The sequence below is a fragment of the Arvicanthis niloticus genome, chromosome 6, assembly GCF_011762505.2.
Source record: "Arvicanthis niloticus isolate mArvNil1 chromosome 6, mArvNil1.pat.X, whole genome shotgun sequence".
Lineage (NCBI taxonomy): Eukaryota > Metazoa > Chordata > Mammalia > Rodentia > Muridae > Arvicanthis > Arvicanthis niloticus.
This window is the reverse complement of record NC_047663.1, coordinates 87,218,389-87,322,875: the sequence shown is the minus strand read 5'-3', so window position 1 is coordinate 87,322,875 and position 104,487 is coordinate 87,218,389. Positions and strand designations below refer to the sequence as shown.

The following is a 104,487-nucleotide window of genomic DNA, read 5'->3' as shown; positions in this document are numbered from 1 at the left end:
TCAAGGGATGGCACCCAGGAACTTAACTCTTAAGTCTACACAGGATGACCAGATAACTGTAAAGTCACTAGAGTGGAAAGGTGGGATTTTTGACCAACAGAAAGAACAGCTTGAATCAGAAAATACATTGCCCATGGAGTCAGATCAAGAACCCAAACTTGCAGATATGAAACCCATAGAGATCAACTCTCAGTTACCATTCAAAGATACAACCTCATGTGAATTGGCTCCTGAGCCAGTTGTTCAAAGTGTAAAAGCCGAAGAGTTCCAACATGAAGTACAGGTGCCAAGTCTGAAACCTTGCCAGTTGACTCCAGGGTCCCAGATACAACAAGAGAAAGCCTTGGAGTCAACGTTGGACCCACAGCTTCAAGGTATGAAAACTGAGGCACTGAATACAGAACCCCAAACTGGAAGCACAAAATCTATTCAATGGATACCAATATCTCAGTTTAAAACTGAGAAAAGTATAGGGTTAAGCTCAAGGTCACAGTCTCAAGATGCCACACCTACAGAACTGAAGCTTCCTATGCTATGGAGAGGTGTGAGGTCATCTGAACTGACTGGCAGGTCAAAAATTCAAGAAGAAAAATCTGTGGCATTGCATCTTGAGCCACAATTACAGGGCGTAAAGACCTCTCCATTAGCAATAGGGTTGCAGGAACCCAAAACTTTTAACTTGACTACAGAAGGTAAAGAACTTTCCGGGTCAGTCCAGCAATGCTTGTCTCATGGGTTCAAAAGTATTGGCAGTAAATCGGAGCTGCCATTTACAAGTATGAAAACATGTGACCCAACCTTACGATCAATGATCAGTAATATAAAACAAATGACATTCAAACCCGGGTTCCATAAAGAAGACAGGAGCTCTCTAGAATTGACCCCTGGGACGCAATCACAAGAAGGGAAACCATTAAAGCCATCCCCAGGAATACAACAGCCTCAAGATTTGACATCTTCAGTGTTTAAACAAGAGTCACAGTCTTCAGAAGTGAAATCTGGGGTATTAGGCCAAGGGTCACAGTCAGAAAACAATAAAAATACAGGGTTGAAAACTGAAAAATCCTCTGAGTTGGCACTTGAGACAAAACCTCAAGGTATGAAATCTGAGATGAAGTCTGAGCCCCAGAGACAAAGTGCAAAATGTTCTGACTTGACACCCGAAACAAAGTCCCAGAATATGAAATATAAGTTAAGTCCCAGCTTACAGTTTAAAAGAAAAACATTTAGTAATTTAAACATGGGGACCAATATCCGAAGGGTCAAGCTAGACTCTAAACCTGGACCACCGTCCCAAGTTATAAAATTGGATTCAGTTCTGAAGACAAAGCCTCAAGAAATGGAGATGGAAAACTGTGAATCAGGCCCACAGTTACAAGATCTGAAATCTTTGAGGACGATCCTGGGTGTAAAAGTCCAAAATGTCAAATCTATGGGCTTCAGTCCTAGACAATTAGAACGTGTGCCATCTGAAGTCATTACAGAGAAGAATTACACTCCAGGGCAAAATCCTCTGTGTGAAAGTTCTAATAGATATAATCTTGGGCCACTTTTTCAAGGTATGAACTTCTGTACATTTCCACCACCACAAATTCTGCATGTCAATCCTGTTTGGTGCAATACCAGAATACATTTGCAAGATATAAGTTCTCCTGCATGTACTCTAAATCTCATGAATTCATAAATTCTCATGAGCTGGAATTACAAGTTTCCACCCAGCATTTACATGGGTGCTGTGATGCAAACTCTGGTCCCCACACTAATGTGGCAAGTGCGTGGCCAGCTGAGCCACATCCCCAGCAGCCCCTACAGTGATTTTATCAGGAACATCATTTTGGCAAAGAGCATCTATACTGTTATTTCTAACTTACAGTAAGATCAAAGTGCAGAGAGATTAGACAGCTTTGCAGCAAGAAACTGGGTAGGGGGTTCAAGCTCAGAACACTGCCCAAGATGATTCCTTACCAGCTAGCGTGAAGCTTTGCAGTACACACTGAGATACAGGACTGCACTGTAAGTGGGGCAGTTCTTCCCTGCAGGTTGAATAGGCTGCCTGCCTTCACCCTTATCTGGTGGAGCACATCATAGTGGGTCCTTTCATATGCACTTTGTCCTAGGGCTGCCAGTTCTGGCTTCCTGTAGTGTTGGCTGGAGGCTAATTGCCTCTTAAGACTGGTTTGCTCAAGCCAAGACAAGATTATTATTCTTTAGCCAAACTCTACCTTGCTCCATGTGGTTTCTCTGTAACACTGCCCTTTGTGTGATGGCTCCATTCAATAGAGTCCCCTCTGCCAGAGTTTCTGTACGAACCAGGCTTTCTCTATGTTCCACAGAAGGAAGACTTAGAAATAGAAGACAAGCTACAGCCATCGTGCATAGCCCAGGAACCTCCCCTCACATCCAGGACTTCAGCATCCATGAAATATCCCCAAGGCCTGTCCTCCAACATTCTGACAGCTTCACCAGGCCCCATCACTCCTCTTTCCTCTTTGTCCACCCAAAGCCTTTAATCTCTCTATGAGCTGCAGTTCTCAGCCTCACTTGCTCCAGGCACCTACAGTGAGCAGGGGACAGCTATAAGAACTATCTTCCAGATGAAGGGAAGGGAGAAGGAAATGACAGCCCCAGGTGATGCAGCTTGAGGGGAATTAAAAAAAAAAAAAAATCCTGCGACCTAAAGCCTGGCTCAGAAAGACCCAGAAGGGAGAATATGCTTGGAAGTGTTGCAGCGCAGCTGTTATTTGTGAGGCTGAAAAGAGAATTCAAGAGTCCTAACACCAGGCTGGATGTCTTGAACCCTAGCACTTCTCCCTAAAGCAGGTTAACTACCTTGACCTACTTTTTGGAGGCCACAGGGAAAGAGCAGTCTATAAAAACAATGCCCAAGAACAGTAGAGGTCTCCAGGGGCTAAACAATGATTTCCAGAACACACAAATAGCTCAGCAGGCAGGTGGGCAGGGCATGCTTTGGTCATGAAGTGCTATCAGCCACCTTGGGCTGCAGGAAGGAAGTAGGAGGCAGAGCTGCCTACAGCAAAGTGGGTAGGCAGGCCTAAGCATCTGTCACAGACCAGATCTTAGACCAGATTTGACCTTAGTGGAGGAGAGTCTGAGATTAATGACTGCTCTACCTCAGGCTTCTCTGGGTTTCCCCCTCCCACTTCTCCTCTGCTGTTTGTTTGTTTTTGGTTTCTTGTTGTTTTTGGTTTGTTTTGAGACAGAAGCCTGGCTGTCTGTACAGAAAGATCTGTAAACTAGGCTGTCCTGGAACTCACAGATACAGCTGCCTTTGCCTCCCCAGTGCTGGGATTAAAGGTGTGTGCTACTACACCTGGCTCAGTCCCCCTTCTCTAGCTACAACTCCCTCTGGTCTCTGGAGACCCATACCCTACCTAAAGTTCAAACCTATAACCACTTGCTTTTGGCAATGCACAGGCATTGCAAAACCCATTGCCCAGCTCAGCCAAAGACCAGGGAAATCCCATTTCCTTGCTTCCAGCTGCCAGGAGGTAACTTCTCTCCACACACAGTTCCCTCCCTCCAGCCTATGTATTATCTGATCCCACTGGGAAACCCAAGCCTACCAAAGAACTGGAAGCCTATGATGTCATATTTATCTTACTGTCAATAGACATGGCTTGCAATTAAAAAAAGAATGGGAAGGAAATAGCTGCTGCACAGAAAGTTGGCTGTGGTTCTCTAAGCCGAGGAAACCTGCATCTTTCCATAGTTGGGGCGCTGGGCTGAGCTGAAGGGTGGCTTGTTGAGGCCCACACTGCCCGGCTTGGGAGTCACTGTGTCCCACCCGAGCTGCTGCTCTGGTCTGAGGGTCAGGGTCTAGCAAGAGAGAGAGTGGGGATGAAGGGGAAGAGATGAGAAGAATGGAGACAAGACAGAGGTTCTGATCAAGTCTCAAGTCTCCTCTATTGAAGGGAAATCCAAGGTATTTATATGCTTTGCCACATGCCTTGCAGGTGTGGATACCTGTTGGGAGCTGACTTTTAGCAGAAAGCGGCTATCAGCTTTGCAGCCATCTTGAGCCATATACCCTGACATGTGACTTGGATTACAATAGCCTACAACAGCTGAGCACACTCCGATAATCTTGGTTTAGATACCTTGAGATTAAAGGTGTGAGAGATTAAAGGTGTGTGAGATTAAAGGTGTGTGACTTAAGAGTATGATTTAGAAGTGTAGAGATCAGATTTAGAGACAAGACCTAAGGGCATGATTAAAGGTGTAACTTAGAGGCGTGGCTTAGAAGTAAGACATATAAAAGGCAGAGGCAGACAGTAGAGAATCAGACATTAGGGAGACACAGAGGAGAGAACCAGACACAGCAGAGAGAAGACAGGTAGCAGGCACTTGGAAGAGAACTTGGAAGAAGAAACTTGGAACTTGGAGGGACTGGGAGCTAGGGACTAGGCACTAGGAACTCAAGACTTAGGACTTAGACTGAAGAATAAACGGGATTGAATTACACTCTGTCTGGTCTGCATTCTTCGAATCCGTCCTCACTCTCACTCTTGCTGAACCCCGACCCGCTGACCGCTGACCGGAGCGGCAACTTGGGCCGGAATACAGTGGCTGCCCAAACGTGGGTTGGCCCGGGCCTCAACATTTTGCTTGAGCCACAACATTTTTTGGCACCCGAACAGGGACTAGTGTGGTTCTCAACATTTTTTGGCCGCCTCAACATGGGGCTAGTGTGGACCCCAACAGATACCATGTGTGCCTTGCAAACATGTATATCGTGGATAGCACGTGCAGGTGCACCTTGCAGCTGGGGACACTAAACAGCAAAACAAGATATGTGGGATAAATAAGATCTTTATCAGAGTGTGCTCAGCTGTTGTAGGCTGTTGAAAAACAAGTCTCTTGTCAGGATATATGGCTTGAGATGGCTGCAAAGATGATAGCCGCTTTCTGCTACAAGTCAGCTCCCAACAGTGACAGTGGCTATCCATACAGAAGGATGGCTCAAACATAAGGGGCCTATCAACCAGAAATGTGGTTCTAAGAATACGAAGGGGTTGCCTGAGCCACTTTGAGCAGAACCATGCTTCCGAGGTCCCGTGTGTTTGCTGCCTCATGTTAGGCTTGCACTCAGAAGTCACCCTCTTCCGTACTACAGCACACTGATGTTTACACCCACACACTCAGTCTTTGGTAACCGCAGTTACACAGCCTGGCCATGTGCACTGCCTCTCCCCCTGACTCTAGCTGGCCACAGGTCTGACTCAGCTTTGAGACTCAGCTCCATTTATCAGCTTCTAAATCTTTAGCCTAAAGCTCACTTTTCTGGCTTATGGGTAACAGCTCACTTCAGTCATACAACCTAGTCCAAAGAAGAGGATGCTTTAAAAAATGTTAAGCAGTGCTGGAGAGATGGCTCAAGCAGGTAAGAATACTGGCTGCTCTTCTAGGGGACCTGGGTTCAATTCCCAACTACCACATTCACAACCATCTGAAACTCCAGTTCCAAAAAAGCATTACCTGTCAATATAAATCTGATGGCTAGTATGTTGGTTTGAATATGCTTGGCTCAGGGAGTGGCACTATTAGAAGGTGTGGCCTTGTTAGAGTAGATGTGGCCTTGTTGGAGGAAGTGTGTCACTCTGGGAGTGGGCTTTAAGACCTTCTTCCTAGCTCCCTAAAATCCACTCTTCTCCTATTGGCCTTCAGATGAAAATGTAGAACTTTCAGCTCTGCCTACACCATGCCTGCCTGGATTCTGCCATGCTCCCACCTTGATGATAATGGACTGAATCTCTGAACCTGTAAGCCAGCCTCAATTAAATGTCCTTATAAGTGTTGCCTTGGTCATGGTGTCTGTACATAGTATTGGACTGTAAAATCCAAAACCAGGGGACGCACTCCCCCAGAAACTCACAGGGACGGGATTTGCTGCAATAACACTAGGTTTAATGATACTGGTGCACCAGGGCCCCCTTACATTGTAGGCAAGAGAACCCTGAGTTGAGGTTAAGAGCAGTTTTTATACAATTTAAGTGGTGTACTACAGAAACAGTGACTGGGCACAATATGATTGGTGGAGCAGTGTGACTTTTAAACTGATTGGTCTTTGGGGAGTGAGGTGGCAAGGACCTCCCTTATCTGTAAGTGTCAAGGGTTAGTTTGTCTACATGCTCTGGGCCTTCCCCACTAGCAGGTGGTTTCCCTTCCCTGTGGTCTGAGGAATGTTAATCCCTTCTTCCTCTGAATGTTAATCCAGCAGGGTAATCCAGTAGGTGTCCTTGGACTAAGGAATGTGTTCCTCCCAGGATGTGTCCTGGGGCAGTAAAAAATTAACTTTAACTAAAAATTAACTTTAACCGAATTCCTACAATAGCAATAGAAACTGTGACTAATACAACCAATAAGCTGAGGCAGAATTAGAAGGTGGGACATCTGGCAGAGAGAAAGAGAGGAACTCTGGGAAACAGATGTGGGAAGATTCACTGCCAAGACTTAGAGGAAGTCAGACACATGAAACTGAGGAGAGATAAGCCAGTCACGTGGCAGATTGTACAAACAGATTTATTGAGTTATAGATTAGTTGGGGAACAAGCCTGTCTTACAACCCAGGCATCTATAAATAAATAAATAAATAAATAAATAAATAAATAAATCTTCATGTGATTATTTGGGAATCTGGAGAACATAAGAAAGACCAAACAGTTTCAGTCCCAGGAGATCTGATGTCCTCTTTCAGCCTCTACAGGCTCTGAGTGTTTGTGTGCACGCACATACATGCAGGCAGAACAACTATACACATAAAATAAATATAAGTGAATTTTTTAAAATTCCAACTCCCTGTCCCCCAAATACTAAGTCATCTCTGTAGCAGCATGCAGGTAATAGAATCAGTTTGAAGCCTGGTAGCATCTGATGTCTGTAAGGTAGGACTTAGTTTTGTTATGGAATGTGCCTCTACCGACAATACTTTGTATTCCTGGTGGACATAGTACACAGAGAGAAATAAGAGATTCCTTGATGTCCTGAAAGATTACAGTCCATCAGAGCAGGCAAGTCAACACAGAACAATAAATGTGTCAGAAGAGAGTTGAAAATGGAGTCCTAAGAAGAGCAGGGGACATGGCTCAGTTGTAGAGTGCTGGCCTAGTATGGTCATCACTCCTTTTTGTCATGTAGAGTGAAAAATTATAAAGACCATTTTATGAAATATGTAGACTTTTTCTTTGCCCTTAGACCTGGGCAGAAAAAGTGCAAGTTCCAGAACGCGGAACTGAAAATAAGATTTCAGACCTTCACTGCCCCAGGACACATTCTGGGTGGAGGACATTATCCCCGAATCAGAGGACACTTACTGGATTACATTCCTCAAGCCTCAGGGATTAGACCCCACATGTGAGTGGAAAAAGCCCAAGGCAGGAAGACACATTCCTGACCATAGAGAAAGATGCAAGCCATCTAGGTGGGGCTATAGCCAGAAGAAGTGAAAAATAGTTTACCTGAAATAGTTGGTAATGATCGTTTAGGGTAGGTTTCTCTGAAATGTTCCACTGTTCTGGGTTACCCCACCCCCACCCCCACCCCCTTGGTCTTTCCAGTGTTACAACCTGTTGGTGTTCAAACTTTGTAAAGCAACCAATCATGTGTAACCCCGCAAAAATACAACCAATCATGTGAAACTGCATGAAAATTCCTCCCTTTCCCTATAAAAGAAACCCCTCAGCTTGCTAGCCTTTTGTCAAAATTCGGTTCCTGCATGGACAAGCAGTTTTGACCTTGGTTAGCCAACTCCCCTCTGCGGAAAAACCTCTGCAGATTGCGTCCAGGTATGGTTTCTTGTGATTCTTAGGTGGTCGTGATTTCCTGAGACTTGAGGAAGGGTCTCCCAAGTTTGGGGGTCTTCATTCAGTTGTCATTCTAATTATCAACTTGACAGTCTAAACTCACTTGGGAAGAGAGCCTCAAAGAGGGATTGTCTTCATCAGGTGGCCTGTGGGTATGTCTGTGGGAAATCACCTTTATAAATGAAACAAAGGCACCTAGTATCTACAAAGCCTTGGGTTTGATCTCTAGCACTGCATAAATCAGGAATGGTGGTACACACCTTTAATCTCAGCACTCCTGGAGGATCAGGAGTTTAGGGTCATCCTTAACTACATGATTTTGGGGCCAGTCTAAGATAAACGAGATCCTGTATAAAAAATTTAAAATGTATAAAAAAATAGGGAGAGTGATAGGAGAAGCCAAGAAAGGAGACTCCACCTGGTGGAGTGGTAAGGAGTGGAGGAGATTTCTGAAGGAATGAGCTATGGAGAGGTGGGAGTGTGGGTTCCAGGAAATGTAAGGAGCAAAGGCTCGTGCTGGGAAGTCACCTTTACTTTTGCAGAAAGGCAGGTGGTTCATTTGGTTAGAACATATGCCAACCAAAGGGACGTGGTAAGAGATACAGGAAGAAAGGTGGGTTCCAACCCAGTCATGAGGGTCTGGGTACAGGAAGAGGAGTACGACCTTCACTCATCAAGAATGGTCCTCCAGCAGCTATAAACAGAACAAAGCATCAACAGTGTGAACTGCTGGACCCAGATAAGAGGAGAGGCAGGAGGAGAAGGTGTGAGAATAAATTGTAAAAATGAAATTTTAGGTCTCAACGTAAAAGTTTCTTAGGTTTAGAGTTTCAATTTACACTCAAGTGTTAGCTGCCCCTGGGGTGCATTCCAAGGGCTTGAATAAACATTTCAAAGGCACAAAAGACCCAAGATAGAGGCAATAAAACACCTGGGTAAACGGAAGTCACTTGAAAGAAATTCTCCCAGGAGCAAGATACAGATGTAAATTAGGATAATTGGGATAGGGGCTAGATGGAAACCAGGCTTGGGAATGGATATTTGAAATATCCAATCATATGTAACCGCGCCAAACTTTCCCGCTCTCCCCAACCCCTACCCATAAATATCCCAAGTTTCCTGTGCTGGGGGTCGGAATCTCTATCTCCTGCGTGAGATATGTTCCGGCCCGAGGGCCCTCGTCATTAAACCTCCTCTGCAATTGCATCAAGATGGTTTCTTGTGTATCCTTGGGTTCGAGCAGGTTCGGACTTGGGTGAGAGTCCCCTTTTGGGGGTCTTACAAAGGCAGGGCAGTGCTTATGCAGCTGTGACGTCATGGTGATGGGAAGATCATGAGTTTAAGGTCAGACTGAGCTACAAAGCAAAACCTTCTCTCTCTCTCTCTCTCTCTCTCTCTCTCTCTCTCTCTCTCACACACACACACACACACACAGAGAGAGAGAGAGAGAGAGAGAGAGAGAGAGAGAGAGAGAGAGAGAGAGAGAGACATAATAAGGTTGTACAGAACCGTTTCTTACTTCCTAATCTTTTCAGAAAAGAGTAGGAAGGGATTACAAAACTCTGCCTCATTCCTATGCATTCTCCCCAACTTTGGAGGAGGTTCTTAGCATGGCAAGACATGGACCATAGTGTCCACCTGGGAGGCTACTTGGGTTTTAGAGGCCTCAATCAGGCTTAGGAGATGGGAAATGACACACTATTTGGAGCTGCCTCTGGCTCCCAGGGTCTTGGGCAAGACAGAAAGGCTGCTCTGACTTCTACACTGACTAGCTCTACAGACAGGTTTCTTACCCAGAGACTGGAAGTAGAAAGCTTAATCACTGATGAAGTGGAGGGATTCATCTGCAATGTGTTTTGTAGTTCTTAGATCTCAGGGATCAGAAGGGCATGAGGGAACTGGGCTGGGCACAGTGCCAGCCATGGAGATAGAGAGAGCTCACCTTTGTGTGTAAGGACCATGGGAAGGCACAGGCAGGAGAAGGGACTGACATGTGCTATGTTCTATTAGATGTCAGGCCTAGCACATAGCAGGTGAAGAAGACAGGTCTCCTTTTCTGCTCACACCAGTACATGTTATGGTTGAATTTAAAATGTCTCCCACAACCTCAGATATTTGAAGGCACGGTCCCTAATTGGTTCCAGCTGATGATGGCTGATGATGCTGTTGTAGAGGTTATCAGGTCTGGGTGGTGGGAATGGGTCACTGGGGAATAAGCCCTTTGTGATTATAGCCTGGCCCATCTCTATTGATCTTGCTCTCTGCTTCCAGCTCTAGCCAGGTGGGAGCAGTCTCCATGATGTCCCCTTGCCAAGGATGGAGCCAGGCCCACCACCTTGACCTCTCTGCCTGCCATGATGAACCGTAATTTTCTAAGACCAGGAGTCTAAAATAAACCCTCCTTCTGTCTGCTTAGATCCAACACAACTCAAACGCCATGTTAATGCAGATGACAAAAATATATTGTAAGCAAGCTGCTACTGCTCCATCAGGGTCACAGAACAGACTCAGAAGCTGAACTGTGACCCTGATGGAGCAGTAGCGGCTTGATTATAATACATTCTTGTCATCTGCATGGACCTACTGTTTGAGTTGTGTTGGATCCAGGCAGACCCCATAACACTCTGTTAAGCTGTTCTGTCAGAGATAAAAACAGATAATAATTGGCACCCACAAGGACTTGTTGAAAAGCAAGCTCTTGAGGACACCCCAGCCCACGGAAGGGAAGAGGGAAAGGAGAGAAGGTGGTGGCGGTTGCAGCTGTGGGCACATGGGAGTAGAGGGTGGTACCAGCTGTCAGGGGTCAGTGTGGAGAGCTTTGATTAGTGATGGTGGTGATGGAGCACTGTCGGGAAGAGACAAACTTGAATGCACTTGAAGAGAGGCAAGGGGGTTTTCTAATGAAAAGCTGAGGCTATGCAGCATATATGAATAAGATAGCTTATGTATATGACCTAAAGCAAAGCTGTTGGCAACTTCAGCTTCCACAGAAGAACTCTGAGAATCATCCATTTCTTTAGAATGTATTCCTGAGTGCTAAGGAAGACCAGGGAGAGGGGTTTGAAGGGGACCATCTGGCTCAGGAGATACAAAATACTAGATGATGGGGAGCTGCCTCTGGCTCCCAGCTTCCTGGGCAAGAGCCTGTCTGGCTTCTATACTGCCTAGCTCAGCAGAGACGTTTCTTACCCAGAGACTGGAAGTCTCTACCCTCACCCATCTTCTATGTAGATCTTTTCCAAGATCTTTCCAAGATCTTGGGTATAGAATATCATATATAGTTGGACTGTGTGGTGGTTTGAATAGGTTTGCCCCCCCCTGCCCCCAGACTCATGTATTTAAATGTTTGGCCTGCAAGGAGGGCACTCTTAGGAGGTGTGGCCTTGTTGGACTAGGTATGGCCTTGTTGGAGGAAGTGTGTCACTGTGGGGGTGGGCTTGAGGTCTCTAGTGCTCAAGCTCAGCCCGGTGTGGAATCCTGTCCCCTCCTGGCTGCCTGCAGAAGACAGTCCCTTCTTCGCTCCTTTCAGATCAAGATGTAGAACTCTCTGCTTCTCCAGTGCTATGTCTGCTGCATGCTACCATGCTTCCCTCCATGACAATAATAAACTGAGCCTCTGAAACTGTAAGTTAGCCCCAATTACATGTTTTCCTTTTTAAGAGTTGCCTTAGTCATGGACTCTCTTCACAGTGATGGAACCTTAACTTTCACAATAGACTCCAAACAACTCTCCAAGAGCTGTTCATTCCTGACCAGCAGGCCTAGGGATTTCAGTTCAACTACAAATTAAAGGCCAGGGTGCATGAGACCATCATGGCCAAATACCATTAGATAAATTCGCCCATGTCTCTTGTTACGTCTGGGTAAGTTTTATCATTCCCAAATGTCATCCCAGTACTCTTCCCCTATTTCTAGCTCTTATAATCTTTCTGCCCCCTCTTCTATGATGTTTCCTGAATCTTAGAGTAAAGCAGCATGATACAGAGGTCCCACTGATGGTTGAGCGTACTACAGACACTTATCCCCTGCACTTTGACCAGTTGTAAGTTTCTGCATTACCCACAGTTTGCTGTCCAGAGGGTTTCTTTGATGAGAACTGAGAGCTGCCCTAATCTATAGGTAGAGAGACAGGAGCTGAGAGGGCAGTTTGGTATTGTGTCTATTTTGCAAAATACTAATAGTAGGTTCATCCCTGGGACCTATGAGCCCTCAGCCATAGGTGCTTCATCAGATTTACAGTACCAGGCATGAATGTGCTCTTATGGAGTGGGACTTAAAGCCAATAGTAAAGCAGTTGGTTATTCCCTTAACATTTGTGCCACTATAGGCATATCTTGCCGGGCTGGTTATTATTGTAGCTTGCAGGGTTCATACATCTGTCTGCATTAGTCCCTGTGTGTGTCTGCATATCTGGCTGTCTGTATTTATAAATGTTTTCTGCTTAATTTTTTTCTTAACTTGAAAAAACTAGAGTCATTTTGAAAGAGGGACTCTTGAATGAGAAGATGCCCCCATCTGATTGCCCGTAAGCAAATCTGTGGGACATTTTTTTTTTTTTGATTAGTGGTTGATATGGAGTGCAGTGCCACTCCTGGGCTGGCAGTCCTGAGTCATATGAGAATCAAGCTGAACGCCATGGAGAAAAAGACCATAAGCAACATTCTTCCAGGCTCTCTGCTTCAGTCCCTGTCTTTAGGTTCCTGCCCTGCTTGAGTTCCTGTTTTGGCTTCCCTCAGGGATGGACTGTGATTGGGAGCCATAGGACAAATAAACGTTTCCTCCGTAAGTTGTTCTTAGTCAATGTTTTATCTCACAAAAGAAAACAAACTAGAATAATGTGTGTCTGTGTGTAGATGTCTGTATCTATGTGGGCAAGTCTATATGGTGGTCTGAATGAGAACAGCCCCCATAGCCTTGTATATTTGGACGATTGCCCTTAGTTGGTGGAACTGTTTGGGAAGTCTTGGGAGGTGTGGCTTTGTTGGAGGAAGTGTGTCACTGGGGGTGGGCTTTGAGGTTTCAAAAGTTCATACCCTTCCCAGTTAGCTCTTCTGTCTCTGTGTGTCTCTGTCTCTTCCTAGCTCTCTCTTTCTCTCTCTGCTTTGTGATGTAAGCTCCCAGCTACTGCTCCTGAGCCTGCCTGCTGCTATGCTTTGTGCCATGATGGTCATGGACTCACCTTCTGAAGCTGTTAGCAACTCCTCAATTTAATGCTTTCTTTCATAATTTGCCTTGAGTATGATGTCACTGCATCAGAAAAGATTCTATGTGTCATGTGTTAATGTGCCTGTGTCTGTGTGTCTGTGTTGGTCTCTGTCTCTCTTTGCTTCTCTTTCTTTCAGTGTGTCCTTTGTCCACCATGTGTGCTAGCCATTACCTCTTGGGTTATGCTTGATAATTGGCCCCCCTGGGCATGTTGGTCCCTAATTCTAGTTACACACTTGGAGATAATGAGGATTGGAGGATACAGATAATTGGCTTCCTCCTGCCAGGGAGCTAGATGAGGTGTCTTAGGTTCATCTTCATGGACAACACCAGAAGCCTGATTAGACATCGGACAAGGCTTTGTTTTGGCTGCTGGTGGAGACAGTGTGGCTGGGTTGGGGCTTCCCAGGTTCTTCAAATCCTTCTGTGTTATCATCTCAGCCCTAGAGAGACAAAGCTTTCCTGGCCAGTGTCTTAATTTTTGCAAAGAGTCCTGGTGAGCTTTGGACTTGGCTGATTTTATAATTTGACAACTCACAGAAACAGCCTTCTGTTCATCTCTATCTCATCTCTCTAAAAATTAGATTTTTTTTTTAAATTTTGAGACAAGGTCTCTCTTTGTAGCCCTGGCTTTTCTGGAACTCACTCCATAGACTAGGCTGGCTTCTGCCTCAGGGATCCACCTGCTGTGACCTCTCCAGTGCTAGCTTTATAAGTGTGCACCACTGTGCTCAGGTGAAATTAGATTCCTTTAAGAATTGTCTTTGAAAGTGACTTAGAGGCTGGAGGTGTGGATCAGTGAGAGGGTGCTTGTATAGTATGCACAAGATCCTGGGTTCCATCACCAATGCTGCAGAGTAAGAGCAGAGAGAACGATCTAGTGGGTGTGGTGGCTTTTGCCTATCATGCCAGTATTCAGAGGCAGAGGCAGGAGATTGGAAGTTGTGTCATTTTCTACATAGATGGTTCAGGTCAGTGTGGTCTACATAGGAAGTGCCAGACCAGCTAGGGCTACATAGTGAATTAAACTTTGTCTCATTAGAGAGAGGGGAGAAGAAGAAAGGGAGAGGAGGGAGAGGCAGGGAAAGTGAGAGGGAAAGGGAGAGAGAGGGGGAGAGGGGGAGAGAGAGGGGGAGAGGGGGAGAGGGGGAGGGGGGGAGAGAGAGGGAGAGAGAGGGGGAGAGAGGGGGAGAGAGGGGGAGAGAGGGGGAGAAGAGAGGGGGAGGAGAGAGGGGGAGGAGAGAGGGGGAGGAGAGAGGGGGAGGAGAGAGGGGGAGGAGAGAGGGGGAGGAGAGAGGGGGAGGAGAGAGGGGGAGGAGAGAGGGGGAGGAGAGAGGGGGAGGAGAGAGGGAGAGGAGAGGGGGAGAGAGGGGGGGAGAGAGGGGGAGAGAGGGGGGAGAGAGGGGGGAGAGGAGAGGGGGGAGAGAGGGGGGAGAGAGGGGGGAGAGGAGAGGGGGGAGAGAGGGGGGAGAGAGGGGGGAGAGGAGAGGGGGGAGAGAGGGGGGAGAGGAGAGAGAGAGAGGGGGGAGAGAGAGGGGGGGGGAGAGAGGGGGGAGAGAGGGGGGAGAGGAGAGGGGGGAGAGAGGGGGAGAGAGGGGGGAGAGGAGAGGGGGGAGAGAGGGGGGGAGAGAGAGAGGGGGGAGAGAGAGAGAGGGGGTAGAGAGGGGGAGAGAGAGAGAGGGGGGAGAGAGAGGAGGGAGAGAGGGGGAAGAGAGTGGGGAAAGAGAGAGGGAGAGAGAGGGGGGAAAGAGAGAGAGGGGGAGAGAGAGAGGGAGGGGAGAGGGACAGAGAGGGAGGAGAGAGAGAGGGGGGGAGAGCGAGAGAGGGGGAGAGAGGGAGGGGGGAGAGAGAGAGGGGGAGAGAGGGGGGAGAGAGAGGGGGGAGAGAGGGGGAGAGAGGGGGAGAGAGGGGGAGAGAGGGGGGAGAGGAGAGGAGAGGGGGGAGAGAGGGGGGAGAGAGGGGGAGAGGGGGAGAGAGGGGGAGAGAGAAGGAGAGAGGGGGAGAGAGAAGGAGAGAGGGGGAGAGAGGGAGAGGGGGAGAGAAGGGAGAGAGAGGGGGAGAGAAGGGAGAGAGAGGGGGAGAGAAGGGAGAGAGAGGGGGAGAGAAGGGAGAGAGAGGGGGAGAGAGGGCTAGGGGGGAGAGAAGGGAGAGAGAGGGGGAGAGAAGGGAGAGAGAGGGGGAGAAGGGAGAGAGAGGGGGAGAGGGGAGAGAGAGGGGGAGAGGGGAGAGAGAGGGGGAGAGGGGAGAGAGAGGGGGAGAGGGGAGAGAGAGGGGGAGAGGGGAGAGAGAGGGGGAGAGGGGAGAGAGAGAGGGAGAGGGGGAGAGAGAAGGGGAGAGGGGGAGAGAGAAGGGGAGAGGGGAGAGAGAAGGGGAGAGGGGAGAGAGAGGGGGAGAGGGGGAGAGAGAGGGGAGAGAGGGGGAGAGAGAGGGGAGAGAGGGGGAGAGGGGGAGAGGGGGAGAGGGGAGAGAGAGGGGGAGAGGGGGAGAGGGGGAGAGGAAGATTTTTTTTCTCTTTTTCTGTTAAGATATATTTTATTTGTACATGTGTGAATGCAGGTGCCTACAGAGAACAGAAGAGGGCAGTAGCTCCTCTGGAGCTGGAGTTACAGGTTATGAACCATCCCTGATGGCTGCAAGGAATCAGACTCCTGTTGTCTGCAAAAGCAACAAGAGCTCTTAACTGCTGAGCCATCTCTCCAGCTGTCCTTTTCTTAAAACAAAACAAAACAAACAAACAAAGAGAAAAAGAAAGAAAGAAAGAAAGAAAGAAAGAAAGAAAGAAAGAAAGAGAGAAAAAAAGAATACATTTTTAAGAAGAAAGATAAGGCGGTGGCTCCACAGTAAGGACAGATTTATTTCAGAGAAAACCTAAGAAGGACCCTGTGATGGTTTGTATATGCTTGGCCCAGAAAATGGCACTATTAGAATGTGTGGCCTTGTTGGAGTAGGTGTGGCCTTGTTGGAGTAGGTGTGTCACTGTGGGTGTGGGCTTTAAGACTCTCATCTTGGCAGCCTGGAAGTCAGTATTCTGCTAGCAGCCTTCAGATGAAGATGTAGAACTCTCATCTCTGCCTGTATCATGCCTGCCTGGATGCTGCCATGCTCCCACTTTGATGATAATGAATTGACCCTTTGAACCTGTAAGCCAGCCACAATTAAATGGTGTCCTTATAAGAGTTTCCTTGGTCATGGAGTCTGTTCGCAGCAGTAAAGCCCTAACTAAGACAGACCCCATAAGAGAATGTAGGAAAATGAACCTCTCTCACAGGCTAAGCTTTTTATCAGAATGGGAAGGACCCAAAGTCCAGTTGTCTGGTGGTGTTAAGGGTTCAAACGAGATGTGTAGGAATGGTGTTAAGGGTGTTGGCTTGGGAAACTGAAAGGAAGAGGAGGCAGATCTGTCCTGAATGCACTCAGAGGGGTGCAGGGCCGTGATGGGCTGGGGTTGCCTCCCAGAGCTACTCTTGTTGGCTCAATGTTCCATTGTCTCTGTGCATATGCACACTTGTGCAGGTGTGACACAAGACACGTATGGGGTGCACAGGATAACTTAAGAGAATTCTCTCCTTCCACCATGTGGCTTCCAAGGATCAAACTCAGGTCATCAGTCTTGGCATCAAGCGTCTTTACCCTCTGAGCTTCCTCACTGACCCTCCCCTTTCTTTCCTTCTCTTTGTGTGTGTGTGTGTGTGTGTGTGTGTGTGTGTGTGTGTGTGTGTTGTTCTAATTAGTTTTCCATTTCTATGATAAAACACCACAACCAAAACCCTTAGACAAGCCTCTGAGACTGGCTGCTCTCGTGCCGCCTGTGGATGAGAAGACCAAGGTACTTGCCCAACCACACGCCCTGTTAGACACAGATTCACGGCTGAACATGAAGTCTGGAGTCAGACTATCCGCAAATGCCACGTCATCCCAGCAACACCATTCCAGGAAAGTTCCTGCCTCTTTACACTTCAACCTCCCCATTGGCAAACAGAAAGAATGGCTTGTAACTCCCAGGGCTATGGGACCCCAGTTAAGACAAGATGCATGCAAAGTGCCAGGTCAGCACCAGGCTCACAGACAGAGCTCAACGAACACCATTAGGCTGGTGGCTGGGCTGGAGTAAGTTTAGGATCCAAGTGGGATTTCCCTCCCACTTGCTTCACAACTGCAAGAGAAAAGCGCTGACCCCCTGTGTAAAATTCGGCAGAGTTTGAACAGGCTTTTTTTTTTTTTTTTTTTTTTTTTTTTTTTTTTTCCTTTTTCCTGTCGTTAATCATTGGGGAAATGCAAATAAAAAGCTACAGTGAGTCACTCCTGGGGTGGTGTGGTCCAGAACAACAGAAGAAGCAGAAAGAGGCAAGGGGAGTGTAGGAGGAAAAGCCGCCTCTCTTGTGCACTGCTGATGGACTGGAGAGATGGATCAGTGGTTAAGAGCACCAAATGCTCCTCCAGAGGTCTTGAGTTCAATTCCTAGCTACCACATGGTGGCTCCCAACCATCTGTAATGAGATCCAGTGTCCTCTTCTACCACACAGGTGTACATACAGATAGAGCCTTCATATACCTAAAATAAATAAATAAAAATGGCCACCAGGAAGACAAGGGTGCAGCACCACAAAAGAATGAGCAAATCCAGGTAGAATCACCATGCAATCCAGAGCACACTCTAAAGACCTACAAGCAAGGACTTTGGACAGATATCTATATGTCAACATTCCCACAGCCTTAGTCACCACAGCCCAAAGGCGGCAACAGCCACAGTGACCATGGATATATGAATAAAGAAAACAGAAAACGAATGAGAAGCACACAAAGAAACAATATTCGGCCACAGAAAGGAAGCAGATAGCACGAGAATGCAGATGCACCTTGTAGATGTCAACTCAAATGAGTTGGGCACCCAATGACAAAAGGTGCAAGACTGAACTGTCTTTAGCAACCCATAGTAATCTGACTCACAGACAGAAATCAGAAAAAAAAAAGCAGAAATCAGGGGTAGGGTGTGGGATGGGGAGCAAGGGTAAGGGGAGATGATGCCATCACTAAAGCTACAGACAGGTGGTGGGGAACAACATAACCTCCCCAGGCCAGACCCACCCCCACCCCACCCCCTGCCTTGGTCAGGAGTGCCAGGAGGGCTGGGAACCTGGGAAGTCAGGGAAGCTGGCTGATTCAGGTTACATCCAGGCTTGCTTTGTGCAGAGGATAGGAGAAACCAGGAGGTGCCTTGGGCAGCAGCTCTGCTGGAGAAGAAACTTAGGATCCAAGTGGGATTTCCCTCCTGCTAGAGATTTGGTGCACTGGAGGGAATTACCCGGCCAGGGAGGACCCTGGTCTCAATGGATGCAGCTCTTCAAGCTCTCCTCGTGGGTCAGTGAGAAGAGCTTAATCAAGAATCCAGTTTGTCAAGGGATGGGTAGCAACAAGAGAGCCAAGATGTTCCTGTGCCTGGGGCAGCACAAAACTGTCTTTGGTACAGAACTGTCTTTGGTAAAGACCATTCTGAAGGACAGGAGCTGGGAGGGGAGGATTATTGAGACTTCTCCCCTCCTGCCTTGGCCTGGGCCAGCCAAGCAACCTAAACACAGAAGCTCCATTAGTGAAGCCCATCCAAGACCAGCCTTCAAGGCCAAAGCAGCAGAAAGCACGGGGAAAGAAGCCAGTAAGGCAGTGGAGGGGTTTCCAGAGGGAATCAAAATAAAGCAATCTGTAAGGCCTGCCTGGTCTAAGGAGAACCTTCCCCTAAGGGTTGACCGATCTTGGACTATGGGTGGGAAGGTCCCTGGAGGGGAACCCCTGCTTAGTGGCTGAGAGACCGCTACCTGCAGTCTGAACTTCCGCTCTGCGCTGTTAGGTGTGTTCATTCATTCATTCATTTATTCAGCCAGCATCTGTCAGTTACTGAGCGCCCAGCCAATCCTGGGATGGGCTAGAGAAAAAGATGTGGAACCACTTGTAGCTTTGATTTGTTTAGTGTGGGGCAACCATTGGTTCCACCCACCTGCTCCATGAACCTGGAGGCTGTCCTCAGTTTGGGCCTCTGTAAAAGGCGATTAATCACCCCCCCCCCCCAATCCCCGACTCCCGGGTGTTGTGAGATTTTAAGTGGGCATCCGTGATAAGGACAGGGCACAGGGCCAGGTGTGGACTCAGTCCCCCGTGGGGTCAGGGGTTTGCTACCTACCCAGCACCCTGCTCTCGTTCACATTCGCTGCCCTATGCAGGGCTGCCAGGGCATTTTTGCAGTTTTTCTCCCCTGTCACAGACAGTGATCACCAAGAGACCTGGTGATCGCCGGTTCTCCCTTGAGCCCCCAGGGCTGGGGGTGAACGAGCGGATTTATAGTGACTGGCCTGCCCGCGGTTCGCGGACACCGAAGGGGGTGGGCAATATCCCTGAGTCCATATCGGGAATTGAGAGCTCAAGCAGGCTGCTTGGATGCCTGGGTTTGGAGTCGCCAGGCCGGGGCGTGGGGGCGGAGCGCGCCGTCCCGCCGGGCGCGGGGACAAAGGCCCGCGGGCGGACGTGGCCGGGCCCGGCCGGGCGGGCCCTTTAAGCAGGGTGGGCGGGCGGCGCGGGGGCGGGCAGGGGCGGGGCGCGGAGGGCGGTGGCGGCGGCGGCAAGTGCTCGGCGGCAAGGATCGCTTTGGCCCGGCCCGGCCCGCAGGGTGCTGGGCGCGGAGAACCGCCATGCCGCCGCGGCGCAGTATCGTGGAGGTGAAGGTGCTGGACGTGCAGAAGCGGCGCGTGCCCAACAAGCATTATGTGAGTCGGCGTCCGCGCCACGCGGCGACCCCAGCCCCGCGCAGAACTTGTGCCCCGCGTCCTCACTGCTGTCTCCCCACGCGCCCCGGGTCCCCGCACCCTCCCTGCTGTCTGTCTCTCCACGCGTCCCTGGTCCCCTGAGCCTTCCCCGCCATCTCCCCGCTCGCCCCTTGGTCCCCGCCATCTCCTCGCGAGCTCTCGCCTTGCCCACCCGTGCAAAAGTCTGGCCCCAGCCGCTGCTGGAGACGAAGACAGACACCAGGAGAGAAACCCACAGAGGCGTAGGTCTCAGGCCACCCTCCTACCCAGAGGAACCCAGTCTTGTAGAACCAGCCAACCAAGCCCCTCATCCTCCTGGGCATGGGTCGGTCATTTGGGCGCCCCTTTCCTGTAACTTCCGCTTAACAGTGTGGGAAAGTTTCCCCAGGAGTAACCCTCCCCCCCCTCTGTGAAATGAGAATTTTGTTTGGAGCTGCCAAGGTGTGGAGGAAATGGATCCCTGGCCTCATTTTGCAGATGGGAAGGCTGAGGCCCAGCCAGAGACTGAGGGTTCTAAAACGTGGAGGGTGGGCCTAGGTCCCACGGTGACCCTCAGGTGGGAAGTGGCCTCCCGGGCTGCTTGGGGACCTTGTTTGAGGTTGAGGTGGCCCTGGTTCCATCCCAGAGGTTCTGGGCAGTAGGACAGTAGATTTAGAGGAGGCCCTGGGGACTTCACTCCAGGCGTGAGGGGGGATGGTATCCCTGGCTGGAAGAAGCAGGCTGTGGCGATCCTGGAGAAGTTAACCAGGAAGGAAAAAAGCAAGAGTGAGGGGGAAAAAATCCTAACAAAGAAGTGAAGAACAATGACTAGAGAGGGCGTTGGCTGGAGAAAGGCTGGCCAGGGGCCTCCCTGGAAGCCCCTTTTAGATCTATTTGTTTAAGAGAGCCATTCTTACAAAGCAGACAGCTATACATGCCTTCCCTGAGTCGCCCATAAAATTCTGGAAGGAGATGGCCGGGAATCCACCATACTCTACAAGAAAGGGTGTGTTGTGTTCCAATGTATTGTTATTGGCTAGGCCTTCAGTAACTCAGCCCTGGGCCGGCCAGCGGGGGCTGCTTCCTGGACCTGTGGTATCTTTAAATAGAGCTAAGTTTTCCTTGCTTCAGAGCTCAGTTAAATTGTCTTGGTTTCCCCACACCCCGCCCCTTTTTCCCTCCTTAAGTATTTCAAATGTTGCCAAATCTTGGTTTCTTGTTGGAGCCTGTTGGGTTGCCTCTTGGGTATGGGACAGTTTTCAGCAATACACTAACTGGAGGAAGTCTGAAATTCTCCATGCCTCCTTCCACCAGATCTGCCAAACCAGAATAGATAGAGCCACCAAAGACTGGGTGCCATCTTCCACCCTCTTGTGGTGTCAGACACGTTTAGTGGTGGTTTTCTCAAATCCGTTTCAAGGATGAGGCAGCTAACACTGAGGAGCAGAGCAGGCATCTAAGTCCGGGCCTTTTGGACCAAAGTTGGTCGGTGAGACCACGCCCCTTCCCACATCCCACACACCCACAGAGGCCCTGGACAAAGCGCTCTCAAAGCCTGGGAATCTGCTCAGGCCCACATCTCCCTGGCAGACTTTTGCAGCTTTGAGGGGTACCCCTGAGGTTACAGCCAGTTGTTATGGGCTCCCTGAGCCAGGTCTGTGCAGCCCCCCCTAGCTTGGGCAAGCTCAGCTCTTGGGCTCCCAGGTTGCTAACTGTTACTTTTTTGAGTCTCTGTGTCCTCATATGTAAGATGTGGTGATGATGCCTCCTCCCAGGAGGAGCAACCATGTGACTGACATGGGGTTTCTTAACTGCAGCCCTGTGGTGTCTGTGTCTCTCTGGTTGAAGCGTGCTCAAATCACGCGGGAGCTTATTCTCAGAACTTGTTCCTCTGTTTGTGGGCTTAGTCACTGCTATGACAAGGGGCCTTCTCCCTGCCATCCAGCGTTTGGTTCCCCAAATGGAGTAAGAGGGTATGGATGAATGCAGCCTGAGTCATCCAGAGGAGCAGTTAATTTGATCCTATAGTGGCATCGTCCCAAAGCCAACAGCAGCAGACTGGACTGTGTGGTACCTGTCCCCAAGCTGCACGCACTGGATGGAGTGGGTGTGGAGACAGGTGTTGGAGGCCCTGCTGAAGTCACCTTGCTTCTGCCCTCCACACAGCACCCTCCCTTTCCTCAGCTGTAACAACAAAAGTACAGCCCGATATTGAGCATGTCCCCTTGGGGACCATCTTAGTCTTGTTTACACTGTATAGCCTAGTACCTGCGGCTTGGTACATTATAAAATAAAATAAAAGCCACCTGGGAAGCTGGAAGTCCAAGATTGGTCTGTTCCATCAGTTTGGCCTCTGGGAAGGGCTTCTTGTCCACATCAGAGTTGTAGGTGACATCATGGTGGGAGCAGGTGTAGGGGAAAAGATTATATATGGTGGGACTAGAAACTAGAGAGGTGGGGGAGGGGCCACCTTGCTCTTTTGTAATATGAACCTTTGGGAACTGCGGTCCTAAGGAGAGCTGCCTGAATCTCTTTTAAGGTCACATGACCAATGACCTAACTACCTTTTCCTAGGCTCCACCTCTCAGGTCCTGCCACTTCTACTGGCATGACACTGGGGACCAAGCTTCCAGCACATAACTCTTAGATGTGGACAGACCGTATGCAGACCTTAACAGGGGTGACAGCATGTACTTCTGCCCCAGTCATAGCACCGCGGTACAATGTGCACATCAATTTGAAGTGTCCTGGCTGCTGTGTCCTCCTGATTCCATGCCTGGAAAGGCAGCAGGTCACAGCTTCTGAGGCCGCAATTAGACAGCAGTGCCTGGGGCTCAGGGCTGGGTCCCCTGCTCCACCTCCATGTCAGGTTAACAACCTCTTCACAAAGGCCACCTGTGGACAAGGCCTTCGTTGTCACTGTGCAGCCTCTGCCATGCCTGTCCCACTCAGAGTCTGGGTGTCTGAATGGATGTGAGGGAGCTCCTCGGAGTGACATGCCAGGGCCACCCTCCCTAACTGGGGTGTTTTCTAGCAACCTGTCAGCTCTGGGAGTCCCTTGTACTAAAACAGAAGAGCATCCTGAACAGGGCCTGATGAGGCAGCTGTCAGGGTCGAGGGCACGTTTTCTTTTATTGTTTTTGTTTTGAGACACAGTTTCTCTGTGTAATATTCCTGGCTGTCCTGGAACTCACTCTGTAGACTAGTCTGGCCTTGAACTCACAGAGATTTACCTCTGCCTCCTGAGTACTGGGATTAAAGGCATTCTCTGACATGCCCCGGCTGTAGTAACAGCTCTTTAAAGGTGGTGGACTCTTGTCATGCGACACCAGTGTTGCAGAGGGATGGAGAGAATAAAGCCCATCCGTGTCCATAGACTTCTGCCTCTGTCAGTCTCTGCTTCTGTGTGTGCTTCAGATCTTTTCTGTCTTTATATTTAATCACAGATGCAGAGTGCCCACCACACTACCACACCCCCCTAGTCATATTATTCACCAAACCCCTACCCTGAGTTTGTTATTTACCATTCACCCACTCTTTTTATTTTATTTTATTTTATTCTATTTTATTTTATTTTATTTTATTTTATTTTATTTTATTTTATTTTATTTTTGTTCTTGGAGACAAGGAATCACTATGTAGCCCAGGCTGACCTTGAACTCACAGAGATCTGCCTTTACCTCCAGAGTGCTGGGATTAAAGAGCATTGTGCTTGGCCCCCATGCACTTTTAAAATACAGCTTCACAGGCTGGAAAGATGGCTCGGCAGTTAGGAGCCTTGCTGCTCTGCCGAGGACCTGGCTTTGATCCCCAGCCCCATGCAGCTCTTCACAACCATCTATAACTCCAGTTCCAGGGGCTCTGATGCCCTCTTCTGGCCTCCACAGGCACCAGGCACGTGTGGTGCGTATACTTTCAGACAAAACATCTACACACGTAAAATAAGATATGGGTTAGTAGGATAATTTTTATTTTCATTTAGCTGCTTTCCTCGGGTCACTTACACATCACCACAGTGACCCATTATAGCCACAGAGATCACTGGTATTTGTTACTGAATAAGGCCAAATAGCCGTCACCCAGTCCAGTTTTATAACCCTTCTATCACCCCGTTTGCCATCAGTATCTCCCCTCCTTGCCCTTTACATGTTTTACCTGATAAGTCCCCCTCAGTATTGTCTTCAATGTTTTGAAAGTATAAAAATCCTGCCCTGTTCAGATCTATGTGAACACCAAAGCCCCAGATCATTTGGACTGCTGCATAGTACTCTGTTTGTGGCTATTTCCCTCCATCACCGTAAGGCCCTCTCCTACTGCGGACTCAGGGCTGCTCTTCCCAGCAGTGACCCTGGTGGGAACTGTTCCTGTGTGTAGACGCGGAACAGGAACAACGCTGGCTCTTGGCGTGCATGCTCAGCTCTGCGTGTCACCCCACGAGCTGTGTCCCTGGGCTCCCTCTGCCCTCAATCAGTCTCTCTATTGTCCGACTTTCTGGTTGATGTCACTCTGTGTGCTGCACAGCAGTGTCCCCTTCCCTGCTTGCCAAAGCAGCCCAGTGGCCTTTTGTGCTTCCATTGGCCAGCTGAGATTCCTCTGAATTGCCTGTGTATCCTTTCTTGCGGGCTCAGTGTGCTTGCCTTTCATCTTCTCTTGATGTGGAAGGCTTATACGTTTGAGATACTAATCTTTCAGGTGGTTAGATTAGTGTCCTCGGTTTTCCCTTGAGACTGTAGGCTCAGAGAATCCCAAGTATGTGCATGAGATCACACATGGGACTCACCGAGTGGGAACTGAGATAGCCATGTTTGTCCGGGCGATAGAGGCAGCCTTGTGATCCCATCACAAAGCTGGATGACCTCAGGTGGCTCACCAACGTCCCCTTTTCTGAGATGCCAGGCTCATTCTAGGCCCTCTGTTCATTCAGTTGGCTGGTATCAAGTCATCAGCTCTGGTCACTTACTCCAAAGAAGCTCTGACTGGATTGTCCTTAGAGTGAGAGATTGGCAGGGCCTCTCTCCTGAGCTGATCAGGTGCCAGGAGCCCGGGAGTGACGGTGCCCGCCGAGTCAGTGTGGATCATGCCCGTATCCTGTAAAGCTAGATCTGTCCTCTGCATTGTGTGGTGGTTTCCAGACCTGGAGCCGTGCAGACTAGAGACCCATGTACATCCACAGCCATGTCCCTCCTCTGCCCTCCCTGGCAGCCCTTTAATGGAACCCCTCAGAGCAGGGCAGCCAGTGTGTGTGTGTTAGAAACAAACCAGCCTGGGTAGGAACTCGGTGTGGCAGTGGGCCACCCTGCCCCATGTTGGCTTCTAGTTTTGTGTGTGAGGTGGCTCCTCCTGAGAAGATAGTGTGAGAATTCGAAGGTGCTAGAATTCTGCCGGAGGAAACCGCCAGCGACTAGCACATTTCTTACTTATCTCTGCCTTGGTGGAGGCAAAGCCTGGCTTCAAAGCTCATTGCTGCTGAGCCAGGAGGCTTGGCGGTGGTACTTCCCATGGCATCTGAATGACATGGGTTTAAGGCCTGACCCTCAATGCTGAGCTTGGTGGCAGTGGTGGCCACGAAGACTCACAGCATGTGGTCTGGCTCCACTGTCGCTCTGAGCTCGTGCTGTGCCTGCCTTAACTCTTCTACTCTGTCCTGTGGCACCTGCCCAGGCTGGGTGCCACACTGCAGCATGAAGAGCCGCTTCAGTCTCCTCTCCAGACGGTTCTGCACTTCACCATGTCTGTCGCACAGCAATAGTACCTTACAGAATTTTTATAAAGATACTTTTTTTAAAAAAAAATCTATTTTCTGTTTCTATGTTTTATCTTTGTGTGCAAGTGTGTGTCAGCTTCAGTGAATGTGCAGGTGCTCTTGGAGGCCAGAAGAGGGCGCTCTGGAGCTGGAGTTACTGATGGTTTTGAACCTGGGTGCTGGGAACTGAGCTTGCGTCATAGGGAAGGGCAACAAATGCTCTTAAATGCAGGACCATCTCTCCAGCTCCTGAGTAGAACTTGTTTTTAAAAATGTCTGTTGTTTTCTTGAGGCTGAAAGAAAAATGTAGCTACGATGCCTGTCATAGAAGTAAGCAAGAGAGCTTCGGAATGCTGTGCTGGGGAATATGACAGCTGTGCTCACCAGTCCAGTTCCCTCACCTCCGTGAGCAGGCACCAGGCCCTTCCCTCACAGCAGGCCTGCTCCAAGGGAAGTGTCTCAGCTACTCCTCTTACATTCTTCGTCCTGCAGGTGGAAGGAGGCCATGTTAGCATAGCTCCAAATGATTTCAACACCAACTGGGTGCAGACTTTGAATCTGTGCCCTTCCATGTCTCTAGGGCATGGAGAAAGTCTGCCAGTCAGGTGGGGTCAGATTTCCCTCTCTGTGCTCAGTGTCGTCCCCACCCTCCCCCGTCTTATAAATAGGGTTGTTAGTGGCTTCAGTTTGAGGAGGCCAGTATGAAGATTATAGAGGACTCAGGCCCTGGTCCAAGCCTGACAACAGTAGTCTTACCAGAAACATCGTGTATACTGTCGCTGTTGTTGTAGGTTGAAGACTGCTTAAATGCCCATCAGCTGAGATCAGGATCCAGGTGATACACACATGCAGAATTCCAGTAGGGTGATACATATGTGCCCGGCCTCTACCAGGGCGTCACAGTCAAGCTGGCTATGAGCACATGCTCAGACCTTTCTCAGCAGATTGCCAGGGAAGGGTGGAAGTGGCCATCCGCAGAGAACCAGAAATAGAGCTGATAAAATATGTTGCACTTTTTTTTTTTTTGCTTGTCTGTGCTTTTTTTTCTGTTTTCCAAATGTTCTGCAGGGTACACATAGCCCTGTTTTTAGTGAAAATAAAAACCAGCAACTGCTCGGTTTTTTTTTTTTTTTTTTTTTTTTTTTTTTTTTTTTTTTTTTTTGAGGCTGTGCCAAGCTGAGGTGGCTCCAGCAGGGTCCCCGCACCCTGCTGACGGCCTCTGAAGTCACCCTGGATTCCTCTGAGAGCAAGGCCTTCTCAGCTGGGCTTCTGCTGGCCACAGACAGCCCTTCCCATTCCTGCCACACAAGAAGGGCTCACATGTGGCTCTCCAGCCATGAGCTGAAGAAGCAGCAGCTGCGAGTGTGGCATCCCACCGGGTGGTCAGGGCCATGCTTTCCTGACTATGGTGTGCCTTGCCTAGGGAGTCCAGCCCTTCATGGTGTCTTCAGCTAAGGAGGAGCACAGAACCAAGCAGCCCAGAGCCTTGCAGACCCTCTGGTGTGATCCCTGAGGTCACAGGGTACTGGGAAAGCCATTCAGGTAGAGTTGTGCCCAGATCCCTGCTCCTGGGGTGTTGTATACATTTGAAGACTCCTCATCCCAGGTGCTCACACTGAGTAGGTGGTACAGTTGCTTCACTAAAAGGGACTAACTAGGGACTCTCCTGTTGAGCTACGTGCCCCATCCATGATGCTTAGACTCTGCTTGCAAATTGCTCATCCGTCTCAGTTAGGGTCATTATTGCAATGATGAAACATCATGACCAAAGCAACTCGGGGAGGAAATGGTGTTGTGTATTTAGCTCACATATCCTGTGTCACAGTCCATTGAGGGAAGCCAAGCAGGAACCCAAACTGGGCAAGAACATGGAGGGAAGAGCTGACGTAGAGGCCATGGAGGGTACTGCTTACGGGCCTGGTCACCATGGCTTGCTCAGCCTGCTTTCTTGTAGAACTCAGGACCACTAGCCCAGGGATGTCCCCGCCCACAATGGGCCCTCCCCCATCAATCACTGATTAATAAAATGACTGTAGCCAGATCTTATGGAGGCATGTTCTCGATTGAAGTTCCTTCCTCTCCGATGACTTCAGCTTGTGTCGAGCTCAGTTGGCATAAAGTAGCCGGTGCAGCATCCTTTCTCCTTGAAGGAAAAACTGGAGAATGGTCTTCCTTCTTGTGACTCAGTTGTCCCCTTCGCTTTGGCAGTCCATGGGTAGCCTGTGTGTCAGTGGGTATCGGAAGTGAGGCGGCTAAGGGGAAACGAGGCTTGTTCCGATGGCCACATGTGGCACGTAGACCTGGGCTCTGGTCTGTCTGTCTGTCCTTTGCTACTACTGCCCATAAGACGTCTCGTCTCCAAAGCTGGTTGGTGGCTTTGCCAGGATTCAAAAGCATTTGTGCAGAATCCCTTGGAACACAAGATGCTGGGATGCTTGCCCTTGGAGTTTTCCTATCCTTGGAGCAGTGTCTCCAAACTCAGGCTCTGTGCTCGATTTCCCAGGGCTCGGAGTAATAAAACTGACCAGACCTTGCACCAAGTTGGCATTCCTTATCTCCTGGCTGAGCACGGGAACCGGTGTCTCTGTCTCGGCAGTGGTTTGTGGATGGGTGGGTGGCGTGGCTGCCCCTATCCCAAGACTCTGTCCCATCCAGGCTCATGCAGGCCAAGTTTCACTAGAAACTGTGGTCACTCTGCACCATACTTAAGCCACAAGGTTCTTTCCTCTTGTTTGCTAGCCGAAGCCTTCTTCAGGTGCTACAGGGAGAGGGGGCTGGAAGGACGGGAGTCCACCATCAGCCCCTGCGGCCCTGTCTTGACCCATCCTGACTGAGCAAATGAAAACCCAGTACACCCAGTACAATGTGAATTCCAACAAATACACAGTATCTGGGCTGTCCTGATACTGGACCATGATTCATCACCTAGATGAAATTAAGTTTTACTGAACACTGTGCTTCATACACGATTGCCAGAAATACTGCTTTGAAAACACAGCACGCTGGACACTTCCTACTGGGAAATCCAGTGTGTCTTGAGAATTCATGGGCAAGGCACCCAGGGGCCAAGCTCTCTAAAACTCAGGGAAAAGGTCCAGATAAACAAAGGGGCCTCCAGGAAAGAGGGCAGGCAAACAGGTCACCTTGGGCTACTTCTGGAACCTGGCCCTGGACTCCAAGGAGGCCAGCATTGAGGAGGTAATTTGAGGCTGAGCACCCAGCATGGGGAGGATGCCCACAGGTCAAGGGTAAGAATGGATAGGCAGAGAAGAGGGGCTGAGACTGGGCAAGCTGTGAGGACTGGAGGTAGAAGCCATGGAGAGGAGACCTGGGCTTCTGGGACCACAGATTTGGCTGGGACCAGGGCTTTGCATGGACCATGTGCACAGTATAAGCCACTGAGCAAAGAGAAACTGATCCCAGGAGAGAAGCTGGTCTTTGGGCCTTCTGCTTGCATTCCCAGAGCAGGAAGAGAATAAAGCCCATGTGCACAGAGGAGCCCAGGCTTCTTCTTCAGGGGGCGGAGTGAAAGCAGCTAGGATTCTGACATTTGAGCTGTGTACTAATAACTGAGCCTGATTTGCTTTCAGAGTTTAACAATATTTTTTGTCACTAAGTATTATAATATCAGGCACTAGCTGTCATTGATCTGTGTGTTTTCTTGCATGCTCATGGGTGAGCCTAAATGCCGCTGAAGCTGTGCAACACTGTCCCTGAAGAAAAGCTGATCCTCTTAATTATTGGGTTGCAAGTGCTAGGGGAAAAAACTGACCAACTTGAACCAGAGAGAAATCTACAGAACCAGATGGACCTCATGTTTCCCCATCTCTGACCGAATACGAAGTGACATTAGCACCCCCCAAAAGCATCTGTTTCCACAGTTTTAAGTGGGACTCCAGTTGGCCAGATCACCTGACCATCTGCCAGGTGGAGGTGGGATATCCTGCTTGACAGTCCCACTCTTATTTCAAGTAGTGGGCAGTAAAGGTCAAAGGGCACTGGGGTTGGAAAGAGGAGGCATGGCCTGGGAAGGCAACATAATACATGTATGACGTGTGGGTCCTGTCCTAAGCCACTTCACGTGTGTGGAAACTGAGACAATTTGCACAGCATCACACTTGGCTGAAACTATGGGTACCAACAGCTTTCCACCCTCTCTGGAGGGAGCGGCCTTAAAGCTCAGCAGGTTGGCGTATCCAGTTCTGCTTAATTAAGCAGAATCGCATGAACCTCCGCCCACAGCGCTGGCCCACCAGCCAGAACCCATGAGATGGCGTCACTGTTTCCTCCTCTCCAGCCAAGGTGTGAATCAGCAGCTGTGGCTTTGAGCCACCCTTGGCTTCCAGTCAGTTCCACAGATGTGGCTTAATGTCTGCCCTGGGCCAGCTGTGGCTAAGGGCCAGACAGAGAGGCAGCGATGCGCGGACACAGAGCTGTCCTGAAAGAGGTCACCTCTGCCGAAGTGCATCTGCGATGCAGAGGAGACAGGTCTGGGATCAGGGCCCTGGGCATCCGGTTCTCTGTGAGGGAGGCCAGATGGGGATAGGCACTTGGGGATGGGTGAGCCAATGCCATGTAGCTGAGGGTCCTCAACATGGGCTGGATCTCAGTCTTCACAGCTAAGATAGTCTTCCATTCTGTCATGATGTGACTGTATTTACAGATAAATTCGCTATATTTCTATCATATTTTAATAGTTCCCTTGCTCTTCATTGTTGCTTAAAATCATGACTTATTGATATAGTTTTTTTTAAATTAATAAACATATGTCTATTCACAATTTTGCTTTTGATTTTAATAAATGACATTTAACTTAGTGTACTTGGAATTATATGTATTTTGTTGATTTTTAAATCATCTCAAGATGGAGTTATAAATTTCATGAGGCTGACAAATGAGCTACCCAAAAGGCTGAGCAGTCCATGGGTAAAATCTTCAGAAACTTAGAGCCAGGTAGACCAAACTTAAACTGGCTCTGTGACCCAGCGTTAGTGGCTTAGCCTCTCTGTTTCTGTTCCCTCTTCTGGGAAATGAGGGTAGGATAATGTCTGAGGTTGCTTAGTCACGGAAAGGGTTTAGGTCACTTCCTGGCATATAGAAAGAAGTGCTGAAGAAACGGTTCCCTGTTTTCTTTTTAAGGATAAACAGTTTGAGTCCACAGGGTGAGGGAAGTGGGCTGAGAGCGAGCGGAGAGAGTCCAGTTCTCTTTTATGCCTTCACCACCATGGCCAGATTTCTGACCAGGGATGTGTTGGGTTTTTTTTTTTTTTTTCTTTATTTGTTTGTTTATTTCTTTTAAGACAGGGTCTCACTCTGTAGCCTGGCTGTCTGCCTCCCAAGAGCTGGGATTAAAGGCTTGGGTTTTTTAGCCAGCAGCCCCAAGTACACAGCCAGTCTGGAAAGACCACACAGGAGTCCATGCTCTAGATAAAGAGAGGGTGCAGTTCACTGAAGTTCAGATTGACCAGCGTCTGTGAGGACTGGCAGGCTCAGATATTCACCATTAAAACGGTTCAAAGTAGCTTAAGTATCTGCCGTGGTACACGGCGGCGCTGCGGACTAAAGAGCTTTTAAAAGTGGTTTGTTCAAAGCATGTTTAATGAAACGGGATGATGCTAGACCTAATACGTGGTTTTTAATGCAAATTAAACACATAAATTGTCCAATTGGCCTCTGTGCCCACACTTCTGTCCACGAGCTGGAACCAACCATGGTTTGAAAATATTGGGATGGGGGGAAGGAAGAAAAGATTGGTGAGGAGTAGGGTGGGGTGTTGCTGAGTTCTTTGTGTGGTTGGTGGTCGCATCTGCATTGAACGCGTATGGCAACTGTTTACGTAGTGTGCATGTCGGATTAGGTGTCTGCATCACCTAGAGATGTTCTAAAGTGGACGGGAGGATCCGGACGGAGCCCAGAGCCGCACCTTGGGGATAGTGAGAGATGGCCACATACAGTGTGATCTTCATTAGCAAAGCATTTGGGGGCAGGGTTAGGGTCTGGGGAGTGTGCCAAGAGTGTTGTCTTGGTGGTGGGAATGTGGTGGTTTTAAGGTCCCAGAGTCTGCAGTTACTAGGCCTGCTTATTGCCCCATCGATGGCGCGAGCTTTTTCCCTCTCCACAGATCCTCACTGCAAAATAGAAACTGCAGCCTGTGCGCCTCTCCACAGAGCCAAGCAGCCGTGACCAGACTCTGACATCTGGTCAGCAGTCACATGAAATTGTCTGGTGTTATGTATTATCCGGTTTTCCCTAAAGAGGGGAGGACATGGTGGGATGACATAAGAGTCCATGCAGACCCCTAATTGGGATGGGAGCCATTTGTGTCTACCAGGTTATAAGCGAACAAGGCTGGGTATGGGTGACCAATTGTACTCACAGAACAATATATGGCCTTTGAGAACCACATATATTTACTTGATGCAGGAACGGAGGCTTCCTGGGATGGCTGAGATAGAAGCTCATTTTGTGTGTCCTTCATCCAGCACGGGATCTAATGCTAGAGTCTTGCTCATTAAATATGAACCCATGGTATTTGCTGTTGTTGGGTTTTCTTTTCTTTAAAAGGAGCCATGAAGGGGCCCTGCACAAGATAGAAATTAGCTTATATGCTGAATGTATTAGTCCCTTTTCTATTTCTATGACAAAATGCCAGAGTCTGAGTAACTTAAAAAGAAAAAAGTTTCTTTAGCTCACAGGTATGGAAACAGGAAAAGTAGAGATAGTACAGTAGCCCTGCTGAGGGCCCTCAGCTGTCCCTCCCTACTGTCTTGACAGTAGATGCCAGGAGCTGTCATGAGTGCAGGACAGGATGCCCAAGAACAGAAATTGTTCTTTTTAACTGTTCTTATAGAATTAATGGAGTCCTGGCAGAACCAGTTAATCCCCTAGAGACCTAATCACCTGGACCTAAACCCCACCTCCAAAAGGTCTCATGGTGGCAAATTGGGGACCATACTTCTAACATAGGAACCCTTGGAGGTCAAACCACAGCTCTGTGTTAGGAAGGCGTCTGTCTGGATGACCACTGGTGGGTAGCAGGCTGGGCCTGAGTAAGCCATGTGGAGGGGATGGCCAAGTAGGCTATAAGCAGAAGGCTTTGTTGTCTCCCTTCCTGCCACCTCAGCCTGCATTTCCCCGCTGACATCCTTGTCAGGTCCCATTGCCCTTCTTGTTTGGGGAGATGCCAGGCACCTGGCAGGATGGGGGCCCCTGGGCTCAGTTCTGGGAATTTCCAGGCACACTCTGGTAGCTGGATGGAGTGGAGCAATGAGCAGCCTCGTTGAGCGCTGCCTGTGCCCTGGTCACTGGTACCACGGATGCAGGCGGCTAGACATCACCTTATGTTACAGAGGTGGAACCAAGGCTGAGGTAGGATTTGCCCAAGGCAAGAGGGCGGCCAGAGGGCAGGATTTTGACTTACATGGTGAAGGGGCTGGCGGGTGTAGAACTCCAGTGTCTTAAGCACAGCCAATGTTAATTGAGCAGTCCTTTTTGCCAGTCTCAGGTTGGTCTGAAACTCACCAGCTTCATCTGGCCTTGAATTAACTATCCTCCTGCTTCAGCCTCCCAGATACTGGAATGAGAGGCAGATGCCAGCATGCCCCACTTGGACCAGCCACTTTTGAAAGACGACTAGGGACAGTAAGGATGGTCGGACTGCGGCTGGCTCGTTTTGCTCTGGACGTTAATCCTGAAGGCCATGCCTGCTCACCAGCGCCATGCTCAGCTTTTCATGGTGATGTTGCTCACCTCTCGCAGTCACAGTGGCCACCGTCTGACCACACATGTCCGTGGGGTGCACACTGACATCTAAACATGATGCGTGGGATGACCAGATTAGGGTGCTACTATGTCCGTCTCCTCAGACAGTCATCATTGCCATGTGGAAATGTTTCAAATTCTTCCTTTCGGCTTTATTGAAGTATACAAATAACTGCCACCCACCATGGTTGCCTTGTGGCACTGTAGAACATTAGGCACTCCTCCCCACCCCACCCCTCACTCCTGTCCAGTCTTATTCTATCTCCAGTAACCATTCTGCCTCCACCCATCCCAGCCTCTGAGAGGAAAGAACAATTGAGAAAATGCCTCCGTAAGGTCTGACTGTAGACAACCCTGTAGGTCATTTTATTAATTAGTTATTAATGGGAGACAATTGTGGGTGGGCCATCCTTGGGTTCTATAAGAATGCAGGCTGAGCAAGCCATAGGGAGCAAGCCAGTAAGCAGCGCTCCTCCATGGCCTCTGCTTCAGCTCCTGCCTCCAGGTTTCTGCCCCGTTTGAGTTCCTGCCCTGACTTCCCTCAGTGAAGGACTTTTAACCTGGAAGTGTAAACTGAAATAAACGCTCTTCTTCTCAAGTTGTTTTGGTCATGGTGACTCATCGTAGCAATGGTAAGCCTAACCAAGACACTGCACAAGTGAAATAATGGCATAGTTGTCTGTGCCTGACTCAGTTCACACAACACGATGTCATCCATCAAGGCTGTCATGGTCTTTACATGCCAGTGTGCATGGCCGCTTTTTCTCACCCATTTGTTCATCTGCTACAGCGCTGTTTCCTGGCCACTGTGAATAATGCTGCAGTGAGCACGGGGGTCCCGCTGTCTCTTCAACACACTGATCTCACTTCTGGAGACACTTTGAGGAGCAGGCTTCTGGGTCATATGGTAGTTCTGTTCCTGGAGCATGGGGGAACCTCTGTAGAATTTCCCGCAATCTTGAGCTAGTTTACATCCCCACGAGCCATGCAGGAGCTGCTCCTTCTGCATCTCTCCAGCATGTGTTCTCTTGGTAGTTGCCTGCCTGGCTGGGGCGAGATGGTACCTCACTGTGATATGACTCTGCTTTTCTGTTTTGAAGGAATCTAGACCCTTGCCTCTAATGCCTCCCTAATCAGTCCCTATGTGACTTTGGACAAGTGGTGCTGTTGCCTCTCTGAATGCCTTTTTTGTGTGCTGTGAAATGGGGCAGATCATATGTACCACCACCCCATAAGGTTGGTTTCCTAAGAGGAGGGTCGTTAGTGTGGTCGCCAGATAGAAGACCCCATCACCCTTTAAGACCTAGAGCAATTGTTTCTGACATGGAAAGCGTCCCCAAGGGCTATTAGCAGAACCAGCTCCCCTGTGTTCTGCAGAGTACCCAGATGGCCTGTGGCCTATGAAGGAGCCCTACTAAGGTCTTCTCTATTCAACAACTGTTGGGCGCTGGATAACATGCTAGTCCTTTAAGTGTTGACCACATACTATGGGTGTTAATTCCTATATTACACAGGCTGTGTGCCATTCCCAGGTCTGTCACATATAACTGTATGACTATGGGCAAACCATTTGCCCTCTCTGAGTCCAAAGCCAGTGGCATATCGTAAAGGAAGTGGCTGTGTGGTGCACTTAGTGGGTGTTGTCATCGGCTCCATTGCCCTGGGCAGCCTTGTCAACACAGGGCAGCCCCAACTGTCTTCAACCCCTCTCACATTGCCCAGGCACCTGGGCAGTCTTCAAGATCTCAGCAAGCCCTGAGTGCTTGCCCTGGAGCTGTTCCTAGAAAGCCAGCCTGTAGGTTGGTGTCTTGAGCCTGGGCTTTGGTGCCAGCACCGCTGCTTGCCATTGGAAAGTTCCTATGCTGCGCGGGCCAGATGTGTGCAGAGATGTGTGAGTTGGCAGCCGAGGCTCAGCTGGAGCTGCAGGCCCAGGCCAGCGGTGTTTCCAGCCTTCAGTACCATGGCAAGTTGAGTGCTTTGCCTGGCCAGTCCAGTAGCAGCTCCAGCCCTTGGCCCTGAATGTCCCCCTGACACAAAGGGACATGTATCCAAGTGGGAATAGCCCCAGGTGTGTCCATCTATGCACAGAGACCTGTGGGCTGGCTTCCCAGCCCACCAGTGCTCCAGCTTCTCCTGCTCGCATGGCTTTCACCACAGGTCCAAGTGTGCCCAAGGGAAGGGACAGGTCATGCTGTGAGCTCCAGCCTTGGGTTGTTATTGCCAGGCCTGAGCACTGACAGTGACCAGACAGAGGATGGGGACCTCTCACCCTCAGCAGGCCTGAAGCTCCAATCCCAGTACTCAAAAGAGTAGAGGAAAGAGGGAAGGTCAGGAGTTCAAAGCCAGCCCGGGCTACTTGAGATCCCCAACAGAAAACAACACAAAACAGAACAGGTAACTTTTTAAAATCTAATGTTCCTTTTTAAGATAGGGTCTGTCCATATATCCCTAGGTAGCCTGAAACTAGCTACATAGACCATTCTGGCCTTGAATTCACAGGGATCGACCTGCCTCTACCTTCTGAGTGCTGGGATCAAAGTGCACCACCCACACCTGATTGGTCTAATGTTCTGTGGCCACGGTCTTAAACGTGTGGGTTGTGACCCTTTGGGGGGGGGGGGGGTCAAATGACTGTTTCACAGGGATCACCTAAGACTATGGGAAAGTACAGATATTTACATTGTGATTCATAACAGCAACAAAATTACAGTTATGAAAATAGCAATGAAATATTCTATGGCTAGGGGGGATTGCCACAACATGAGGTGGGGGGGTCACCACAGCATGGGGGACTGTGTTAAAGGATCAAAGCATCAGGAAGGTTGAGAACCGCTGGTCTGTGAGTTCTTACGATGGCTGCCACAGTCAGGGCACTGGATAGTTGAGCTCTCCCAAGGAATGCCCAGGTGCTCTCAGACAGCCATGGGATGAAGCTCCTGTGCAGTTTCTATGTCTCAGGGATGTTGTTCATCTACTACTGCTCAGAGCGAGGCTCTCCACCAGGCTTAGCCCAGGGCTGCATTCTTCTTATCACAAAGCCGTCCTGTTCCAATTGCCCTTGGCAACTGAGCTATTCATTCGACCATTTCAGGAGCCTTGTGACCATCCAGGCACAGAGCCTGAGAAAGGCCACTGTGATCTTTGACCGTGGAGCCCTGTTTGGGCTTTTCGGCTCTCTTCTATTGAATGTTTTTAAAAGCTCATTGTTCTCAGGCCCTGGCAGAACTGTGGTAAGACAGACTGGACCCTGCTGCTGGAGAGTCCAGTGACAGCCCTTCACGTGGCTTGGGGCTCTCTGGTGCCTTGCTGGGATGGTGGCCCTGACATCTAGGGAATCCAGGAATTAAAGCTGTATGCAGGCTGTCTGTTGATGCTCCAATGGGAGGGGACTTAGTGACTAAGCATGAGAGGGCAGAGAAAGTATCCCCAAGAGATAAAGTCACACGTGCTCCTGGGGAGGAGGGATGGATGGCTGAAGTCCCTACACCCTCACCACCATGTGACATTCTCTGGTCTGCATGGCCACGTCCCCAGTTGCCACGTAGCAGGTCTGTGTGTATCTGCCTTGTGACCAGATGAAGCTCAGTAGCATGTTGGGCAAAGGGCTGAACTTTTCCTCTAGAGTCCTCTCCACCACCTGCGTGCAGGTGTAACCACAGCCCTCAGCCACCAACCCCTGCCTTACAGTCTGCTGAGCAGACAAAGAACAGCTAGGAAGGACCTAGCCTCAAGTCTGGAGCATCCTAACTGGTTCAGGGCACTGTGGGCTCTTGTGTCTGGGCCCCATGCCAGCCATTCACTTAATTGAAAAAAAATGGAAAAGAGAGAGAGAAAGAGGGAGAGGGAGGGAGGGGGGAGAGAGAATGGCAGCCTGCCATCTCCAGCATCTCTATGCAGGATGCCACCAAGAGTTTGGTGATTCCTGCTACTGACTTCAGAACAGGAACACTCTGGCCCGCAGAACTGGTAGCCAGGACTTGAGAGGCAGGTGGGCTGGGATGGAACTAATCTGCCCTCCCCACTGGTTGACCTCAAGTATGTGTGGTTTCCTCCCTACCCTGTCTCACCCCAAGGTGACCCCACTTTCTTGCCAGGTGATCTTTGAGGGCTGGGCCTGGTGGTTCATGACAGTCAACAGGCCCAGATCCAGGGCAGCTCTTCCCTGCCCTGTGTGCACCTCAGCTTGCCTGTCTCTACTTCCTCCTAGCACCCAGCCTCCCCTCTGAGGACCCAGAGTTTTCTCCTAGCACTCAGTACTTTCTCGTAGTACTCAGTACTCCCTCCTAGCACCCAGCACTCTCTTCTAGCACCCAGCACTACACTCTAGCACCCAGTGTTCCCTCCTAGCATCATGAAGCGTGGCAGCATTCCTATCCAGGAATAAATTGAACGTGTTTTTATTTAAGAGAAATCCACATTTTTCAGCACTTCCTGTGGCAGGCCCGCCGTGGGGTGCTGGGAAATCAAACAAACTGCATCGCGTTGCAGTTTCAGAAAGAGGCCGGAGGCGCTGACCTACATAGGCCAGATGTTGGGCAGACAGCTGGAAAGAGTTGGCAGATCGAAACCAAAGGGAACCCGGGGTCTCCAGGAATCATGTTTCCTATTAGCTCAGGCCCAAATGAGGCCAGCTGCAGCTACCTCGCCCCTTTGGTCTTCCAACCGCGCTCTGCTGGTCCTCCACCCACACCTTGCTAATCCTCCACCCACACCCCACTGGTGCTCCACCCGTGCTCCGCTGGTCCTCCACCCAGGCCTTCTCCCAGCCACACTTTCTTCCTCCTTGCCCTCCCTCTCCCTCTCTTTCCCCCCCACTATTCCCACCCCTCCCGTTTCCTCTCTCTCCCACACTTTCTCTTCATGTTCACTTTCTCTGCTGTTCATGTTGGGACTCTTGGCAAGGGTAGCACACTGCCAGATGCAGGAGCCCAAACTGGATCCTCTCTGAATCTCTCAACTTGGAAACAGAGCCAGGGTGGGTGCTTTAAGGGGAACTCACCTCCATTTTAGAGATGATTTCTGAGACAGGATTTCTGTCTGTAGCCCTGGCAATCTTGAAACTTGTAGACCAGGCTGGCCTCAAACTCAGAGATCCACCTATCTCTGCCTCCCGCATGCTGGGATTAAAAGTGTGGGCTACATCTAAGCCCAGCTAGAAATGACTTTTGATGGCTGAAGTCTGTGAACTCCTTAAACATATCACTAGTTGCTCCTAACAGGAAATGGGTTTATCTGGATCGCTTTAAGCTACTTCTTCCTAATTAATGGAGTATGCTGTGATGTTTGGGTGCATGCTTTATGACCGCATTGGTCAGTGGGGTGTCCATTGCCTTAAATGGTTATCCTTTCATCTTCATTCACAGCCCCTCCCGCCACTGTTTTAAAATTCATGAGGACTTACTGTTACCTACAGCCATCCTACCACACAGTAGAAACCCAGACTTCCTCCTCTGTCTTTCTGTACTACTGACCCTTAGATCAAATCCTCCCTTCCCTGTGCTTCCTTCCTTCTGCCTGATATAGCTCATGGTCTTTCTGGGTTGATGGCTCCCTGGACTAACCATGGCCTGTGAGCAGAACCTGTAGCTTCTCAATGATGCTTTTCAGGCCCTCTGCACTGCCCCGCAAAAGAGCTGTATACTTCCCTTGGGTCAAGCACAGAATTCTAGAGGGAAGACTCTAGCCCCACCCCCCCAAGGGGAGCCCTAGCTTCCGGTTCCAGCTCTCCTCTCCATAGGCTACGTGGCCCTGGACAGATCCCTTCAACTTTCCCTAATCATAAAATAACGGGTAGCCTAAAGCAGGGCTTTCCTATATTAAAGTTTTGGAAGCCTGTACCGTCTGCCAAGAGCTCGGGCCTTGGCTGCAGGCTCCAGGATGGTTACCCCTGGCACCATGGACCCACAGTGTCTAACAATTTAGTCTGCGGGCTGCTGGTTACACCCTCTCCTACATATAGAAGAGCTAAAAGCAGCATGTGCTGTGGAAACCAGAGTAGACATTTCAGAGGCCCACCCACTTGGCCTCTGCAGGATCCTGGGACTTCTCGCAGGCCAGTTTGACAGCTGGACTAAGAGTTCTCGAGATTTACACTTCTCTGAGCAAGCCATTGTGTGGAAAGCCCAAAGTTTATCAGAGCGCTTGTAATTCCATGTGGTGGAAGTAGGAAGAGCCCACAGCTCAAGCATAAACCTGAAGACGTCGATCTCTGCACTAGTGTGAGGGCTGGGTCTGTCGACGAAGTCTGGATTGTAGCGTGCACTCACTGTTCAGCCTGCCCTCGTGGCAGGCATTCCCAATGGATAACAGCACCATCTCGCTGGTGCGCCTCTCTCAAGCCTCCTGTAGGGAAACCACCTCAGTCCCACTTGGGCCTCGTTTTTAGATTTTTTTTTTCAGTAACCCCAGGTCACTACAGAGCCACCCACTGGCACAGAAAAAGCAGGGATGTGCTTCTAACTTTAGAAATGCCGTCCGCTGTGATATGGACCACAGAATTCCAGCTGCAGAGAGAATGGCAGAGGACTCTGGGAACTGAGGCCCAGCCTCATTCTCAGCTCTCCAGACACCATCAGAGTTTTCTCTGCCTACAGACTGCCTCGCTGTATATTCTTAGCCCAGCCTGGCTCCTCAAATGCACTCACTCAGACAATTGGGCTACTTTAAAAGGGAAACTGTAGCCGTCTACCATAAATGGCAAAACAGCAACACTTGCTAGAAATAAGACTAAGAAACTCCTGGCCAATGTGGCCTACTCTGAGATTGTTGGTTCTTCCTGATAGGAGACCAGAAAGTGCTGGGAAAGAGTCTGAGGAAAGTCAATAAGCATCCTCCCCTGACCCCCTGTTCACCCAGTGTGGTGACTGTCCTGTGACCAGCACAGTGGTTCCACCCAGTCATTGCTCTCAGCCTGGAGTTGGAGCCAGGCCCAGAACCCCCTAGAAAGTCCAGCAACAGATCTGCTATTGGAAGCTGCCCCTGAGCCTCCGAGGAACAACTCGCACATGTTTGCCGTTCAGATGATGAAACCCTTTGAGATCTCAGCGCCCTGTGGGCCAAGCAGCAGCTGCCAGCCATCAGGCTGTTCTGGGGAATAGCCTCTCAATGTGCTGTAGCTAGGTGCAGGACCCTAAGCTGATGGGCTAGCAGGAATGTGGCATGTTCGTTCATTGACCCAGGCCCCTGGGATCCCACAGGAGATGACTTGACTGCCTCTGTCCTAATGCCTGCTTTTGCCAGAGCCCAGCTCTCATTTCCCAAGGGACTGCAAGCTGGATGCTGGCTTCAGTCTTTATTCTTGGAAGAACAAACCATTTGGGCATGGTTCTAGAAATGGCCATAGGTTCCTACATGTTCTGTGGGGGTCCTGCAAGGACTTGGGACTCACATCCCAGATATAGACTTGCCAAGGGTGATAAGGGCAAAGAACTGAACAAGATTCAAAGAGCATATCCTGCAAATCTGATTCCTGGGCTGAGATTTTATTCAGCATGTGTTTTATTTCTGGAACTTTCCATTGGCTTGGGAGGTAAGGATGACCAGCATCCTTGGCCTGTTTTGCAGAGAACACAAAGGTTCCAGGATATATGTCACAGCTGACCTCACACACTAAGTTCTGGATGCCGACTGCACAGCTAATCTACCAAGGTCAACACTGAACCTGCCATCCTGTACTTGGCATCCCAGTGGCACTGGCCACACTTGGACACAGTGGCCTTGGGGACCAAGCACAAAGATGCTAGCCGAGGGCTCAAAGCAGAAGGTGCGTTTCAGTCTTCCCAGGAAGTGATATCTCCCTCCCTGACCCCTGGGCAGCTCAGGTCTTATTCCCTGGCAAGAGGACTGTCTCTGTGGGCCATTCAGCCCTGGCCATGGGGACATGCAGGATAGGCGGCCTCACAAGTTACATCCGTCAGAGTGCCATTTCTGCTTTCCTTCCTGCCTAAGAAAGTGTTCCAAGTCTAACTAGGACAGGTGGGTAGTCCTCAGAGGAAGGGAGTCACTCTGGCCCAGGCCACAAAACACTTCACACCATCCTTGAGCAGCCAGTGACTTCTCAGTGGTAGCTCCCCAGCAGGGTAGGGCCAACCCGCAGCTCCTGGGGTGATCTCTAGCCCTACATAGAGGTAAAGCAGGCTCGCGGTGTGTGATGGGCATTTGGCCAGACTCAAGACTTTTTTTTTTAAGATTCACTTATTTTATGTATATGAGTGCATGTCCACCTGCACTCCAGAAGAGGGAGGGCATCAGATCTCATTACAGATGGTTGTGAGCCACCATGTGGTTGCTAGGAATTGAACTCAGGACCTCTGCAAGAGCAGCCAGTGCTCTTAATCGCTGAACCACAGCTCTCCAGCACCTGACTCAGGACTTCTTTCCAGGCAGACTGAGGTCTAGATGTGGAGGCTGGGGTGTCAGGACTCCCCATAGGTACCAGGAAGAAGGAACAAAGCCCAAACTTATTTAGCATCTAGGAACCTGTGCCCGAGCCTTGGTGAGGTAAGCTGGAAGTACAGTTCTGTGTCCCTGTGGGACCAACAGAAACAGCTCCCCAGCAGGGTGAGACCCACCCAGAGCTCCTGGGTTGAGAGTTATGGGGAGAGAGCAGTGTGATGAGGTGAGGTCGTCCTTCGGAGGGGCATGCCCACTCGCTCCCACCATACCTGTGTTTACTGTGATGACTAAGATGGCCCCCGTTCCCAGTTCGTTATAACCGTCAGCTTGAGTGATTGGATTGAGTAGCACCTAGGAGGTCAGCATCCTGCATCGTTGTGTTTGGATGGTGTTTCCAGAAAGGGCATTGGCCAACGGGTGCATTGCATCAGTTGATGGATTTACAAGGCTGCAGCATTCGGAGGCGGGCCTACTTAAAAGTAGTCTGTCATCTGTGCGTGTCAGAGGCTGTATTTGCTTTGAACCCTTCTTGTTTTCCCTTTTCTCTGTGTCCTGCCACAGAGTGAGCTGCTCTGATCCACCATGTCCTCCCTCTATGAAAGGCTGACACCTCTGGAACCTTGACTACTCTTGACTCTGAGTCCAGTCAGACATTCTGTCACAGGGATTAGGAAAGCTGACACGGTGACAACTAGGACAGGGTCTCATTATGTTGCCCAGGCTGGCCTTGAACCTCTAATCTTCCTGCTTCACCTTGCAAGTGCTGGGATTACAGACAGCACTGTCATGCCCGACACTTGTCAGTATTTTCCATTTCATCCATGCTGATCCATTCACTCTTGTGCCGTTCTTCGGTTACTATGAAAAAGTGCTGGAGATAACTCACAAGAAGGGAAAGGTTTCTTTGGCTCATATTTTCAGAAGTCAAGGGTAGTTATCGCCCTTACATGTGCATCTGTGATGACAACATATATCATGGCGGGAATGTATGGTAGAGCATGTTGGCCGTGAAGTGAAAAGAAGGACAGGAAGAGACAGGAGTCTCAGCTTGCATTTCAAGGGTATGCCCCAATGACATAACTTCCTCCTTCTAGTCTCCACCTACTGATGGTTTCACTGCAGGCTGGTGACCAGGCCTGTAACACATGGTCCCTGTGTGGACACTCACCAAACAGTAGTACTGTCTCTTATCACTATGTCATCTGCTTTTCTCCAAAGGCTGGTGGCACTGGCTTTCCTGCCATCTGTCTGTTCCCTCTGGTGATGCTCCTGGGCAGGGCTTTTACATGTCCCTTATAATTGAATTAGTTTGTCTGCTGGTGAGTTTTGAGGCTTTTAAAAATGCATCCTGTATAGACATCATGTCTTTTCTTGGCTTTCTTCCACACAGCAAGTGCTTATCATGGAGTCATTTCTTGCATGGTGTTCTCCCACCAGGGCATTTCAGGAGGAAAGAATCTTATGATGCCATCAGAGATCCTGAATCCTGTCAGCCTGGCTTGGGTCAGGTGTGGGCTCTCTTTTATGGTCAGGCCCAGGCAGTGCTGTATTTGACCAGGTGGGGGAAACATGCCTCCCTATAGCAAAACAGTGAGAAAGGAGGGAGGTAATTCTCCAAGAGAAACTGGTACTGAAGCCAAAAATGGGAGAATGGTACCAGACGAGAGCACGGGGCGACCACAGTATGGGAGGAGCTGAGCACTCTTAATATGCACCAGGAGCCAGACAAGGCCCATAGCTGTTGGCTGCCATGCTTAATCCTCAAGTAGGCTGCCGTCTTCGTTCCAGAGTAAGGGCACAACAGCCAGAGAGGCCAGCACCTCGTGAATGTCTCGTAGCCGCAGAGCTGGTGTGCTCCAACCCTGAGCCCTCAGGTCCGAGCGTAGGACAAGCCTATGATGAGTGTGTGACAGAGTCTGGCCTGTGCAAGCACTGCATCAGATTTACTCAGAGATTCGTTCCCATAAAGCAATGTGGCCTGCCGCAGTCCAACGACTTCAGATGGGAACAGGAGGCCAGGAGCGAATCTACGTGAGGAAGCTTTCCATGTGTGGGAAGCTGCTCTGTGTTGATTTAAAAAACAATGGCTGTCTTTCTTAATATCTTTCCTTTTTCTTTTAAACTTCAATGGTCATGTCTTTAGCATCCAATCAAACTTTGCTTGGGCATCTCCAGGGACGGAGGCTTTGATAGTGTGGTTGCTCTTTCTAAGCCTCAGTTTATCCAACTAGAAGGCCAAGTCATTAGCTTAGCTGAGTTCTACAGTTTCTTTCGGCTTAAACTTCTTCAATTTCCAACCCCAGCACCATTATGTGTGTATATGTGTGTATATATGTGTATGTATATATGTAGGCATATATACATGTATTTATCATGTGTCTATCATATATGTCAATCATATATCACAAACTCTTGGATTTTATCACTACACATGGTATGCATGCATCAGATGATCATACCATGCCCCGTTTGTATGTATAAGTAAAAATGATAATTAAGCTATTTTATTATAATTATACAGATTTATTATAATTATACACAGCTCTCTGTGGACCACATGGTAATTACTGGCCCAGAAAACAGGTGTCTGTAGACTTAGCTTCAAGCTGAAATAGACATGGTCAGATTGTATCCTTAGTCTCCTGATGAGAAGAGTGAGGTCTCATGGCTGACTCTTACTGACCTCAACTGGCCCAGGTCAGGTCACATGTCATCCCTTCTGGGTCACCATGAATAGTGCCTCCTCTGTTTCTAGTGGGGTGCACAAGATGGAGACGAGGTTCCCTGGAGAAAAGATGAGGTGCTATAGGAATCAATGCTAGCCAAAGCCAACAGGGGCAACTGCTGTCCCCACTGAGGCACATGCCCGCCTGCCAACAGGTACCTCAGTTTCCCCCACACTTGTTATCAGTATATTGTTTCATGCAGATGCTGGGATGTGTGGTCAAGGTGAGAGACTTTGATTTTGTTAGATGCTCATACAAGCTGGGAAGCAGAGGAAGCAGGTTCTGTTAGCCCAATTCACAGATGGAGAAACTGAGACTCAAGGGAACATCTGAATTGGCCTGAGTCCTCACTGGTGGGAACATCAGGATGGCGCAGCACTCGTACTGTAGAAGAGGTTGAGGATGCAGGCACCCTGACTTTTCTGGATAAATGGGAAGGTTTTAAAGAATTACTCGGGCAGAAGAGCCACATGGGGAGCAGACAGTGCTGGGAGTAGCATTGGCCCAAGCTGATCTGTCCCATCCTGACACAGCTCTGCAGGCAAGAGCTATTATTCCCCTTCTATTGAGGAGGGAGCAAGCTACAGCTTAGAGGCAGCAAGGGACTGACTGGTCCAGCTGGTCCTTGGCCAAACTGAGATTGAAACACACAGGTTTTCTGGCTGTAACTCCTCCTCAGTCTCAGAGATGAAAGATTCCCTTAGTCTGCTTTGTGTTGTTGCAATTGAATGGCACAGGTGAGTAATTGGTAAAGAATAGAGATATATTTCTTAGAAGCTTAGAAGTCCGGCCATCAAGGGGCTGGCATCTGGCAGGGGACTTTAGGATGCTTAACTCACAGCAGAAGAAGGAAGGTGGATGAGAGAGAGCACAGGAGGATGGCTGGACTAAACTCAGTTTTCTAACAAACCCACTGGGCACCAGGACCTACCCCTGAGCTAATGCCCTCAACCCACTCATCACCCCTCAGAGGTTTACCTCCCTGCTCTGTCCCATGGGGATGAAATTCCTGGAACCTGGACTGGAGAGAGAGTGCTCCAACCATGTTGTCCCCTTGCAGTTAATATTTGTCTCTTTGTTTCCTCCCTGCAGGTCTACATCATTCGAGTCACGTGGTCCAGTGGCGTCACGGAGGCCATCTACCGGCGATACAGCAAGTTTTTTGACCTCCAGGTAGGCATCTGTGGTGGGGGAGGAGGTTAATTGGGCGTCCGTACACTGTGAATTTAAAGCCTAAATAAGGGAAGACCTATTTGTTGGCTGCCAGCCTGGAGGCCACACGTGGCTCTGGAACCATGTTCAACTGAGTTTTGTAAACTGACCACGTGGTGATCCAGGATGCTGAAGTCTGTCTGGGCACCTTTTACACACATCTCCCCAGCCCCGCCTGCTGGCTCCTACACTACTGCCCCTCACCTGGGCTTGTACCCTGTGCTCTCTTACCTGGCTCGTTGGCTGGATAACTCTCTGCCACCAGGATTCCCAGCTTCTGGAAGCCTTGTGTGACTTTGTTCTCTGTTCAGAACAGAAGCCATCTGTTCTGCCTTCTTTACTGATGTTGTCAGCTTATCTGTCCCTTCCAGACTGTGACAGTCATGGGTAGGGACCATGTTCTTCTTGTCATTTCTTTCCTTAATGTTTTTATTCAAGGCCTGGCACATAGCACGTGTTCACTTAGTGATTGGTGTACATTTGCATGCATGAGTATGTGAATGGATGGATGGATGAATGAGTGAATGATTGAATGGATGCATGGATGGATGGATGAATGGATGGATGGATGGATGGATGTGATGGATGGATGGATGGATGGATGGATGGATGGATGGATGGATAGATGGACCAACAAACAAACATGCACTGCCAGTCTCACTATGAGCTGAGTAACTCAGTAGGAGCTCACAGCACAGTAGGAACCATCTCCATTAGCTAACCCTGGGCTGGTAACTTCATGTCAGTATCTCCAAAAAGACTGGAGCAGTCAGTGTCCTTCAGAAGATGATGTGGCAAATTTCTATAGACAATATCTGCCACAGACACTAAGGGAAGTTCCTGACTTTCTGAACTTTTGTGTGTTCTCACTACTGTTTGGTGAGGTGCAGTTTGGTGAGTCTCCATCTGCGATGGATGAATGGTGTCTGCTCTACTAGTGACAGTACCAACTCAGATTTCCTTCATTGAGTATCCCAGGAGGAGAAGGCTCCAAGGCTTCAGGCACAACTCAGTGTAAGGTTTTCATTCTGCTGTCTGTGACGTCTCCTTCTATGTCCCCACAAGTGGCATTGGCTACATCCTCAGTCACAGCTGATGGCAAATGGCTCTAGCAACTCTGGGCTCACACTCTGTAGGAAAGAATAACAATGACTTCTGTCTTAGTTAGGGTTTTATTGCTTGTGAAGAGACACCATGACCACAGCAACTCTTATAAAGGAAAACATTATAGCTTACAGCTTCAGAGATTTAGTCCATTATGGCGAGAAACATGACAGTGTGCGCCCAGACGTGGTGCTGGAGGAGCTGAAAACTCTACAACTTGATCAGCAGGAGACTGTGTGCCACACTGGGTGTAGCTTGACCATAGGAGACCTTAAAGTCCATTCCCACAGTGACACTGTTCCTCCAACAAAGCCACACCTCCTAATAGTGCTACTCCCTATGGACCAAGCGTTTAAATACATGAATCTATGGAGGCCATACCTATTCAAACCACCACAACTTCTCATATATCCTGGCAAACACTTTGCATGTCATAAGCTTAGCTCTATGCCAATCACTATGACAGCCAATGAATGGGCTTTCCTGTTCCAGCATGGCATCAAGGACATAGCCTGGGCTAGGAAGGAGAATCTCAGGTTCTCCCAGGGGCTGGGCAATATTAACTGCAGGCTTCCTTGACTACGTAAACCCAAGCACTCCCTGCCAGTGTGGACTGGAGGATGTCCAGAGCCTGTGTCCCACTGCTGTAAAGGAGGAGGGCAGAGTGCAACAGGCTCTTAACTGATTTCTCTAGTGCAGTTAAAACAGTCTCTCATGCCTTCATGACACACAGCCCGGAGTCTCTGCTTCGTGTAAAGCGATTGAGATACGAGTCACTTAATTATTTAAAACATAATGAGCTCATCGGCGATGCTTTGTGTTCAACAGCGTGCAGCCGCATCTAGCAATGTCATGGACACCTATAATTTTCTGCTGCTCTGCTGCAAACGAGCCGAGTATAAATACACAGCGGGGCTATCTGTAAAACGTGCTATGGGATGGGATGCTGCAAAGTGGGGAAGTGTGTGCCTCGTACATACAAGGCCAGGAGATTGAGCCCAGTCCTGCAATAAATGAGCTAACCACCATGTAGAATGAACAGACAGGAGAGAAGAAAGCACGGGTGGGAAGAAGGCACTGGACAGCGGTAATGACTGTCACCATCCAGTGCCCTGAGCAAGTAGCACACAGAAGCCCCATGTGAGAGAGCATTTAGGGCTGCCCTGCCCTTTCACACAACTGGATGACAATGCAAATGACCTACAACTTTGGCCCATTGCTAGGTTGCTGCTGTTCGAGGCAGTGGTGTCTGCCTTGGGAGCTCTGCCTTGGAATGTATTCAGGGGCTTCTTGCCAGCCTGGCACCTCCAACAAGGAACAGTGGGAGTAAGGAACAAGAACAACATGTTTGTCATCCAAAGGGTTATTCACGTCTGCAGAGCAGAGCCCACTTGACTAGTTGCCACATGAAGAGAGGAGTGGGGTGGATTCACAGGCAGAGCAGAATGTTGCCTAGAACCGAGAGCAAACACTGCTGTGGCCTTGAAAGGACCCGGTATCTACTGGCAGCTCCTGCCCATCTGTCTTGTGGCCTCAGGACCCTCTGACCAACCTGCCGTATTTTCCCACTGATGCATTTAGAACAGCTCTTCGGCTGCCCACTGGCCAATGCCTAAGCATCATGAAGTCAGCAACTTTTGTCTCTGTCAGCTGTCTCTCCCTGCTGTCAGCAACCTGGAGTCCCTGAGTGTCAGACTCCGGGGGAGAGAATCGGGTGGTGTCCAGGATCCTGGGTCAGATGCTACAGCGGCCTGTCAGTTGTGGTGGGGAGCAGGTGATACTGGCCCAGAGAGTGCCAGCTGGAGGAGATGTGAGAGAGGATGGGAGGGAGCCCTGTGAATGTGTCTAATTGCTGGTGTGTTTAAGCGTGCGGCTAGATTGTTCCTTGAAGTTTTTAATTCCAGCCTGGCCTGAGGATAAAGGCAAACCCAAGTTCAAGGTTCAGCCTTCTCTTTTCAGGCCTCACCTGGTGTTTCCTCTCTACATTTCTGAGCCTCCATTTCCTCTGTGCGTCCCAACCCAGGGACTTGTTATGACTGCGAAATGAGACGGACCTGACCCAGTGTGTTAAGAGTGAGCTGTCCCTCTCCACGGATGTGACACTCATGTTGACCTGCTTTGTGAGGTCCGGTCACAAGTCTTCCCAGCCCAAATCCTGTGCTTATTACCCCATGTTCTTACTGACCTTGCTTCTACCACAACTTAAGTCAGGTTTTCTTCCAAGCTCAGTGTAGCAATGACTGGGGCTTTACTAGAACAGAATGGTCTGCCTCCGGAGGCCACCCTTGGCATGATGAAGCTGTCCAGAGGCCCTGATTCATCCAGTTCTAAGGAGTCCCAGATGGCATGGTGGCAGAGTGGGAAAGCCATGTAATTCCAGAGATCTGGCTCGAGCTAGACGTAGCCTTCTCTCCCCCATAGCAACCCCAGAAGGATAGGAGAGGTTGAGCGACTCAACTCCGCGGTCCCCAAGGACTAGGCAAGAAAACCAGCCCACATGGGACCATGGCACTCCACATTAGATCATATCATAATTTCCATGACCCATTTGGCACATGGCCTTGATTTTATTTTATTTTATTTTATTTTATTTTTTAAAAGTGACGTAACTCTGAGTGTGAGGGGAGGGCTCAGGCCTGGAGGAGGAGGAGCTGAGCTGGTGTAGCGTAACAGAAAAAGCAGAGCCCAGCCACGCTCAGCTGTATGGCCTTGAGCCCACTCCTTTAGTCTTCTGTGTCTGAGCGTTCTCATTGGTGATATGGGATAATATCAGTAAAAACAACCAGCATTTCTGAGGCTCTACTCATGGGCACAGTCCACTCATTTAATCATCACAAGCAGTTTATCTGATTACACAGGCGAAAGAGCCTAGGCTCAGAGAAGTTCACTCATTTGCCCAGGTCACACAGCTAGTCTGACAGTACTCAGATTGGAGGCTGTGGGATACCAGAGTCCATGCCTTTAGCCACTCTGCTCTCTGATGCCGCTTTTGCTACCAGCTACAAGTTAAAATGGTGCTTGTGTTCAGAAGGAGCAATCCCATAGGGCTTAGGAAGTGGACAATGGGCAGATGTTGGGTTTCTTTGGGGAGTAATGAAAAGGTTCTAGAACTAGGTAAGTGGTCATGGTTGCTGACTGTGTAAATACACAGAAAACTGCTGAGTGCTGCATTTTTTAAAAAACATTATTTCTTTATTTTATATATGTGAATACACTGTCACTCTCTTCAGACACACTAGAAGAGGGCATCAGATCCCATGACAGATGGTTGTGAGCCACCATGTGGTTGCTGGGAATTGAACTCAGGACCCCTGGAAGAGCAGTCAGTGCTCTTAACCACTGAGCCATCTCTCCAGCCCTGAGTGCTGCATTTTTAACGAGTGAATTTTGTAGTATGTGAGATATAACTCTTTCTTTCTTTCTTTCTTTCTTTCTTTCTTTCTTTCTTTCTTTCTTTCTTAGTGGAAACTGTAAGAACAGCCCTGGGATGCTGAATAGGACTGGGTGCTGGCTGGTAAAATGACTGACAGGTCCAGGCTGCTTGGAATCAAGGAGAACATGGTACCAATTTCCCAAGGTTCCAGACTTTGGGATTTGACAGATGGGATTCAGTTTAGTTCTCCACTTTCTGGCTCAAGGTCTAGTTTCTGTCAGATTGTCATAATGCAGACAGAACACCAGCTAGGTTGGATTATCCCAGATCGTGTACATCAGCTGAATGGAGCTGAGAAGACCAAGGACTTTGGCTCTGGATGCAGCTGGACCCAGGGCTGTCAAGTCAGACTTGTCTTTCTTCATATCTGGGCCCCATGGTGGGGTACCTGGCAGCAGCTGCTGCTCCAGCCTGTGTCTAGCACATCAGCACCATTATTTTGGAGAAAAAAAAAGAATTTCCTCTATGGCTATCTTAGTTAGGGTTTTACTGCTGTGAACAGACACCATGACCAATGTAAATCTTATAAGGACAACATTTAATTGGGGCTGGCTTACAGGTTCAGAGGTTTAGTCCATTATCATCAAGGCAGGAACATGGCAGCATCCAGGCAGGCATGGTGCAGGAGGAGCTGAGAGTTCTACATCTTGTCCTGAAGGCAAACAGGAGAAGACAGGCTCTTCTGTACTGGGCAGAGCTTCACAGCCCCCACAGGGACACACTCCAACAAGGCCACACCTCTGAACAGTAGCACTCCCTATGGGCCAAGCATATTCAAACCACCACAGTGGCTTAATCTCATCTTAGACCATAGGATGAGGTGTTCAAAGCACACAGAGACAAAAACAGGAACAAAATCCAGTTAATGTACCTGGACACCAACTTCTGGGTCTTCTAGGGGACGTCAAGGAAGGCAGAACTGTGGGTATCCCCTCTGCTAAGATGCGAAATTTAAGCAAAGGAAACAGTGTAACAAGAGGATGCTCAGGGTAGGAGCAGCATAGCCCAGGCTGCCTCATGGGGAAGGACACTGTCACCAGCCAGCAAAAATGTCCCCATATTCCTGACATCTTAGAAAAGTTGGTCATCTCTGCCACTATGACTTAACATCATCATGTGTCTTGTGCACATGAGGTGGTGGGGGGGGGGGAAGAAAAGACCCCTGAGCTTGGAACAGGAACACCTGGTATGAAGTCCCAACCCTTAGACAGCTCACTCAGCCTCTCTGAGCTTCACTGTCTACCTTAGCCTGAGCTAGTGCTGTAGAGTCGGTCAGGATGTCATGGAGGGAGTGGACATCCAAGCAAGGCCCCGGGGATGAGTGACTGGGGTGTCCACAATGCTCACAGCAACATCCAGCAGAGCAACATCTTAATATCAATGACTCTTTGCTAGAACTTTGAGGTACCTTTCTTAAATGCCACCTCATTAAATCCTCCTCTCCCAGCATGAGGTCAGTATCACAGGCATTTTTCACAAGTGGAAACACTCAAGTTTAGAGAGGAAGTCATGTGCCCCAAACAGCAGGGATCTAACTACTACCTTCCTAGGACCCAGGTGTGTCTAAAAAGATGAACTTGCCCTCCGTGTCCAGTTCATGGGTTCATGGCCACATTTCCACCCTACAGCTGAGCACCGCCTGAGTCCTTGACAAATAAATCTCAGACATGGGTCCACCTCACACTGTGTTCTGCAGCCTTCGTGCTCGGAATCCCCCAGGTTCAGTGTGTCCCTCTGGAGGTGGGTCATAGCTATCACCGGAGCTACCCAGAGACACCCTATCTCACAAAAACAAAAACAAAGCCAAAACGGCTCTGATACTGGCTGTAATATGATTGACCTGAACACTGTGCTCTGAGCAGGGCAAGGCCAGAGAGAGATGGACAGATGTTTCACTCTACCTGCACGAGGTACCCAGAGTGATCAACTGATGCAGAAGGTACATCCATCAGGGAGGGTGGATGAAGAGCCATTCAGTGCTCTGGCTGATGCAAAGCTCTGAAGATGATGGAGAAAATGTCTGTCTGCATAGTAGGTGCGCAACTAGGCCATGGAGCTGCGGACCCAGGCGTGGTTGGAAGATGTATATTGTGTATGTGTAACATGGTTAAAAACAAAGCAAAACAAACATAAAAAAAAAAAAAAAAACACAGCCTCCTATGCAACTAAGTTACTCCCAAATCAGTTTCAAAGTAGCATTACTCACAGTCCTTGACAGAATGTCCCTCACTCCCTAGATGGCCATGCTGGCTGGATGCTGCTGGTGGAGCCGTCTGCTCCAAGGGGACTTATCTGAGGTTAGACAAGTGGTGTATAAACCAGTGTGGACGTTTGTTAGCCAATGGAAACATTCATTAGCCAATATGTGTGGATATTCATTAGCCAGTGTAGACACTGACTAGCCTGTATGGACACTCCTTAGTCCATGAGGATTCGCAGTAGCCAGTGTGGATACTTGCTAGCCAGCCTGGACATCCAGAGAGGGTCTCAGAAAGCACCAAGAGGACAGAAGTAGCCTTGTCACTGTGCATTCTTTACAACGTGCTTCCCCTTGGTGGTGTTTCAACTTTGTCTTAATATTGAGAAGGCAAAAGGAGATAGCGCTAAGCAAACCGATAAATTTTAGAGCCTCTGCAGCTAAGACTGATGAATTGCTTTTGAGAATGGAATGTGCTGTTCCTGTGTGCACAGAATATTAAGACCACCCTGTCTCAAACTGGTTTTCCAAATCCATGTGACCCTGAATCCAGCTAAAGAGCAATGTTAGGAGAACGGGGATGGACAAAGGTTATTGCGACTAGTCATGGCCCTGCTCTGCTGTGTGGCTTAAGGCAAGTTGATTGCCCTCTCTGCTCCCAAGTTTCCTCATCTGAGACTTGGAACTTGTAACGTTTGTTTCACAGAGCTACTGTAAAGGTCAGATGAAACTGAATGAGAAGACTGTTAACTGTCAACTTCTGGGCACTGTCACCATTATGATTGTTGTTGTTATTGTTTTATATTAGTAATGTGACTTCTATTCATTAGAGATTTTGACTATCCTTTGAAGTGATTTCCTAGAGTGGGGAGGGGTTCTCTCTGTTGAATTCACTGACTCTTTTCATTAAACTTTTGTGTTTTCGGTAGTTTTAGGTTTGACATAAAATGTCTTGAAAGAGTCCAGAGCACTCTTGGGTACCACCTGCAGTCCCCTGACTCCCCCTCTATGAGCATTCATTTTGCCAGTGTTTATTGAAAGTCTGCTATGTGCTGGTATAGAACTCTTCAGAAATCCACCTTTCCAAGGAGGCCCAATGATGAACAGCCACCAATAACACCGTGGACAACAGAACCCAAGGCAGCCCAATGGTTATAACTAATTGTAGCTCTCTTACCTAGCATGTACAAAACCCTTAGTTCCATCTCTAGTACTGCACTTAATAATAAAGAAAATAAGAAAATCCATGAATGAAGGCTCTTCCCCAGACTTCTGGACGCTTGCATACCCCAGCCGCCCTGAAAGCCCAGCCACCCTGAAGCTGGCCAACTCCCTAGGCCATTGTGTGAACTAGCACAGAAGAAGCCAGAAGTTCCAGCCTGATACACATGTCGCCTGCCCTCTCAGTGTCTTTGTGGCATTGCAGAGATGAGGTCTTATAATGACAAAGTCCCACTGAGCTTCAGGCTCTGGCATTACCACACTGTGGGCTGCAGGCACTGGGCTGGGTTTTTGGCCTCTCAGACCTTGAGTGCTAGTGTCTATAGTAAAGGCTGGGTGGGGTGGGAGTGGATCATGCTGAGATGCATTGCCTGCCTGCTCCTGGCCACATTTCCTCCATTACTTACTTGCTTACTCCCTCCTGGAGCCTCATTCCTCCTGAACTTTTCCAAACTTCTTTCCTTCTATCAGAGAGGCAGTCTGAGGAGTCAGGGTGATGTTCCCCCACAAAGCATAGTGGTGGGGAGGCCTGTCAGCCATTCTTTGCAGGCTCAGGACTCCTTTCTGTCTGTTCGGTTTCCTGGCTACATGTGGATTAGGATAGGTCAGGATATGCTGTTATAACCAGTAACCACTATGCTCCAGGGGTGGCTCAATAGCAGAGTGCTGGCTTAGCATGTGGGGAAGCCCTGGGTTCAGTCCCTAGCATGAGAGAGAGAGAGAGAGAGAGAGAGAGAGAGAGAGAGAGAGAGAGAGAGAGAGAGGAATGGAGGAAGTGGGAGAGGGAGTGGCAGACAGACAGACAGACAGACTGACAGAGACAGAGGCCATCCTTTACATTGTTGAACTAGGCATGGTGGTGGTGGTGGCAGCACACACCTTTAGTCCCAGCGCTCAGGAGGCAGAGGTAAGCAGATCTCTGTGAGTTCAAGGCCAGCTTGGTCTACATAGTGAGCTCTGGGATAGCCAGAGCTTACACAGTGAGACTGTCTCAACAACAACAAAACAACCTTCCAGATAGCAGGGTAGCCTGATCCCAGATGGGCAACTAGGCCAATGGCTGGACCATGGGCTGGGTTGCAAAGGCTCTGTGCCTATCTCCAGGATTGCAGATGGCAGAGAAGTCACTATCCTTCACAAGAGAGAGGGAAATAGCAAACAAGATCCAGCAAATTAAGATCCAGCTGTCACCCTGAAGTAACACCTGTTGCTGATCATTAGATGTGGCCCACCTCAGAGGGGTGGGGAGTACAGTTCAGACCTGGCTTCAGAAACACGGGACATAATCTGCAGACAGTGTTGGTACTGCTGGAGCTCTAGAGCTCAGAGCTTGTTATAGCAGCAAATCCTGACCCATCCTAATTCACATGTAGCCAGGAAGCCAGAAAAGACAGAAAGGAAAACTGAGCCCAGCCCAGTTTTAACTATACTGTAATGCTGTTATTATGGGGACCAAAAGGAAAAACCCTTAAAGTTACATCGGAACACACAAGAATTGAGTGGCAGATTCTCGTGATTTTTGAATACCAAACCATTGATTTCATGTTACTTTCTTTTTCTAAAATTAATATTTTTACAAGGTCTCACTCTATATCCCTGGCTGGCCTGGAACTCATTACCAGACTGGCCTTGAGCTAGATACCCCTGTCCCTGGGATTAAAGGTGTGCATCGCCATGCTCAGCTTCACTTTCTTTTTTAAGCTGTCAGAGACACAGGCTGGTTATGGTCTGCCCCCAGCTCCATCCTCAACCCCTGCCTGTTTCATGGTATATGATACATTACTTCACAATCACCAGACTATTTGCCAGGCTCTTTTGGAGACTGCATGTCTTCATGGCTGGCTCATGCACATAACATAGGACCAGACACTTGGCTCTGCTGAGCATGTTTTGGGTTTCAGAAAGGGTCAGGAATAGTATGATGTCATAAGGATAGGCTTAAAAGCGAAGGACATTTTAACACACCTGTCACTTTCCAGCACACAGAGCAACCTGCTATCTGTGATACAGAAGTCCTTAGGCTATTGTTTACATTTCAAGTCCCATGGTTTAAATTCTAGGAGAACCAAGAATGGTGGCCTGGAGAGACAGCTCCTAGTAAGAGCACATACAGCCCTTGCTTGCAGAAGAACCATGTTTGGTTTATATAACTATTGTCCACCGAGTTACAACAGCCTGTAAATCCAGTTCCAGGAGCCCTGACATTTCTGGCCTCTGAGGGCACCAGCATGCATGTCGAACAGATGTGGCCGTCCAGCAGCCATGGACAAACTGGGATCACCTGAAAGGAGGGCTGGAAATGAAAAAGAGACAGAGGGGTGTGAAAAACATGGAGTCAAGACAAAGTTTTCTGGTCAAGGCTCAAAGTTTAATATTCATCATTTGTACATACAGGGAAAGTCCCACCAACCCCATCCTTTGTTTCAGCTGGATTATGTCAAAAGGCAAGCTCAGCGTGCAGTCTATTCTTCTTAGTTCCTGTAGAAAGATACACCTCCAGCCAGGGTGGATAACCCTACCTAGTTCCTATTGTAGCAAGGTCTATTATGGTAAACAGGGTCTTTCTGGTGTTCTCAAGGCTGAGGGAGGACACAATTCCCCCTTTTTACTATTTTAAAGATGAGCAGTACCAATAACTGGATGGGGGCACAAGATTTACTTGGTTTCATTATCCTGTCTAGGGTAGAGTGGCCAGGTGATCTCGCCTGTTTTAGGTTGGTGTCTATCTTGCTCCTTATTACCCATTAGGGAGAACACACATAACATTGATGTATGCCTCTGTCTTAGGTCAATAGAAGCTCAAGAACACTCTTACCCATATCTGACTACCCGCCTTCTATAGCACACTCTTTCCCATACAGACCAAAGCTACATATGAATTCAGGCCAAAGGACCTATGAGCATGCACTCAATGCATTTCTTCATAGTGAAGGATAACTGCCATGGTAAATAGCTGAGCTTGATGAAAGTGATCCTACATGAAGGCACCCAATCTGTTTAAAATACAAGGTCCAAAAGTTAAAAGCAACAAGATTAAAATTGATGGTCCGAGCAGTGTAGAAATTAAAGTTATAAGCGGGAATGTTCCAGGCATCTAATCCCACTGCTAATTGACAAGGATCAAACACAAAGTCTGGCCACCAGGTATATAGTGGGTGGCTTGGAGTACTGATAAAAAACATTCTCCAGTAAGAGTAGAGGCTACACTCCAGGTTAACTCAGCTGGCTGATAGGGGTTCTGAGCCATCTTCATCATTAGCATCATAATCATCAGGCTCAGGGTCGTGTCTACTTGATGAACCAATCTTCCAGGCAGCCATCGAGCTCCATTTTCTTTTTGTGAAAAACTACAGACAGAACCTTGGCCCCAAATTAAAACAGGGTCAGGACAATTCCATGTATTAGTTAGGGGGTCTCTCCATTTGACCCTGGCAAATGAACTGGAAGTGACTGGATGCCAGTGGTGATCCGCTGTAGACTGACCTTTAGCATCAGTTTGCAAAAAAATTTAAAACAAATAAGACAAAAGCAAGGTGTGCTTTCAGTGACCTTGGAGGGTATAACTCCCCCTCTTTTGTTTTTAAAAGCCATTTTTTTAGAGTTTCTTGCAAAACTAGGGCAGAACCGCCAGTAGCTACTCCTCCCATGCTCAGAGAGTTATGCATACACATGTACACATAATTTAAAATAAATCTTAAAAGGGAAAACAACTAAGAATGATCTCTTGCAACTTTGAGCTTTCACAGTTTGGAAGCTGTGTATATAAACAGTTGTTTTCACATAGGTCTCAGATTCGGATCCCTATAGCCTCAGGTTTCTGAGAAGCTGGCAAAAGTGAACTTCTAACACATCAAATCACAAATTTAAGATGTCAGAGAATGTATATTTTGTATTGTAAAAGGTTTTTTGCTTTTATTCCCTCCCCATTTAGATGCAGATGTTGGACAAGTTTCCCATGGAAGGAGGACAGAAGGACCCCAAGCAGAGGATCATTCCATTTCTGCCAGGTGGGTAAAGTGTACACTCTTGGACAGAACAAGCCTGGTCACCTGAAGAACAGCTCCTGGTCCCTGGAAGACCACATGAGCTCATCTCCACATCACTGTTGGGGGAGGGGCGTTGTTTCTCTCCTAGTTTGCTTCTGTTGCTATGATTAACACCACTACCAAAAGACGACTTGTGGAGGAAGGGGTTTATTTCATGTTCCATGTCTCCATCACTGACTATCTATCATAGGGAAAGGCAAAGCAAGAACTGAAGCTGACACCAAGGAGGAAGCTGGCTCACCCACCATGGCTTGCTCAGCTTGCTTTCTTATATAGTCCAGGACCTCCTGCCCAGAGGAGGTGGCACCACCCACAGTAGACTGAGTCCTACCACCACAGCAATTAGTAATTAATAACACACACACACACACACACACACACACACACACTCCCACAGGCCAGTCTGATGGAGGCATAAAAATTTTCTGACACTTCAGATTTTTCTATTTAGAGACATGACTGAATAGGATATGTTCAGACAGTATTCAGAGAATACTGTCTTCACAGAATGGTTCCTGTGGTTTCCATGCTGATCCAGGATAATGTAAGGCATGGACTAGCCCATCATATCCACAGGCTCTGCGGATTATGGCAGGACATGTTAGGATCATGGTACCAAGCACCTGTTAAATCAGCTGCTGCAAAGGGTGTAATGCAGTCTTGGCTAGTACTTGTGTGCACACCCAGCTCCCCCCAACCCCCAGCCCCAGCCTTACCAAAGAGTAATGTCAAGACTTTAGATGAAAAAGAGGAATTATGCAGAACAGAACCTGCTCCAAGTTCCAACAACTGCTACTTACAGCTGTCATCGGATGCCAGCACCGCTAAGCAATTTATGTTACATCCCAGTTCATTCCCAGCCCTGTCACAAAGGAGTAACTAAGGCCCAGAGAAAGTACAAACACATGCATAGATGGCAGATCTGGGATGCAAACAGAGATGCTGGCTCCAAGTTTCATGCCTGGAGTCACTTCTAACTTTGTCACCTCTGGCACACACACATACCCAACCTCAGCAAATGACTTAGTAGCATGTGTTTGATTTCCTTTCTTGCAAATTAGAGATGAGAATGGTCCTGTAAAGATGATGCCAACGAAGACTGTAAATGTCTGACAGGTCACTGAGGTCATCTGTCACTTGATGTTACACATGTATGGTGAGCACATTGACAGTCACCCCAGATATCCGTGGTTTGGAGAGTTCACCATCTTCCTCCTTTCTTGGATCCCTGCAAATGTGTCTTTTATTCACTTGATGTCATTGTCATCACTGAGCTTACTACCTCAGTTGGCTAACCTAAGCCTAGTCCTGGAAGCTTCTAGTCTTCGTACAATCTAATCTACGCCTAAAATACATTCAACCTCTTACCCTTGCTAGTTCTTTCTGAGCTCTGGCTGGCTGGTTCAACCTTGTTGTTCTGGTTCAAAACTCCTCTCCATGCTGATTCAATCTGGCTTCTCTTGGGTTCTCCTGAATTGCTCTGCTTGGCCTCAGACTAACTTTGGCAACACATTCTAATCTTTTGGCTCCTCATTCTGTCTTCACTGTGTCTAGCTTGTTTCCTCTCTGCAACCTGTCTCTGTACAACTGTCCCAGGAGCTTCCCTTTCTTCTCTCTTTCTGTGAGAGTTGGACATATCCTATTCAGTCATATCTTTCTCTGACTAGTCACTTTGTCTGCCACTGAATTAGACGACACTTTCAAACATGGGTGCTTTCTTCTACAAGATAACTTTACCTTCACTGTTTGGGATTAAAAGTGTGTGATCCCAAGAGCTGAGCCACACCATAACTAGAAACAGGGTTTTTTTGTTTGTTTGTTTTTGTTTTTTCTTCAGTAAATAATACAATCTCAGTTTTCACAGTGTGATCAAATATCCTGCAACAGGTCTCTATCACACCACTCAGTAAGTTCTCAGGCACTATCAGCCTGGCTGGGTTGAGTCTCTGTGTTTGCTAGGCCCCCTCTGCTGAGAGAATCCTTTGCAAAAAAAAAAAAAAAAAAAAAAAAGCAAAACAAAACTAAACAAAAACTAACGTTTTTTTAGTTGCTCCACTGGGAAAACATCAACCACACTGGAATTTTTCCCCCAGCAGAGAGAACCCCATGTGCCAGCTACAATAGCCAAAACTCAGGGCTGCAAAGCACACACTTTGGAGTCAAACCTTTCCAGCCCCGTGATTTTAATCACCAACCCCAGCCTCCCCACCCTGCTCCTCTATTTCCACATCTGCTAAATAAGACAGTGACTCTGCTTCCCAAAATTCAATTCCTGGCACAGAATAGGCTCTCAGCAAAGGCAGTAAGAGGAGAGTTGGGGGGACCTTCCTTTGGGGGTTCTCAGTTTTGTATTTTGGAGTCATTCTGGAATGAGCAGAATGTCCAAGTTCAGCCAGGTCTTAAAAAACAGACTTTCTTCAAGAAAGAGAGAGGCGGCAGTAAGACGTAGCTTTCTTCTGGATGAAAGAAAGTCAGCTCTGGGAAACTTCCCAAGTCAGAGAACTTGAGCCCGACCCTCTCCCCCAGCTCTCAAAAGCCTTTGTGGTTACGTAATACTTTTCCAGCAAAAATTCATGAAAATGCTGCTTACAAGACCTAGCCCCTTTGTCCCTGTGGCCACTTCCAGCTTAGGATTCCCAGAGGCCCCAGGACCTCTGGCCCATCCCTTCTGAGCCCACCTCTCAGCTATTCCCCAGGCCAATGCTGTGGGCAGGAAGTGGGTCTCCTGTCCTGAGGTCAATTCTCAGCCAGACTGCCTTGTCAGCAAGACAAAGGCAAGTTTCATGTTAGGGAAAGGCGGGGGAGGGGGCCAGCCTGTGCAGACTTTCCATCCCAGCAAGGGCTGGGGAGGCCAACTTGGCAGAGGATGCGACCTGAAAACTAAGAATTACAGTTTGGCCTTCTTCCACTGTGGAAAACAAAAGCCGCCCATTCCCACCAAAGCCGTTCTCTCTTCTGAACACCCTTTCCACTCCAGTATGGAGGTAGCCCCACTGTCCTCTTTCCTCAGCACCCCAACTTGGCATCCCCACACTTCACCAGAGAGGCACCACCAACAAGATGGAACCACTGTGAGTGTTGGCCGGGCTGTCTGGAGGCTGGCCTGAGCGTAACCTGGCTGGGACTCGGTTAACTGGCCTCAGAGAACTGCACATGGGAGAAAAGATTAGCATGTTCTTAACTAGAGCTCACGCTTTGGGGGTACACAGTAATTACTCCCCCCTAAGGTCTACCACGGGCCAGGCTCTGGGTGTGTTGTGGAGGGGACCTCAAAGACAACAAAACAAAGCCCTATTCTCCATTCACAGGCTCCAGAGGTGATTGGCTCCTAGTCACATGGTACAGGAGGGATTGACTGTGACCACCTAGTGAGCTTTTCTCCTGCCTCAGTGTCCCCAAGGTCCCTCCAAACCCAGGGAGGAGTTTCCACCCACTGAGCTCCTTCTGGGTGAAGCCCTGGTGCTGGTCTCTGGCTCCTTTGCTTTCTAATGCTTTGATGAAATACCACAACCAAACACATGTGGGAGAATAAAGGTTTGGTTTGGCTCATATGTCCATGTCACAGTCTGCTACTGATGGCAGGAACTGAAGCAGAGCCACGGGGAAATGCTGCTCATTGGCTTGCTCCTGGCTCATTTAGCCACCTGTGGGGGGGGGGGGGGGTTGACACCACCCACAGTTGATTGGACCCTTCCAAATTAACCGTTAACCAAGACAATACTCTATAGCTTACAGGTCTTGTCTTATGGAGACATTTTCTTATGTGAGGTTTCCTTTTAGATAACTCTAGCTTGTATCAGTTTGACCAAACAACAACAACAATGAGAACAACAGTAGTGGTAAATTAACCAAAACAGACTCTGGTTGTGTGATGGCTTTGAGACAAGTCTTCTTCCTTGCAGTGTAGGTTGGCAATAGCTCCATGCTAGTTGTAAGTACTTTGAGCCCACCTTTACAGTAAGAAGCCTGTATACTGCTCTCCTCCCTGATGTGCAGAAGGGAACTGACACCAAATGAGAGCACGTTAGTTCTGGTGTGGGGGAGGGGGAGGGGGCAAGTCCTCTCCCACTTTAAGAAACAGATGAATGGCAGAAAGCATTTGCTGCCCATGGCTGCTCCCTAGGCTCACCTTTCTTCTTAGTCATGAAGGCTCACAGACTGTGTGGCACTCGAGAGGAGTGTAGACTGTGAACAGCCTTACCTGCAGAGGCTTGGAAAAATGGACAGTGTGGCCATTTGATTGTCACGGTGGCTGGGCTAGGAAGGCCACCAGCTTGATGTGGATTTGAATTGGAGATGCTCAACGCCTTGCAGGGTTGGGGACAGTTCTGGCCTGGGAAGGATGTCCCACCCAGACCTCAGCAGAGCCTGCTGCCTCCCACCCTTCCAAGTTCCCATGGAGACGACCCATTGAGGAAAACAGACTCTCAACACTGTCCCCTTTTCTTTGGGAGGATGTTTTTATGTTTCTGAAAGCAAAAAAATATGGGAAAGCTTAGAGAAATAAAAAATGACCTGTCTTCTGTCTCTCCGAAGACAACACTCTTCAAACCCTTTTATCCACTAGATCTTTCTTTTTAACAAGCACAGGTAGATCAGAAAGGCCCAGAATCATTAGACAAACAGCACAAAACTTTAGCAGACCCTTAGACAGGAGCAGAGACATGAACAAGGGAGGGAGGGAGACTGTGTTTCTGCTCTGAGATGCCTTTGAGCCTGCGGGCCTTGGGCTGTACAGGCTGAGCTTGGAGGTGCTCTTCCTGCAGAATTCTTCCACGTGATTTCACATAGAAGCTAAAAAGGGACCTCATGGAAGGAACAAGTAGAAGCATGGTCACCAGAGCCTGGTGGGAAGTGTTGCAAGAGGAGGGGATGGTTAGCAGCAGGCAAGGGAATGGCTGCCGACCCTACAGCACAGGATGGCACTGTGCCTGGCCGCTACTAACTGGACATTTCAGAATAGCTGGTAGAGAGGTGTCTTACTTAGGGTTTTACTGCTGTGGACACCATGATCAAGGCAACTCTTATAAGAACATTTAATTGGGGCTGGCTTACAGGTTCAGAGGCTCAGTCCATTATCATCAAGGTGGGAACATGGCAGCATTCAGGCAGTTATGATGCAGGAAGAGCTGAGAATTCTACATCTTCAGCTGAAGGCTGCTAGTGGAAGACTGACTTCCAGGCAGCTAGGGTGAGGGTCTTATAGCCCATACCCATAGCGACACACCTATTCCAACAAGGCCACACCTAATCCAACATGGCCACACCTTCTAATTGTGCCACTCCCTGGACTGAGCATATACAAACCATCACAAGAGGCTTGTGCATATTTCCAACAGGAATGAGAAATACTGGAAGTGAGTTCTGGCCATTTGCATTAATTACACATATAGTCGTTACACAGTGCAGCCCATAAGTATGTATAGTGACTGTGCTAGCTACTACACCTAACCTACTCCTGGGCTAGCTAGAGTGTAATTCCATCATAGAGCATGTGCTTACCATGAACAATAAATTTAGGAAACTCTTATGCTCGTTCTCCCCAGCCATTGCCCTAGAGCAGTGGGGCTTTGAGGAGTTTAGCTCGGGTGTGGCTACCCATGTACCCAGGTACAGCCTAGAAATACTGAGGGCAGCCAGGAACTTTGATACCACTCAGGTCCACCCTCAGACAGATACTGCAGCTGGTGGGGTATGGGCCACTAGTCCCTACTGTGCTGAGTGTGTTCTTATCTCCTGCAGGCAAAATCCTCTTCCGCCGCAGCCACATCCGGGACGTAGCTGTCAAACGCCTGATACCAATTGATGAGTATTGTAAGGTAACCTGAGATGCCAACACCATCTTCCCTCGTGGGTGTTCTGTTTTGTTTTCCTTTCTGAGTGCCAAATGTTCACTCGAGAGTAAGAGACAAAACAGAACAAAATATACAAATCCTCCCGCACCGCGTATGACTATGAAATCAACCTGAATCCACTTTCAGTGGCTTTGTGGTGTTGTCCTGGGCATGAATGTTCCAGTCAGCATTCAGCCCGTTATTGATGGAGCAGCTGGCCTCTCACCCCTTGAATGTTCCAACAGAAGGAGGCATGCCTGTGGGTGCTGTTGGATGGGATTGGTTGGGAAGGAAGCATGCTGTCACTTCTGTTATTGTCTGTTAAGTGAGTGTAGAAAAATCACAGGATGCAGGTGCCATATGCAGTCACCAGTTGTCTCTATATCCAGAAGAAAAATTAAAAACACACTTCCACTCATGCTGGGGAGATGGCCTGATCAGTAAAGATCAGTTTGCTGCACAAACATGAAGGCCTGAGTTTGGCCCAGCACCTATGTAAAATGCTGAGCACTAAGTACCTGTGATCCTAGGGTCTAGGAGTGGACATAGGAAGGTCCTGGTGGCTCACTGCCTGGCCAGTCCAGCCAGCCAGCAAGCTCTGGGTTCTGTGAGAGACTGTCTTAAAATGCAGTAGACAGGCACCCAATACCAAATGCTGGCTTTTATCTGTGTCCATACACAGGTGCACATAGCATATACCACAGAGACAGAGACACAAATGCAGAAAGAGAGAGAGAGAGGGAGAGGGAGAGAGAGAGAGAGTTCACACCAGCTCCAACAAAATATAAAACCCTTAAAAATGTACTTAACCAAAAGTGCAGGATTTATACAGTGAACCACAAAGCATGGTCAAGAAGAGTCCAGAGAGCTCTGAGTCGGGCTGGGTGAGGTAGGAACTGCTTTCAGCACTCTGGGGCAGATGCACAACTCTCTGTGAGTTTAAGGTGAACTTGGTCTACACACTGAGTTCTAGGTAGCCAGGGTTACATACACAGTAAAACCCTACCTCAAATAAACAAACAAACTAACTAACTAAACTCTAAATGACTAGGAGTTGCAAAAACAGCATTTTTTTCTAAAACAGAAAAAAATTTCTTTCTATCTAGATTTATCCTATAGAAATTTATCCTGTTTTTATCCTATAGAAATCCAGTGGGCTTCTTAATGGTGCTGACAAGATCAACCGTGTGTGTGTGTGTGTGTGTGTGTGTGTGTGTGTGTGTGTGTGTGTAAATTCAAAGGACCTTGAAAGATAAATCATGCTTACAATTTCCTGGACAAGGCTCCTTACTTTCTATATTAATCCAGACTCCGTGGCACCCTCCTGGGGTCCATGCACACAGATCAGTGGACAGTGCTGTGAACTAGGAGTAAATGCTTCCACATGCCAGGCTAACTGATACTCAGTGAGGTGCCAAAACAGCCCAATGAGGAAAGTTCTGTTTGTTTTGTTTTAATAAACAGGTGGGACAGCTAGCTAATGCCTAGTTCATCGAGGCCACAGATCATCATAGACTTGGTGATTTCAGCAGGACTTGGTTTTCTGTCACTTCTGAAAGCTAAAATGTAATCAGCAGGGTCTCAGGCCTTGTCTGTGGCTTCGGTTAGCTATCTGTGAGTGTACAGGATACACTCTCTTCATGTATCCGTATCCTAATCCAAAAGGATGCCATTAATGTTGATTAAGGCCCACCCCTGATGATTTTGTTTAATCTTCAATTACTTCTGCAAAGACCCTTCTCTAGCTATATATGCCCTGAGGGGTTAGAGCTGACCTGTGCTCCACTTTCACCCCAGACACACCCCCAGCCACTGTACACATGCAAAAATGCAATGGACTTGAGCCCTTATTTCATACTTTGCATGAAAATCAACTCAAAAAGGGTCACAGGAGCTGCAGAGATGGCTCAGTGGGGAACACATTTTCTTCTGGAACATGAAAACTGGAGTTTGGATCCCCAGCACCCATGTATAAGGCCAGATGTGACAGACAACATCTGTAATCCCTGTGCTGGGGAGAAGAGAAGAGAACCTCAGGGGCTCAGTGACTATCTAGTTCATCAGTTTTCCTCATATCTAGGTTCACTAAAACATTGGCTCAAAAAAATAGGTAAACGGTGAAAGAGGAAGACACCAGTGTAGGTGTCTCACTTCCACACATGCGCACATCCCTACACATACACATGAACATGTATGTGCACACATACACAGACTGGGCCACAAACCTAAATAAAATAGCCAGAACTGGAAAACTTTCAGAAGAAAATGTGGAGGAAACCTTCACAACCCTGGGTTAAGCTATGAGTTGTTTACTGTGATACCAAAAGTAACAGTCCTTAAAAATATTTGGTCAAGTTCAGCTTCAGCGAGCCTACTTAAAAACCTCTGTGCTAAAAAACAGCAACAAACAAAACCACTAGGAAACTAAAAAGATAGGTTTCAGAGATAGGCCACAGATGGGGTAAAATATTTGTAAATAACATTTTAAAGGACTTTCCGAGAATACATAAAGAACTTGTACCAGGTGGTGGAACACACCTTTAGTCCCAGCACTCAGGAGGCAGAGGCGGGTGGATCTCTGTGAGTTTGAGGCCAGCCTGGTCTACAGAGTGAGTTTCAGGGCAGCCAGGGCTACATAGTGAAACCCTGTCTTGAAAAAACAAAAAACAAAAACAAAATAAAAAAAAAACAAACAAAAAGAAGGAGGAGGAGAAAGAGGAGGAAGAAGAAGAACAAGAACAACAACAACAATCACCTATACAACAACAACCTATACAACTTCAGAATTAAAAGACTTTAAGACTGGAGGGAAACTCCAATAGCACCCTCACCCAAGAGGAAACTGGGTTTATAATAAACATGGGAACGGGGCCTGGTGGTGCACACTTTAATTCCAACACTTAGGAGGTAGAGGCAAGAGGAACTCTGTAATTTCAAGGCCAGCCTGGTCTACAAATGAGTTCAAGGCCAGCCAGGATTACACTTTTTTTTTTTTCAAAAATAACTAAATTTCTAAAATAAACACATAAAGAAATGTTTAGTATTGTGTACCACTGGGATCATTGCAGACATGAACTGGAGACTGGTATTAATCATGGACAGTTGTGCCAGATGTTAGCAAGGATCTGGCAAATAATGGGGCGGTTTCTGGGAGGCACAAAAGATCACAAAATTCCAGGCCGGCCTGGGTACATAACAAGAACCTGTTTCAACACACTCTGTGAAGCTCATCACACAGTCAGCCCTGGGTCTATACATAAGATAAAGCTTATGTCTGCACAGAGGCTTGGATGCAAACTTTCCTAGCAACAGGAAGTCATGATAGCCAAATGTAAGGGGCAGTCTACAACTCGATGATATCAAGTGGTTAAATTTGTGTAAATTCTTCAACCCAGATGAATCACAGAGACATGATGCTACGTGAAAGAAACCAGATGCAGGAGATGACCGACCAGTGAAATGTGTAGACGGGGAAGTGATGAGCCGTCTCCTGGGCCCTGGGCCTATGGGCAGGAAGATGGATGCAAATTGGATGTTTGGATGATGGAAGAGTTCTAAAACTGAACTGTGGGATGAGGATAGAGCGCTATAATTTACTAAATACTGAACTGGGTACTTGCAGTAGGTTTATGGCATGTAAATTATACTGTCATCTGAATTTTTTTATACAAAAGGGGGCAGTGTTGAGACAAATGGCCCCTCTTGGTCAGGAGGCATCTGGGAAGGGCTGAAAATCATTCTTGCTTTGCTCCTAGTCAGACATGACCTCTTCGCATCCCATCAGTGACTATGTAAGGTGGATTTCCATGCTCCCACTGTGGAGATGAGGAAACGAAGCCCCACTGCTACTCATAACAACCATAGCAGAGGGCTTGCAAGTCGAGACCAGACTCAACACCCTGTGTACCATTTACTGCCTCTATAGAAATCAAAAGCAGGTGGTTGCAGTGATTGGCCTGCACCACGTCACAGTGCTGCACTCTGAATGTCTCTCAAGAGGTTTTTATATTGGATGCTTGACCTTCAGTGTGGCAGTGTTCAGTTTGCAGAACCAGCAAGACCTGAGCTTAATGCTGGTCTCAAGTGAATTAGTTTTCTTGAGAGCTTGCTGTTATAAAAACCAAGACTCTGTGGTGCTCTTGGTCTCTTCTGTATTTCTTCACCATGCTGTGACACAGTCATGAGCTCTAGCCAGCCCCACAGTTGTGAGTCAAATAAACCTTTATCTCATAAAGGGCCCAGCCTTGGTTTACTTTGGTATACAGAAAACAGATTAACATAGGCAGTCAAATTTCTGCCTCCTATCACCTTCAAAAGGTGGGGACAGTGACAGTGCTTTACTACTACCTGCAAACTCCCAGAGGAAGGCTCTACATCTCCCGTGGCCATTTTTAAAACTGTAAAGCTTGAAGTTGCCATTCCAAAGGTAGCATCCCTCTTACCAGGCCCTGCTGGCAAGACCTTTAGGTCCTTCGGGTTACCTTGCCCTGCTAGACAATTCCTGCCTGTACATTCTACTGCCCACAATCATCCTGTCCTGTTTTCTCCTTAGCACACCCAACTCTCTCCAGGTCCAGCTGCATTCATGTCCAGGGATTCCTCAACCTCTGGACATTTTATTCTGAAAAGGAGATTTTAGAACTTGGAGCTGTGAGAGACACCAGCTGCCTGCAGCTGCCTACAAAGTGGAATGTCACAGAGATCATGAGTTAACCACCAGGAGGAAACTGCTTAGGTTATACCAGCTTTGCAATGAATCAGAAGAACAATAATTTGATAGTTTGGTTGCCCAGATTCCCTGGGTCAGTATCATAGGACCTATACTTTTTGGAGGAGGTCTTCAGTTCTAGGTGCATGAGCTATCCCTAACATCCAGATGTCTGTTAAGGACATTATGAACTGACTTAAGGAAGTGGGATCCATCATACTGAGCTTAATTTTAATAGGAAGTGGTAATCCCCAGCAAGTAGAATTAGACAAGGACTGTTGGTACCCAAACCTGGCTGCCAGGCGTGTAGTAAAAAGCAAGAAAGGGCTCTGCCAGACCTAGAGTAAAGTTACCAATTGGTACTGTATAAAAAAGCTATTGGAGAGTCCTAAAATAGACCCATGCATGTAGGACAGGTTGGCACTGACAGAAGCAAACTTGCAGATCATCGGGGAAGGCTGGATTCCTGGATGAAGGGTCTTCGTATGTGGAGGAGGTTCAGGAGGTGAGTGACCTCAGTCTCATAGCACAGTGGGATCATTTCCAGGAACTTAAACATCGTCACTTTAAGAGGCAGTGTATAAAGATTTTAGAAAATAAAAGCTTCCTGTCTCTAGGTATGGAGGAACTATTAAAGACACAGAAAAAGTACTGACCACAAAAGAAGTGTGTTTATTTGGCCACATTACATCTAAGAACTTCTGTTTATAGAAAGACACACATGAGACACACGTGATTCCTGGACTGCCACCAAGATGAGCTGTATTGTCACACAACCTTATAAACAGCTACTCTGCTTGCTGTGGGGCTGTTGAGATACCAGCTGTCTTTCTGGCAGCACTTCGCATGAATGCTGCCTGAGACAGATGCAGCATGTTCTGGGAGAAGACCAGCTAAGCCCGGCCATAAAACCCTCAAGAAGAAGCCCAGCTGATGGCATATTATGAGAGAGACATGCTCTCACCAGCTTTTGTTCAAACAGGGGCCAGAGCATCAGACTATCTCTAAAATATAGTTCACCTCACTTCTCCAGTAGAGGAAGACAGTCATTCCTAATAGCTGTAATGCTGGTGATTACAGATTGTGGGATTGACCCAAGACAGAGATGGCTGATGCCTTTAAGTCCTCATTTGAAATGAACTGAGTTTTGTTTGGTTGGTTGATTTGGTTTGGTGGTTTGTTTGTTTTTGTTTTTTTTTTTTCTAGACAGGGTCTTACTATGAAGCTCTGGCTGTCCTGGAACTTATGTAGATGAGGCTGGCCTCGAACTCACAGGGGTCTGCCTGCCTCTGATTCCCAGATACTAGGATTAAAGGTGTGCACCATTTACAACCCGCTGGCACTGTGAATTAACCTCAGAGTCTCATGAATGCTAAACCAGTACTCTATCACTGAGCTAGACCTCCAGCTCCAGGACATCTGAGTACAGCCTGGTCTGGCTCATTTCCTGCTGCCATAACAGAATGTCTGAGACTGGATATCTAATAAGGAAGAAAGGTTTCTTTTGGCTCATGGTTCTGGAAGAGTATGGTGCCAACAAGGACTTTTATGTATTCCCAACTCATGGTAGAAAAAAAAATGAGCAAAATGTGGCATAAAGGCTTGATTTATACAGTGTACTGTCCTCCCCGCCCCAGAGCAAGCCTTGCTCACTAGAGAGACCATTGGTTTATCTTGAGAGTTCTGCTGAGGAGCCTGTTGCTGTCACAGACTAGGTAGATGATGTAAGGTGTCTGTACACCACACAGCAGGGCACAGCTCAGCTGGGATCCCGTCAGCAATTTCCTAATGTGACTTAGCTGCAAAGGCTACAGGATTTCAGAGGGAAAAAAATCCCTGGGCAGGAGAATGTAACTCTGTTCCCTGGCAAATGTCAGTCCTGGTGCCAGTTGCAGAGTAGGAGATGCTTCGTGGCAAATCAAAATGAACAGTGAGGGGCTGGAGAGACGGCTCGGCAGTTAAGAGCACTGGCTGCTCTTCCAGAGGTCCTGGGTTTGATTCCCAGTGCCTTCATGGTAGCTCACAACTGCCTGTGATTCCAGTCACAGGGTATCCAATGCCCTCTTCTGGCTATCATGGACACGTCACACAAATGGTGCACAGACATACATGCAGGCAAACATAAAATAAAAAAGAATAAGATCTCAAAAACATTATCAACACACCGTATATGAGCATCTCTCACCCTGCCGGATAGAGAGTGGACACTGAGCATGGAGGGGCTTCCAGGACCATTGCCCACTTTACACTGTATCTTTCCACTTTAAGCTTGTGGAGGTAGCTTAGATCTTGGGTCAAAAACTCATCTGGGCTAAGGTGAAACTCAGTGGGAGGACACTAAGCTACTGTGCACAAACCCTGGGACCCATTCCCAGCACCACTATACCCTAAAAATGTAGATCCAGCAGCCCGCCTGTCCATGGATGAAGGGGTGTACATGGATGATGGGATGTCATTCACGTGCTTCAGCAAGGGTGGACTCCCTGAATGGGTGAGCAAGGTACCAGCTGGACACAGTCATGCCTAAAGGAGAAACTCAGAGGGACAGAGAGGAGGGGGTGGAGGTGGAGGGGGGACGATGTTAGCAGGGACAGTTTGTGTCCTGCAAGATGGAGTGAGCTCTGGGTTTGGGTAGAGAGTGGGAAGGTGCTCAAGCCTCTGAGCTATGCATGCGTGTGAGGGTAGTTCATGGTCAATTTGGTATTAATATGTATTTGACCACAATGTGGAATTCTTAACTGGAGAGGGAGAAATGATGTAGGGGTCAAAATCCCCTCAAAGCCGTATGTACAGTTCCACCCTGGAGCCCTCTGTGCACCTCTGCGATGTGCATCTGAGCCTGGTGTTCTGTGCTTCGATGCAGGAGTGGAGCACAGGCTTGGTTTTCGGAGATGGTAGATAGCAAATACATGGCACATCTTATCTCTCAGGCTACACCAGGCCAGAGGTGCAAGAGAGGCACCAGGGAGCACAGCCAAGGAAGTGTAGAGTCTCACTGAGCTGTGGAGACTTCTGCGGGGGCAGTGGGCTATCGAAATCCCTCACACACGTTTGTACCCCACCTCCATGTCTATAAGTAACATGGACCTCAACCGGCTCTGTCAGTCACAGGGTATCCAATGCCCTCTTCTGGGGGAGCCTTTTGCACCTCCATCTTCTCCATCCAGTGCTAAGAGAGGAGGAAGGTTTAACTAAGTATTTGTTGACAAAAAGCAGTGTTCACTCAGTGCGATGCCACCTGTGTGTGATGAGCAGGAAACGCCTTGTTCTTTTCTAGTACAGCACTAGGCAAAGAAGATATCCGTTACATACTTGCATGAATACTTGTTGGCAGGTCAGCAGACAGAACAAGTGCCCGTGCTCTCCTTTACCCTCACCTGGCCTCGTGCAGCCTACTGGGAGATGCAGCAGGGCTCTGTCGTGTACCAGCTGAGCCACTCTGCCAGATGGCTAGGAACTGACCCATGGGAGGCTGGTATGCTAACCCTCTATCACCCTGGAGACTTCCATTCACCCTGGAACCAAATTGCTGGGCTTTACAGCCTCAGCTTGGGAAATTCAGACTCTTCTTGGACACACTCCAGATGTTCTCCAGTGGTGTGGTAAAGACTGCAGACAGCAGAATATGGTAGGAAAAGATGAAATGAATGGAATTTACACTGTTAGTGGAAACATCACTTTCCAAAATAACATGTATAGTATGAGCTGGATTGTGTATGTACATGTATTTGCATGTATACCAGCAGAATGTATTATCTCCATACGTCTGGGAGAGTGCATATGTGTATGTGTGTTCTCCAAGGAATTTGTTAAAAATTCCTGATCTTGCAGGGCAGTGGTGGCTCACACCTTTAATCCCAGCACTTGAGAGACAGAGGCAGGTGGATTTCTGAGTTCAAGGCCAGCCTGGTCTAATTAGTGAGTTCCAGGACAGGGACAGGGCTATAAGAGAAACTCTGTCTCGAAAAACAAACCAAAAACAAAAATCCATGATCTCAGGCCTCACCATAAGCATGCTAAAGCTATGGTGGGCCCCAATCTATGCATTAGGAATCCCCCTGTGCAATCCTGATGCCTGCCTGAGTTTAAGAACTCAGGTGACAGCATTCTTGGCACCCTCTCCTTCCTCAGACTCACCTCTGTCTCTGCTTTAGGCCCTGATCCAGCTGCCTCCCTACATCTCTCAGTGTGATGAAGTGCTGCAGTTTTTCGAGACAAGACCTGAGGACCTGAATCCCCCCAAAGAGTAAGTCTGTCTGTAGACTTCCCCAGGTGACACTCCCTCCCTTGTCCTCTCCTGCTGTCCTTCTAGACACACAGGGACCCAGAGTCAGCAAACTAAGCCAGAGTTCATTGCCTCAGCCCAGCAAAGCTTCACTGCCTGTGGCTTCATAGCCACTGTAAGTGGGGAACGGTGGTCCCATTTAATAGGCAACAGAACCTGACAAAGCATCCTTAACCTGAAGTTGTTTTGCACGACCACCATGCTTATCAAAGACTGTGATGGCTGGGGAGTTTTCCTATGGTCTCCACTCCCCAAATGCATAGAAACCTTGATCCAAGGATCCAGAACACTTATCAGATAAAGGCAGAACTGAAGAGAGGGTCTCTCTTAGAAGAAGCCTGGGTTCCTGGAGTGGGCTTAGATTCCTCCACTCCCTGAGGATGCTGTGGGGTAGAGACAGTCATTGTCCCAATGGGATCTCAGCTCAATACATAACAAGGACTGACTGGCTGTTTCTCACCCCTGTCTCCTACACAGGGAGCATATCGGGAAGAAGAAATCAGGTAAGCATAGATTCCATTTCCTTGCTTTCGTTCCTGCCATGTGCCCAGGGTCAGGTTCCATGCAGGGGATGCATCAGTGCAGTGGATAGATGGACAGATGGATGGTGATTGGATATGTAGTTGGATGGGTGGGTGAATAGACAGGCAGACAGAGGGATGGATGAGCAATGGATGAGTAGTTGCATATGGAGATGATCATCAGAATGAATGGATGAGCTGGTGATTGATTGATGGAATCCATTTTATCCTTTACCAAAACCACTATGAAGTGGATGAGACAAGAGTACCTCTGTGGTGTAGAAAGACAGGCATCTTCCTAACCATGCTGCAGAGGGTTCTGGGTCTCCATGCCACTTCGTACAAAGCAATATGGACACTCAGAGCCTTCTCCTGAGAAGATGGTGAGAGGATGGGGGAGGGGTGAGATAGGGACCCAGAGTCATGGGGACTGAGGGAGAGCTCTCCAAAGAGTGAAGGGAATGCCAGACTGAGAAGACACCAGGCACTGGGGCTGGGAGGTGGACTCCGCTGCAGATCTGGGCCTGGTCCTTTGACAGCCTCAGCCATGGCTAGCCTCTAAGCTTGATTCAGCCTACTGCCCTGGGCAAAGCTTGATGCCTGTCACTCAGGCCCTGCTGGGCTCCTTTCACACAGGAAGCTTGCTTCTGCCAGCCTTTCTATTCTTGGGCTGATGATGCTCCTTTAGCAGAGGTGGTTATGGAAAAGAGGTGTGTTCTAAAGATGACCGTCACTAGTCCAACTCTTCTTACTACCCATGCTCCTTCTGGGCGCACAGCCAATGTGGGTTTCAGAGCTTCTGGGGTCCTGGCCTCTAATCTCTTTGAACTCCAGGAAGTTTGAGGGACTCCATGCATGGGGAGGAAGGGGCACCGGTAAGGGTGTGTGTGTGTGTGTGTGTGTGTGTGTGTGTGTGTAGTGTGTGTATGTGTGTGTATGGTGTGTGTGTGTCTGTGGTGTGTATAGTGTGTGTATGGTATGTGTGTATATGTGTGTATATGTCTGTGATGTGTATGGTGTGTGTATGGTATGTGTGTGTATGTGTGTGTGTGGTGTGTATGGTGTGTGTGTATGTGTATGTCTGTGGTGTGTATGGTATATGTGTATATGTGTGTGGTGTGTGTATGTGTGTGTGTCTGTGTGTGTGTGTGTATGTGTGTGTATGGTGTGTGTGTATATGTGTGTGTGTCTGTCTGTGGTGTGTATGGTGTGTGTGTGGTGTGTGTGTGTATTTGTGTGTGTGTGTGGTGTGTATGGTGTGTGTGTATGTGTGTATGTCTGTGGTGTGTATGGTATGTGTGTATATGTGTGTGTATGGTGTGTGTGTGTGTATGTGTGTCTGTGGTGTGTATGGTGTGTGTGTATGTGTGTATGTCTGTGGTGTGTATAGTATGTGTGTATATGTGTGTATGTGGTGTGTGTATGTGTGTTTGTGTGTGTATGTGTGTGTAGTGTGTATATGGTATGTATGTGTGTGTGTATGTGGTATGTGTATGGTGTGTGTGTGTGTTTGTGTGTGTGTGTGTGTGTGTGTGTGTGTGTATGGTGTGTATGTATGTGTGTGTGTGTTATGATGACTTTCCTCATATGTGCCATCCAGGCCTAAGGTATGGCTCAGTGGTAGAGCACTTACCTAACAAGCATAGGCCCTGACTTCCATTTACATGCATGCTCACACATGTGTGCACACGCACATGCACATGTACATACATACACACACCACACATATACACATACCACACACACATGCACATACACACACATACATGACACATACATGTAAACACACATACACATACATACACATACCATACACACATGCACATACACACACATACACCATACACACCTGCATAAACACACACCATACACACATTCATATACACACCAGACACACACCACACACTATATGTGCACATACCACACACACATACCATACCACATACACACACCACACTACATGTACACATACCGCACACACATACCACACACACATGCACACACACACACACACACACACACACACACACAAATGAACTGTGTTTTATAGGATTGTCAGAGGGTCTACAATAGTAAATGTAAAACCCTTCAATAGTAATATCTGATTGATGCTGTTCGATTGTCCCGCCTATGACTCAAGCCTGTAGATGTCCCCATCAGCACCAAGAACAGGTTCACACTTTAGGCCTGGGATCTACCTCTCCTCCTGGGAGCAGGCCTGGGTCAGTTTTACAGTCCTCTAGTCTGATCATGGCGGAAAGTGAGAACAGAAATCATACCTCATTCCTCTTTTTTTGCCCCAGCCTGCTTTATTTTGCTCTCTGGCTACATCTGGCTCTCCTTTGGGGTTTAGTGGCCACTGGCCACACCGTGGCATTCTGCTAAAGATGCAAATGGTCCTCAGCCAGGATAATGACACATTTCTTTTCTTAGCAAAGATTAGTGAGCAGTTGCTACTCTGGGCTGGTCATGGAGTTTCTGGCTTTGCTTATGCAGAGACTCCCCTGGAAGGAGCTGGGAAGAAGAGGAGAGAGGGAAGAGACAGCTCTGGTTGGTGAAAATAAGAGTGTCCAGTTGGAACAGGCTTGATGAGGGACCTGTCTGGAAAAGAGAGCAGAGGCTCTAATTTGTGGTGACTGTGGTTGACATCACTCACCTGCCGTGATGGGGCCAGGTTTATTTATAGTCCCACTGGCTGGAACATGGCACCTTCCTTTATTCAGACTCAGAACCCTCCATAGGCCCCTTATTTATCTGACTGGCGGACACTGCCTTGATTCTAGAGCTGGTTTTCTTGACCGAATTTTAAAGAGATTTAAATTAAAAGCAGACCTTACTTGTGCATTTTTTATGCCAAACCCTGGATGGGAGAAGGCTTGTCTGTCCCCAGCACTGCCCAGTCACAGCCAGCTGGCTTCTTCAGACTTGGCTTATGTGACCCCAAATTCTGCTCATCCCACAGGGGGGAAAAAATCTCACCACAATTGAGAAGGTTGTCTGATGGCTTACAAAAGCATTTCTTCTTGGTTTTTGCTTACTTACAGAATCTTCCAACAAGCCTAGCAGTTTAGTGAACTTGTGGAAGGAAAAGTCTTGTTTTGGCATTACTCATCATTTTAAAAATTCAAGACATGTCATCAGAAAGAAAAAACACCTAACTCAAAAGTTTCTCTGGTAGAGTAGGCAACTGTGTGGCTTGAGAGCGCTTTTTAGTATTAATGACGAAAATAATTCTTCTACCGTCCATTCCTTGTGTGTCATGTAACATAGACTAGGGTTTGTTTGGCTTTGGGGCGGGGGGGTGGGGTTATTTGTTTAATTTTTGTGGTTTTTTTGGAAATAGGCTTTGTCTGTGTAACCCTGACTGTCTTGGAACTCACTCTGTAGAGCAGGCTGGCCTTGAACTCAGAGATCTGCCTGCCTCTGCCTCTCAAGTATTGGGATTAAAGGTGTGACCTACCACTTTCCGGCTAGGAATCCTTTGATTGCATCTGCAGCAACATCTAGAACCTATTTTCCTCAACTATGAGAGAGATGTTCCTGGTACCATTCACAACAGGACTTAGTTGCAACATCACACTCCACCAATAGGGGTCTCTAGGTGGCACCTGATGATCTGAAGCCTCATTATTATTTTTAGATTTATTTATTTATTTTATGTATGTGAGTACTCTGTTGCTGTCTTCAAACACATTAGAAGAGGAAAAAAGGTCACCAAGGCAATGCCAGGCTTTTAGGGGGGTCACCTTGCATCATCTGGTCCTGCAGGAGCAGAACTTGCCAGGTTAGCCTGGAAGGAAGTTCTCTCCAGTAGGGTCAGACTAGCCTTGTCTCAGACCCCAGGCTACGTAGCTGTCTGGCTTTGGTGGACTATTGACCTGTGAGGAGGTAATGAACTACGAATAGTGACAATAACCTCTGAGAAATATAAAGAAAGGACACAGGATCCCAGGGTGGACCTAGGAACTGCCAAGGAGAGAAAGCCAGAAGGCCCCAGACATTACCTTCTTCCCTATCTATCTGTTCACCATCCGTTCCCACACCTAGGTAAAGAGCCCAGAGCCAGCTGTGTGGTAAAGAACACTTCATTTACTATCCTCGGTGTATTTTTGTATCTGTAACAGGCAGTGCCCACCTCAAGCACGATGAGGCTGGAAAAGTTTGCGATGGTTTGCAGCCCACGGGGATGAGGGCATTCTTTTCCAGGCTCCCTCCCATCCAGCCTTCTTTGGCACCTCCATCCTGCACCTCTCCTTTCTCCTTCCCCTCCTCCTCGCTCCACTCAGGTGCAGGTGGTTATGGTGTACCCTGCTTGGATGCCTTCCTAAAAGGGTCAATGACCAGAACCTGCTCACAGAGCCAAGAAGCAGGCCCCGCCCCCACATGCCTCCTTCTCTCTGACATCTCTGAATGGAGATGTTCCTTTTAAGTCTTGTGTGGTGCATCTTTGTGAGCATGCCCATCTGTCTTAGTGGGTAGCAGGGCTTCACAGCTCCAGGGTGTGACGCACACACTGCTCACCAGGGAAGCCGCCTGCCTGGAAGCACTTCCCACACTTTCCCCTCCTGGGAGCACTGCCCAGCTCCAATGCTACAATCTCCTCTTGCCTAACGACTTAACCACCCTCAGTCTGGGGTGCTCGCTGCCTTGCCAGCCTCTGCCTGTCTCCACATGGCAGCCCGAGACGCTTGTCCAGCTGTACATCTTGCCATTCCCCTCCTAGAAACCTTAATTGACTCCTCAAGATTTAAAAGCCCTAACTTACCAAGTCCTCGGCCTCAGACCAATGCTTTCCTTGGAGACTTCTCTCAGTACTGTGCCTACCATCTGGCAGAGCTCTGCCTCCCAACCTCATTCTACTCCTGAAGGCCCTTCTCCATTATGGGAGAGCCCACTTGCCCTGGTCCACCCCGACTCCTGGGACACATTCCCTCATGGATCTCTGCTTTCTGCTTGGGAAGTCTTGCTGACCACTTATTTGGTACAGCTTTGCCTTTCATGTTCATTCTCTGGCATCCTGAGTATCCAAGCTGATATAATTTAATCTCCTGTATGTATGTATATATGTATGTATGTATATTTATATGTATATATGTATGTGTGTATATATATGTATATGTGTATATACATATGTATGTGTGTATGTGCATATATATTTATGTATGTATGTATGTGTATATATATGTATATATGTATGTGTGTATATGTATGTGTATGTGTATATATGTATGTGCGTGTATGTATGTGTGTGTATATGTATGTATGTATGTGTGTATATATATGCATATATGTATGTATGTAGGTATGTGTGTATATATGTGTATATGTATATGTATGTATGTGTGTATATATGCATATATGTATGTATGTGTGTGTATGTATGTATGTATGTATATACATATCTGCCATGTGTTTATCTCTCCTATTACCTTGAGTTATTTGATACTGGAAGGAATCCATTTCATCTATTTTTGTGTCCGTAATCCCCAACAAAGTATGTAGAGCATCACAGGAGGCCTATGAGTTCGTAGGTGGGCTTAGGATGAAGTTGGATGGGTGAGAAAGGCTGGGTGGTGACCTCAAGCTAATTTAAACCATCCCCTCAAGCTCCTTGCAGGCAGCCAGCTTCCGAGCATATGCCTTATCTTACTTACTTACTTAGATCCCCTTGGAATCCCTAGTGCTCTTGGTAAACTTTGGTGCCCAAGTAAGAAAATGAATGAGAGGATGCAAGGATAAAGAGTCGGGGCATGAGACAAATCCTATAAAAAAGACATCGGAGCTAATGGGATGTCTGATGGCATCTTCTGTCCTCAGGGAGTGACCCGACCTCAGTGGACCCTATGGTCCTGGAGCAGTATGTGGTGGTGGCAAACTATCAGAAGCAGGAGAGCTCAGAGATCAGCCTCAGTGTGGGCCAAGTGGTGGACATCATTGAGAAGAATGAGTCAGGTAAGGACCTGGACCACCTTCCCTGTACCCTGAACCATCATCCCCAGAGCCACTGAGGAGGGCTCACAGCCACTGTCTCAGGAGCCTGTGGGGTCAGGTGTTACCATTGTCTGAGGCCTGCTCCCATAAACAGCCCTGGTTTTCAAATACTTATCGACAGAGTGGAGCGCTCCTTTGAGAATTTTCATGTTGATTTCCCTTGGGAGCTTCCCCAAGAAAGCTGCAGATCCAAGAGTGAAGCCCCACAGAGACTGTGTCTCAAAAACAAATTAAAAAAAAACTCATTAGAGAAGATGAGCATCTGCCTGTCTCTCAACCCAACTGTCATCCTAGAGCCACTGGGCACATCCACCAGCAGTGAGGTGATTGAGACAGGGGACCTGGATGCCACCAGGAGTCTACACAGCACATTAGTTTTGTCATCTACAAGACACAGAAAACTGTCAGGGATCGAAAGAGTAAATGATAAACTGTAGGAAGGGCACCTAAACCTAAATGTGGTACCCAACATGTGCTCCAGAAGTGCAGGTTTCCTTCCCTGCTACAGAGCAACCATCGCACCATGCAGGGAAAGCAAGAGGTGAGCAGCACCTCTCCTCAATGAGTTCCCAGTAGCTCAGCATGATGTTAGGGGCCTTCATGCTTTCAGGGTTGTTGGAAAGGATACAGGTGAGGGGATGCACAGGTAGGTTGTGGGAGATTCACTGTGCTTCCATGGTCTATGACAGTCCGATGGCCAGTTAAGTCCCTGTAACTGTGGGAGGACGGTGCTTCCAGCATCCTTCAGGTTATGTTACCATTATTCATGGAAATCATGAGATCAGCATTAGCCAAGCAGACCCTAACTGTGCAATCTAGGGATAGTCCCTGCTTCCAAGAATACAGGAAGACAGTGTTTCCGGCATCCTTCGGGTCAGGTCACCGTTAGTCATGAGGCTGGTGTTAGCCAACAAACCTCAATAATTATGCAATCAGAAGGCATCAGCTTTGGTGACCTGGAAGGAAGGACTACTCTGATGTTATCTCAGTGTCCTGTGCTCCCACTCTTTCAAGGTCACATCTGTGACTTCCCCCACAGCAGGGAGTACTCGCTTCTGCAGTGGAGATCAGCTGAAGGTCTGTCAGGGCAATTCTGTTCTGACACAGCACACCTAGTGGTGTGTTGGATCCCATAGGCTCAGTCTCCCAGGCCATCCCTCCTGGCCACAGCCAGGTGCAGACCAGTTGTTCTACCTGTGCTTCCTACAGCTAGCTAACAAGCGTGGTCTGCACGGCCCCTCTCTGCCACCATTAAGTAGCTCACATGACTAAGGAAAACATGCTTTCAGGGTCCTCATCAAGAATACACTAAAGGATACAGGTGAAAGGATGCACAGGCGGGTTGTGGGAGAACCACTGTGTCTCCACAGTCTCTGTGGATGCTGCCCTCCAGGAATTTCAGCTCTCAGCAAGCTCTCCAGAGCCCCAGGGTTCTCTGTGGATTTAATTGCAGAGACGCAATTGACAGCTGCGTTGACCTGTGACTAAATAAAAGGGGTCAGATCAAATGCTAACAGACAGTGAGGAAGCCAGCCAGGCCTGCTTATTCAGGCTCTTTTTTGGCCTCTGTGTTTATTCCAGAGCATGGGATAGGAACCCTTCCAAAATGGGATTTTATAATCTATTATCAAAGTGGGTCAGATAATTTAATTTCTTTATAGCCAGGAGCTCCGAGGTGGAAAAGATTAGAACCTATTTTTAGCTTCTATGACTTCCCTTGGGAGAGGGAAATCCTCGCTTCCATACCTGCCTTGAGTAGAAAAAGCAGATGCAAGGGACAGGCAGGAGGACACAAAGGAACTGCATCCCAGTCTCCTGAGGCCTGAAGTGCCCCAGTAGTAGTCCAGACACTTAAGTCACGAGAGCTACGGGACTAGTGACCCATGATGACAACTGAAAAATACATGTCCTCTCACTCTAATCCATGTGTTATCAATGAATGAACGAGACTCCAAATGGCTCACTATTTGCTCCAGGTCTCTACAGAGCTAGATTTCTGCTGTTCTTAAGTGTGTATTGTTTTCTAGCTCCCAAGAGCAATGTATGGAAGTTATATGGCAAGGAGATACCAGGGGCAGAGAGGAAGAAGTGCCCATCCCCTGGGCCACCAGGGTAGGATGCTAGGAAGGATGTGAGGTGAGAAGATGTATTGGGCAGATAATGCTCCAGTCCCTTAGATACACAGGTGGAGTGTCTGCGTCTGACCTGTCCACAGCCTCTCTGCACTTTACATCCTCTCTAGGTGACATTATGCTTCGTGTAATGTAAGTACCATGTGAATAGTCATTTCATTGTTTGTTTAGTGCAGCATGAGTTGTGACCCCTTTGGGGTCACATATCACATACCCTGCTTATCAGATGTTTATTTACATTTCAATCTACAACAGTAGCAAAATTACAGATATCAAGTAGCAATGAAATACTCTTTTTTGTTTGTTTGTTTGTTTGTTTGAGACAGGGTTTCTCTGTATAGCCCTGGCTTTCCTGGAACTCACTCTGTAGACCAGGCTGGCCTCGAACTCAGAAATCCACTTGCCTCTGCCTCCCAAGTGCTGGGATTAAAGGCGTGCGCCACCACTGCCTGGCAGAATGAAATACTCTTATGGTTGGCGTCACTATAACACAGGAACTGTATTAAAAGGTCGCAGCATTAGGAAGGTTGAGAATCACTAATTTTAGAGAGTAATATTAAGGGTCTGTGCATTAAGTACACATAGAAAGGTTTTAGGTATTTTTTTTATTATTATTATTTCTTGGTTGGTAAACTCAAGTGTAGAAACCACAGATATTGAGGGATTAGAACATGGGCATCTTTAGGAAGAGGCCACTGGGCCCACACCAGCCGGTCCTCAGAGGTCACATGGTGTGAGTACAAACCTGCCGAGCGTCATACCTGCTGCCAGGTTCGTCTTGACATGCACTGAGTACCTTTAGAGGCCTGTGGCTATAGGATCAGACTCGGACCACAGCTGTGCCATACGTTTGATGTACACGGTCACCTCTAGTACCCCCTTTGTGGCTCGGTTTCTTCATTGTGCAATGAGGACAATAATGTGACAGTGACATCAAATAATGCAAGTACAGTGGGCAGTCCATGGCACACTCTACTGGTGGTAAATGCGCTATAGTCTCCTTGCTTGGGACAACTGCCGTGACCTCTGTCCCAGGCTCGGGAGCAAGTCTCTCTCCTTGCTAGCTTTTAAAAAAAAAAAAAAAAAAAAAAAAAAAAAAAAAAAAAAAACTTATAACTACTCTTGTAGCTATTCTTGGCAATTGCGTTCTACTTAGTGAACTAGGAATTTTTTTAGCCTCACCTGAACACGTACTGTTGAATGGCAGAATGCACAGCCAGTGTCCACACCCGTGGATTCTACATCCTTGGATTCAACCAACCATGGATAGAAAATAGTCAAGAAAATAAATATAATTGCGCTGAACACGCCCAGAGCTTTTCCCTGTCATGAACCCTACACGCTCACAGCTAACTGTCCACAGCTTTGACATCCTATTGGCAGAAGTTACTTGCAGTGAGTGTAAAGTCTACCTAGATGTGTCCTATATCCTTTATATGAGGGACTCCTATGTGCGGATTTGCTGCCCTCAGGGCACCTCTGGAACAGTCCCGCATGTGCCAAAGGACAGCTGGATTATTGCATCCCTGCTTTGCCTCACAGACAGCACCCTGAACTCTTCTTGCTTGCAGGTTGGTGGTTCGTCAGCACTGCTGAAGAGCAAGGCTGGGTCCCTGCAACCTGCCTCGAGGGCCAGGATGGTGTACAAGATGAGTTTTCCCTCCAGCCTGAGGAAGGTAGGGGGGAACTTCCTCCTCAGCCATTCTTGGCAGCCTCTGCTTGGGGAGTGTTAGCTCACTAGTTCAGGATCTAGAGCCTGTGAGCAGGATGGATATAGAACTATAGGGCAAGCCTGTGCTTCCTCATGGGCTTGTGGGAGCTATCCTCGGTGAGTCTTGCCAAAGCCAGGCCCTCATCCCTTTATGAAAGCCCCCCCCCCAGCCTGACTGCTGACACCCCACTACTCTCTAATATTGCTGTGGTGACCACAATACCAAACTGTATTTACTCATTTGCAAAAGTTTTAACCCCATGTGTTTAAACACATCTGATTTTTCCCCCCTTCTGGTTTAAGTGTCCCCTTCTGTCTCTCACACACTTCCTTTTCCTGGGGACATTTCATGGCAGGTGTTCTTTGTAGTGAATTCTGACACTCCAGCAATGCCCAATGGTTAAGACTTTCTCTCCCCCTGGGAGCTTCCTAAAGCAGAGTCCCTCAGTGCCTCTGATAGCACCCAGAGTGTCTGGGAGTCAGACAGAGTGTGACTCTTACCTCTGCTGCTTAGAGCATAATCTTGGGCCAGAGTTACCTCTCTAAGCCCCAGCCTTCTCTGCTGAGTGTGGGAACAATGGAGGTCTGTGTCCCCGTCCTGCCAGGGCGTGAGTGTTGCTGGGCTTCAGTGGATGGCTCTGAGGTAGCACAGAGACAAATCAAGTGGGAGATCTGGACACCCCAAATTCACACATCCGAAGATTGCAGCGGCTGTGCCTTTAGTTGGATTACAGTGACACTCTGCAGAGTGTGTGTGCTCTGCTTCAGTGGCCCTCTAGGAGATTAAAGGGAGAGCGTACAGGGTAGGCAGCCTGTGTCCCCTTACAGTCTGTGATGTAAGGCATGGCTGAGAAGGCTCTCATGTTTCACAGATGTGGAGCCACACTCAGAAAGGCTGAGATTCTCCTACACAGGCAAGAGCATATTTTCCTGCAGGTTAAGCATTTTCTTTCCGACTGTGACGGTGTCTCCGTATAATCATTCTAGGAATAGAATGACTACTGAGAACCTCATTTCCCAGGCATCTGTCCTCTCTAGGGTGGCTGGGGCTGAGAGGAGACTCAGATAGATCCTCCTAGGAGAGCACTACTAGGTGCTTCCAGGCCTACAACCCCTGGGAGTATGCTCCTCTTAACTCTGCCTTCTGCCCTCCCTCCACATGCTACCTGGCCAGTTTCCTGGAGGTACTGCTCTCTGCCCCGGTCAGTGGGTCGCCGCCGGACTCTGGGGGACTTGTATGCCATCAGCTGGCGTCAAGGTGCCTACCCTCGGAGATTTCACTGTATTTGGTGCTTGGAGCCAAGTTCCTGCATCTGCATGAGCTCCCTGCTGTGGGGCTGCCCATGCCTGCTGCATGTAAAAAAAAAAAAAAAAAAAAAAAAAATGGTCTTGTCGATCTTGTGTGTACAAGCATGCAGGATGGGGAGGAGTGGGCCTAGGGTATTTGACAGCCTTGGAGCTTGGTGGTATCCTAATTTACAAAGGTGCCTAGGTTTTTTTATGATGGTGACTGGGCAGCCCTGTTACTTTTAGCAGACTTGTTTGAGTCACAGGAGAAAGTCACATCAGCCAGATACAACCAGGTTGATGGTGAGTGCCTCACATCTGTAATCCTAGCACTTGAAGGCTGGGACAAGAGGACCATGAGTTTGAGGACAGCTTAAGCTACGTAATGAAACTCTGTCTTTAGAGAGAGAGACAGAGAGACGGAGGGAGAGGAAGAGAGGGTGTAGGGGTAAAGAGAGAGACAGAGAGAGACAGAGAGAGACAGAGAGAGAGAGAGAGAGAGAGAGAGAGAGAGAGAGAGACAGAGACAGAGAGAGACAGAGAGAGACAGAGAGAGAGAGAAAATACTGAATATCACAGAAAGGCCATAACTAGCTCCAAGCAAGGTTAGATGCGCCCTCACCACCTCCACTCTATTCTGTTTCATTCACACAGTTCTATTCCTTGAGACACTGGTCCCAGGTCACCAAAAATATCAGGGACAGTCACCAAAAAAATCAGCTTCTTCAACACGATCAACTAGGACCGTCCCCTCCAACCCCCTGGGGTCCTCCTACTGTGTGTCATCCCTAAACCAATCACAGTAGTCAGGCATTGCAGTACTGTGACTAGACCAGGGTCACACGCTGGGGCTCAGCCACCCCTATGGCACGTGGAGTGGCCACCAGCAAAAGGACAGGCTGTGTTTGCTCAGCCCCTGAGCTCAGGCTGGAGTCTCTCAGCAGCTCTGGCACCCCAGAGCTTGAGAACCCTCCCAGCTGGAGCCTGAGGAGACCCAGCGCTCATGGGGTTTGAATGCACTCAGGACCCAGGTAGCCCCTTCCCACCTGGGCCACAGGAAAGTACTATGCTAGGCTGGAAGAATCCTTCCATCCTTCTGTCCTCCTATCCCAGCCTGGTGCCTGCCGATTCAGCACAAGAGGAAATAGCTGACCATGCTGAATACAGGATGTATGCTACAAGTCAGCACAGCCCCCTCAGAGCTGGTCAGCAGGCCATTTCAATAAATAAATAAACGCCTGTGTGCTTCCACCTCCTCTGCGGCAGCTGGCTGGCAACGGATGCCTCAAGTGTTTTCTCAGGAACCGTGAACGCTAAGCCATAGCCACTCACCTATGGACTGAAATGTCACCTAAGAACAGCCCTCATCTCCTTGCTGGGCTCCTCTGGGTCATGTGTCCATGTTTTTCTGTGACACTGGAGATGGAAACTGCTCCCTCACTCTCCTGAGCACTGTGCCCAGGAGCTGCGAAGGAGCAGGATCTCTGGGCTGCTGTAGTACCACAGTAGGAGACAGCTCTGAAGGAGAACTGTAGGCCGTAAGGATGGAGCTGTGACTTGTGAGGAGAGTGGGGTGGGAAGCAACCCAGCATGGTTGGATCAGGGCTGCAACCCAGCCAATAAAAAGTCACCACCATCTAGGTAATGAGAAATGCTCTCTGTCCCTTCCTTGGTGGCAATTTTAGCTCTATCTCTGAACTCTTAGTCTCTACCAGCAAGAACTAGGAGGAGCCCAAGGGGCTTAACTCACTGTGTGAGCAAGGTGCACACTCCCAGGGTGGTTCTCCAGAATATGCCTCTTCTCTCTCTAAACAGATGCTCATTCATAAACCAATTGCCAGCTTTCCCAGGCACATTTCAGTGCTGGAGACAAAGACATGACTGAGATAGACCAACCCCTGAGATAGACCAATCCCTGTCTTCATGGAGCCCATACTCTCCCAGAGGATACAAACTTGAAACAGTAGTAAAGGTTGGGTTAGTTAGAAGATAATTCCTGGAATGGGGAGTTAACCTGAGCAAGGGAGATGCGGGGGCTGTGGATCAGAATGTTGCATGAAGTCATGGGCCATGACCTTGAGGCTGGATTGGCTGGATACAAGAGTGATTCTTTGATGCTGAGGGGGTCAGAGGGACTGGGGCCTCTAAGAGCTCAGTGGGAGCCTGAGGAACCCAGAAATCTCAGAGAGAATTTCCCTCTGTGTAATTCCAGTTCACAGCCAACATCCTGGCTCCTCCTGTCTTTTCCTCACCCCATCACCCTTTGTCCCTGCAGAAGAGAAGTATACAGTCATCTACCCGTACACAGCTCGTGACCAGGATGAAATGAGCCTAGAGCGAGGGGTTGTGGTGGAGGTCATCCAGAAGAACCTGGAGGGCTGGTGGAAGATCAGGTACCTACCTGGGCCTCTCCCTGTGATTGGGTGGTTTCTGTGTCTCTCATGAGTGACAGCTTCACAGAGTCTGTGAACAGCTACAGACAGGTGACATTTCTGCCTCAGGCATGAATACACCTTGGTGCAGTTTGGCCTTCCTCCCTGCCCTTATCTTTTTTTGTAAAGTCCAGACAGACAAGACCTCTGCACTCCCCAAGCCTCAGAGAGGAGAGCGCTATTTTATGTTTTACAGCATAGCCTGGGCATATGACAGAGGGCCACTCTGTCAAGTCTTTATAAGCACACTGTAGTGTTGGCAGAAGCCACCCAATAAAGCATTTCTCAGAAATCACCCCAGCATTAAATGGTACTGTGACTGTCACGGTACCATAATACAGACTAACACACCCTGGAACCTCACAGCTCCAGAGTTCAGGAGGGTCTCAACCTGGCTCAGACTTGGAGGCAGTTGTCAGAATGAGTGAAGGGTCATCTGAGGCTGGGAAGTATTGGAACCCATACTCACCCCAGGGCTGGCTCATCCACCACCATTTTGTGCTGCCTGTGCTGCGGCTTTGTGGCCCAATGACGGCCAGAGGAGGTGGGTTGTGATGCTTGATTGTATAGATTTCTAGCTCCTTGTAAATTTGTCTCCAGTTACAAATGACCAGGCCATTTTGTTTTTAAAGTTCTTTCTTTCTCTTTTCTTTTCTTCCTCCCCCCTTCCTTCCTTCCTTCCTTCCTTCCTTCTTTCCTTCCTTCCTTTTTGAAAGGGGGCCGCTATACATAAAATCCCTGTCCTAGAACTCACTCTGTAGACTAGGCTGGCCTCAAATTTGCAGAGATCTGCCTGACTCTGTACTGGAATAAAGGTGTATGCCACCACACCTGCTCTTTACCTGGTTCCTTTTTCTTTTTTTAATTTTTTTTCCTTTTTCTTTTTTGGTTTTGTTTTTGAGACAAGATTTTTGTGTAGCCTTGGCTGTCTTAGAACTTACTCTGTAGACCAGGCTGGCCTGAAACTCAGAGGTCCGCCTGCCTCTGCCTCCTGGGTGCTGGGATCAAAGGTATGCACCACCACTGCCTGGCTTCTTTAAGTGATTCTTCAGGAGATTTGTCTCTGCCATTTGTCATGACTAGTCAACTGGGTTTATTTCTTTTCCCCCAAAGGTATGGGCACCCATTTGGAGAGGTACTAGTACTAGTAGCTCCTGGTGTGGCTAGCTGATCTCCATGGTGTAAATACCTGTCTTATGGCCACTTTCAAGTCACCAATGAGATGCCACTAAATGAGGAATTCAGAAGATACCTGTGCAGTGGGTTCTTGTGAGCCAGGGAGCAGTTGTTCCATCTTAGTTCCAAACAGACCTCTCTAGTTACTGTTTTGAAACCCAAGTCTCGTCGTGTGAGAATCAAGTGATCATTACCCTCACTGACACCCTTGTAATGGACAGTGAGCTGGTGTGTCAGAGTCCCTGTCATTCTTCAGTGCAGTGGCAGCCAACATGGAACTACTACATCATTCATGTCTCAGTATCTTCATGTCAACTGGTCCAGAGCCCTGTTCTGTCAGTGTGAGGCTTTGCACCAGGAGCAGGGACTGCCAGGAAAGGGCCAAGAAAAACAAGTTAAGAGATCAGAGTCCATTCCTGCCACAGGCTGGAGTGGTCCCAGGTTTCTTGTCTTTAAAACAGATGGCAATTGCAGGTGAAAAGCCCTTACCTGAAATGCATGGACCAGAAGTCTTTGGGATCTGGGATGTTTTCATCATTAGGGAATGTTGCCCAATGTGTAATGTGATGTCTTAGATTTGAGGAAGGCCATTGGTAAACCCAAGAATCACTGTGTTGCATATATGGCGTATACACACAGCCGCAAGATGAGTTCTAACACAGCTGCCTTTTGACTGTGATTTATCCCATGAAGTCAAGTGTGGAATTTTCCATTTGTGGTGTCACATTGGTGCCCAAGAAGCTTCGCTGGGAGATGGGGGCCATCTTGCTGAGGTTGGCTGGGTTCAAAAACTAAGAGCTATAAAGTGCTTAGGGCAGGACTGACAGAGTAGGTGCCAAGAGTGCTGGCTGTCACTGTCATGATCATCACCATCACAGTGGTGCCTCAAGAGGACAGCTCTGATGCACAGCTTTACTACTGTTCACCCACAATACAACATGCTCATTGGCAGTTTGTCCCCTTGGCCTCTCATTTCTTCATTGAATTCACCAGTATCCAAGGGCTTGTGTTCTAACTAGGAGACAGGAAATCCACAGCCGGATGCACTCCACAGGTACGGAGATTACAGAGTGTGCAGAAACCAGAGGATCGTCATGGAGATTGGGCCTTATTTGAGGGTTAGAAGAAGACTCAATGACATTAAGTAAAACGGGGAGGGAGACGAAGGGGCTTGTTAGGTAGAGACCCACCAAGAACAGCGCTGTGGAGAGGTGACTAGCAGTGGTGCATTTTGGAGACTTCAGGTGGAAGAGGTTTGTGGGACGTGGTGATTGTTAAGACAGGCAAATGGAGAGCAGTTGAGGGGGGGCCTAGAAATCCAAGCTGAAGGCTTCGGCATCATCAGAGGGCAATGAATTGCATGGAGCCTTTGGCCCACAACAGTTTGAATTCAATGTTCCACCACCCTGGACCAGTTGTATAGAAGCATGGTTTCATCCCACCCCTTCAACCTCCAAAAGCCCCACAGACCAACCTGACCAGAATCCTTTCTCTTCCTCCCAGGTTCCAGGGCAAAGAGGGTTGGGCTCCTGCTTCCTACCTAAAGAAGAGCAGTGGGGAGCCCTTACCCCCAAAGCTGGGCCCCAGCTCACCTGCTCACTCGGGGGCCCTCGACCTGGATGGTGTTTCCCGGCAGCAGAATGCTATGGGCAGGGAGAAGGAGCCACTCAACAATCAGAGGGACGGCCGGTTTGAAGGTCGCCTGGTGCCGGATGGTGACGTTAAACAGAGTGAGTGACGCCCACCCTGGCTCAGACAGCTGAGGTCTATCTGAGCTTAGGCCACCTCCTTGTAGCATCTCTGCCATCTGATGATATCCTGAAGAGAACATGGAGACTTTGGGTAACTCACAAGACCCCTGGACTTAGCAGATCACAGGATCTGAACAGTGTTCTGTTCCTTCCCTAGATTGTTCCATTGTGTCATGACAATCAAGCACCTGGTGTGTGTGTCAGAAGCCTCCTGATTAGCTCACTGGCTTTTCCTTTGAGGGACTTCTTTTTGTTTGACAGATAAAAACCTGAGAAATGAGACCAATGCTATTCACCTGGTAACAGTGGGCCTGGGGGTCGAACCACGGCCTATACCCCTCTAGTGTTCTCCAGGGCCTCATATGTGAGTGAACCAGAGTGAGAAAAGTTGACCCCATGCTGCGTCTGCTTCACCCATTTTGTATTTCAAAGCTTCCCTATTTATATTTTACTAATTGTATCCCCACACACTGAGAGCAGGGCTACCCATAGCTGCCTGCATTGTGCCTGGAACTGTGTCCCCAACATCCTGTGCTGGTCATGAGGGCAGCGAGAATCTGTGGAGAAAGGACTCCACTCCTCACAGAGATGAGGGCCGAGCTTCATGCTCTCTGCATGAGTCTAAGTGCCAAGAGCTTCACGACTGCCACAGGACATGGCAGGGGTTCTGGCCGGTCCCAAGTTCTGTGATTCTGGTCTCTCATGGTCAAGAGCATAGTCCACTAATAAATAGTAGGGGAACAAAAAAAAAATCTGAAGTAATGTCACTTTGTTAGGATGTTCATATGTTAAATCAAAGTCTCCTCCCCCTACACACACACACACACACACACACACACACACACCTTGACTAACAGTGGCTCATTTCCATTCTATGCAACAGAGTAAGTGTGTGTCTACAACTGAGATGATACTTCCATACAGTCAAAAATCTTGGTCTCCAACATCTGTTTTGTGCTACCCTCAGCATCCAGTGTGGCCCATGACTGTCCAGCCAGTGAAAGGCAGGGAGGTGACACTGCACAAATGCTCCACCCTCCCTCATGTACCGCTGGACTTATTCAGTGGCAACACTAAGCTGCAAGGAAGTCTAGAAACGGTAGTCCTTATGGAGAAACTAAATGTCTTGGCTAAGACTCAGTATTTTCTAATAGTATAGAAAACAAGCAAACTCCTGCTGCCAGAGAGAGGTAGGTATCCATTAGGCTGTTCCACAGAAAAGGACCTATGGCTCGGAGTCAGACAGTAATTTTGTCCTATGCTGGGAGCTCATGAGTCTGGGCCCAGCCCTGTGTAGCTCTGAGTCCATGGTTTTTGCCCTGGGTGAACAGCCTCCCATTGCTTGGGGATTGGTGCCAATCATCTATCGGACTATAGAAAAGGTCCAGGGGAGGCTATGCTGATGGAGGGTCTCGAGACAAGCCTGAGGAGAGCATAGACAGGCTGTTCTCACATGTGGTTCCTGGACAGAGAGGGGAGGGATGAGAGCCCACCCGGCTCCCACAGCTGGGAATCTGTCTGTGGAACTCTGCGTGCGAATGAACTGGAGTCTTCTTTCCCCATAGGATCACCAAAGATGAGGCAAAGACCCCCTCCTCGCCGGGACATGACCATTGTAAGTGCACACTTGCCCCAGAGCCTCATCTCCTTGGCCTGGGGCTTGTCTGGGGCACCCATGAGACCTCACATATTCCAGTACTGGTCGAGCAGTCCTTTTTGACAACAGGGCAACCTGTGTGTAGCAGGCCCAAGGTTAGACAAAGCACAGGTTTATCTGTGGTGAAATTCTGTTATTCTGATCTATTTTTAACTCTAAAGGTCCATTTACTTATTTATGTATAAACAGAGTCTCACTATATAGCCCTGGTTAGCCTGGAATTCTCTGTGTAGACCAGACTAGCCTACAACTTACAGAGATTCGCCTGCCTCTGCCTCCTGGATGCTGGAATAAATGGTTTTTGCTGCCATGCCCTACCTCTAGGTACCTTTTTAACCAATATAGGCTGAGCATCCTCAATCCAAAAATCCAAAATGCTTCAAAATCTTGACACTTTGAGGATCAGCATGACACTAAAAGTGGAAACAAAATTCCATACCTGACCTCACGTGACAGATCACCGTCGAAACACAGGCACACTAAAAATATCGTAAAATGTTCTACCCTGGCTAAATATACATGAAGCATAAATGTATTTTGTGTTTGAACTTGGATCCTGTCCCTAAGATGGCTCACTATGTATAAAAATATTCAAACTGTGTACCACTGGTGATCACAAGCGCTTTGGAAAGGGGCTCTTTGAAAGTATCTGCCATTTCTTGGGTATCTGTCCAGCACCGTAAATATGCCAGGTGAGTCACCCAGTAGCATATTTAATGGTCATAGCAGATGTGCCAAGTCAGTGATGTTAGGATACCCATTCTACAGGAGATGAATTGGAGGCTTGGCATGGCCCTTCACCAGCATTCCAGCCCACCTGGGTCAAATTCCAAGACCTTCGGTCTTCCCACAGCCTCACTGCCTCTGACATTCAGACCTTTTGTGTCTTCCCAAGTTCTCACCCTGTGCCCAGATGCTGCTGATAACTATAAAGTTGAAGGGCCAGGGGGACCTCACCTAGGAGGTGACAGTCAAATCCTCTTCGTTTTGCCCCTCAAAAGCTAATTGGTCTTCCTAGCACCCCTTGATGTTGTGTGCCCCCTCGTCCCTTCATGCCACCCTGACTCAGTCAGCCCTGTGTGTAATCCCGCCAGCCTCGAGGCCTCAACCTGCCGAAGCCTCCCATCCCGCCCCAGGTGGAAGAAGAGTATTACACCATCGCCGAGTTCCAGACCACCATCCCAGATGGCATCAGCTTCCAGGCCGGCCTGAAGGTGGAGGTGAGCACCTGCTGCTATTCTTCCCTCTAGGCACTGGTTTCTCTCGTCTCACCTCCTGCTATGGGGGGAGGGGAGAAGAGGTTAATGGCTTTATTAAGCTATGATTATATCTTCACAATCACATCCCAAAGTGTTTGCCACTTTGAGTGTACAAGTCATTAGTTTCTTTTCTTGGGAGTTGTGTAACCATTACACTCTGGTTCCAAAGCCCTTAGCAGGAACCCTGTCCCACCAGCGAGCACTGGTCTCCCTTTTCACATCAACCCACCCTTACCTTCTGACTAGAAGTGGAATTATACAATATATATGACTGTCTTAATTTGGTTCTTATTACTTTGTAGAGACAGGATGGCCAAGGTAACTCTTCTAAAGGCAAACATTGAATTGGGGCTAGCTTAACCATTTCAGAGGCTCAGTCCATTATCATCATAGCAGGAAGTATGGCAGTGTGCAGGCAGGCGTGGTGCTGGAGAAGGAGCTGAGAGTTCTGCATCCTGATCTGCAGGTAGCCAGGAAGAAACTCCTTCTGCCAGACTTTGAGCATATATCTGAGACCTCAAAGCCAACCCCCCAATGACACACCCCCTCCAACAAGACCACGCCTACTCCAACTAGGCCACACCCCCTAATAGTGTCATTCCCTGTGGGCCTTTAACATTTAACATTTAACATTTAACATTTAACATTTAACATTTAGCATTTAAACAGTCTATGGGGACCAAACCAATTGAAACCATCACAATGGCCGTATGTGGCTGGCTTATATTTCCTTTTCTTTTTTTTTTATTTTAATTATTTTTACATGTATGGGTGTTTTGCCTGTATGTATGTCTGTATATCACATACCTAATGTCTGTAGAGGCCAGAAAAGGGCATCAGATCCCTGGGGACTAGAATTACAGACAGTTGTGAGCTGCCATGTGGGTGTTGGAACTGAACCTGGATCCTCTGGTAAAACAGCCAGTGCTCTTAACCTCTGAGGCATGCCTCCAGCCCCTCTCTTACATTTTAAGATGATGTGTTTATTGTGTGTGAGCGCACGCATAGGACTCACAGTTGCTACCTATCATTTCTCGTACAAGAACAGTACCTAGGATGGAGGCTAGCCAGGCTGGCTGTTTGTGTCCTGTCTTCCTAGTTACGCCTCAGTCACGTGCTTGATCCCTCCCACACCTCCCTCAGTGCCACACCCAATGTCTCTTAACCTTTGTAGATCTCTGTGCCCTCTGAGAAACTGTGAGGAGTCACCTAAGGACCCACCCTTCCCCCTACTTTCCTCTGAGCTGGACTGCAAATTCACGGCTTTTCTCCTTGAATGTGTTGCATAAAGACAACTGTTCATTCCATCTTGAAACCAGAAGCCCACACTATAGGCTATGAAGGGCTTCTTCCATGGAGAGCTGAAAAAGCACTGTGTGGCTTTAAGACATAGCTTTTATGGGCTGGGGGACAGCTCTACGGTAGCTCATAGGTCAGGTGTACACACAGAGACTCTGGACTTGATTCAAGAAAGGAAGCTCAAGATTCTTTGATAGTGTATTTCCTACAGTTTCTACTAACACACAAGGCTGAGCAGTAAGCACTGCCACACAGGTCAGAATGCAGCTCAGATGCTTCCAGGGATCCTTGGGATTTCAGCAATGCATTGGAGGCACTGGAACCTGATGCAGCTGCATGCAGCAGGGTGTGAATGGAGGTGTCACATCATTTCCTTGTCTGACCCTTCTCTGTTCTTGCTCAAGCTGGCCCAGTGGTAAATTCCTATCCATCACTCTTCTCCCTAACCCCGTCAGTGTAGCACTAGCTGTTTTGGAACTCATTGTGTAAACCAGGCTGGCCTAGGACTCACAATACTTGCTTCTGCCTCCCAAGAACTGGGCTGAAAGGCGTGCACCATACCCAGCATGGCAAGCATTCTTTAACAAAATCATAGCCACCACCCACCTCAAGACTTCTGTCTTATGCTCCCAAGATGTTGATAGCCCCGCCGTGGATTTTTGAGGGTCTGATTACCAGGAAAGCTTGGGGCTCACTCAGCTGTTCTTTTGTGTAATGAGCTCCATACACTGGTTTCTTTTTCCTCTTTTGCTGTCTGGTTCATATCTATGTCCTCTCAGGCCTCCATTCTCATCACAGAGGCTCCTGCCAGCCAGGCCCGGTGTTAGCTCACTGTCTGCACTATTTACATTTCAAACATGTCTTCAGATGGCAGTGTGGTGGCAGTGGGTACTGATGGGATAGGCATTGCCTTGGTATCTTACCTACTTGCTAACCAAGGCTGACAGGAGACCCAGGAGATCAATATCAACTTGTCTTACAGATGAGACTCAGAGGGAATGGGTAAACACTTGTCTAAGGGTAGAGCCAGTAAGGGGAAGGGGTGGGGCAGGGACTTGAACCGTGGTCTGACTAGTTTTAAAGCCTCTTTCCTTTTCTCTCATTCCTGTGACTTTGCATCTGTTTCCTTCATCACAGCTTGTGGCTCTCCTATAAACAGAATCATGATTAAAGACCCGCACAGGAGGTAGGCATGGGCAGGCTCACCTTTAGCCTCTGCACTAAGTAGGCAGAAGCAGTCCAACCTCTGTGAGCTGCTGTCAGCCTGCCTTGTTTTCATAGAAAGTTCTGAACCAGCTGAGGCGGCACAGTGAGACCCTGTCTCAAAAGAAAAAAACAAAACTGAACAAAATCTGAATGGCAAGCGTTTCTGTCACCATCCTTTTCCTTGGGAATCAGTATGACAAAGCCACACTGATAACTTCTCTTCTTTATCATCTGTTTTCCTTCCTTCACGGTTTCTTAGTGTTGGAGTTGAATTGCTGATGAAAGGTGTGTATCCGGCAGTGCCACTGACTGTACCCAGCACTGCCGAGTATTATAACAGATTGGTCACCTGTCTGTCACTCCTGCTAGCCTCACTCTGTCCTGCCTGTCCACCACATCCTCGTCTCAGCCACCTTCCCTGTAATCTATTAATGTAACACATAACGAGTGCATTTGCATGCTTTCACTAAGACGGTGTGCCTTTGCTTGTTTGAACATTAGCAAATCTTGCTACTCTTATCATCATTCAAGTGGCGGATCTCTGAGCTGATACCCAGGACTTTGGGTTCACAAGTTGGGTCTCCTGGTGCTGAGTCTGTGGCTGCTGTCCTTGCTGCCAGGACTCGGTCCTTATGGCTCCAATGGCAGTTTCTCGGACCAGGCACTGCTCTTCCTGAGGGGCAGAGGCAGACAATACTCAGAGCCCAGCTGCCTGTTCTCCCCCATTCACCCTCCTCAGAACCCTCTGCCCAGTCCTCCGCTCTCCTGAGGTTCTGTTCTGCATCCGTGGAGTGGGATGACTATCCCTGGATCACAGGGAGGTCTTGAGCGTTAGCTTTCCTGCGTACAGAACCTGCCTGGGAATTGCAAGTGTTAGTTTCCTAGGAGTGCCATATTCCAAGATACCCAGATGGGCTGGATTAAACACAGTGATTTACCTTCTTATGGCGCTGGAGCCCAAGTCCCAGATCAAGGTGCCTGCTGGGTATCTCCTGTGGCTTCTTTCTTTGGCCTACAGATAGCCACCCTCTTGTTATGTTGTCACACACGTAATCTCCGCTCTGGATTTACAAATCTCAAGCCTGCTTTTATGACCCATTTCCACCTAGTTACCTCTTTAAAGACCCTATCCAGATGCAAGGACATCTGGAGTACTGAAGGTGAACACTTCATGTAGGGACTCGAGAGCATGCTTCAGCCTGTCTCACACAGTTTATATAACCGTTCATCTCCAATAATTCACTTGGGTGATACTAGACCCAAAAGACACGGGAGACATCATATCTTAAATAACATCATCAATTTCAGTTCAAGAACACCACCACTCAGTTCAGTGGGTATAGACAACAGGAAGAGATGCAGATAAGAGATAAAACTCATCTTATTCCACCAGGCTTAGTTGCCCTGAATGTAAGCATAGCACATCATTAACCTGAGGGGTTTTCCTGTGTTTAGAGATTTCTATTTTTCATATGGCATAGCTGCTATAAACACCAGACACTAAGTGCTTTTCCTGTCCCCCTTCCAGGTGATTGAGAAGAGCCTAAGTGGTTGGTGGTACATTCAGATGGATGACAAGGAGGGATGGGCCCCAGCGACATTCATTGACAAATACAAGAAGACCAGCAGTGCCTCGAGGCCCAACTTCCTGGCCCCCTTACCCCATGAGATGACTCAGCTTCGGCTTGGGGATGCAGCTGCAACTGAGAACAATACTGGTCCAGAAGCAGTGGGGCCCTCCAGACCCCTGCCTGATGCACCGCATGGTGCTGTGGACTCTGGGATGCTCTGGTCCAAAGACTGGAAAGGAGGAAAGGAGGCCCCAAGAAAGGTCTCTTCAGACCTGTCTGCATCAACAGGATATGAGGAGATCTCAGACCCCACACAGGAGGAGAAGCCAAGCCTCCCTCCACGCAAAGAGTCCATCATCAAGTCTGAAGAGGCGTTACTGGAGAGGGAGAGACAGAAGATGGAGCCACTCCGGGGCTCCTCCCCTAAACCCCCTGGCATGATTTTGCCAATGATTCCAGCCAAGCATGCCCCGCTGGCCCGGGACAGCAGAAAAGCAGAGCCCAAACCTGACAAGAGCAAGTTCCCGCTGAGAAATGACATGGGGTTAGAGTGTGGCCACAAGGTGCTGGCCAAGGAAGTGAAAAGACCCAACCTCCGGCCCATCTCCAGGTCCAAAGCCGAGCTGCCAGAGGAGAAGGTGGAACCCGCCCCTCAGAATCTGTTCTTGAAGTCTAGACCTCAGGTTAGGCCCAAACCAACTCCTTCCCCCAAGACAGAGTCAGCTCAGGGCGAAGACCAAGTGGATATCTACAACCTTAGGAGCAAGCTCAGACCTGCCAAGTCCCAAGAGAAAGCCTTATTGGATGGAGAAAGCCACCATGCTGCTGGGGGCCATGACACAGCCCTCAGCCGGAGCTTCCTTCCCGGGGAGGGACCTGGCCGTGGCCAGGACAGGTCTGGCAGACAGGATGGGCTGAGTCCCAAGGAGACACCCTGCAGAGCCCCTCCCAGGCCAGCCAAGACCACAGACCCTGGGCCCAAAAATGTACCTGTGCCTGTGCCTGTCCAAGAAGCAACCCAACAAAGACCTGTGGTCCCACCTCGGAGACCCCCACCCCCCAAGAAAACCTCCTCATCACCATTGTCGTGCAGGCCCCTCCCAGAGGTCAGAGGGTCACAGCGTGAAGAAAGCAGAGCCGTTCCTGCTGCAGGCCGGGCCCTCCTCGTCCCTCCGAAAGCCAAACCCTTCCTCTCCAACTCCGCAGTGGGCCAAGATGACATTCGAGGCAAAGGTGGGCTGGGGCCACGCATCACTGGCAAGGTGGGAGACACCAGAGAGAAGGCAGCTTCCTTCCTCAATGCCGATGGCCCAAAGGACTCACTGTATGTGGCTGTGGCCAACTTTGAGGGAGATGAAGACACCAGCAGTTTCCAGGAAGGGACAGTGTTTGAAGTCCGGGAGAAAAGCAACAGTGGCTGGTGGTTCTGCCAGGTCCTCAGTGGGGCTCCTTCCTGGGAAGGCTGGATTCCTTCCAACTACCTCCGGAAGAAACCCTAGCGTCCCCGCCCTGCCTGGAGACCCCAGAGACCCCGCTGTCCCTGCCGGCCTCTCCCATGTATTTAATATGCATCTTAATTTATCAGTCTTCACACCATTTCAAGAAAGGCGGCCATTGGGGTGCTGTGGCTCCTCTTCTCCCAGGGTGGAGAATGCTTGGTGCAGAGATGTCCTGTAGCCTGGGTCTGGTTCTCCTGTTGTGGCATCCCCAGACGTCTCAGAAGCCACAGCCTTTGCTAGGTAGAAACCACGTTACCATCCTTGTCCATAGTAGAACCCATCCTCCTAGACAATGTCTTCTCACCCAGAAATAGGACAGTGACACTCAGAGACCTCCAGAGCTGACACCAGTCACCTGCAGGACTTTCAGACCCCACACCTCAGTGCTCAGTTGTGGCATAGAGGGTCAGCCCCCACAGCCTGTGTCAGCTTGCTTTAACTTCTCCGTGTTACTAGAAGCCCAGTAATGGCTTTGTTCACTGTTCCCAGAATACCTGGTGCCAGGAAGAACCAAGTCCTGGAAGAATCAGCTTCTGGGTTTTCTGCTTCTAAGTGCTGACCAGATGCAGCTGCCCTGAAGTGGTTCTAGAGATTCACTCGGTCATCCTGCCTTCCGTCTGCCTTGGACAGCCATCAGTCCTAAAGGAGCATGCTTCACTTCACTGCTGAAGCCTCTGGTCCATCCAGGGCTTTTAACTTTCAATACTTGCCCACCTACCTTAGTCCCTAGAACAAGAGTCTCCACCTTTGTTTAAGTAAGGGGGCCAGCCCTTCACAAGGGACACAGTCTGTGAGTGCTTCTTTTCTGTGAGTGAGTAGGTGCCACAATGTGCTTGGCCTTCTGCCTTTATGTTCTGTCAACCAGCCGCCCCTGTTCTATTGCACCCATTTTCTAGATGAGGAAACTGAGGCTCTACAGGCCCCAGGACATGCTAACTAGGAAGTGGCTGGAGGAGGCTTGAGTCCAGTCCTGTCTGATCCCCGTACCCATGCTCTTCTCCCTACAAGAACAACCAGTGAGGGAAGAGATGGAGGTTGACTGTGTAGCAGGGTAGGTGGCCTGGGGGCTTTCTTATGTTACGAGTAAAGGGACGGTAGTGACTGCCCTGGACTCACAGCTGCTTCTGCAGGACAGGGCATACCCTGGATCCTCGGTAGCTGGTACAGAGCTTATAGCCTGATGCTCCGTGTGTGGGAGAGAAATAAAGGAAGTTGAGGCACTGTCCCTCTGTGGCTTGAAGGGGACTCTGCTGGCTAAGGACCAGCAGCTGGGTCTGTGCCAAACTAAGAACAACAGTAGCCAAGGGCCTGCAGTCTCCTGCCTCAGCAGCTGCTGCTTCCTGTAGAATAGTTCGCTTTTTAGCGTGCTCCTTCCCTGGGAGAAGCCCAGGGTAGCCCTTCCCTATTTTGACCAATAGACAGCTAAGGCCTCAAGCGGCCTTAGCTATTGCAGAGCTAAAATCAAGACCCAGATTTCTAGCTCCCAGCCCAGCTCAACTTGTACCTATGAACAAGCTTTCTGTAAAAGAGGGGTGGGGTTGGGAGGGCAGAGTTCCATCCCATCCCACAGTCCCTGCAGAAGAGACAGCCCTGTCCTGTTCTATGCTTACCCCAGGGCTCATTTTTACTGTGATTTGGGAACCACGAAGCCCCCTTTCCCAAGATGCTTGCATCTTACTTGCAGTGCCAAAGATTTTGTGCAAGCAGATCCCTTCTGCACCCCACCCCTTCCCAGGCCCCTCTGCTTCCCTCTGACCATCGTGGCACCATCACTCTCTTCCTCTGCTCAGCCTGCAGTCCTCCCCCCCCCGCCCCCAGCACTGGGCCTGGTTAGGAGACACCTGAAGGAGTGTGCTTAGTCTGTGCCCTGGGCCTCAGAGGAAAGCAGCAGTTAAGGAGAGAGGAGGCTGACAGAGTCTTCAGCTCTGAAGCAGCACTTGAGAGCCTCATGCACACACCCACACTGCACAGGAAGCCTCACAGCTTTTTTTTTTTTTTTTTTTTTTTGGGGGGTGGTGGTTTTTGAGTTTCGACACCTTCGCTTGAACAGCTTTCTGAAGCTGGTTTACAGGCCTTTGAAGAGGCAACGGGGGTTTTTTGATTGTTGCTGTTTTGGTTTGGTTTGCACTTGGCTCTCTGTAACCTTCTCAAGTATTTTACAAATCCCTTCTATGCCCGCAAATGCTGGGTAGACCAAGGAGTAGGAGGGGCATCACCCTATGCTGAAGAACTGAGCTTTGCCTACAAGCTCCATTGGGGAAGTCATCTGCCTCCTCCCTCCTCTCTCCTCAGCTGAGGTGGAGCAGACAGGACTGCCTTCCTGTGGGTAACGAGAGAATTTGCCTTTTGTCCTATCCTTGTGCTGATGTGAACTGTAGGTGTGTTGGGTGCCCTCTCTGTTCACTCTCCTTTCTTTGGGTCCCATACACAGCCTGAAGTTTTCTGTGGCAAGCTCTGTCAACCATAGTGCTTATCACTGTCCTGGGCAACTGGAAGCGAGTGGTCTGCAGAGCCAAGTCACTCACCCAGTTTCCCTTGCCTGGGACTTAGCTTTGCAACACCCAGGACTGTGGTCACTCTTCTGGGGGTAGAGCATATGCCAGGCTCCCCTCCATCCCTGCCTTGGAAAACTTCCAAGGCCATGGTAGAAATGTCTGGGCCAATCACAGATCAGATCACCAACACAAACCTGTGCCCCTCCCCCACTCCACACAACTAACCTTCACATCAACTCTGTTGATGTGATGACAAGGACCACTCCAATATACGTAATGGGAAAGTTAAGGTGTGAAGAGTAAAGTCACATCCTGCCTTGTCCAGGTATGTGCTACCGGCTAAGAAATGTTACAGTCCTTGCGGGCAATCAAGTGACCCAGTCTCTGAATTTAGGTGTCTCTCCCACAATCCCCTGGCCAAACATTGATCAGAGGCAAGATGGCTCCTTTTGGATGGGCTCTGTTCTCTGGCTCCATGATTGCATTGTTTCTGCCCGAGAATAAGTCTAGTACCCTGGCCTCTGGAAACCTAGGCTTGAAAACAGCCACTTGCTAGATCCAGACTTTGCTTATATTTTGGCCATTTGTGTTTAAACCATGACCCCAGGCTGAGGCCAGGGGAGGTCTGTGCTCAAACTACTTCATGTCCTGCCGGGAAATGGCAAGAGCCATACCCAGTGCTCACAGTCCGTTTGTGAGCCTCTGCCACCAGACTGCCCCATAGAGTTGACTTCTATGGCACAGTCCCTGACCTTAACTGTTTCCCAACCCACTGGGGACTTGGGGATTGGGTGGAAAGTGGGGACGCATGTACCTCAGTAAAGAACAGGTGCCAAATCTCCCCCCAAGAACTTAGGACAGTCTATTGTTTATCACCAAATTCCTGCCCTTAGTGACAGGAAGAAACTGCCCTTTCCGTCTAAGAGCAAACTGGAGGTATAGTGCAGTGAGAAAGCTCTGGCCGTGTGTGTGGGGCCCCAGACTCCATCCCCAGCATCACAGATAAACAAGAACCTTAATGGCTTAGTTCCTGCCCTTCCATTGAGCCCTGGGCTCTTCAGTGTCTACTTAGTCTGTACCCTGGGAAGCATTTCTTTGAACAGTGTGGCCATCTCTGCCCCTTCGCTGGCTGTCTAGACTTCCCCTCAGGGTTTTTCCTGTATTCTACAGACAGCCATATCCTACCAGAGACCAAAGATTCCCTGAAGTCAGAGGGGCATGGACTGAATGGGTAGGGAATCAATTTGTATCAAAACCTGAGGGCTTGCCTTTGCCTGGAAAAATGGCACCTAACTTGCCAAGGTTCTAGCAGCAGGACTGACCTGACCCCAAGCAGAGATGTACAGTTAAGACAATGGTTCATACTTCTCACCTGCTGAACAACCGTCCCACAGACCAGACCTCCCCACTCTGGGGAGTGATAGCTGGTCCCTGGTGCTATCTAGTTGAGGTACCAAGCCCCTCATATGTGAGGGTTTCATCTTCTTCCCTGTCTCCATACTCCTCCCAAGTAAGCCCCCTTAGCTCCCATCAGAATGAGGGCTTAGCTTTTGCCCTTCAAAAGACCGGACCCGGTGCCATCGCCAGTGGCCTTCCCTCTTACTTCTGTGCTTTTAAAAGCAAAGGTGCCCCACCAGGCTTACTACAGCAATAAGCAATTCTAATGCAATGGAGGTGCCCGAATTATGCCTGCAATGCCTTTGTGCCCTGTAATTACTAGTAGCGCCTCTCTTACATACCAGGGAGTGTGATAAACTGTGGTCACCTTAGCCATACGTGGTTCCTGTTTCGGGACCACTGAGGATCTGGGTTGCTTCTAACATCCCTCCAGAAACCGTGGGCTCTAGACAGCGTGGCCCATTGCATCCATGTACCCACAGCTGGTGCTGGGGACCCCCGGGTTCTCAGCTCTTCTCACACCCCCTAGGCCAACCGACAGGTCCTGGTGGTGGCTTTCATTTCCCCTGAGTGTTTAATGTGAGGGGGCAGGGGTTGAACACCTAGCTGTAGCATGTAGAGACTGTATACCATTAGACTTTTCTTTTTTAAAAAAAATAATAAAATGCTTGACTGGTTTCAAGCTTCGTTGTAAAGATGGAATGTCTGTGGATTTTATCTGGCTAAAAGAGATGCATGCCCTGGTGTCTGGACTTCATGCCCTGGTGTCTGGACTTCATGCCCTGGTGTCTGGACTTCATGCCCTGGTGTCTGGACTTCATGCCCTGGTGTCTGGATTTCATGCCCTGGTGTCTGGACTTGAGCTCTTTGCATCTGAAGAAGAGAAATAAACGGAAGTTATTCAAGCATTGCCCGGAAATAGGAGGGATTTTTTTCCTGGGCCTTGGCAAAAGATAGAAAGTCTTTTACATATGTTGGAGGAGGTGGGCAAACCCACAAGGGAAAGGCACCTTATATGGGTGCCTTTGGTGGGTGTCTCAATTCTACCTAAAGAATAGAAACGTCACATGCCCAGGGAGTCTTGCTCCCACTGACACTGTCTTCTGGTGAACAAAAATTCAGGAAAGTAGCGAAAAGGGCAGCCATAGTTGGGCTAGAGGGTAGTCCAAGTTCTCTGCTCACAGAGGTATTTATTAACTTCTCAAAGGCAGAACCAAGGTAGTCTTGGGAGGAAATCCAAGGTCATTTGCCGCCCTCCATCCTAGTATTTATGGACCTCCCATTTTAGCATTCTTCATAACACCGTACCAGACTGTGTGTATGGACTATGCGCCTCACAATGTGACATGAGAAAGGGTTCTGCGGTCCAATCTATTTGGTTCTTCTTGCCAGTGGAGCCTTCCCTGTTCCCTGAGCACAGGAAAGCACCAGCAATGGAAGATAAAGGTGCATCAAATGCTTGGTGCGGTTTAACCTATTGTTTCCAAAATGTATTTGATGCGAGTCCCACTGTTCTCGAGACATTTTAGCATGCCAAACAGCACATATTCTGCTACAGAGCCTAAGTGTTCACCATTTACAATGCCACAGTACCCCATGGCCCCTGTGCCCCTGTCTGAAGCCTCTGGCCTTCATGTTCATGTCCTACCCGGCAGAGCAACCTGGATGGGTGGGAGGGCTTCTATTTAGAGAGAAAAGCAGATTCACTGATTTTCCTCAGAACCCTCTGAATGCTCACCTGGAGAGCTCTGTACAAGTCCCTCAGAGAAGGTTCTAGAGGTCTGAAAGCACTTACCTTGGAAGTTTGTAGTGACCTAATGATACTGGAGAGCTGAAGGCTGGGCTACACTCAGGCTGCTGTGAGCATGGACGTCCTACATTCCCCTCCCCTGCATTCACTGTGGCACGTCATACTTAAAGTTTACCATCTTGGCTGCTTCCAGTGTAGCTTCGTGGCACGATGCACGTTGTTACTCAGCCATCACCATCTGTCCACAAAGCTTTTCACACAACTGAAATCCCATGCACACTAAACACGATTCTCCATCCTTCCCTCCCACATGCCCCCCCCCCTCTCTGTGCACATTGACTCTCTAGGTACTGCACGTAACTGGAGTCATCTGGTTGTCCTTTTGTGACTGGCTTATTTCACCTAACAGTGCCCTCATGGTCTATTTGTAGTACATACCAGAATCCCTCCCTTTTTAAGACTAAATAATAATCCTTTATGCGTCGCTTGCACGTTCTTTAGTCGCTCAGTGACTCGTTTATCAGTTTTCTTTACTCATTTATTAATGAGTACTCGGATTGCTCCTATCTTTTGGCCGTTGTGAATAGAATTGCTGCAGACACAAGTTTGAAGCCAGGTGTGTGACTCAGACCTGTCATCCCAGCATGTGGGAGGCTGAGGCAGGCAGACTGCCAAGAGTTCTAGGCTAGTCTGCAGCACATAGTGAGTTCCAGGCTAGCCTGGGCTACAGAATAAACCTCAAACAAAGGGGAGCTGGAGAGATGGCTCAGCACTCAAGAGTATAGCGCTCTTGGAGGGGCTAAAACCTCAGTTCCTCATGTCCACATTGGGCAGCTCATATTTCCCTGTAACTCTGGGGGTCTCACTCCCCTGGCATCTATGTACTGAGACCT

The 104,487-nt window shown here is 48.6% G+C and overlaps 1 protein-coding gene across 1 annotated transcript; it reads left to right on the top strand.

Moving 5' to 3' along the window:
- The first annotated feature begins 19,621 nt into the window (after positions 1-19,621).
- On the top strand, positions 19,622-102,749 carry Sh3pxd2b (SH3 and PX domains 2B). Its single transcript, XM_034504947.3, has 13 exons — positions 19,622-19,777; positions 45,512-45,592; positions 57,518-57,593; positions 63,375-63,451; positions 72,329-72,420; positions 72,937-72,962; positions 78,798-78,932; positions 82,675-82,779; positions 86,377-86,494; positions 89,213-89,439; positions 91,026-91,075; positions 92,212-92,337; positions 96,410-102,749. The coding sequence occupies exons 1-13, from the start codon at positions 19,703-19,705 to the stop codon at positions 97,949-97,951; spliced, it is 2,730 nt and encodes a 909-aa protein (XP_034360838.1). The 5' UTR covers positions 19,622-19,702; the 3' UTR covers positions 97,952-102,749.
- The last annotated feature ends 1,738 nt before the right edge of the window (positions 102,750-104,487 follow it).

Bases quoted from the DNA above. Each gene is read 5' to 3' on its own strand.
- Sh3pxd2b (XM_034504947.3), top strand. From the start codon at position 19,703: ATGCCGCCGCGGCGCAGTATCGTGGAGGTGAAGGTGCTGGACGTGCAG. The intron at 45,593-57,517 runs GTAGGCATCTGT...CTCCCCATTTAG, and splicing joins GCAAGTTTTTTGACCTCCAG to ATGCAGATGTTGGACAAGTT. The intron at 78,933-82,674 runs GTAAGGACCTGG...TCTTGCTTGCAG, and splicing joins CATTGAGAAGAATGAGTCAG to GTTGGTGGTTCGTCAGCACT.